The following is a 110,506-nucleotide window of genomic DNA, read 5'->3' as shown; positions in this document are numbered from 1 at the left end:
CATTATTACTAGTAGTATTTTTTTATTTTTACATTGTGTTTGGGGGAGAAAATTCAGATAAGGTTTTTTAAATTATTTTATTAATATTATTAGTATTGTTCTATATTTAAAACCTTTCTTTTACCGGTATTAAGTTTTTTTTACTAGTCTCCCTAGGAGACTTGAACCAGCATTCGTTGGATTGCTTACATGATATACTCTAATTAGTAGTGCAGTATATCGTTATGCTGGTAGTCTCCTTGGTACTTTATAGGAGTTCCAAGATGGCAGACCTGCGGGGGGGGCCACCTTCATTCGCCCCAGAGTCTGCAATGCCAGCCAATGGCACCCATCGATCACGTCAAGGGGGGGGGGGGGGTGCTTTTCTGTTTTCATTCATCCTTTTCACAACTGTTGCGTGAAACACGCGCGTCCCACAGAAGTGCTTCCGTGTGGCATGCGTGATTTTCACGCACCCATTGACTTAAACGGGTGCGTGTTGCACGAAAAACGCACAAATATAGGACATGTCGTGACTTTTACGCAGCGGACCAACGCTGCGTAAAAGTCACGCACATGTCTGCATGGCCCCGTAGACTAATATAGGTCCGTGCGACGCGCGTGAAAATCCTGCGCGTTGCGCGGACGTATATCCCGTTCGTCTGAATACGCCCTTAGTCTAGAATCCTTCTCTTGTATTCAGTTCAGGGCACAGACTCTTAAGGTATGTGCACACGAGAACTGGCTTTTACGTCTGAAATTACAGACTGTTTTCAGGAGAAAACAGCTGCGTCGTTTCAGACGTAAAAGCTCCTCGCATTTTGCGAGGAGTCATTGACGCCCGTAATCTTGAGCTGCTCTTCATTGAATTCAATGAAAAACGGCTCAAATTACGTTTCAAAGAAGTGTCCTGCCCTTCTTTGCCGAGGCAGTCATTTTACGCGTCATTGTTTGACAGCTGTCAAACGGCGACGCGTAAATGACAGGTCGTCGGCAAACCCATTCAAATGAATGGGCAGATGTTTGCCGACGTATTGCAGCCATATTTTCAGACGTAAAACGAGGCATAATACGCCTCGTTTACATCTGAAAATAGGTCGTGTGAACCCAGCCTTAGAGCCAGCAGTATAATTGGGCGCAAATGAAATGCTATTAGGGTAAGTTTTCTCTGCCGCAGATCTAAGCTGGAGCAAATCTGCAACACATTTGAAAATCTAAAGCATGCCTTAAAATAGGTGATTTGAGATTTTGAAAATCCAATTCTCAAGTATTGTACTGTAATTTGTTGTGAATTTTTGGTGCGTAACATCTGAATGTGGCCTTAATAGTATTACAGAGTTTGATGGCCAGTGGACTGTGAAACTGACATCACCTGGTGATTTGCCTGCTCCTGTGATAGCAACTTCCACATCCTCACCTGTATAACTTTCTTAAGGCCTTATTCACACAAACCTGTTAAACGTCCGTGTGACGGCCGTTGAAATAACAGCCATCACATGAACCTATATAATTCAATGTGGCCGTTCTCAGGAAACTTTAACATTCACAAGGTATAGGTGAAAGATTGTAAAGTAGAAAGCTAAAATCTCTGCTCCTCACAGTGAAGTATTTACTTGTATTCTCAAACGATTCTTAAAAATATTTTCTTAACTCCTGTGTTGTGCGGTTTTTACTGGTTACAGAGGGAGGAAGCGGGCCGCCAATGGGGTGCCAAGACAGCCAGGGGCCTAACCTGACTCTTATGCCGATTAGGCCATGCCAGGGGCACGTCCCAATAGAATGCCTGTCCGTTTTACACTGACCGACAATAATACTAAGTATACCAATGCATTATATCTGCGATCAAAAGATTGCATAGTGAAGTCCCATAGTGGGACTGAAAAAATGAGTAATACATGTGAAATAAAAAAGGAGTAAAAGATTACAATAAAAAAATAAAATTTAAAACCCATTTTTTCCATTAAGTGGTTTCATTTAGTAAAAGTGTAAAAAAGAAAAAGCACACATACATGGCATTGCCGTGACCGTAATGACCCAAACAATAGTTCACATGCAATTTAAACCGCAAGGTGAACACCGTAAAAAAAAATCTGTGAAAAATATGCCAGAATTGCTATTTTTTTTCCCCGTTGCCCTCCAAAAAAGTAATAAGAAAAGTTGATCAAGAAGTCCCATGTACCCCCCAAAAAGTACCAATGAAAACAAAGTCTTGTCCCGCAAAAACCAAGCCCACATATAACTACATTAACGGAAGAAGAAAAAAAAAGTTCTGGCTCTTTGAAGGAGACGATGCAAAAACAAACAATGCACGGTGAGCAGTTTAAACTTAAAATGCATAGAAATGCTGGGTTTTTTTTTCTATCCCCCTCCCCTAAAAAATGTAAATTAAAAAAAACATGTACCCCAAAATGGTGACATAAAAAAAAAAAAGAAAACAATCCCGCAAAAAAAAGAAGTGTCCTCATACAGCTACCGTGTTTCCCCGAAAGTAAGACAGTGTCTTACTTTCTTTTTATCCCCAAAAGCCCCACTATGTCTTACTTTCGGGGTATGTCTTATATTGTAAAAAAATTGTCGAATTTTTTTTTTTTTTTTTTCACAAACTTTAACTGTTTTACATTTTTTTTTTTTAGTCCCCTATGCGATGTGCCGATCGCATATATAATGCTTTGGTATACTTAGTATACCGAAGCATTATTGCCTGTCAGTGTAAAACTGACAGGCAACCTATTAGGTCATGCCTCCGGCATCGCCTAACAGGCAGATGCTGAAGGCAGACCTGGGGGTCTTTGTTAGACCCCCGGCTGTCATGGAAACCCGACGGCGACCCGCAATTTGTTTGCGGGGGCGCCGATCGGGTGACAGAGGCAGCTCCCCCCTCTGTCAAACACATTAAATGCCGCTGTCACTATTGACAGCGGCATTTAATGGGTTAAACTGCCGGAATCGGCGCGCGCTTCGATTCCGGCAGTTGCAGCAGGAGCAAGTGCAGGGGATGGCGCGGTGACGTATGGAGAGGGGGGCGGCGCGGAAGTGGGCAGGAGGCGGCAATACCCCAGTGTTTCCCCGAAAGTAAGACATATGTCTTACTTTCGGGGTACGGCTTATATTAGCCGACCCCCCTGAAACCCCCGATACGTCTTACAATCGGGGGTGTCTTACTATCGGGGAAACACGGTATGTAGATGGAAAAATACAAATAAGTTATAGCTCTTTAAATGCGACTATTGAAAAGCTAAAAAAATTGCTCTGTCATTAAGGTCTAAAATAGGCTGGTCACTAAGGCTGGATTCACACGAGGTCATTACGTCCGTAATTGACGGACGTATTTTGGCCGCAAGTCCCGGACCGAACACAGTGCAGGGAGCCGGGCTCCTAGTATCATACTTATGTACGACGCTAGGAGTCCCTGCCTCGCTGCCGGACAACTGTCCCGTACTGAAAACATTATTACAGGGAGCCTGGCTCCCTGCAGCGTGTTCGGTCCAGGACTTGTGGCCGAAATACGTCCGTCAATTACGGACGTAATGACCTCGTGTGAATCCAGCCTTAGGCTGCTCGTACATGCACACACTGTAACGGAACGGCTGTGCAACATCAGAAACGAAAAGTAGAAGGAAAGGCTACAGAGGTGAGGAAGAGCAAACAACGTGCATCAAGGATAAGACTTTATTTGCATTTGGAAGGAAGACTTCACATTTACAAATACTTTACAACAATAATACAAAAACTTTGTAGAAAAAAAGGGACTTTAAACTTAAAACGACGATAGAACAGGATAACCTCTCAGGTGCACATACCGCATTCCTATCTTTTCTCAAAGTAAGGGTATGTTCACACGCAGTGAGCAAAAACGTCTGAAAATACGGAGCTGGTTTCAGGCAAAAACAGCTCCCGATTTTCAGATGTTTTTGTAGTAACTCACGTTTTTCACGGCTGTTTTTCAATGGAGTCTATGAAAACCGCCTCCCAAGAAGTGTCCTGCACTTCTTTTGACCGTATTTTGACAGCAACGCGTAAAATAAAGGCTCGTGGGAACAGAACATCGTAATTCCCATTGAAAGCAATGGGCAGATGTTTGTGGGCGTATTAGTGGCTTTCAGGCGTAACTCGAGACGTAAAATGCCCGAATTACGTCTGAAACCACTGCGTGTGAACATACCCTAACAGCGCAATGTTGACTACTGGCATTTTATATGCAGAACAATTTTAAAGTAATGCTGCTAAGAAAAAAATTTCTTCGGTTAAAGTTAAAAATGGTTTAAGGCATTTGCAAATTTGTCTATGTGCGGAGGTTTATAAAAAGTAGTGCAAATAAACTGTCACTCATAGAAAAACCATCAACCATAATGGAACTGGTTGCTAAGGCAGGTTTGAAAAATAAAGCATTAGGAGTTGTCGTTGTCAACCAATTCTCCTTTGCACCAGTTTTCATAAAATTCCACATTGTTCTAGAACTCTGGTCACATTTGAAGCGTCCACGATGTGAAAAGTAACGTTATCACGTACAAGCTATGGATGCCGTTGTAAATGCATCTATCCACAGACATCCAAGCTATACATGTTCTGGAGAAAAACAGATGTTATCAATATTATAGGTCAATTATTCTGCATTGTCAGGGCCATGCCCATGATAACCACTCAAATACTTACTTTTAATAACGCACCCCTTAGAGCTCATGCACATGAAGCATAGTGTATCTCTATATGCCACTAATGGCATAGCTAGTTTTTTTTATTTGTCCGATTCCATAGAATGTGCCATTAGATGCTGTATTGCAAAGGTATCTGATGGAGAATATCTCTAATACAGTTCCATGCACTGGCACACAGTACAGAACCGTAAGGACTCTGCGTGCATGACGCCGTATAGGGAAATATTCCCATGGGCAATGCCACTGTACTCAATTGCAATGGATTCTATACATAAACCTTCTTGGGCCTCTTGTATTACGTGTTCCGAAAGCAATCAATTAGTTCTGCAACTTCCGCCAGATTAATGGTCTAACGTGTTCTGTCCTTACAGTCAATGTCATCCCTTTTACGTTGCTTTCAACATCCACAACAGAATGAGAATGCTGCGAATTTGGAAATCTGCTGAATGCTCCGATATCCACGCAGAAAATTTGAAGCATTTCCATCCTGTGTAGGGGGCCTAAAGGTAAAGTCCTATACCACAGAAAATTCTGCCATTTAAATCAGTTCTATACATCTGACTGGGTTGTTTCTACAACATGCGCATGGATTTCTTAAATGCCATTCAGATTAATGGGACAGTTGCAGAAGTTTCTGCAAGAAATCTGCCCTGTATTAATACACCCTTAAGGTAACAGGCTACGTACTCATTCACACACACTTTTTTCTTTCTGCATTTTAAAACGTGTACAAACTGCATTTTCTGTTTTCTATTTAGTGTCATTTTGAACATGATTTTTACTGGTGTTTTTGTTCTATGGAGAAAAATCCTGCAAAAAAATTATACCTAGAGTTTGCTGTGTTTTGATAAAAAAAAAAAAATGCCACTAATCCTGAGGCTACAAAAATGGCAAAAACCAAAACATGGTGTATGTAGGCTCGTGTTTTTCCATAGTTTTAACTAACATTTGCCAAAAACGCGACAAAACGCTGTGCGTGAAGCTGGAATAATGGTGCATACTTAGGCCCAATGCACACAAGCAGTAATGAAGTTTCCCTGGCCAGGCTGGAGTTGGAAGTAAAAACTCCCCCTAACAAATGCTTGATCAAGAGCTAAGTAAAGATTTCTGAATTATTTCAGTACTTTTCAGATTCCAGTCTGTGATGTCACTCTGTTTCTACGAAGCCAAGGCATAAAGAAAGGGTTAATTTGTTCTTTTAAAGGATATGTCCATCTTTACCTGAACTTGAAACCAGAACTCTGGACAACTGCCTCTCGCACAAAGGGCTCATTCCCAGCAGCGTAGTTCATGTTTATATTCTCTTTTATGTAATGGAATTCTAGGATGAAGGAGAAAAATCATTGGGAAGGGAATGTGGACCTGAAATAGACATGAACAAATCTTAAGGATGGCTCCTCCACAGAACACCTTGTGCACTGGGACAACATAGCCATCATCTTTTTATTTATTTTTTTTAATATCAAAAGGCACACACAGGCAGACACACCATCCAGCCAATATACTACCAAAATAGAATATGCATCACGGATACCCTCATAATCGCTTCAATGATTGGGGCTGCGCAGGATAATACATCAATGATTGGGGCTGCGCAGGATGATACATCAATGATTGGGGCTGCGCAGGAGAATACATCAATGATTGGGGCTGCTCAGGATAATAAATCAATGATTGGGGCTGCGCAGGAGAATACATCAATGATTGGGGCTGCGCAGGAGAATACATCAATGATTGGGGCTGCACAGGAGAATACATCAATGATTGGGGCTGCGCAGGAGAATACATCAATGATTGGGGCTGCGCAGGAGAATACATCAATGATTGGGGCTGCGCAGGAGAATACATCAATGATTGGGGCTGCGCAGGATAATACATCAATGATTGGGGCTGCGCAGGAGAATACATCAATGATTGGGGCTGCGCAGGAGAATACATCAATGATTGGGGCTGCGCAGGAGAATACATCAATGATTGGGGCTGCGCAGGATGATACATCAATGATTGGGGCTGCGCAGGATGATACATCAATGATTGGGGCTGCACAGGATGATACATCAATGATTGGGGCTGCGCAGGATGATACATCAATGATTGGGGCTGCGCAGGATAATACATCAATGATTGGGGCTGCGCAGGATAATACATCAATGATTGGGGCTGCACAGGATAATACATCAATGAATTGCATTTTTAAGAATACATTTTAATGCAATGTGGGTTTTAACCGAGTAACTGCTATTTAATAGATTCACAGAAAAAGTGAAGACGTTAAAGGGCTTTTACCACCACATCGATATTCCGTAAATATATGAGCTGTGCCATAAATATATCACAGCTAAAACAAAGTAGCAAGCCCCTGTTCGTCAATTATAGTCTTTGGGCTAACCTGGTGTCTTCCGGTGGGGCATGGTGTTTCGAAACGCACAGCAGCCCTTACTGTTTGGAGATTGATAGGGGTAAATATGCCATAAATGGCAGTGGTGGGAGAAACCCCTGTAGACAATACTGCCTTAAGATTTCCTATCCCGGACCGTTAAGCAAGTAACAATGTTTGATTAAAATGAGAGGGGAGTTAAACAATCCTCTGATTCAAGAATTGGAAATTGATCAGTGATTTGGCTGTAGTTAACACGTTACGTGAGATTATTTGTCGCATTGAACTCGAATATCATAATTCATTACCAGTGAATTGTCCATTTTATTTCGTTAGTACGCATTACACGATGGGGGGCTGGACACGCTCGGTGCTTAGTGTATCCATGCTAGAATTGGCAACACACAGAATTCCTACATATGTGTGTTACCAAATCCACAGCCTATCCCAATCCAAACCATGCTGAACCCAGTCACCGGTCACATACCAAAGTCTATTCACATAAAAACCCAAATCCCACCCATGCTCCACAGCATCTTCTCTGTCCGTCTAGCAGAAGTTGCCATCTCAGACTAAGCTCAGCAGCCATGTTAATATAGATACCATGTTCAGTTATAATAAACCTAGCCTTTCATGGGGAGACCAGAGTAAATAGGACACACTGAACCTGGTTGCAAAAGGCTTGTTGGCAAGGTTTTATTTCAGGATGTATATTTTTGAATCTAGCACTCTTATTCTTGAATAAAAGGACTTTTCAATACCATACTCCAAAACACATAAAAAAAAAACAAAAAAAAAAAAAAACGGACGACTACGATGGCTGTTTGGCCATATGCTATCTTGCCTGACTCCCCATGAACAGGGAACGGGTGGTTAAGCCGTCGCCGGACACTTCCGGTGGGTCTCATCTCCCAGAACAACAAACAATTGGGCATTGAAATCCAACATACCTGATGCTTCTGTCTCATGGCAACTGACATGGAGTGACAGTTTAGCTGCTCCCATACTCATACGGTCGGTGGGACCACTGAAAATTACATAAGGGTTTACGCCAACCTTAAAGTATACGTCCACCTTTCTTGTGTCCTTTTTGGTCCAAAATTCTGTACTGAATAAGTAATTAATATTTCTTTATAACACTTGGAGTTGTTTTTCTATACAAAGCTCCAAAGCTTTTGCATAGACATAGATTTAAAAGATAACACGCGGCCACCACTGGAGCGGACTGCGCACTGTTTTATTAGTGCAGTAAGCTACGCTCCAGATAGAGGCGGGGGAGGGGATCCATCATGTTATATGTAGGATGTGGAACTTATTATAAAGATACATTAAATAATCAGCACAGAATTCTGAACCCTTTAGATACAAACCCCCCTCCCCGGTATTCAAGGGTGGTCATTCACTTCAAAGTGACAAAATTCCACAGGGGATGCATCTAGGAGCTGGTGATGTTGTTACCGAGGCTACACTCCTGCCACCAACTGAAAATTTCACAGCATTTACAGTAGCAGCAAAGTGGATGAGAGTTTGAAAATCTCAGGTCCACGTTGCAGAAAACGTTTTCTGCAGCAAAAACGTTAAATTGACATGCGGTGCAGACTTTAACTCCGCAGCATGTTCATTTATGCTGCGTTTTTGTTGCGGGTTTCCCCATTGAATTCAATGGGGATGCAAAACCTGCAACAGAAAGCCAAGTGTTTGCGACTTCTGTGGCAGAATCGCAGCAATTTCGCAACTCAGAAAGAAAAATAAAAAATCATGCTTACCCAGAGCTCCCTGCTTCTTGCTCCAGTTCGGCCTCCTGGGATGATGCTTTAGGCTGCAGCGGTCACATGGGCTTTAGCGTCATCCAGGGACCGGCCAGCCACAGAGGTGCGCATCACCATGACAACGGCCTAGGTAAGTATGGGTGTTTTGTTTAATTTATATGCTGCTTACCGCAGCAGAAATTCTGGCCGAAAAACCGCACAACGTGGTGCGGTTTTTCGGAAGGAATGTGCTGCGGGTTCCAATTTGGATATGCGGTGTAGTTTTTATACAGCATATGAGACCGGTGGGAACCCGCGGCCTTAGGTAAAATGCTGTCGTAAGGCATTGAAAAATCTGTGGCAAAGCCGCAATTATCATGCCATGCCCTCTTAAGACTGGGCTGAAATATTAAGCACATCCCTGCAACAGTTTTCAGCACCATCTAACTAAAAATTTTCTTTTACAACACATTGATCAATCCCCCTCATTGTGAGATCCCATCTGAACTATTCCCAAAAGAGTTCATTAAAAGGCATTTTCAGTAGGGTAATTGTATCGGAGTATAAGGTTCATCATAAGGTGCATTGTAACCAAAAACCCTAGCATTCAATTAAACTCCATACATCCATAGCATACAACTTTTTCAGCTACAGTATAGACCATCCTAGGTACAAATTTATTTTGGATATCAGCTGGTACAAATATTTAGATCAAATAGATTTACTGCAAAGTCATCGGTGCCAATCAAGCGTCTTTATACGTCAGGGTCATAAAATAAACATATATAATAACAACAACAAATGCTATATATATTTATATATAAAAATACTATTTTACAAACCAAATTCAAAATTGCACCATAAATGAAAAGTTGCATTTTTCATCAAAATGTAATTTCCCTGTATATTATAGTTAATGCTTCTTAATACTTTCCATAAGAAGTCTATTTATTCACTATACACATAAATACATGTAAGAAACTTTTTGATATTCTTTCCATAAAGTCCCTAACACAAAACCCCTGCCTAACATCATAGTGTAAACATTAGCAAGTCAAGTGGTCAGCACTTCTACAATATGGACACCTAGCACACGTGGTGGTTATATGTAGTGTAAGAACATATAGCAGTCACCGGAAGACCTGTTCTTGGTCCTATGGTCACCCTACAAGCACAAAACATGAATTCTTGTTTGGACTAGCATGCCATAAGCCAGTTCATGGATATTTGTATTTAAAGTCTTAGAATAGGTTGGAAATGAAGGAATATAGAATTGTTTATAGGTGATATATGATATGCTAAGAAAGTTCTGTATACATATAATTGGATAGCGCCAAAAAGAAAGTATTGACGACGTTTTTCTGGAAAAGTACAAGTAAGTAAAGTCTACTGGCTTTCATGGAGGCTGCAATGTCCCAAAATTGAAAAAAGCCGTGTATGGCCTGATAGCAGGGAGATCTCGGACTAGACATGTTCCTATGATTGTCGCAGACAACTAATTTATTGCCCTTTTAATGTAGATCCATATTAATGCTCAGTGAGCACGTATTTAAAAAAGGTAATGCACTTTTTGACAAACCCTTGTCAAACGCCCCTTGGGACAACCTCTTCGATTAGCTAAACCGGAGACCCATCTCTGTTCTAGGCTTAACCCACAGAGCTCCATTATGTAACAATAGGCGATCTGCGATACCTTGTTTGTCCTGAAGAGGCACATGGGAACCTCACAGGCTGTCCAGAGTGGGCTATGCCTTTAATGGATTCTAAAAAGTGTCTGCAAGGAAGTGAAATGGTTATGGGAACGCTGCATTTAAAAAAAAAAAAAAAAGCAGAATTACTGCCCTTAAAATGGCTAAATTGAGGGGTCATCCATTATATAATAGAGTGGTCCTGCCTGGTAAAATATCCTCCGGCCGACACTTTATACTAAAACCAAACTCCTTACATTAAGCTTGTATAGTAAGAATCTGGATCAAAACGACGCAGAAAGAGGTTTATATAATACATGAATTTTCTTGCGATTCAACACAATTTGGGGTCGGCATTTATTACTGCGTTATTCCCTTTAATGCCACACGTTACGGTGTTGTGAAAACTTTGATAGCAGAATTATTATTCTGTACAGCGTATCAACACTTCTCTCACTAAATGAACACAGATTAAAATTAGATGGGAAATTTGCTGATCTCAAGATCCTTTTTACCAACCACTTGTAAAGGACAATAATTATGATTGTAAAATAAAAACAATTAACTCTTTGGTAAGATTTTTCTAACAAATTTTAAAAGTGCCTTAAAAAAAATGTTTTGATAGCAAAGTTCCATGCGCAGTCTGCAGACTTCCAGACCGTTGTGTGCATTTTGCAGGACAAAGATTAGCTGGCCACAAATTTATTTGGGGTTTATCTCAGTATCGCTCTACCTAATATTACGGAGCTCGGCTTTACATCTCAGCATCCCATGGGTTATATTCAATTTTTTTAGATCTTCACTGTTCAGCTATAGATTTAGCCTATGAATTGCACTCTAATTTGGTCCCTACCCATTAGCTGTCATATCTGTAAAACCGATAATAGCGCTTTAAAAGAATCCATAGGACGGACCCCGTCCTACTCATGTGTCATGTCATTCGCAGCGCATTTCAGAACGTGGATGTTGGTCACAGTCATATAACAGTTCACATCAATTCAAGTCCAATTGCAATCCATGTTCAGGCAGGATTAGTTTGTGGTTCATCTGAGCGACGGCATTTAGATGCTACAGGATGTTGTGTAGAGTCGACTACTGCCAAGAAAACAACGAATGTTCATATTCCTGGAGGGTTGATAAGAGAACCATCCTTGACCTATGGCAGCACAGCAGGCATCTTCATTTGGAAAAGTAAAAAACCGGTTTAATCTTTCCATATAAAGTCTGCGAAGTATTAAACCATATAGGCTGGATAATAATGATCCAGTCTCATCTTGTAGGCTTATCAGCGTTTCATGACAACCTGTTCATATGCTCCTGCGCCAACCCTAAAAGAAAGCAGAGGAGGTGGTGAGACATCATAACCACCGTTAGTAAAACGATAGACATTGAACTTTTTTGTTCTTTTTCTTTACGGGGTTGTTCAGAATTATAATTATATTGTAATTTACGAAGAATAAGAGGATGTTCACTTTAAAGGGAAGGCCCCCTGGAGCCTTTAGTGTGACCATTAATGAATGCACTCTTTATGGCCGCACGATTTTGCAGGTAAACAGCCGCAACAATGCGTTACCATTGATGAGCAGTTTGAAGAGAGTCAATACCGCTCTGTTGGGCCTTAATGTGGATGGTTTTTTTTGTATTGTTTTTTTAAAACATTGAAGTGGGCTCTGGGGGACACCAAAGGGAGCAATTTATTATAAACACGTTAAATATAAAAGCCCTTCTATTCTTTATGAAAAAGAGGGCTAACGGAAAAAATAATATAAACAAGAACAACAAACCAGGACAAACTGTTTAACTCCTTAATGACCACCCACCGTCTTGACGGCAGGCAGTGCATGCCCTTTTCTACAGCGACATCTTTTGGCGTCGCTGTAGAAGAGGCTGATGGGCGCTCGTGTGCAGCCTGCTAAATACAGCTGGGGGTCGGAAAATATTTGGACCCCAGCTGTTTAACCCTTTGATCGCCGCGATCCGTGACAAGATCGAAGGTAACTCCCTACTTTGATCTAGTCATCGGAAACCCGGTGAGGCGATCAAACACCGGGGAATCCCTCTGCAGTCAGCCCTGGGGACCTACAAAGGACCCCAGGGCTGTCTGTTCAGTAAGCTTAATGTTCGGGCACACTACGTGCTGCCCTAACAGCAGCCTGTGTCATAGTGACACAGTAGGATGTATTAGCATACAGGAGTATGCTAATAAGTTGCAAGTAAAAAATAAAGTTATAAAAAAAGTTATCCCTTAATGGGTTTTAAAAAAAAATAAAAAAGCCCCAAAAAACGTTTTATTGCCCCTACCCTAAATAAAAACAAAAAAACCTGCACATATTAGTTATCAAACCACCGTAATAACCTGAAGAAACGGGATAAAACGTGAACGGGATAAAAAAACAAAAAACAAGAAAAAACTATGCCGAGAATCGCTTTTTCTTATATTCACGCAGTAAAAATATTTTTTTTGTACCTCCAAACTATGGAAAAAAATAATACAATTTCTCCCGCATAAAACAAGGCCTTATACGGCCACGTCAATGAAAAAATAAAAAAAGTTATGGCTGCTGAAATGCAGAGAGGTAAAAACTGAAAAATGTAGCTGGTGATTAAGACCTTATCAGACCCGGTTATTAAGGAGTTAAAAGGGGTTGTCCACTCCCAGACAACTGATGACCTACCCACTGGATAGGTCATCAGTATATGATCTGTGGGGCTCCGACACCCGGACCCTGCACCAATCGGCTGTTCCGGCTGCCTACATTGCATAGCGGCCGTGCAGCAGATCTGCTTCTATTCACTCGAATAGGAGCAGAGTTGCAGTACTGGAGCTCGGCCGCTATTCCATGACTGTAGCCAACTGCTTCCAGCATGGACGTCCGGTGCCCGGAGGCAGCCAGAGCGGCTGATCGGTACGAGGTCCGGGTGTCGGACCCCCACAGATCATATACTGATGACCTATCCGGTGGATAGGTCATCAGTTGTCCGGTAGTGGACAATCCCTTTAACACATAATGCCTGTGTCTAGAGGAGTGCTACAGATATAACCATGACGTTTCTTCGGAGCACAATTTCTCTAGACTGCACTTTCTATTGACAGCAGGACAAGGTAGCCAAATTGGTTGTCACTTTTGAATTAGCTTCTCAGAAACTGATGGCAAACAGTCACTGTTAGGCCAGATTCACACAAACGTGTCAGTTTTGCGTCCGCAAAAAGCAGACAGTTCCACGTGCCATCATTTTTTGTTCCGTGTGGCATCAGTTTTTCATGTCGGCGTTCATGTATATTTTTAACGTACATTTTTTTCTCAGCATTACTTTAGCAACTGGTGCGTGAATCACAGATACTGTCCGTGATTTTCCCGCACCCATAGACTTCAATGAGCGACAAGGTCTGCAAAACGGACCAGAATAGGACATGCAGTGAGTTTCACGCAACAGACGCACGCACGCAACAGTCCCATTGAATTGCATAGGTCCGTGTGCTGTCCGTTATTTTAACGTTCATCTGACTAAGGTCTTCCTGACTCAACATGCTGACAAAATGACAGTTAAAGAAAGACAATTATGGAAGTTCGGTTATCAATCAAACTTCTAATTTACTAAAATGTGGTGGAAAAGCTCTTTAGTTATATTGTTGCAGTTTAAGTCACAAAACATGGTGTATGGCTGTAAAGCAATTTACGATTAGAGGCTAATTTTCTATTCGGTCTCATTCGCATGCTTTTCACTGCAGCTCTGCTCGTTTAGATTGGCTGCTCTGTGTGTAAGCACAAGCAAGTTAGAAGCTCAGCAGGTAGTCAGTGCATGGAGAGCAGTCATAACAAGACCCCTAATGAGGAAAAAACATTATTACAGAATCAAGCTATTCCTACACATATACTAAGGCTACATTCACACGAGCATGTCCTATTTGCGTGCGCAAAAACGGACCGTATTTCCTGCATTTCATGTCCGTGTACCATCAGTGTGCTTTGTGTGTGGCATCTGTTTTTTACGTCCGTGGTTACCGTCTGCAAGCACTTTTTTTTTTTTAATTCTCTGCGTTTTATTATGAACTGATGCATGAAACACGGACAGCACACTGATGTCGTCCGTGTGCTGTCCGTGTTTTTCACGCACTCAGACTTCAATGTGCGACAACGTCCGCAAACAATGACCAATATAGGACATGCAGTGAGTTTCACGCAACGGACACTCGCTTCGTGAATACTCACGCATGTCTGAATAGCCCGATTGAAATGCGTGGGTCTGTATGCTGGGAGTTATTTCAACGCACAGCACACGGACGAGGAACATGCTCGTCTGAATGAGCCCTTTGGCAAATTATTTTACATAAAGAGGAGTGGGGGCCGGAGATCCTCTGTGAGCAAGTCATGTAGAATTTACCTGTTTGGTAAGTGATGACCTCCAAGAGCAGTGCTCCCTCCAGGACCTACAAACAACCTTAGACCTTCCTCTACAAGAAAAAAATAAATCAAAAGATGATATCAAGACTTACATACAAGTTACACTTTTCACTATGTATAATATTAGTGAATGGCCTTTATAGCAAATTCTTAATATATTTCATTCAGCAAATATGCTCCATTACAGAACGATTACTATGTAAATACACTGACTAGTCCGTCACAGGATCACCCTACTCACAGCATCCTGTCCTTTTCTAGTCCCTTGCTACAGGCCACCATACAATTGTCAGTGCCTATCTAACCGTTCTATTAAGGGACTATAAAAACAGTTTCCTACTAGTGAAAAGCTGTAACAGCGGAGAGGAGCTGCACTTTATGAGGAACTTACCTTCTGCACTTGAGTCAAGGGTAAAGTCCTGGCTTTGGAGAATGGTTTCTATGACATCATCGGCACTAACCCGGGTAGCATCCACTCTTTTTAACTGTGACTCAACAGAGTCTTGTTTCACTGGAAGTCTATAGGAAAAGAGGATATGGTCATATTACGCACCGCTACATTGCAGCAAATGAGGCAATCTTTATTTAATGTATACAGCTTGCAATAACCATTTGCATCTATGTGCCATTTCCACTCTATCCTCTGAAAGCGTCATGCTTCTGTAAGCTCCTAGGGTTTTTCCATCTATTTTACCCACCTAGATCAGTCAAAGATTTCCAGACTTACAGTGAAGGAAATAAGTATTTGATCCCTTGCTGATTTTGTAAGTTTGCCCACTGTCAAAGACATGAACAGTCTAGAATTTTTAGGCTAGGTTAATTTTATCAGTGAGAGATAGATTATATATAAAAAAAAAACAAAAAAAACAGAAAATCACATTGTCAAAATTATATCTATTTATTTGCATTGTGCACAGAGAAATAAGTATTTGATCCCTTTGGCAAACAAGACTTAATACTTGGTGGCAAAACCCTTGTTGGCAAGCACAGCAGTCAGACGTTTTTTGTAGTTGATGAGGTTTGCACACATGTTAGATGGAATTTTGGCCCACTCCTCTTTGCAGATCATCTGTAAATCATTAAAATTTCGAGGCTGTCGCTTGGCAACTCGGATCTTCAGCTCCCTCCATACGTTTTCGATGGGATTAAGGTCTGGAGACTGGCTAGGCCACTCCATGACCTTAATGTGCTTCTTTTTGAGCCACTCCTTTGTTGCCTTGGCTGTATGTTTCGGGTCATTGTCGTGCTGGAAGACCCAGCCACGAGCCAATTTTAATGTCCTGGTGGAGGGAAGGAGGTTGTCACTCAGGATTTCACGGTACATGGCTCCATCCATTCTCCCATTGATGCGGTGAAGTAGTCCTGTGCCCTTAGCAGAGAAACACCCCCAAAACATAATGTTTCCACCTCCATGCTTGACAGTGGGGATGGTGTTCTTTGGGTCATAGGCAGCATTTCTCTTCCTCCAAACACGGCGAGTTGTGTTAATGCCAAAGAGCTCAATTTTAGTCTCATCTGACCACAGCACCTTCTCCCAATCACTCTCAGAATCATCCAGATGTTCATTTGCAAACTTCAGACGGGCCTGTACATGTGCCTTCTTGAGCAGGGGGACCTTGCGGGCACTGCAGGATTTTAATCCATTACGGCGTAATGTGTTACCAATGGTTTTCTTGGCGACTGTGGTCCCAGCTGCCTTGAGATCATTAACAAGTTCCCCCGTGTAGTTTTCGGCTGAGCTCTCACCTTCCTCAGGATCAAGGATACCCCACGAGGTGAGGTTTTGCATGGAGCCCCAGATCGATGTCGATTGACAGTCATTTTGTATGTCTTCCATTTTCTTACTATTGCACCAACAGTTGTCTCCTTCTCACCCAGCGTCTTACTTATGGTTTTGTAGCCCATTCCAGCCTTGTGCAGGTCTATGATCTTGTCCCTGACATCCTTAGAAAGCTCTTTGGTCTTGCCCATGTTGTAGAGGTTAGAGTCAGACTGATTAATTGAGTCTGTGGACAGGAGTCTTTTATACAGGTGACCATTTAAGACAGCTGTCTTTAATGCAGGCACCAAGTTGATTAGGAGCGTGTAACTGGTCTGGAGGAGGCTGAACTCTTAATGGTTGGTAGGGGATCAAATACTTATTTCTCTGTGCACAATGCAAATAAATATAATTTTGACTATGTGATTTTCTTTTTTTTTTTAATATAATCTATCTCTCACTGGTAAAATTAACCTAGCCTAAACATTCTAGACTGTTAATGACTTTGACAGTGGGCAAACTTACAAAATCTGCAAGGGATCAAATACTTATTTCCTTCACTGTACATACGATATAGATGGCCATATACCTGCCAAGTTTTTCAGAGGAAGACCCCTCTTCTTTAATTTCCTGGTTGAATGTCAGAGTTTTGTTGCCGTCATCTTCAATTGGTTCTGGGATACTCCCAATACCAGTGGAGGCACTACCTACTGACGTGTTCCTCCGATGGCTCAACTCAGACAAACTGGAAGACCGAGAGTGGCCTGTGCTGTATCCTGAATTATGGGAAGACACAAAGTGAAATTACAATTTTTTGCTACGATTTCTCGTTTTATGCACCCTATTCGTTTATTTTAGCTTCACAAATATATTTTTATGCAGACTGAAAAGTCCTAAAAATTCAGGGTTCAAAGAGATATGTACAGTATATATATACATAATAAGTGTTACAAATTCTATCTGCTGCATTTATCAGAACGGTTCACTTTAGGCTTCGTTCACATCTGCATCAGGGTTCCATTCGTGGGTTCCGTCAGACCTTTCCATCAGGGGAATACACGAACGGAAACCATAGATTTTTGTTAGCATTACCATTGATTTCAGTGGTAACGCTTCCGTTGCTAATGGTTGTTTTTTTTTTTTTTATTGATTCCGCCCAAAAAAACGGAAACCTTGTCTGACGGAACCCATGAACGGAAATTGCGGATGTGAACGCAATATCATTCTAAAGAGATTTGTTTAGAAACACAGAATTCTAGCATTGTAACGACAAATACAGGTGAAGAGTCGGAAGCGTTACCATTGAAATCAATAGTGATTGCATGAATAAAGATAAACGGCAATTTGTTCCAGTCTGGACACATTCAATTATAAACAGAATTGTTTTTTTTTAGAGGGTTAACTCCACTTGTACACAATCACACAGCGCAGTTCTTATAACCGAGAACAAGCCGTTCCCAAGTGTTCCACTACGTCCAGCACATGCTCTTAATAATGGACAAATGGAAGCTGAACACGAGAAAATATTTTTTATTTTTAATATTATTATAAATGTGTTTGTTTTTTTTTTTAAATGGGGCTGTCCTGAAGGGGTTAATACACGTGTCACTTTATGTGGTAATAACTCTGGAAAGGTTTTAGCCTCCATGCACACGACTGTATTTTCATCTATCCCGTAATACTGTCCGTAAATACGGTCCGTATTCCATCCGTATATACAAATCCATAAAAAGAGGGAGGATGCAAATTATGTCATCAGCATGTTGCATAGCAACGCTTCCGTAAATACAGACGGTATACGGATACGGTATCCGTATTTATGGAAGCTCCCATAGGCTTCTATGGGAGAGTCCTGTCCGTAATTACGGACAAGTATAGGACAGGTTCTATAATTGTGGGCGTTGTACAGAGGAGTGTATGACACTGACCAATCAGCGTCATACACTTCTCTCCATTAATTTCCTCAGCGCATAAGAATGTGTCAGTATAAGACAGCACATACCGATCTAAAAGGATCCCTGTGCGCTGACTTAATGAATGGAGAGAAATGCATGACGCTGATTGGTCAGCGTCATACACTCCTCTATACAACGCCCACTTGGTCTATAGTAAAACACGCCCAGTTGTCCATTAAGAAAGTAATTAGCATAAATCTCAAATCGCTAATAACATGGTAAAAATAGATTGCTTTTCTAAATAAAAAGCCCTCTGTCACCTACATTATAGCGCCCATCACCTTATGTAGGAGACAGGGCACTTATAATGTGGTGACAGAGCCTCTTTAACATGTTTCACCTATACAAAAACCGCATGCAGATTTTTTTATGCAGTTTCAACCTGAAGGTCTGTATACACCCTAAAAATATGTACAATTTTCATAACAGAGTAGAGCAGCAGTGAGACGTTCAAATTCCCCGCAGCTGCTTTCCTGGTGACATGTGCAGAATTCATGGGCCATGAACAGAAAGAGCGGAGGGGTTATCCAGGTACCCATAAGCACATTGCTACCGCCTCTTTGCGCGCTCTATAGGTACTGTTATCCGTGTCTGTAGTCTGCTTGGATTTTCATGGTCACACTGCTCTATTTTGCACATTGCTTCCTTTTCTAAAGGGATTTGGGTAGTAGATATAGAAAACTGAAATCAGCATTTTCCTAATTTCTGTAAGTTGGAACGTCACTTTAGTATCTTTTTAAATAACGATTAAACCAATATTGGCTTTTTGCATGAAAAAAAAAAAAAAGGTAAAAATCCATATTGTTCCGTCATTTTTGGAATGATTTTCTGTACTGTAGTGATCACAAAGCTTCATGTTTGTTTTGCAGGCCTGGTTCTAGTCAAACTCATATGTAAAGCAGGGATTAATGGAACGGGAAACACGTCTAGCTGGCACACTACCCTTGATTTACATTCAACCAACTACATAGGAAACATTTCTACCTACTGACAAGTGGCATCTGCTTTGCTCTTACTAGAAGTGTGTGACAAGCTTTTATCTGAGAAGTCCTTTACACAATCAGTGGCATTCAGCTCCGTGTTCTCAGAAACGTCAACGGCCACAAATAATGAATGACGTGAGCTTTTGGGACAGTGCAGAATAGCGCAGCAGTGGTTTAGGCATATTTAATCACGGTCTACTATGGAGATAAACTAAATATATATATATACATATATATATATATATATATATATATATCTTTATTTTCTAGTTTTTTTTAATTCTTATGTGAACATAGGAAGGAAAAATATTGAAATCCTAAATTTTAGACAACCTGTGCCACCCCTCCTCCACCATTCTTTAGGCAGAAACGGCAGTGCAGGAATTTTTTAAATCAGTTCAGAAATGTGGTCAGGTTGCTCCATTAGCTAGAGAAAGGCATTAGTTATGAACTTTAGCCCCTTTATGTTCTGCTAAAACACAGCACTGACTGGAGGTTACGCTGTAGTGAATGAGGGTGGTTATAAATGACAGTTCAAGGCACAAAGGCTTTTTGTTTTTGTATTTTTTGTGTCTTTTAAACTGCAGCATGCCTTATTCTTGCTGGTTTTTGGGGAATATTTAGAAGATATTCTTTAAACCATTCTTGGCTATTCTGAAAAATCAATGCCAAGGATGAAAAAAAATTCTGTGTGCCAACAAGTGCAGCCATGCCTCCGTAACGACAGTTAACGTGCCTTCATCAGAAAGACCCACCATAAACAGTGCCAGTGAAGTGACCCCTAACATACAGCGCCAGCATAGTGCTTCCCTTCACATATTATAAAATAATAAAATTCAGGCTGCCTGTAGACACCACAAGGGGGAGCACAATCCATTAATATTTGTGGAAACTCCATTTAAGTCAATGGGGGCAATATAAATACACATGTAGCAGTTGTTGGGTGAATAAACGTCACTTTTTTTCGTGAGTGCTGCTTCCATGCTCGTCTTTTTGTTATATACATGTAGCAAGATACCCTAGTAGCAGCTTCCTGCACCCATAGCAGGTGACTTGTTTGTGGGGGTCCAGGCTCCCCCCTATTTCTGAAGACTCCTGAATAGGCAAGTATGCTTTATACTCAATGAATACTCTTGTTGTAGCGTAGAGCTACATTGTCAATCACCACTTATTTTTGTGTGTATGAAATTACCAATAATAATACGTGATATATTGGCATATTAGAAAAAATAAAATGGAATGCCGCTGGAAAATCTGCATAAGGCCTAATTGAAGTTTTAGGCTCCAAGCCACTAAATCTTAAAATGTCCTGGCCAATAAGACACGTAATAAAATCTCAAAAACCACTTAAAAAGAAGCCATCTTTGTTCACATCCAAACAATCATCAGCAGATGTAAAGAGAATGTAAAGGAGCAAAGTGATAACGGATGTCAGATGAAAACGGTGTTTATCGTTGAGATAAATTGACATTTACAGAAAAACTTGGACGACACCCCATGCCGGCTTTGCCATTTACTGATATATATATATATATATACAGCTCATAATGAACAGAACGATATCACTACCCAGATCGCCTATTGGTAATTGCTGCATGTAAACAGGCTTTAGTTGTTTCACCTGACAGAATTTTGCGATCAGTCCTCCTATGTATCCTATCGCCTTGACGTTTAGGCCTCGTTCACACAGCAGGATTAAGGCTATGTTCACACACAGTAGCAAAATACGTCTGAAAATACGCAGCTGTTTTCAAGCGAAAACAGCTCCTGATTTTCAGATGTTTTTGTAACAACTCGCGTTTTTCGCAGCGTAATTTACGGCCGTTATTGGAGCTGTTTTTCAATGGAGTCAATGAAAAACACCTCCAAAAACGTCCCAAGAAGTAACCTAACCTGCACTTCTTTTTCGCGGGCGTCTTTTTACGCGCAGTATTTTGACAGCGACGCGTAAAATTAAGCCTCGTGGGAATAGAACATCGTAAATCCCATTGCAAGCAATGGGAAGATGTTTAGAGGCGTAAGCGGCCCGAATTATGTCTGAAACCACTGCGTGTGAACATACCCTAAGAAATAAATTTTTATTTTAGCTCTAAAACGAAACAAGCTATAAAGAGATGAGTATTTGTTTCCTGCCGCTTGTCTGCAGTGGAAGGAACGCAGCATGCCTCGTCTGTCGTGTCTAGGTTTTACATACATCTTTGTAACCCATGAAGTTAATGGCACAGTGATCCGAATTTTTCCTGGGAGTTATAGAATATAGTTACAGTTAGTACGGTTGAAAAAGACATGTCCATCAAGTTTCAACCAAGGGATGGGAAAAGGGAAGGGATGAAAAAAAATGTCTACACGGACATAGGAGCGGATATTTTTCCGTTCTAGGAAATTATCAAAGCCATCTACTATCCCTGCTGTGACGGCTCCTGCGGTAGGCTATTCCATAGATTCACTGTTCTCACAGTAAAGAAGCCTTGTCGCCTCTGCAGGTTGAACCTTTCTTTTTCCAGACGGAGGGAGTGCCCCCTTGTTTTTTGAGCGGGTTTTACAAGGAACAGGATTTCACCATATTTTTTGTATGTGCCATTAATATATTTATATAAGTTAATCATGTGCCGCCTTAGTCGTCTTTTTTCAAGGCTAAATAGGTTTAATTCTTTACTTTCCAAAAGTCATAACTTTTTATTTTTCCGTCTATATAGTTCTATGAGGACTTGATTTTTGCGGGACGAGTTTTAGTTTTTCGTAGCACCATTTATTGTGCCATATACTGTACTAGGAAATGGGGAAAAAAATATTTGTGGGGTAGAAAATGAAAAAAACAGCAATTCCTCCATTGTTTTTTTGCACTTCGTTTTAACGGAGTTCACTTTGCAATTAAAACAACATGTTAACTTTATTCTGTGGGTCGTATTGATTACGATGATACCAAATTAGATTTATTTATTTTTACTCTGTGAGCCCGTTCCATACTTCCCCTACCTGACTTTGGCGTATGGATACGTCAAATGTCGGGAAGGGTTTATTACACCACTATCTTGCTGGCCTTAGAAGCAGCTGATTGACATTATATTTAGTTTATGATTTACAAGTACACCCAGATCCTTCTCAACAAGTGACTCCCCCAGTGTAGATCCCCCGAGGATATATGATGCCTGCAGGTTGTTGGTACCCAGATGCATAACTTTACATTTATCTACATTAAACAAAGTTTGAACCAAAAGGAAAAGCTTCTCTAAATTTGGATATAAATGCAATTCTAGCAATACAAAAACAAGACAAACACGCAACTGTGCCTTATGGAAACATATGCAACTCATCCTGTGAAATATTTGATCAAATGAAGTAATTTGGCCAGATCTGTTTTAACACCTGCCCTTTTGTCTGCGTTTTTTTCCCAAGAAAGTTTACACAGGAATCAACTATCTTCTTGGCATGTACAAAGAAATAGGCAAATATTTGCTTTCCGCCATATACAAATAGCAAGGAGAAAAGAGCGGAAATGTAGCGATACAACAAAGAGACTATGGGAAAAAATGCAATTGATGACGGGTAAACGGAGATACAATCTTGAAAATCCACTTGAAACCAACCGACTACTTAAGAGAACAGGATTGTTTTCATTCCTGAACGTTCTCACAGAACAAGTATTTTTTGGAGACTGTAGCGGCAAGTCCAGCGGTGTACAGCAAAGACCTGCAATGGGTTTGCTACCTGTTTAGAAGTCTGGTGGGGGAAAAAAGTGACAGGCAAGTTGTGTTGTATATAAAGCTCTTTGCAGAAAGTAAGAGCATGGCATTGTTAACACTGGCATCAAGGTATCATTGCCATTGACGGTGACGTCATATTCACTATTTTGGGCACAAAAAAAAACAATAAGTAAACCTAATGGACGATTATACGTCAATTCAGGATCCATTACAAAATACATCCTCCATGGATCCAATAAAATACAGAACTTATGGCGCCAATGTGAATACAGCCTCAGTGACTCATTGCCAGCCTGAACATAACCACCCAACCCACAACTACCTGCGGCTTCTTGCGCATACATCATTGTAATGCTATAATCTGCAACACCCCTTAACAAAACACTTTACATAGACTGTGTCAGGGTGTCAGCCAGCTTATCAATTTTGTCATCAAAATGATATCTAAAATATGATTTAGAGTGTCTGAAGTTCAGGTTTCAGATATAAACTGTAGTTTGGGTTTGCCTCAAGGCACATGGGAGTGGTTTGTGTCTGCGGTATCCGTATACGCCTCATAAATTCGCATTTCTATAAATGAAGGGCATTGTCCTGTAACGTTATGATAGAATGCCATCCCATTCGGTGATATCTGAATGAGCTTGTATTATATTAATAAGCAGGAGGGTTAAGGACCTGTGTGGAAAAATATTATAGAACAGATTGGTCCGTTCATGAAGATTTAAAAAATGCTGCAGGCAAGAAGGCACAGCTCTAGTTGGCAGTTGCCATCAGCCGTGAACGGTCTAAATAGGTTATGTATATTTTGTAAAAAGAAGTTGAAGCAATGGTGTAAAAACCTGCCACAGAACCAAGGCGCCAGTCCTCAAGCACGTATGTATGGGACCACAGAAAAGCTTTGGATCACTGATCTGGACGTACTGATTCAGAGTTTATAAAATACACCAAAAAAAGGCAAACCTTCTATGTTGGAGTCTTTGGCTCTCTGCTCAGTTCTGTCTATGGAATTTAGATAGAGGATTACTGGTCAATAGCAACCTATGAAAATATTTTTGTGAGTAACAGCAAAGTTAAGCAGTGAGTCATTGGAATACGAAATGTTATTGCATAAGAAATGAATTGCAATAACCTTTTATACAGTTTGTTCTTTACACCACACATCGGTATGATAAGAGTTGAAAATAAACGTCTCATTATCAGCAAGATCTGTTGTGAAATGCTCTAGGATATTAGAATTGTACTGAATTCTATTATCCATCTGTGTGTGTGAAGTTTAGGAAACGGATATTGTTGTTGCAGTTCCTTTAGCTTATGTATCGTTTATTTTATACATTTATATTGGGCACTAGTTTTACAACTTTTTATTAAAGCCGATCTCTGTGAGCTACAGATTATTTCTTGTTTTTGCAATACGACCCTCCCACACCCACCATCACTTGCTTTATCCTGGAGATGCACGATTTATTGTGCAATCTTCTAATGCTTACCAAGGAAGAGGAGGAAGCTTAATAATTTGATGTAGCTTAGTCAGGCAAAGATCAGCTATAGTAACCAGGCCTCTAGGTCTGTGGGCTAACAGGCCCACTGATAAATAAAAGAACAGCGGCAATAGGAGTAAGCGCCAGGTTCAGCGTTGTAGTGACCTATCCACGCCAATTGATCAGACTTGATAAAACTATGCCACCATATAAATATATTACTATTGTACCATATATAAATTCTATACATTCAGATGTCTTTTGTACAGAGACCCAAAAGCTTTAAAGGGGTTTTCCACTTTCTTATAACTGATGCCCTTTCCACCGGATAGGTCATCAGTACATGATCTGTGGGGAGTCCAACACCCGGACCCCGCACAGATCACCTGGTTCGATGCCTCCATGCACCGGACGTACAAGCCGGAAGCAGTTGGCTCTGGCCACGGAATAGCGGCCGAGCTGCAGAACTGTATTCGAGTGAATAGAAGCAGATCTGCAGCACAGCCGCTATGCTATGTACGGAGCCAATGGCTTCTGGCTCCGTACATAGCATTATGTGCCATAGCATCCGGTGCCCACAGGTCACCGGAGCGGCTTAACGGCGCAGGTTCTGGGTGTCGGACCCGCACCGATGATATACTGATGACCTATCCGGTGCTGTGCCTTACATCAGTCACTTATTTGGCTTATATTCATTTCACATCTACCTTACTTTTCAAGATTAGGGCATTTCTTAAATAAATAAAACATAAGACACTGGAGTGGTTTGCTGAGGAACTAATAACTGATAGCCCTGAAACCAATGCACGCTACACCCCCACCTGGACGGACTGGATTAGTTTCCCAAACTGCAGCTCTTATAGGACCTCTACGAACTAGCTAACGGTCTTTGCATGCCATTCCTCCAACTACAACATTAAGTCATCCGCCACGTTCTCACTCGCTCGCTCTTCTCCAGTGGAAAGTACTGATACACCTCCTCCGGACACATTTTGTGAGGAGTTAAAATCTACTCTTCTTTAGCTTTCTTGCTACTGAGACTATTTCCGGTCTCTCCCCCCCCCCCCTTCCCATTATACCAGATTTATATTCGGTTTCCTTATTCTTGACCCCATGTGTCTCAGGACTAATTATTTTCTTACGGATTTTGTTATGTGATTAAAACTTTAATAAAAATCGAATTTGAAAAAAAAACAAAAAAAAAAAAAACATACGACACAAACTCGAATACAGAATCAACAGGTTGAACCAGATTATCTTATTCTTCAGCGTAAAGACAAAAGCTGAATTGTCGCTTTTCTTCATGAGTATATAGTGCTTGTACCTGATGCTTTAGATTGCTGACTGGCGTAACTTGACGTCCTGGAATGTCCACATGCTCCAAGTTCGTCAGGGACGGAGGCACTCTTTGATGAAAGGTCTCAAAATAATATAGATATACGTTACATTAAAAAAAGAGAATATACCAGGCACACAGCAGTTGTGGAATGTGTGAAAATATTAAAGAGCATATATTAGGAAATGTTGTACATACCGGCAACTCCCAAGTGCAATTTCATAGTCTCTCGTCCTTTCCGGTCTTCATGCAAAGAGTCAGAATCGCCAGGTGTTGCAATGGAGGTGGCGGTGGAGGGCGCCCTGGAACCAAAAGACGACTTGTTAATTGGAACTGTATTAATAGTTCATATCCATTTACTCTAGCTAATACAATGTAGCAGCTACAATACTCTGTATAGCAGTGATTAGGTGAGAGAGAGAGGTATACCTTTATCAGAGGGTACAGACTGATATTCCCCTTAGATTTAGTCTATTCCACTGAATGAATACTCCAAAAATAGGGATATTAAAATGGCTTGTCCAAATAAGAAATCACATTTAAATACCATATTAGCGAATTCTTCGATAATAGAAGTGCTGGCCCCATTCAGGACCCTCATCTATTAACTAGAGTGAAGATTACGTGTAAGGACCATCTCTCACTCTCGAGAACCCAACACATCTATCGCATTACACGGACAGCACATTGACTTCAATGGGATCTGTATAATGTTTTCCTGTGTTTCCCCTGTGGGGGCGCTACAGGAGGATTAAACACCCGATTCCGGTCCCCCACAAACCACAGTTGACCGCCAGAGCCCGGACAGTGGGATGAACTGTAACTTATCTGGATACTCTTCTAAGAAAAAAACAAAATAAAAAAATGGGATTGTGGAAAGCAGACAACTTGGAAGGTTTTTTTTCTCTCTTACTAATAGAAAAAATTATAAATAATTTACTAACTAAACGTTCAATGTTTTTCTTTCCCCAGAATTTGGTCCACCTCCTGTAAGGGACCTTGGATCCGATTTGGACATGTACAGTGATTGGTTAGTACATTCCCCACTATGCTTAAACGTAAGAGTTTTCTATTTTAGACGCATCAACTTCTCACACGGACTATAAGGTTTGCTACTTACAGTTTAGGGGGGGGGGGGGGGGAAGGGATCGCCAATGACCCCAAGGCTGCATTTACATGTACACGAATGATCAGTTGTTTTTAAAATCACCACGAGTATCTAATGGAAATATCTATCAGTACATTAATTGTACATTGCTGCCATTTTGTAACGCAAGTTTGATCCTAGGCTGAAGAGAAATCACAATTTCATGAAATGTACTCACGTTTTAAAGCAGGGGTCTCCGGACATGAGCTGCATACTGATGCCGACCTACAAATATATTCGAGAAAAAAAAAAAAAGAATTTTTTAATATGACATTAGGGGGTTTTCACACATTCATGTTTTTTATGCAGTTTTTGAAGCAAAAACAGGCGTATATAGTAAAGAGAGAGAAAGTACAAAGAACAGATTCTTCTCCTCTTAGCCTAGATTCACACTGTCTTTGATGTGGCGGTGACGGATCCCTGAGGCAGCTGCACTTGTTGGCGGCAATACTTGTAGTATTTTTACTGCCGTAACCTTATGGACTAGGTTGTCCTTATTCTCATTTTTGCATATTATGATTTTTTTTCCTACCCCATCTTAGTCTTTAGCATCATTACTTTGATGCCACGTATTGCACATTATCCCAGCTTTTAGGGGGCATAGCAGGGATGGCTTGGTTGTAACTTGCTCAGTAGATCTCGGTCATAGTTATATTTTGCTTATATTACTTCATGTTTTACCTGTCGGGCACTAATGTACAGTAACCTTTTCTATTACAGGGGAATTTTTGTACTTTTCCATTTTTAAACGCATCGTGTAGTCTAAAATTTGTGCAAATTAATAAAGATCTGTTTATTTTAAATATTGGACGCGCGCAGTCGATTTCATGTGTCATTTGTTCTTTTTTTTTTGTTGAGGATTCCTTAACAGTGGTATCTCTCACCTATAGACGAATATGGGATTCAATCAATCAATTACATTGGGAGTTTTTTCATGATGTATACATTTATTATATCCATCACCCATAGGCTTTAATGGCATCCATTTAACGAATACGTCATTAAAACCTATTGAAAAGCCCATGACAAATCCGTTAAACGGATGCCTGTGAAGGATGACATACGTTGGTATCCTTCACCCATAGGCGAATATGGTATCCGCTTAATATACTACACTATTCCATGCTTCATTTTTTGCAGTTTCCAAAAGGACACATGTTAGGCCTCGGTCTGACTAACAGACCCCTATGGAGTCGTTCAGGGTGTGTTCACATGGCTGCTTTACAAAGCAGAAAAATACTTGGCTGTTTTCAAGAAAAAATAGACTGAAAATGTTTGTGGAGTGTCTTTTCAAAGCATTTTTGGCATCGTCTATAGGAAATGGGTCTAAAAAAAATGCATTTTTGCAAGGTGTAATTTTCAGCCTTCATCTTTGACACAACAATGTAAAATGATGCCTCGTATGCACTACCCAGCTTTAAACCATTGAAAACAATGATAAGCTGTTTGCAGGAGTATTCAAGGTGTATTTCGGAGCGTAATGCGACCGTGCCAGTGCACAAGAGCGTCTCTGTGCACTGGCTAATAGAGGGGGCTACTGAACAGAATTGCTTTAAAAGGAAAGTTCACCCGTATAACCAATTTTTTTTCTTTTATTATCCCAACATATCTAAAATCAAATGTGAAGCAACTATGTGTCTCCATGGTAACAGACTACAGAAAAAAATGGTGTAGTCTGATCCTGCAGTTGTATTGCCATCCATCTGTCCCCTACTTTTTGCTAACCTACAACATAGAAGTTAAGAAACAGGGGACAGATAAAAGGGAGTTTGACTTCAGAGACTACACAGAGTCTCTTTGTAGCTTGTTACATGTACATGTAGATCTTCATAGGAGCTGTATACACAAATCAATATATTTTTAATTAAGACTATTTGCAAAGTTGCTCCATTTTTCATTTGATATGCATTGGAAAACTCAAAAAAATAAAAAAAATTGTTGCAAAGGTGGACCTCCTCATTAAAAATCAACCTATAACTGAAATGACTTTATAGGCAGATAAGCTAAAAGGTGAATAGTTGATTTATTTTTCCATGCAATAATATTGGACTTCCACGCTAAAAAATAAAATAAAAAAATATTTCAAGAAATCTTGCTACATTAGGACATTGCATTTTTCATGAATTCCCTTACACATTTCCATAGGTTCACCAACATCAAACTTGCACTTTAAGGGTCAATGGTTTCTACAAAATGCAGTACAATCTGTGATGGTGAAATTTCCTAAATAGACTTGTTCCAATTATCTAAAAAAAAAAAAAAAAAAAAGCCCGGGCTCACATCCTGTTATTTCCCTAGTAAATGTAATGAAAACAAGCTGCTAAAACAATGGAAAACCACTGTATGCGCTCCCTCTCTCTGCGATATTTGCCTAGAGCTCTTCGGAATAATACATTTTGATCCAATCCCTCCCGGCTGTGCTTGAAGTCTATAATGGGAATAAAATAGAAGAAGCGACTGCAAAAGTGTTTATATCCCTGAGCTCTAAGTGCTTTAGCCAGGAAGAAGCAGATTTAATAATTGACAATGATCTCTTCATATAGAAGGTGATTACCATTCCAGTAATGAGGGAAAATCTTCTACATGAAAAAAAGTTTTGGGCTGCAGGATACACAGTACAGGCTTTTAGATTTAGGCCTTTCATAGCAATTCCGTCAATGCCAACATTTTTATTCATTAGTGAAAAAGAAAGTGGATTATAATATTTTTGAGGGGCATCGGTCATCACAATGCCCAAAAATTAGATCAGCATCACAGGAAAGTTTTTTCCAAAATGCGATTTATTAAATTACGTCCAAATAACAGTGCAATGTTTTGTCAGAATCTTCTATTTTTCAAGCATATTATAATAAAGTGCAGATATGTATACCCCTCCCCAATATTTCATTGGTCAAAGTGCATATTAATCAGTCGTCATAGTAACTATCAACAACAAGTATCAACCGTACATGGTTTAATATGCAAATGCCGATCTCCTATAAAGACCTCATATCATATAGTAGACACCATTTCAGGGATATGGGGATGGGAGTTAGAAGAACACAATACAAAATCTCTGGCATGACCTCCTATATGGGATAAGTAATGAGCGCTATGGAGTTGTAACAGTGGCTACATTTACTATCTAGAAGCGGATGCATTAATTTAAATGTCTTATACCATAAAGGGAGCCTGTTGAATTATTAGTGTACGCTATTACAGTCTCCTAGATCGCCGCACTCGGATTTGCGTTGCCAAGGACTGACATTCAAGTCAATAGGAGTTGGAGGAAGACACCATGTGATATGAATTGAATACTGCGTGCTTCGCGGTGACGTTGATATGATGCCGCTAGTATAGATGCAGCATGTGTGTCATTTACAGTCATGAGCTATGATCGTAAAACATACGCTGTGTATTTATTTCTATTTCAAATCGAGGTGAAATATATTTGATTTAATTTGGAGAATGATCAGCCACGGGATTGTGGTCGGGGAACTTCTTTTAACAAAATATCCCTAAAAGGGTGTTTACTATATGAGGACTTTATAGGAGATTGGCATTTTCACACTGAACAATGTATGATTTACACGGTTATTCATTCATAGTAACTATGACGACCAATTATTAGGCACACATGCACTTTAACCATTAAAAGATTAGATAGATAGATAGATACATACAAAACAAAAAAAAAGGCATCACCCGTTCCCAATCTTTTAATTGAATAAGCAGCATTTTCCACCAAGAAGTTCCTGTGATGCTGTGATCTTATTTGCACTCGTGGACTTTATGAGACTGGCACCCCGGAGATCACGGGCACAGTAAGACTAAACCCCAGTGCCGACTTTTCACCTGTATTTGTCATTACAATGCTAGATTTCTGCGTTTTTAAACAAATCTCTTTAGAATTATAGTGTTCACATCAGCGATCGGTTTCCGTTGATGGGTTACGTCAGACGAGATTTCCGGTTTTTTTTTTCCGCGGAAACAATAGCGCAGGTGCATGTGTACCTGGCTCCTGAAGTTTGTCTAGTTCTTCATTCAATCATCACAACACAGAACTTGTCTCACTACCGTAATGGTAATTTTACTAACCTTTAAGATAGAGTTATCTTGCCTTGTATTTTTGGTGTCATAGCCTTCTAAGAGACATCTCCGAACCGTGTTTCCAGATCCAGCAAACTCTGCAAGGTTCAAGTCTGCAAAGCCAAGCTGCAATACAAAAAAAAAAAAAACATACTGAGAGAGAGAAAAACAAAAAAAAAAAGAGAGAGAGAGAGAGAGAGCGAAAGAGAGAGAGAGAGAGAGAGAAAGAGAGAGAGAGAGAGCGAAAGAGCGAAAGAGCGAAAGAGCGAAAGAGAGAAAGAGAGAAAGAGAGAAAGAGAGAAAGAGAGAAAGAAAAAGAGAGAAAGAGCGAAAGAAAGAAAGAAAGAAAGAAAGAAAGAAAGAAAGAAAGAGAGCGAAAGAGATTCACATACAAAACTTAACAGCCATAATATTGAAACCACCTGCCTAATATTATATCCAAGTTTAGGTAGGTGGTATACGTCAAAGTAATAGCCACATGAATGCCAGGACCCAAGTTTTCCCAGCAGAACATTGACCAGAGCATCACACTGCCGCCACTGGCTTGTCGTCTTCCCATAGCCCATCCTCGTACCACCTCTTCCCCAGGTAAGCGATGCACACACATCCGGCCATCCACATGATGTAAAATAAAACGTTATTCATCAGACTAGACCTCCTTCCATTGCTCCATAGTCCAGTTCTGATGCTTGTGTGTAGGCTTGGGCACATTGATTGGTCTGAAGTTTAATGCCCCAACTGCGATGCACTGGGGCATCTGACACCTTTCGATCATAGCCAGCAGCGATTTGTGCTTCTGTGGGATCGGACAAGACAGGCTAGCCTTCACTTCCCACACACATCAATGAGCCTTGGGCGCCCATGATCCTGTTGGTGGTTCCTTAGACCACTGTGGTAGGCACTAACCACTGCATACCAGGAACACCCCACAAGAACAAGAGGTGTCCTGAACCAGTTGTCTAGCCATCACAATTTGGCCTTTGTCAAGTTGCTAAGATCCTTACACGTGAACACATCAACTTCAAGAACGGACAGTTCACTTGCTGCCTAATATATACCACCCATGACTGGTGCCATTATAACAAGATAATCAATGATCTCCACTTCCCTTATCAGTGGTTTTAATGTTATGGCTGAGGGGTAAGAGTAGATCGATAGAATGTAGTTTATATGACAAAGGATTTAGGAACACTAGTAGCCATATTTACCTTTGCATATGCTTTTCCGCCTTTTAGCTCCTAAAACAGGTAAGAGATATGTCAGTGAATAAGAGAAATATGGACAATGTGCTGGACACACTTCCCTTTACTGCCTTAGGCCCCATGCACACGGCCGTGCCCGCAATCACGGCCCACGATTGCGGGCTTTGCCGGCTGCCGACTTCCACCCTCATTTTTGGGCTGTGCTCCCATACAAAGTATGGGAGCACAGCCCGCAAAATGCAAAAGAACTGACAAGTTCCATAATTTTCGGAACATTTTGACGGCACGGACACCCATCCGTAGCGATACGGAAAGGTGTCCGCGTTTAATGGAAGTGAATGGGTCCGCAAAAACAGAGTTTTTTTTTACGGTCGTGTGCATGGGGAAAGGTGGTGGAGGTCTTACCTTGCGCACGGATACTCTGCATATGCATGGATCCAGGATACCGGAGGCCGCACTTGCACTCATCTTACACATAAAAGAGAAACGTTTCCTCCAGTGGACACTGTTAGCTTGCACAACCTCTCTAAAAAAAATAAAAAATAAAAGCAAATTAATATATAAAATGAATGCCAATAACGTACAGTACATTAGTGCCTGCTAGCAAGCAGGAAGCTAGGTGACCACCAATGTGGGATCCGCAATGGAGGTCATAATGGTGGTCACCTAGCTTTCCCAGAAACAAACATAACTAAAGCAGGTCATACTGCTGTCCCGTACTGAAAACATGATTACAGTACGGGACAGTTGTCCTGCAGAGAGGCAGGGACTCCTAGCATCGTACATAACTATGATGCTAGGAGCCCGGCTCCCTGCACTGTGTTCGGTCCGGGACTTGCGGCCGAAATACGTCCGTCAATTACGGACGTAATTAGTGTGTGTGCACATACCCTTAGACATCAACTTTATAAGTTAGAACGACAAATCGGCGATTGATCTCGGCCTCGATTAGTGGCCTGGACTATGCTTCTAGTAGATCTGTTTGGCAGTAACAACCGAAAAAAAAATGCAAAACTGTGACAGAAATCCTGAGCTTCAAAAGGGACAATCCACGTGAAATTTGCTTTTGCAAATCCTCACCGTGTGAACATGCCCAAGTAGTGGTGGATTTGGTGTTTACATTTTGATTTGGGTTTGCAGTCTAACGGTTCTCCGCAGATGTGGTTTTGGAAGCTTAGGTCGTCAGTGGCAACCGAACAACATTGAAAATGCTCACAACCGGCTGACGTGGGACAATGTTTCTGAGAATCTGACTCATGACTTCCTCAAGCCAGTCACATACAAGAGCAGATTTGCTCCCTTTTCCAATTACAAACCACCTTAAAAGATTACAAACCGTCCATAAAAAATGAACGCAGAAACGGGACCCCCAGCCACCAGAAAAGTTCACTGCAGCTCGCACCCAGTAATATTACCGACTACATTACTGCTTTACTTTGACTTAATTCCTCAAAAGATAAAAAAAGATAATGGGGGGGGGGATTTAGGATATCCACTACGCCAGTTTTATGACTTAGAAAAGGTGCAATTTGCGCAAAAACTGTGCACCTTTTCTATTATTCACCAGTGCAGGTCGATTAAATTAGGCGCATCCTACATTAGATTAAGACTGGCGTATGAAATGCCAGTCTTAACAAGTGACTATGAAATGCCAGTGTAAGACGTACCCCCTCTGAGCTAGGGCAGAAATCTGCTAATTATCAGCGGTTCCCACTCCGGCCGTCCATGAATTACAATATAATACTATATTTCCCCTGCAACAGCCACTGAGGAGATGTATGGCCACAACCGTCCGAGCGATAAGAGCGGATCGCCAGGAGTGTCAGATGCCGGCCCTGCAGTGATCTGCACATTGCTGTGCCAGCTTCATTCCAAAAACCCACAACAAATTACAGTAATTGTTATCTGCTCCATTTAAAATGATCCAATTCTGCGGTTTTTTTAATCCACAGAATGTCACTTGTTGCGGAATTGCTTTTTTTGTGTTGCGGGTTTTCCCCATTGAATTCAATGGAAAGGTAAAAGAGGCAAAAAATAAATAAATTTTTGAAGCAGAAAAGCTGCGATTTTAACGCAAAAATAAAAAAAAAATTCATACAGAATTCGCTACTCCTGAGTCCACCTGCAGCGGTCACATGGGATGAAACGTCATCCCAAGAGGCTGGGCTGCCGGACGTCAGAGGGACCCATCGCCATGGTTAAGAGCATTTTTTTTTAGTTTTTTTAGTGCTGCTTTCCACAGTGGAGATTCCGCCCGTGCGGTTTTTCGGTTCTAGGTCGGATACGCTGTGTAGTTTTACGCAGTGTATCCGACCCGTGTGAACGCGGCCCGAGACTTTTTGTAGTTGTTATTGATTGTTTTTAAAGGGTAACTAAACGTTCAACATACTTCTGACATGTCATAGTGACATGTCAGAAGTTTTGATCGATGGGGGCCTGAGCACTGAGACCCCCACCGAGCGCAAAAACAAAGCAGCAGAAGCGCTCGTGTGAGCACTAAGCCGCATGCTTTCTGTTCGGCTTTTCTTGGAAAGCCGATGTAGCGGTGTACGGACTCAATAGAAGTCTATGGGCCAGTACACCGCTACATCGGTTTTCCAAGAAAAGCCGAACAGAAACTAAGCGGTTCAGCGCTCAAGTTTTATCAATCGGTGGAGGTCTCAGTTCTTAGACCCCCAGCGATCAAAACTTCTGGCATGTCAGAAGTTTGTTCAATGTTTAGTTAGGCTGGATTCACACGAGCATGTTCGGTCCGTAAAGGACGGAACATATTTCGACCGCAAGTCCCAGACTGAACGACACTAGGAGTCCCTGACTCGCTGCGGGACAACTGTCCCGTACTGTAATCATGTTTTCAGTACGGGACAGTAGTTCCACGGAGAGGCAGGGACTCCTAGCATCGTACATAACTATGATGCTAGGAGCCCGGTTCCCTGCAGTGTGTTCGGTCCGGGACTTGCGGCCGAAATACGTTCCGTCCTTTACGGACCGAACATGCTCGTGTGAATCCAGCCTTACACTTTAAACTATTGAGCTACAGTTGCAGTCCAAATTAGTACACTGCGCAGCATACAATCTTGTGGACTGCAGCTGCCACTCAATAGTTAAAATAAATTAGCAGTCTAGGTGTAGCCCTGGCCTTAGGCACAGAATACGTAGCAACCAGGCTGTTCAATTTACTCTGAAAGGTCACTGAACTATGGGTAAAGGAATGAAAGATCTCAAACAACATTCTCCGTGCCATGCAGCCAAAATGTAATCTACAGGGGATACACACTTTTAGGCGGAGATCACAGGGGGCAGATAGGCTGCGTGCTTTTATGCAGCGTATCTGTCCTGTGCGCCGCAGGGAATTCCGGGTGAAAAACCACACCAAACTGTCCTGCACTTAACGTTTCATCCCAAGAGACCGCTGCAGCCAGTGATTGGCTACAGCAGTGGTCATATGGGATGAAACGTCATCCAGGCCGGCCTCTTGTGATGACTTTTATCCCATGTGACCGCCACTACAGCCTGTGATTGGCTGCAGTGGTCACATGGGATAAAACATCATCCCAGGAGGCCGCGCTGGTGAGAGGAACACAGACTTCTGCGTAAGTATGATATTTTTTTTCCCTCAGTTGCATTTTTGCGGCGGAATCGCTGCGAACCCCCCGCAAAAAATGAAACAACTGCTATTTGTTGCGGGATTTACCTCACTATTGAATTCAATGGGGAAAACCCGCAACAAATAAGCAGCGTTTACGCAAATACAATTGACATGCTGCGGAATAAAACTCTGCACCGTGATTTTTCCAGTATTTACACAGCGCGTGGATGAGATTTGTTCTATCGCATCCACTCTGCTGCTACTGTAGTTGATGCGAATTTTCTGCAACGAATTCCGTTGCAGAAAAACCGCAGTATTTACGCAACGTGTGAGCTGACCTGTGAGTAAAGTTTTTGACAAAAAAAAGTTAGGTGTATTCTGCTACCCTTTAAACCTTTACGCCTCCTTCACACACACACTTTTTTTGTCAGTGTTTTTAAACACATGTAAAAAAACAGCATTTGTTGCATACGTTTTTGGTGGCAGTTTTTATCAGGTGACATTTTGTAAAGGCATTTTCCTTGCGTTTGTCAAGTCCTAAAGAGAAACCTATGGAAAAAAAAATGCCATACCTAGAGAATGCAGTGTTTTGAAAAAAAACAAACCCCCAAAAAACGCTACTAAACCCGAAATCAAAACGCTGTGGACGGGAACACTCTACACAATACACTTTACAGAAAGAACTGGCCACAGCATGTGTGTGTGTGAATCCAGCCTTACTGCCGTCCCCGAGATGGGGAATTCTTGAACGCTTTTCCTGTCAGCTTCCTCCAGCACCTGCACATAGGGCGTGAACCGCCCCGCCATTAATATGGCAGATTCTCTATGCAGGTGCTGATGGAGTCTTCCTACGGAGGAAACAGGCAGTGTTTATACAAACTAAACTCCTGCAAAAGATTATTTCTTCTAAGGGCTTGTCCACATGTAACGGATTTGCTGCAGAAAACTTCGCCAGCATTTCTGCTTAAACTATCAGACAATCCGCTGCGGAAAAAACTCACCATTTCCTGCGTTTTTTACTGCAGAATACAGTGGGGATTGCGATGCGTTTTATTCAAGCCGGTGTAATGGCGATATCTCCTCTGAAAAGCAGGAATTTAGTCCTCTTTCCGCAGCACAAATGGACACGCTGCGGAACTAAAAATACGCACCGCAGGTGAATTTCTAGACTGAAATTTTCCGCAGCGTGTGGATGAGATTTGTTCATTCACAACCACTTTGCTGCTACTGTTTTCTGCTGCATATTTTCCGTCTGCAATTCTGGATGGAAAATACGCAGCAATTCCGTTCCGCGTGGATAAGCCTTTACACTGCTTTAGATTGTTCTTACTTTATACATGGAGGGTATCAGGGCAGTACAGATATACTATAGTCAGGGGCCCACATTAACCTGCCACCCACCTCTCAAGAGTCACTGTATGGGGCCCTGACAGCCAGGTACACGATAATATGTAAACACGGAGCCCGTTAATATTTTGTTGCCCTCTTTGGGAGCCACCAAATATGTGGTGTGGACCTGAAATAACGGCAAAAATCATTCCTCTAGTTCTATGAGAGGTCTGCACATAGGAAGGGGAAAAACACCACCATGATATCCGTTCCCCACACTCTCCGTTGGAGGACCACTAAATGTATATCACTGGGTACAAGTATAGGAGATGTGGGACAGAGTTCAGGGGCCCTCAACACTTTGTATGGGGCCCAAATATTTCAAATGGAGGCCCTGCCCAGCAGCAACATAGCGAACGTGCCTACAAACATGCGGCTGGCGCCTCACCTTACTGACATACTGGCCTGGAATAAGCAAAGACATTGCTAGAACCATCGGCTAGAAACTATTATAAAGGTAGTCACTTCATCAGAAAAAAAGATCACGGTCAATACCAAACGGCACCAGAACTTGTAAAAATGTTAGAGTTCTATTCACTTCTCACCACTCACCCACCGTAGATATTCTTACCTGGTGGACTCTACACTAAAGCTGCCACCATCCAACAAGCGGATCTTACAGAACAATATTCCATTTACAAAAGGAACTGACGAAAGCTCATCCAACTCAAAGTCCACCCGGAACTTAAATTTCTTCTTTTTCATCATCATGAAAGCCATAAACTGGAATCAGGAGGCCACGGGATGAGGATGTGACCGCTGGTAGAATATGCCAGAGTTCATAGAATTATTCCCAGTATTTCACCTATTGATGGATCTTGGAGCCAATGAAAACAAATACATAGAATAATAATAATAATCTGTCCTGTAAATGAATAATATCTCCCAGGGATTGTAGACTAGTTGATTCCTGCAATGGGAAAAAGTTTTAATCCAAAAGATAAAAAATAGTTCTTGAAATTCCAATTATTTCCCAAGAAAATATCTGTTATTATCAGCTCAAAACGGCCATCCTGCCGGCATCCCGCAGTGCGAGGCGATGACTGCTCCTTGCTCTGTCCACTTTCCTTTATCCGCCCTCCTCTCACTGGAGAATCCTGAAACTGATGTCATTATGAACTTCTCTAGATTCATTTAAAGGCGTAATCCCTCCCGTGTCTCAGATACATATCCAATCCTGTATCCAATCTTGTATCCAATCCTGTGCAAGGTAAAAATGTACAATATATAAGATTAGGATTTAGAATCTAGCAGGAAGCTCTACAGCCTTATCCCATGGGGTGCTCGCCGCCTTCCCAAAAATGTCTCTGCCCTGAGCTGATCAATATGGTCTATACTATATAGTCTGTATAGGTGACTATGCAGAAAGCCCATTATAGTCCTATATAATGTTATTTTTCATGGTCCCTCATCCTATAGCATATGTACGTGTGCCCCAATATTTTCTAATAGCTCAGTCATATATATATATATATATATATATATATATATATATATATATATATATATATATATATATATATTGTTTTCCAGGTTAGCTGATTGCTTATACATGAGCGAGTATCTATATGCATGAACATGTATTTTTAGCTGTATAGCCTGGTGATCACTGCCAGCTTCAGCTGTGGAGGTGCGTTTATCTATTGAATAGCCCTGTAGACAATTATGCAGCTCTGCGTAATCTCCGTTTTCCTGCATGTGTAATCAATACCTCGCTCTTTCCCCGGGATTTTATATTCTTTGCGGTGTTCCTGCCGTTGCACAAATCGTTTTCTCCGTGTTCCGCCCGGATCGCCCTATTCCCTTTTTGTCCTTTCTCGGCTTCCGTACATGTCTGTGTGTCATGTAGAAGGCGTTGTTTTACTAGTGACATCTGATGGATAAATGTGGAATTGCAAGCTCCAAATGTTTTTTTGTTTTCCCCCTAGAGTGGCGCATTCATGTCATACAGTGACACCTAGCGACGTAGCTAGATTGGTTCTTGGGCAGAGCTGATACTCGGCGGGGTGGGCATAGCGACATCCAGTGGAGAGAAGTTGAAGTGCAAGGGAAGTAATATGTTGCCACGCGTAGCTATACTCTATGCCCGCTTATTATTTGACCACTTTTATTCGGCGTAGAAATAGGACTGGTTTTGGCAAGGCTGGCATGCAGGATAAGCTCTCGTATTATCACTAAATGAAGTTGTATGTAAAAAAAGAAACGATCAGTACAGTAATATAAAGGGCCACATGTATCAATAGTGTTTCAAAAGAAATATCCTTGTTATCCACAGCAACTTTTCAGCTTTTATTTTCTAGACAACACCACCTTATCTATATAATAATCAAGACCACCTTATCTATAATAAAAGACCACCTTATCTATAATAAAAGACCACCGTATCTATATAATAATCAAGACCACCTTATCTATAATAAAAGACCACCTTATCTATAATAAAAGACCACCGTATCTATATAATAATCAAGACCACCATATCTATATAATAAACAAGACCACCGTATCTATATAATAATCAAGACCACCGTATCTATATAATAGTCAAGACCACCGTATCTATATAATAATCAATACCACCGTATCTATATAATAATCAAGACCACCGTATCTATATAATAGTCAAGACCACCGTATCTATATAATAGTCAAGACCACCGTATCTATATAATAAACAAGACCACCGTATCAATATAATAATCAAGACCACCGTATCTATATAATAAACAAGACCACCGTATCTATATAATAGTCAAGACCACCTTAACTATATAATAAACAAGACCACCGTATCTATATAATAGTCAAGACCACCGTATCAATATAATAATCAAGACCACCGTATCAATATAATAATCAAGACCACCGTATCTATATAATAGTCAAGACCACCGTATCTATATAATAATCAAGACCACCTTATCTATATAATAATCAAGACCACCGTATCAATATAATAATCAAGACCACCGTATCTATATAATAAAAGACCACCGTATCTATATAATAGTCAAGACCACCGTATCTATATAATAGTCAAGACCACCGTATCTATATAATAGTCAAGACCACCGTATCTATATAATAATCAAGACCACCGTATCAATATAATAATCAAGACCACCTTATCTATATAATAGTCAAGACCACCGTATCTATATAATAATCAAGACCACCGTATCTATATAATAAACAAGACCACCATATCTATATAATAAACAAGACCACCGTATCTATATAATAATCAAGACCACCGTATCTATATAATAAACAAGACCACCGTATCTATATAATAAAAGACCACCGTATCTATATAATAATCAAGACCACCGTATCTATATAATAAACAAGACCACCTTATCTATATAATAAAAGACCACCGTATCTATATAATAAACAAGACCACCATATCTATATAATAATCAAGACCACCGTATCTATATAATAAACAAGACCACCGTATCTATATAATAATCAAGACCACCGTATCTATATAATAAACAAGACCACCGTATCTATATAATAGTCAAGACCACCATATCTATATAATAATCAAGACCACCATATCTATATAATAATCAAGACCACCATATCTATATAATAATCAAGACCACCATATCAATATAATAATCAAGACCACCGTATCTATATAATAAACAAGACCACCGTATCTATATAATAATCAAGACCACCGTATCTATATAATAAACAAGACCACCGTATCTATATAATAGTCAAGACCACCGTATCTATATAATAGTCAAGACCACCATATCTATATAATAATCAAGACCACCATATCTATATAATAATCAAGACCACCATATCAATATAATAATCAAGACCACCGTATCTATATAATAATCAAGACCACCGTATCTATATAATAGTCAAGACCACCTTATCTATATAATAATCAAGACCACCGTATCAATATAATAATCAAGACCACCGTATCAATATAATAATCAAGACCACCGTATCAATATAATAATCAAGACCACCGTATCAATATAATAATCAAGACCACCGTATTTATATAATAGACAGGACCACGTTATCTATATAATAATCAAGACCACCTTATCTATATAATAATCAAGACCACCTTATCTATATAATAGACAGGACCACCATATCTATATAATAATCAAGACCACCGTATCTATATAATAAACAAGACCACCGTATCTATATAATAATCAAGACCACCGTATCTATATAATAAACAAGACCACCATATCTATATAATAAACAAGACCACCGTATCTATATAATAAAAGACCACCGTATCTATATAATAATCAAGACCACCGTATCTATATAATAAAAGACCACCGTATCTATATAATAATCAAGACCACCGTATCTATATAATAATCAAGACCACCATATCTATATAATAAACAAGACCACCGTATCTATATAATAATCAAGACCACCATATCTATATAATAATCAAGACCACCGTATCTATATAATAAACAAGACCACCGTATCTATATAATAGTCAAGACCACCTTATCTATATAATAATCAAGACCACCGTATCAATATAATAATCAAGACCACCGTATCTATATAATAAAAGACCACCGTATCTATATAATAATCAAGACCACCATATCTATATAATAATCAAGACCACCTTATCTATATAATAATCAAGACCACCATATCTATATAATAATCAAGACCACCATATCTATATAATAATCAAGACCACCATATCTATATAATAATCAAGACCACCTTATCTATATAATAATCAAGACCACCATATCTATATAATAATCAAGACCACCGTATCAATATAATAATCAAGACCACCGTATCTATATAATAATCAAGACCACCGTATCTATATAATAATCAAGACCACCGTATCTATATAATAAACAAGACCACCGTATCAATATAATAATCAAGACCACCGTATCTATATAATAATCAAGACCACCGTATCTATATAATAGTCAAGACCACCTTATCTATATAATAATCAAGACCACCGTATCAATATAATAATCAAGACCACCGTATCAATATAATAATCAAGACCACCATATCAATATAATAATCAAGACCACCGTATCTATATAATAGACAGGACCACGTTATCTATATAATAATCAAGACCACCGTATCTATATAATAGACAGGACCACCATATCTATATAATAATCAAGACCACCATATCTATATAATAGACAGGACCACCTTATCTATATAATAGACAGGACCACCTTATCTATATAATAATCAAGACCACCTTATCTATATAATAGACAGGACCACCATATCTATATAATAATCAATACCACCGTATCTATATAATAGTCAAGACCACCGTATCTATATAATAATCAAGACCACCTTATCTATATAATAGACAGGACCACCTTATCTATATAATAGACAGGACCACCTTATCTATATAATAATCAAGACCACCTTATCTATATAATAGACAGGACCACCTTATCTATATAATAATCAAGACCACCTTATCTATATAATAGACAGGACCACCATATCTATATAATAATCAATACCACCGTATCTATATAATAGTCAAGACCACCGTATCTATATAATAATCAAGACCACCTTATCTATATAATAGACAGGACCACCTTATCTATATAATAGACAGGACCACCTTATCTATATAATAATCAAGACCACCTTATCTATATAATAGACAGGACCACCTTATCTATATAATAATCAAGACCACCTTATCTATATAATAGACAGGACCACCTTATCTATATAATAATCAAGACCACCTTATCTATATAATAGACAGGACCACCTTATCTATATAATAGACAGGACCACCATATCTATATAATAATCAATACCACCGTATCTATATAATAGACAGGACCACCTTATCTATATAATAATGAAGACCACCTTATCTATATAATAAACAGGACCACCTTATCTATTTTCTACACAATAGACTATTTTGATACATAAGATACAAGATATTTATGTTTACAAGTATTGGTTATTATTTTGCCTGTGATCCGACTAATAATGTGCAGGAACTTTTTTCCATTCATGATAGTTTTTGGCCCTGTCATTGCTTGTGAAGACGGTCATCAGCCTAGGAATGAATGGCTTCAAACTCTGATCAATGTGTTATAGGGATCGTTCACATCCTATCAATGTGTGTCGAAAGTTTTTGTTTCATTTGGATTAAAGGTCAGAACATTAAAGAATGGTGACACAAAAACCCAGCCGCAACACCCGAACGGTACCCCCCTCTGTTCTACTAAACCCCACTCACCCCAGCGTTCTGGTTAACAAAAGGTTAATGACTTAACTGAGAGCCAGCACACAAGCTAAGAGCAGGGGGTGGAGGAGGAAGAAGAAGAAGAAGGTGGTATGTGTAGAGAGGGCAGGCAGGGCCAGGGAGGAGACAAGTAGAGAGTGATATCCCCCTCCCCTCTCCTCCCTGTAGTGCAGGGAATTCCCTTCAAGGCCCTCCCAGAGGCAGCTGAGTCCTCCCTTGGTCTGGGCGGTGTCCTGTCAGAGATCTATTACTGGCTTTTCTACATTTTTTATTTTGGCCTATAATCTCCAGATCCCTCTCTGCTGTCCCAATCTGTCGCTCTTCCCTTAACATCTTCATTCTCTTCTTTTCCAAGTCCAGCACATCTACAGCGGCCACAATGTATGAACACATGAAGAAACTGGTGCTGAGCAGAGCTGCATGTGAGGGATCAGACACAAAAGCAAAGTATGCAGAGCTCTTCAATAAACTGGATATCAATCAGGATGGAAAGGTGGACATCCTGGAGCTCCAGCAGGGCCTCAAGGCTATGGGCATGGCTGTTGGAGTAGGAGCTGAAGAGGTAAGATCATGAGCGATCGCCAGCTCTGAGGTACACTAGAATGTACTTCTTCTACTATTTGCATTATTATCTGTTTTGCGTTTGTGAGAAGTTATTACGGATAGATATGTTTAGTACAAAACACGTAAATGATACAGTGATGTCATTAACTATTTGTGCATTCATTATCTTGATTATAGACTGCTCATATTCCTGCAGTCACATCATGAGCAATGCTTAGGGTATGTTCACATGACCTATTTTCAGACGTAATGGAGGCGTTTTACACCTCGAATTACGCCTGAAAAGACGGCTCCAATACGTCGGCAAACATCTGCTCATTGCCTGCAATGGGTCTTATGATCTGTGCAGACGAGGTGTAATTTTACGCGTCGCTGTCAAAAGACGCTATGTAAAATTACGCCCGCGTCAAAGAAGTGCATGTCACTTCTTGGGATGTTTTTGGAGTCGTTTTTCATTGACTCCAATGAAGTACAGCTCCAATTACGTCCGAAAAAAACGCCGCGAAAAACGCCAGTACTTCAGGAGCTGTTTTCTCCTGAAAACAGCTCCGTAATTTCAGACGTATGTTGCGTTGCCGTGTGAACATACCCTTAGGGATGTCATTCTCCCTGGATTCCTAAATGTAGGCCTGGACTATGTACTGACTTTTTTTTTTTCCTGAATTGCACTAATAAAACTCAATGTAAATGTTGCACGACTGGTGCGGTTACATGTAATTTACATTGATTTGACCTGGAACGGTACGGGCTTGTCCACACGTAACAGAATTTTCTGCAGCAATTCCGTTGAAAGTAGCAGACTGCGGTAAAAACGCACCATTTCGTGCGTTTTGTACTGCAGAAAATGGTGCGTATTTTGCGGCGTTTTTCTCAATGCTGGGATATGGGGACATCTCTGAAAAACGCAGCAATTCCGTCCACTTTCCGCAGCAGGGATTGACATGCTGCTGTCCGAAAAATACGCACCGCAGGTCAATTTCTGTTCGGAATGTTTACACAGCGTGTGGATACATTTGTTAAATCTCACCCACTTTGCTGCTACTGTATTCTGCTGCGTATTTTCCATCCACAATTTCGGACGGAAGATACGCAGCAATTCTGCTACGTCTGGACGAGCCCTAATGTGGCCTAGAGAAGATGCAACGGTTGCAACCTGCTGGCGGTGACACTATGGCTGCATAGCATTACACACATTTGAGTCCAGCAGCATAAAATGGCCTATACCTGAATTTTAATATTGATAAATGGGGCAGAAGCTCCTACCTATGCAGTAGACCCCAGGCTTAATACAGAGATTTTTAAATAAATAAGGTAAGATTTTTAGGGCCCTTTTACACGGGCCACTGATCAGTCATATAAACGCTCGTTCCCGATCATTGTCCTGTATAAACAGGGCAACGATCAGCCGATGAACGAGTATCGGCTGATCGTATCGTTTACGCAGCATGAAATATTATCGTTGTGGGCAGCACATCTCTGTGTAAACAGGCAGACGCGGTGCCGACATGATGGAAATGTATGAAAACGAGTGACCATAGTAATGAATATGTCCCCATACTAGCTCCTTGTGAAAGGAGCAAACGAGCGTTGATCGGCGCTCGTTATGACGGCCCATACCATGTAGTTCTTTCAGCCTATATAATCACTTGATTCGGATATCTGCGTGTTAATTTTATGCACAATTTTGCATTCATTTGAATTGGATTCAGAAATGGCGTAGTCTGCAGCACTTTACTCGCAGTCAAGATACTGGAACCTTAATGAAAACCTGTCAGACCCCATTATGTCACTGGGATTCTTTGGGATCCGTCATGGCTCTATTATAAACTGAAGCATGGACACAAGCATCAAAAGACATTCATAAATAAACTATATGTAAAATGATAAAAGCTGTTCCAGACCTTGATCTTCATTTTTCATAGTTTCTGTTTTTGTCATTTCTATTACGCAGTATTTCCATCCCCCCTGGATTTATTGATGCTGGGTTGTTGGCTTATCCTGTGCAGGATCAATATCTGCAGGGAGTGGTGAGGCTGGTCACGGGGATGACGAGTTTGTTACTTTGCTCTTTGTATTGAAAATTTCTGACTAAATTAGGCCAGACGCCATATTGACAAATGTGTGTTGTAAAGCAAGTGTTATGTTGCTAGTGGAGTTGCTTGTGAATCATCTGGTTACTCGCAAGCGTGTGCATTTGGTCAACCATGCAGGGCACACTACAGTACCGTACTGCGGTCAGCACTGTTTCATACTAGGTGCCATATATCACACCTTATCCCCCCCCCCCCCTAAAAAATTACCATTGCGGACATGCCCCCACATTTTTAACAGGGTCCTTACTTGGTATGTAAAAAATAGTTTGTGATGACTGACCCAATGATGTTGGCTTAAAATGTGCGACTGAGACTCTGTGTATATATAGCGTGGTCAGGTAATTACTGCCAATGTTTTTTTAAATATATTTTGTTATCAAGCATGCGCAAACAATCCAACATACAATTCATCAGCTGCATAGAGACCTATCTTCATTTAAATATTTAGGGTCCGTTTTAAACGCTTCCTTGTCTATGGACGAACTGTCTGGATTTAAACAAATCACACTTGGGTCAGGCTGGGTTCACACGACCTATTTTGAGACGTAAACGAGGCGTATTATGCCTCGTTTTATGTCTGAAAATAGGGCTACAATACGTCGGCAAACATCTGCCCATTCATTTGAATGGGTTTGCCGACGTACTCTGCAGACAACCTGTCATTTACGCGTCGTCGTTTGACAGCTGTCAAACGACGACGCGTAAATTGACTGCCTCGTCAAAAGAAGTGCAGGACACTTCTTTGCAACGTAATTTGAGCCGTTCTTCATTGAAGTCAATGAAGAGCAGCTCAAGATTACGGGCGTCAAAGACTCCTCGCATAATGCGAGGAGGAGCTTTTACGTCTGAAACGACGCAGCTGTTTTCTCCTGAAAACAGTCTGTCTTTTCAGACGTAAAAGCCACATCTCGTGTGCACATACCCTCAGGGTCACACATGCAGTTTTTGGCCAAACACAGTGGACACAAAAGAATGGAGATGCATCAATCTTTTCTTAATACATATCTTTACTTTTTGATTCACTTCTGGTTTGGGCTCAAAAAAACGAAGCCAAAAACCGAATCAAAACTGTGTGTGATCCTGACTTTAAAGGGGTTGGCCACTTTCCAATGAAATTAATAAAATGCCCTAAGTTGTTGTGTTCTGCGCCTCAAATCATGGCCCCCTGCTCCCCTGGAACGGCTTAGTAAACGGTCGACGGCGCGATTATCACATCCATAGCTTTGAAGATAACGGCGGTCCGGTGATCTGCCTACATGACCGCCTCCCCGGTCATGTAGACATTTTTTTTTCAAATTTTGCAGCTATTTGTTTTTTATCTGTAAATCGTTTGATGGGGGTGACTATATATTGGAGCGCACACTTCCTTCCTGTACTTCCTGTGTAGTCAGTACAGCAGGGTAGGTGTGTGCTTTATGGCAGCTGAAATGAATGGGAGTCAATTGACCAGAGAAATCTCATCGATCTTGATGCTGATTTCGAACATGGCGTATTTGTTGCTGATTTTTTTTAGCCAAAGTCAGAAGTTGTTTAAAAAGGAAAGGGAAATATAAAGGGAAAAACTAAGGCTGTGTTCAAATCAGCGTTGCCTTGAGGGGTTCCGTCGGAAGTTTCAGTTGGGTTAACCCCTCAACGGAAAGGCAAACAGAAACCTTAGCTTCCGTTTGTATCCCCATTGATCTCAATGGTGACGGAAACGTTGCTAAAGGTTTCTGTTTATCACCGTTGTGACAGGGTTCCGTTGTTTTTGACGGAATCATGGTAGCACAAACCCCACAATACTCAATCAAAATGAAATAAAACATGACAACAGTTTCTTTGGATAAAAATGGCCACGGTGTTTATTAAGGGTAACCTAAGATAAAATAATTCGAAGAGAATAACCATAAATAATCGAATAAATAATAAAATATAAATATTTTGACCAATAAAAACCAAGTCCGCCCAGCATTAGCTGGGTGACAAACCCCTCTAACAAACAACGTGACGTGAAGGAATTTAAGAACAATAGGGCGGGAGGGTGGGCGACGGTCCAATCTTCAAAAACTGGCTGCTTGACCACGATGAACTGCTCCTTTTATGTCCAATTTTCCCGCCTTTAGGATTTTATCAATGACCAATCAGCTGGCCTTCCACAAAACTGCCTGGAGATAGAATCTGCCAGAACCTGCTCATGCAATTGCACAGCTGACCTAGGTCCAATCAGCTGGGACCAACTCCAAACTGCCCAGAGACAGAAACATCTGGAAACCGGCTCGTGCCACCAGCACAGCTTACCCGGGGGACACCACGATGGTAAGTACCATTCTAATATAAAATAACAAATGGAGAAAAGAGGGAAAGGGGGAGAGAAAAACATACCAAGCAAAAAAACATATTTTATTAACAACTTATGGGGGGCCGTGCGACCATGTGTCCCCCAGGCAATAGCCTGGGGGGCCCCTGACATGGTAGCACAAACCCCACAATACTCAATCAAAATGAAATAAAACATGACAACAGTTTCTTTGGATAAAAATGGCCACGGTGTTTATTAAGGGTAACCTAAGATAAAATAATTCGAAGAGAATAACCATAAATAATCGAATAAATAATAAAATATAAATATTTTGACCAATAAAAACCAAGTCCGCCCAGCATTAGCTGGGTGACAAACCCCACAAGCCATGACATTACCAAGACATGGCCCCCCCAAAACACCGCAGCCATTCTTCAATTAAATTCTGCAGGCCCAAATTGAAAATGTCGATACCCACATCAGAAAGATGTATACAATCATAACTGAACAGCCCGTCTGTGAGGTCTTCAAGGTCACTGTGTCTATAAGAAAGACCACCGAGGACCGACATGTATTTAGACATGGCTCTATTAATCCTTTTACGGATTCGATTCAAAAACTTATAATTTCCAGAGGACCATAGCAGTCTTGGAATAATCTCTGAAAAGGAAATAGTAGCGTCAGGGAAAAGACATTTTATCAAGGCTATATCCCTTCTCATTTCCCAAAGTAAGTCCAAAGTCTTTTCTTTACCTAGGTCATTGCCTCCAGCATGGATGACAATTAAATTCGGATCCGGCCAATAAGAACTCAGTGATTTAACTAAAGAAAACACGTTCTTCCATTGCAAACCCCTTACCTCATGCCAAAAAACTGAAAAAACTAGCGGATCCATAGACAAATTTTCTGTATAGGACCTTCTCGCGGCTCTCTTCTGTGCCCAAAATATAAAAGAGTGGCCAAGGATCCAAACAACCAAACGCTTACCTGTGGATATATAATTACACTACTAACAAGTCTGGTCGAACATAAAGTTTAAATCTATTAGACTCCCACCTTCCAATTCTTTTTATAATCCCTTCATCAATTCCTAACTGTGCAGCTTCCGTAGCTGCACCTATTCTAAACGAATGGGAGGATATTTTTAAATGCTCCAACTTCAGGGACTTCAAACATTTCTTTAAAACAGAGTTAAACTGAAATCTGGACAGCTGATCCCCATTCTGATGAATCAGGAAAGCAACCCCAAGACTCGGCCTGATTGACAACCAATGTTTAACATTAGAAACTGGGCAAAGAACAGAACCCGAAAACTGATTAATTCTAACCAAACGACCTTTTCCTAATTGATCTGTCTTAGATTTTTTTAACAATAACAAAACATGGTCAATTTTGCAACTAACATCCTGAAATGAAAGGCCCGGGACTGAAACTTTACTCTCTGCCACCAGTTCGCTTATTCTCAAGGCTGCAAAGAACATTAACACAAATGCTGTTCTAAACAAACACACTTCAAAATTACTAAAACAAACTAAATGTAACACATTGAATAATTTTAACAACAAATCTAATGAAATAGGCCTTCGTCTTTCCACAACCGGAGCTGACCTATGGTAACCTTTCAAAAGCTGCTTAACTGGGAAGAGCGAAGAAATAGCCGGACAACTGTTTAATTTAAGAAAGAAAGAGATGCCTGCCAGAGACTTAGAAATGGAGGCAAATGACAGCCTCCTACTAATCAGGCTACATACAAATTTTAAAACTAGACCTACCTCATTATGAAAGAAATTACAGTTCTCATTAACACAGAAATTAACCCACTCCTTCCAAGCAGCTGAATAATCAGCCCATGTTCTTGGAGCCAAGGATCTCTGAATATTAACATAGATTAGTCCCAAATCAGATTCCATAAATGAGGAGGACACGGAATTCCACAAAGCTCCGCTTCTGGCGCCAGCGTTCTGAACCTCCGCCACTGACAACGAGATAATGAATCTGCTATATCATTCTTTTTTCCTTCTATATAGCTAGCTTTCAACCAGATGTTCAACTTCAGACAACATAAAGTTAAATGTCTTAATATCTTAACTACTAATTCACATTTTGAAGATAATGTGTTAATTGCAAAGACCACACCTTTGTTATCCGTAAACAACAAAATTCTCCTATTCTTAAAATAATGACCCCATACAACTATGGCTACCAAAACCGGAAATAATTCCAATAAGACAATATTTGAAGTAACTTTGCTTACACGCCAAGCACTGGGCCATAACTCAGCCGACCATTGACCATTAAAGAATGCCCCGTAGCCCATACTACCGGCTGCATCCGTAAATAAAGACAAAGAGTCAGAATCCTCAAAATTAAACTGCCAGCAACTGCGTCCATTAAATTTAGATAAAAATTCTAGCCATACAGCTAAATCTTCTTTTAGCTGAACCGTTAACCTAATATGGGACCTAGGTGACTTAAGACCCCTTGTTGAAAAATACAGCCGCTTTGAAAAAACTCTTCCCATAGGAATAACTCTAGAGGCAAAGCTCAACAACCCTAACAGTGACTGCATATCACGTAATGAACATTTCTTCCTAGCTAACATACTGACTAAAGAAACCCTTAACTTTAACAATTTTTCCTCTGGTAAACTAAATTCCATTCTCTCAGAATCTATTCTAATACCTAAAAATTCTAATGACCTACATGGAAACACAGTCTTCTCTTCAGCTAACGGAACACCAAAAAATTTCATAAACTCGACAAATTTTAACAATAAGGAATAACATAACTCAGAACTAGCATCACCTATAAACAAAAAATCATCAAGATAGTGCAGAACACCTCCATCTGGAATTTGCTTCTGCACTACCCAATGTAAAAAGGATGAAAATGCCTCAAAATAGAAACAAGATAAAGAAAAACCCATTGGTAAACATTTGTCATAAAAATAATCACCTTCAAATTGAAAACCTAGAGAGTTGAAACCTGCAGGGTTAACTGGTAGTAAACGGAAAGCTGATTTGATATCCGCTTTTGCTAAAAAAGCATTTTGACCAAACTGTCTCAATAAAGAGACAGCCTGATCAAACGAAGCATAGTGTACTGTCGCTTTAGACTTGTCAGCATCATCGTTTAATGAAGCCTTAAACGGGTAAGAAAGGTGATGTATTAAACGGAATGAATTCAATTCCTTCTTAGGGACAATTCCTAAAGGTGAAAGTCTAAAGTTTGTAAACGGCGGATGTATAAAAGGACCAGCGATCCTGCCAGTTTCAAGCTCTTTCAGGATTTTCTGATGCACAATATCCTTATGCTGCTGGATGGATTTCAAATTATCCACCCAGCAACAACCAGATCCTTTGAAAGAAGGGATATCAAAACCAAACTTAAAACCGTTAAAAATTAAATTAGCTTTCTCCCTGTCTGGGAACATTTCTAGCCATGGCGCCATTCTTATTAATTTCACTGGCGTCCATGCTTTTGGATAACTGTTCTTTGGAACTAGGGGGTTGAGACTGGTTTGCTTTTTTAAAACAGCGACACATTGGGTGCGAACCCCCACAAAAGGAACATTCATGTTTATACCGACAATTGTTCAACCATTTACACTGAGCTTCATTATAAGCAAAGCAAACTCCTTTCCTCAACGTATTCTGAGAACTAGGCTGCTGCTTGGGCACTGACCTTTGTGGAAGCATTAAACTAAGCCACAAACCAACATCCTTAGTGCCCCATTTTAATGAAGGGTACACTGCCATCTTCTGGCGAAACATTTCATCATAATTGTACCATGCTAAACCACCAAACTGGCGGTAAGCCTCAAGAATAATGTCTACATGCTGAAATAAATTACTAGAATTAATGAAAGACTTTTCCCCTAAAACTGAAGCATAGATACAGAACGCCTGTAGCCAGTTAAAGAAAGACTTAGGAGGAGAACGTTTTTTATCCTCATCTTTATCAGACTTACCATCCTGCTTGACAAGAGTCTCCTTCGCGGATGGTAATAAAGAAAATAAATCTATAAACTCGTTCCTCCAAATACGCTCCTTAATTGCTGGCTGTAAATGAAAACCTAATGGCGAAATATCGCAAGACATCACTTCCTTACAGCAAGTTTCCGAAACACCAATTCCTTTCTCTAAAACAGGAATATTACTAATACCAGCATTCTGTAAATGCTGACTACTATGCTTCCATACATCAGCGGGGGAACTAGCAGGAACAGCCGACTTACTGACCAAATCAGCTAATAATTTTAAAATATCAAAGATTACATTAGAATTGAGGGGAGGGGGGATGGGGTGGGACAGATAAGGGGTAGCTGGCATCTCACCACTCTGTTCCACCTGTCCTGGGTCGTGCACCACTTCTGCTACCTCCTGCTGCGTGCCTGTAGATCCTGGGGAAACTTGCTGACAGGAAAGTTGACTCCTGGGACCTCTTCTTCTCCTTGATACTGGCGGGGGTGGGGAATAAGCCACCCTAGTCTTCCGGCTCCTCTTCCTCGGTTGCAGCTCTGAAGAAAAGTCCTGCGCCGCCTCTAAAACCAGTGAGGCCGGCGCTTCCGCTGTGTCCTCCACACCATCCTTGGAGCAGGAGGGGGTACCCGACCAACCTGTTGTCTCCCGTTCTCTGACTAAACTTCTGGCCAGCGGGTTAGCCAATTGCGCCGGCACTTGCTGCGCACTTCCGGCACTGTGCGCCACCTTCTTTGATGACACGGTCGGCCGCCTCCTCTCAAGCTCCGGCACCTGGAGCGAACGTCCGGAACTGCGCTCCACCCTCAGTGATGACTCTGCTGCAGACTTCATCCTCTTGGCTGCAGCTGATGACGGCACCTCGAGCGACGACCCAGCAGGAGACACTGCTTCCTCTATGTCGTTTTCCAGCCCAGTAAGTTCGCTTCTTCCCTCGACTTCCCTCGACGGCGCTGCTGCTAGGCATTGCCTCAGCCAGTTTTCTCCTCCTTCCGACTCCGCTCTTCTGATCAGCTCCATCAGCAGGACATCCATGGCGACGGTCCAATCTTCAAAAACTGGCTGCTTGACCACGATGAACTGCTCCTTTTATGTCCAATTTTCCCGCCTTTAGGATTTTATCAATGACCAATCAGCTGGCCTTCCACAAAACTGCCTGGAGATAGAATCTGCCAGAACCTGCTCATGCAATTGCACAGCTGACCTAGGTCCAATCAGCTGGGACCAACTCCAAACTGCCCAGAGACAGAAACATCTGGAAACCGGCTCGTGCCACCAGCACAGCTTACCCGGGGGACACCACGATGGTAAGTACCATTCTAATATAAAATAACAAATGGAGAAAAGAGGGAAAGGGGGAGAGAAAAACATACCAAGCAAAAAAACATATTTTATTAACAACTTATGGGGGGCCGTGCGACCATGTGTCCCCCAGGCAATAGCCTGGGGGGCCCCTGACAATAGCGCAGTCGACTGGATCCACTTTTGGCTTTGGTTTAAAAATCTGCAACAAATACGCAATGTGTGAATCCAGCCTTCCAGTTATCAGGAAGAGATGACGTAAAACCCCTTTATACCCCTTATCTATCTGTGTATATATAGTGTATATTGCCATCCTGCCTTATCTAGGCTTTTAGTAATACAATAGAGCAGTCGCCACCCCCTAATGATAATGAGATGATTCTCCTCATCCTGTGCCTATACATACAGCAAAGCTGACAAGTGAGATACAGAGAACCGGAAATATCAACTTAGGTTACGGCCACACGGAGCGGCACTGACACGGTCGCAACGCGGCCAACAACCGTGCTGACACTATGTAGGCGCGGCTGTCAAATACCTCGTTAAGGGGTATTCCGGTTACATGTGCATGCGCACTGCCGCTCCATTCATTCTCTATGGGAGCGCCGGAGATAGCCGAGTGCAGTTTTCGGCTTTTTCCAGCGCTACCATAGAGAATGAATAGGGGGTAAGTTGTAATTTGCAAAATCATGTGGCCATAAAGGGTGTATTAATTCATAGCCGCACGATTTTGCAGATAAAGCGACGGTTTACCCGCGTTAACGTGCGGCCACTAACAGGCTGTTTGACAGCCGCACCGAACATGGTGCCGATGCCGTTGTTAGCCGCGTTGCGACTGTGTCAGGGCCTCTCCGTGTGACCTTACCCTTAGGGCTCGTTCAGACAGGTGTGATTCTCGTCCGTATGCTGTGTGTTAAAACAACGCACAGCACACTGACCCTTTCAATGGGGCGATTCACGCATGTGGTGTTTTTCACGCAGCATGTTCCCGTTGCGTGAAATTCCCTGCATGTCTTATATTGGTACGTTTTCGCGCACCTAGCAGCCCATTGAAGTCAATGGCTGTGTGAAAACCATGGACAGAACACGGATGCACATCTGCGTGCTGTCAGTGTTTTACACATAAATTACATTGAAAAAAAGTGCTTGCGAGTGTGAAAAACACATTCCACTCGCAAAGCACACTGATGCATAATGCAACTCACATGAACAGATTTAACGTGGGTTTTTTACGTGTATAAATGTGTCACGCTCGTAGCCTAAATGTGGCCACAGTTTTTTTTTTATTGGCCGTTTTTCTGGCCGTAAACGCCCGAAAAACGGCCGAAAAATTGGAAGCAGAACGCCTCCAAACATCTGCCCATTGAAATCAATGGGAAAAATTGCCTTCTGTTCCTATGGGGCATTTTTTTACGTGGCCATTTTGAAAAATGGCCGCGTAAAATAAAACGGCTGCGAAAAAGAACTGCAGGACACTTCTTGGGACGTTTTTGGAGCTGTTTTTCGAGCTGTTTTTCATAGACTCTATTGAAAAAAGCTCCAAAAACGGCTGTAAAAAACGCTGCGAAAATCACAAGTGGCTTAAAAAACTTCAGAAAATCAGGAGCTGTTTTCAATGGAAAACAGCTCCGTATTTTCAGACGTTTTTGACTCCGCGTGTGAACATACCCTTATTGTGACTGCTCTAGTGGCCAGTGTAATATTTCAAGGTTTCTTTTATGTGGATGGAAACATGAAAAAATACCACGATAATCACGGCCCGCGATTGCATACAAAGTATGGGAGCACGGTCCGTAAAACGCAAAAGATAGAACATGTTCTATTTTTTGCGGCACAGTTCTACGGCACGGACACCTATCAATAGCGATACGGAAAGGTGTCAGCGGCGAATAGAACCAAGCGAGTTTCAATGTAAACCTCGTCCATGAGTATAGGTCACGCCTCCATAATAGCATCCAAAAGTGGCAACATTGACCATACCATAATAAAATGGAATGCCACCCTAATAAGCAGTGCTGGCAGAATGAACCACATAAGCAATACTGCCAGCAGAGTGTCCCCAATAAGCAGTGTCCGCAGAATGCCGTTCAGAAACAATAGTACCGTAAGGACATGTGAATAAACCCTTAGACAAAAAGCATTGTGGAGAACTAAAAGTATCAAGTACAGATGCACAGCAAGGGAATCCGTTTACTATAAAAACCCTGTGCTTGCTGACACGATGAGCAGACGATGGACTGCCATCGGGAATTATACAGCATTACATTTCAATATGACAAGACTGGTTTAAGGCGCTTTTACACTGGTCAATGATCGGGTAAACAGGGGAATGATCAGCTGCTGATCACGGCTGATCTGCTCCTCTATGCATCAATAAATATTATCGTTGTCGGCAGCACATCTCCCTGCGTAAACAGTGAGATGTGATGGTAGTAACGATCGCTTGTCTCCATACATTACTGATCATTGCTCCTTGTGAAAGCAGCAAACCAGCGCCGATCAGCGAACTGCATCGTTGATCAGCGCTCTTTTTCACAGCCCATATTGGGCCCTGTAATAGGCAAGCGTATCCGATTTGCATGCATTTTTCCTACATTTCATGTCCATGTGCGTTGCATTTTGGCGTCATTGTCCTTTGCAAGTGGCGAGCCTTTTTCACGTCTGTGTAAGCGCTTTTAAAAAAAGCACCCATAGACTTCAGTAAGCGACTAGGTGCGCAAAAATGCACCAATATAGGACATGCAGTGAGTTTCAGACATGCTGGGTGAAAACTGACGCATGTCTGAATAGCCCCACAGGGCCGTGTACTGTGAGTTATTTCAACGCACAGCACGCGGACGAGTATTACGCTCGTCTGAATGAGCCCTTAGGGTATGTTCACACGGCCTATTTACGGACGTAATTCGGGCGTTTTTGCCCCGAATTACGTCTGAAAATAGCGCCTCAATAGCGCTGACAAACATCTGCCCATTGAAAGCAATGGGCAGATGTTTGTCTGTTCACACGAGGCGTATATTTACGCGCCGCTGTCAAATGACGGCGTGTAAATAGACGCCCGCGTCAAAGAAGTGACCTGTCACTTCTTTGGCCGTAATTGGAGCCGTTATTCATTGACTCCAATGAATAGCAGCGCTAATTACGGCCGTAATGGACGCGGCGTTCAAGCGCCTGCACATGCCGGTACGGCTGAAATTACGGGGATGTTTTCAGGCTGAAACATCCCCGTAATTTCAGCCGTAACGGACGCCCTCGTGTGAACATACCCTTACAGTTATCATCACACTCAATTGTTGACAGAACCAGATTTCCAGACCAATTTTTCTTTATATCCTTTTTCCCATTTTCCTTGTTTTTTTTTTGTTTTGTTTTTTTTATCTGCAGAAACTTAACAGATTATTGTCATAATTGTATATTATATATTTGATATTTTTAGGTGTAATAAATTTTGGTTTTGAATATTATGTTTGGACTGGATATTGTAACTTTGTATGTGTAGTGTATATTGGAATAATTATTGTCGTCTATATGTACTAGTGTGTGTGTATACAGTGTGTGTATATGTGTGTGTGTGTGTATATATATATATATATATATATATATATATATATATATATATAATTTGTCCTGGTGCGAATGTAAATTCAATTGAAGGGTTGTAAAATCGCGCAGTTTTGTTGTAATTGCAACAATAAACGCCAGTTTGACCTTACTGTATGAATAGACACTTAGGGTACTTTCCCACGTTGTTGTCGGCCACGTGATTGAATCCACAGTTTTACCGGGATAATCGTGTGGCAATTTGCCGTTGCATGTGGGTGTGGATTTCGTCCGCATGAAACTATGGCTACGTGGAACCGTACTGAGTCACGGGATATCTGTTTTTAGATGCAATTATTTATCTTGCTCCAGTCATTTAATGTTGCATATGCTGTTCCTGGAATCAAAGGTTCTGTGATTGTTGGCATATGTAGAACTAGAAGTCCCAGGATTTTCAGAGGATTCTACTAAAGGGACTCCTTCCTTAGTAGTGACTACTATTGCGGTCACCACAGTATAAAGAATATTCTATGTAAATAGTAATGGACTATCTTCATTTTCACAGGATATTCTCAATGTTCGTTCCTCCTACCTCCGTAGAAAGGAACCTTTTGTACATGCAAGCAGTGACCTGCCTCACACACCTTTTTATATACACACATTCTCTGAGTACTCTGCCAGCTAATCTACTCTACTGTCCTTTAGTAACTGACTCTATGAAACGTTATAAAATTATATTTTATATAATGACTGTTGACCCACCGTTTCCAACAGCACAGAATGCAAAATGGCAGGTCTGAACGTGTGCCATGTCATAAACTACTAGACTGTTTAGTGAGACACTTTGAACATGCTTGGAGTCTGTCAGGGGCCCACCATAGACATTGAGGTTAGGGACAGAGATTAGCTAATCCATTCTGCATAAACTAATTCGGTAACCATTTTCCTGAAACTTTGGATCTTTGGGCCACACGAATCACGGCAAAATGGTGGCCTCACATGACCTCGGGCAGACTTCACCACAATGCCTTGTAGGCAGCCTTCCCAAAATACACTGAGGTTATACTTTTCCTCAATGATCAGGGTTATAGGTGGATGATTCATATCCACTATAAAAAGCCAAACCAAGAAATGCTACTGGTTGGATACAGTGCTAGAAGACATCTGAGAGTCAGACACAAGTTTTTAGAGCAATTGGGGCACTTGCGATTTCCTGTAGATATGTCATAAATGTCTCGGATGGAAAAACCCCTTTAAGGTTTCTCTATAGAAAAAAGTCTTAATACAAAAGTAAGAGCTCTAGCCTTTATGGTCTGCAGAATTTCCCAAAAATATCTCATGTCTATGAGCTATAAGTCTATAAGGTGTATTTATGAGTTGTTTTTGCTTGTTTTTTATGGCACAATTTTCATTGCGGCAGGACTGTGCTATTTTTGTAAGAACCGCAAAATAACGTGATGTGCACAGAGCCTAACTGGCCATACGTGGCCTGTAGTATTATAATTATTATTAGAGTATTAAATATATAAATTAAGAGGGTGCAGAGGCCAAACATATTATAATTAGTACATTACGAACTTATAATGCTGTAAAGGACGCCGCTATGTACACTCTACTTTACAGCGAAGTAAAGTGTTAATTATAATATATGATTGTCCTCTGTACCCTCTTAATTTATGTATTTAATAAATTTTATATCTTTTTAATTTATAGATTACTCTAAAATTTTGCACGATTATTTGGATAGTTGAACAATTATGTATTGAAAGTATACAACTATGATGTATGCACACACTTGGAATGATGTACATTTGGTAAATTATGATTTAATAAATGTATTAATGAATTTATTACTGAATTTACTTGCCACTTTGCGACTACTTGAAAAAGGTTCAGATGTGAACCGAAACGTTGCTTACTTTTTGGTGATTAAGGCTGGGTTTTGCCGTGCGGTAGGGAATATTATCCTGCTGAAATACTGCCACTAGGGAATACCATTGACATGAAGTGTACTTTAATATTCGTGTACTTGATATTCAACAATGTCTAGGTAGATGGTACGTGTCAAAGTAACATCCACATAATTTCCACTACCCAAGGCTTCCCAGCAGAACATTGCACAGAGGATCACACTGCCTCCGCCACCTTGCTTTCGTACCATAGTGCATCCTGGTGCCATCCACATGATTTTGAAAGAAAACGTGAATCAGGAGTCCAGGCCGGCTTCTTTCAATGTTCTATGGTCCAGTTCTAATGCCCAATGCAGACACCTTCAGCGGTGGACCGGGGTCAGCATGGGCACTCTGATTGGTCTGCATCTACATCCCCAGATAGAGCAAGCTGTGATACACTGTGTTTTGACACCTTTCTACCACAGCAAGCAATAACTTTTTCAGCAATTTCTGCTACAGTAGCTCTTCTGTGGGATCAGACTCCGTTCCCCATTCACATCAATGAGCCTTGGGCACTCGTGAAGCTGTCGCCGGTTCATTGGTTGTCCTTGCTTGGACCACTTTTGGTAGGGCATTTGGGGAACTTGCGATTCGCTGCAAATTTATTCTGACTGAATCGAACAGCCAATTTGATAGAATCGGCTCCTAAATGAATTTCGGGTAATTCGCTCATCTTTAACTGGTTCCCGACCGCTGGCTGTATTTTTACGGCCAGCGGGCAGGGTCCTTAAAACCCGAGCCACAGACTTTTTACGGCTCGGGTTTTAACTTGCTGCCCGCGCGATCGGGCAGCTGAATGTCGGATCTCCGGCTGTCAGTGACTGCCGGGAACCCTGAGGAGAGAATAGAAGCAGCTTTCACTGCTTCTGTCTTCTCCGATTGTCTTTTTACACAGCGCTCAATGAACGCTGTGTATAGGAATAGAGACAGCAGCAGCGGCGCTGTGTCTATTCCTCCCGGTGATCATGTGACTGGTCACATGATCGCCGGGTGCCGTTCGTGACAGACTGCTGCTGTGTCTTACTAGACCCAGCACAGCCCTATTAGTGACAATCGGCACTATGAGAGGGCTGATTTCCCCTGTAACTGGGGCTGCTGTGCAGCCCCAGTTACAGTGGAAAAACATGGTGTAAAAGAAAGAAAAAAATAAATATATATATATAAAGTTCCCCAAAGGTCTTTTTTGACCTTTTGGGGGACAGACCATAGTAATAAAAAAATAATAAAGTGCAAAAAATTTTTAAATAATAAATACACATAAAATACCCACCCCAAAAAAAAACATCCCCCCCCCGCCAATCATTGTTGTAACGCTAGCGCTGACCCAATTACCCTAATATAGACATGTAATATATTAAGATTTACGGTAGACAATGACGATCACAAATAAAAGGTCTATTTTAGGGTAAAACTATGTTATGACCAAAAAAAAATAGCTGAAACGTAAAAAAACTTATTTTTTTACTATTTTCAAACTTTATGAATAAAATAGCAAAAAAGGTGTGTATAAAAACGATAAAAAATGAAACCTGCATTGTCTACGGAAAAAAACTTCGCAAAAATCAAGTCGTTAGCAGAACAAATAAAAAAGTTATAGCCATTTAACTAACACGTGCTAAAAATGGCTGAACGGTTTCTGGTCCTGAAGGCGCAAAATAGCCCGGTCCTGAACTGGTGAACAATGAATCATTGTAATGAAGTCCGTATCCTCCTCTGACCTCCGCTCTTGACTTTTGAGGCTGTGCAGGCAGGCAGTGTGCAGATGTCCGGCTGCTAAATGTTAGTGTCTCTGGCTCTATGCTGTCTTGCCGCTACAATCTTCCACTGACGCCAATCTCACACTTGACCTAGTTCTGACACTGACAAATGTGTGGCATCCAATTCAAATAATAAGTAGGCTGAGTGTGGACAATTAACGTCTTATTATGCAATAACATTGGTGCTTGCTATTGCTGGTAAAATGTTTTGAAGGGGTTATTCCACCACAACAACTTATCACCTATCCACAGGATTGCTGATAAGTGTTTGATTTCTGGAAGTCCCACATTTAGAGCCCCCACCAATCAAGAGAACGGGAGTCCCAAATCCCCTTATGAACGGAGCAGCAGGTCACTTATGCGCGCTGCCGCTCCATTAATTTTCTATGGGACTTCCGTAGATAGCCGATTCCGGCGTTCAGCTATCTCCCATAGAGAATGGATGGAGAGACAGCGCGAATCCATGACCTGCCCCTCTGTTCTGAATGTGTTCCTATGGACTGACACTGTTGCTACAAACTGTCATGGTGTGTGTGTTTGTGTATAGCAGGACGTGTATACAAAGTTTGTCCTGTGCATTACTTAAAGAGTACTTGTTAGGGTATGTGCACACGGTAGCAGGCTTTTACGTCTGAAAAGACAGACTGTTTTCAGGAGAAAACAGCTGCCTCGTTTCAGACGTAAATGCTCCTCCTCGCATTTTGCGAGGCTTCTCTGACAGCCGTAAATTTTGAGCTGTGCTTCATTGAGTTCAATGAAGAACGGCTCAAATTACGTCTGAAAGAAGTGTCCTGCACTTCTTTTGACGAGGCTGTATTTTTACGCATCGTCGTTTGACAGCTGTCAAATGACGACGCGTAAATGACAGGTTGTCTGCACAGTACGTCGGCAAACCCATTCAAATGAATGGGCAGATGTTTGCCGACGTATTGTAGCCCTATTTTCAGACGTAAAACGAGGCATAATACGCCTCGTTTACGTCTGAAAATAGGTCGTGTGAAGCCAGCATTAGCTTTCCTGACATGGTTTAGTAAATACTTGTAATCCCCCATTAACCCCTTGCGTACCTTCGCCGTAATAGTACGTCGCTGGCCGCATATGCCAGCGTACCTTCGCCGTACTATTACGTCGAAGGATCAAACTGTCACTCTGTGAAATCACAAAGTGATAGCGACATGGCGGCAGCTGTCAGTGATAGCTGACCGCCTCTGTTGCCGTGCTGGGGACAGATCTGCATGCCCCGATGTCGGCGATTGCTGTGATTGGTCAGTCTTTAGAGACTGACCAATGACAGCTATCTATGACGTAGGAAACCGGAGAAAGCTCCTGTCAGCGTCTCTGATCTCCTCATTTCTGTGAGAACTGTGAGGAGATCGGAGAGTGACAGAACTACAGTTGAAAACAGTGGAAAAACAGCGTTTTTAGTGCCCATCTGCCCTTTATAGTGCCCATCTGCCCTTTATAGTTCCCATCTGCCCTTTATAGTGCCCATCATCCCTCAGAATATAACTAATAATATTCTTTAGTGCCCATTAGGGCCCAGCAGCCCTCTCCAGTGCCCACCAGCCATCTTTAGTACCCACCAGCCATTTTAGTGCCCACCAGCAATCTTTAGTGCCCACCAGCCCCCTTTGCTGCTCATTATAGTGCCCATCAGTCCTCCCTAGTAACAATCAAACCTATATAATACTCTTCTTTAGTGCCCATCAGTATATTAGCCCCCTTTAGTGCCCAGCAGCCCTCTCCAGTGCCCACCAGCCATCTTTAGTACCCATCAGCCATTTTAGTGCCCACCAGCAATCTTTAGTGCCCACCAGCCCCCTTTGCTGCTCATTATAGTGCCCATCAGTCCTCCCTAGTAACAATCAAACCTATATAATACTTTTCTTTAGTGCCCATCAGTATATTAGCCCCCTTTAGTGCCCATCAGCCCTCTTTACTGCCCTATCCTTTAGTTCTTCATAAAAAAAATATAAAAAAAAAAAAAAAAACAAAAAAAAAAAAATACAAAAAAAGTTTTAGTAATTTAGTAGTAATTTTGTGTGCTACTTTTGCACGTCACAGTTTCCTTGCCAATACTGTTCAGGAATTTAGTTTTGCACGTCAGGGTTAGTGCAGTGTTATTACACACCCGTAATGTCTCGTCTATTTAGCGTGGAGGAGGCATATGCCATTTTATGTTCAGATACAGATAGCGCCAGTGAGGGTGGATCTGAGTTTGTGTTATCCTCCTCCAGTGATGAGGAACCCCCTCAGAAACGAAGCAGGGCTAGTGATCCGAATGAGCCCAGCACAAGTGACCCCAGCACCAGTGACCCCAGCACCAGTGACCCCGTATGGCTACCGCCTACCTCTTACACACCTGAAATTCCTGCGTTTACCTCTGCCCCTGGCATAAAAATAAATCCAACTGACTTTCAGGAAATAGATTTTTTTAAATGTTTTTTTTCGGATACTTTAGTTGACCTAATGGTTGTGCAAACAAATTTATATGCACAACAATTCTTAGGCAAAAATCCGACATCCCATTATGCCAGAACCCAAGCTTGGCACCCAACCAATGCAAATGAAATTGCAACCTTCTGGGGGCTCTTGCTCCACATGGGCCTTGTAAAAAAGCCCACCATCAAATCGTATTGGTCCACAGATATTTTGTACGATACACCTGTATTCCGTGCTGTGATGCCGCGAAAACGTTTTGAGGCCCTTTTAAAGTTTTTGCACTTTGCTGACAATGAGCAGTGCCCCCCCCCGGATCATCCAAATTTTGATAGGCTGTTCAAAATTAGGCCCATCATCACATATTTTAATTTGGTTTTTGCAGAAGTTTATGTTCCTGAAAAAAACATAGCCATTGATGAATCGTTAGTCCATTTCAAAGGACGGCTTCATTTCCGACAATACTTGCCAAACAAAAGAGCCAGATATGGCATAAAAATATATAAACTGTCCGAGAGCCAGTCTGGATACACACACTCCTTTCGTCTGTACGAGGGGAAAGACAAACAGATTAGTCCCCCAGAGTGCCCCCCAGTTCTTGGCACAAACGGTAAAATAGTGTGGGACCTGCTGCATCCTCTGATGGATAAGGGGTACCACCTATACCTCGACAACTTTTATACCAGCGTTCCGCTTTTTAAGTGCCTTGTTGAAAGGAAAACAATGGCCTGTGGCACTGCTCGCAGGAATCTAAAATACCTCCCAAAGCCTTTTCTTGCTGAGAAACTGTCAGTTGGCGAAACCAGGGCACGATATGATGAAAATGTGCTCCTGGTAAAATTCAGGGACAAAAAAGAGGTCCTCATGCTCTCCACCATGCATGGCAACACCACAAGCCCAGTTTCAGTGCGTGGAACAAGCACCACTGTTTCAAAGCCTGTATGCATACAGGCCTACAACAAGCATATGGGAGGGGTGGATTTGGGAGATCAACTAATGAAGCCATACTGTGCCATGCGAAAGACGAAAGTATGGTACAAAAAACTGTCCGTATATTTAATTGAAATGGCCCTCCTCAATTCTTTTATTTTGTACCGAAGTGCTGGCAATCGTTCTAGGTACCTCGAGTACCTTGAAAAAGTAATTAAAAAATTAATTTTTAAAGACCAAGAGGAAGGAGCGAGTAGCAGGGCTTCAGGAAGTGAGGCAAATAGAATTGTCCCTGGCCAGCACTTCCCCAGTGAAGTCCCCCCAACCGAAAAAAAGAGCCATCCACAAAAACGATGTCGCGTGTGCGCGAAGAGGGGTATCCGAAAGGATACAATATATCAATGCAGCACTTGCCCCTCCAAACCAGGGCTTTGCATGAAAGAATGTTTCAGAATTTACCATTCTTCAGTGGACTACTAATTTTTTTCATGCCATTTTCAGGATGTCCATATAAACTTCATCTTAAATTTTATGTCACCTTCATTTAAAAATTGTCCACTTGTGCACCAATTGGATATATAAAACAAAACAAAAAATCATTATACCCCTAGATGAATACCACCATGGTGGCCCAAAATCACCCAAGCAAAAACTAGGCCTTGAAGAGGCTCATGGTACACCTTCACTTCCGGGCCTCACCGTGTGCCTCAATACAAAAAGGTCCTATATAGGGTATCAATGAACACAGGAAAAAAAAATGAATGAATTGTGAGTTCTTTTTTTTCTCATTGGTGCTTGATACATCCCCAAAATGTTTCATCAAACCCACGCGTTTGTAAAATAAATAAAAATTAAAATTCTACCAATTTTGTTTTAATTCCTAATCTGAAAAGTAAAATTTCTCACTATACCACTAGATGAATACCTTGAGCGGTGTCGTTTTCTTAATTGGGTCACATCTTGTGAGTTTCCTCTATATTGGTACCTCATGGGCTCTGAAAACACAATATGATGCCTGAAAAATATTCCAGCAGAATCTGTGATCAAAAACCAAATGGTGCTCCCTCCTTTCTGACCCTTGCCATGTGCACATATAGCAGTTTACGGCCACATATGGGGTATTGCTGTAATCAAGAGAAAATGGGTAACAAATTGAGCAGTGCTCTTTCTCCTATTGCCCCTTGTATAAATGAAAAGTTTGGGGCTTAATCAACTTTTTATTGGAAAAAATGCAAATTTTCACTTTCACTGCCCAATGTTTATGACTTCTATGAAACATCTGTGGAGTCCAAATGCTCACTACACCCCTAAAACAAAATCCTCAATGGGTGTAGTTTCCAAAATGGGGTCACTTCTTGGGGGTTTCCACTGTACTAATACCTCAGGGGCTCTTCAAATGCAACATGGCGCCTGAAAACCATTTCAACCAAATCTGCGCTCCAAAATCCAAATGGTGCTCCTTCCCTTCTGAGCAGAAGTTTATGACCACATATGGGGTATTTCCGTAATCAGGAGAAATTGCTTTACAAATGTTGGGGTGCTTTTTGTCCTTTATTCCTTGCAAAAATTCGAAATTTCTAAGTTTTTCAGAAAAAAAAGTATATTTTCATCTTCACAGACTAATTGCAATAAATGCAGCGAAAAACCTGTGGGGTCAAAATGCTAACTATACCACTAGAAAAATTCCTTGAGGGGTATAGTTTCCAAAATGGGGTCATTTTTGGGGGGTTTCCACTGTTTAGGTCCCTCCAGGGCATTGCAAACATAACACGGCACCGAAAACCATTCCAGTAAAATCAGCACTCCAAAATCCAAATGGCGTTCCTTCCCTTCTGAGCCCTGCTGTGGGTCCAAACAACAGTTTATTACCACATATTGGGTATTGCCGTAATCGGGAGACATTGCTTTACAAATGTTAGGGTGCTTTTTGTCCTTTATTCCTTGCAAAAATTCGAAATTTCTACGTTTTTCCAGAAAAAAAGTAGATTTTCATTTTCACAGACTAACTCCAATAAACATAGCAAAATACCTGTGGGGTCAAAATGCTAACTATACCCCTAGATAAATTCCCTGAGGGGTGTAGTTTAAAAAATAGGGTCACTTTTGGGTGTTTCCACTGTTTTGACACCACAAGACCTTTTCAAACCTGACATAGTGCCTAAAATATATTCTAAAAAAAGCAGGCCCCAAAATCCACTAGGTGCTCCTTTGCTTCTGAGGCCTGTGTTTCAGTCCATTATCACACTAGGGCCACATGTGGGATATTTCTAAAAACTGCAGAATCTGGGCAATAAATATTGAGTTGCGTTTCTCAGGTAAAACCTTCTGTGGTACAGAAAAAAATGTATTACAAATGAATTTTGTAAAAAAAAATGAAATTTTCAAATTTCAGCTCTACTTTACTTCAATTCCTGTAAGACGCCTAAAGGGTTGAAACACTTTCTGAATGCTGTTTTGAATACTTTGAGGGGTGCAGTTTTCAAAATGGGGTGTTTTATGGGGGTTTCTAATATATAGGGCACTCAAAACCACTTCAGAACTGAACTGGCCCCTGTAAAAATAGCCTTTTGAAATTTTATTGAAAATTTGAGAAATTGCTGCTAAAGTTCTAAGCCTTGTAACGTCGTAGAAAAATAAAAGGATGTTAAAAAAACGATGCAAACATAAAGTAGACATATGGGAAATGTGAAATAGTAACTATTTTGTGTGGTATTACTATCTGTTTTACAAGCAGATAGATTTAAAATGTGAAAAATCATAATTTCTTCATATTTTCTCTAAATTTTGGTGTTTTTCACAAATAAGCAATAAATTTATCGACAAATTTTTTTCACTAACCTAAAGTACAATATGTCACGAGAAAACAATCTCAGAATCAATTGGATAGGTAAAAGCATTCCGGAGTTATTACCACATAAAGTGACACATGTCAGATTTGAAAAAATGGGTCTGGTCCTCAAGGCCAAAATGAGCTGGGTACTCAAGGGGTTAAATAACAATGCTGAAGAATGTTTTCCTAGGGGTGTGTTGTCTTTCTCCTCTGTGATTCCTACTGGAAATATATGAATAGACAACGAGGCGTTACCATGCCCTTTGTCAATAGGATGTGTCCCCATACAGTCTGACACAGTCTACATTGATTGAGCACTGTCAGTGTATAGGGACCCTCCCCATTCACGTGGGGAATCGTAACGCCCAGTTGTCGGTTTATTCGTACAGGAGGAATTAGAGTTCTAAGACAAGATGCTACCGAATAGTTGTTTTATGCAGAATATAAGTATTTATTGAGATGACATTTCAGTAGAGCTGACTGTTCCTCTTTATAAATAACGTGCCAGACAGATTCTGCCTGTGAGTGGGTATAGAAGGGCTGTTGTTAAGCACCTTTAAAGGCTATGTACACTTTGAAAACTTTTTTTTTTTAAATAAAAATGTGTATCAATGTGTTTTTGTGCAACTTTCTAATTGCTTTTTATAAAAAAATGATTTTGACTGTTTGGGATACAGCTGCTTTGTAACCTGTATACAGAGCAGCTGTACATCTTGCATTGGGGCCCAGGAGCTTTAACAGGGCCCCTGGACTCTCAAGTGCCATTTTAGAATTGGTCTACTCCTATGGGGCATAGGGACCTTTTTTACCCTCAGACTTCAACCTCTTAACCCCGCTAAAGCTACGCCATTCTGCTTCCTATGAAGAGGAGTGACTTTATGAATAAGTGCTTCCGTCTTAAAGGCTATCCATAACTGTCTGCAAAATAGAGTGGAATAGAGAAACGACCCTTGCCACATGCTACACTCAAATCTGCGCATACTGTAATTCGTACAGTCATAATGTAAGGAGTAGTATAATCCAATCATATCTGAATCACAAGACATACGTGATCATATATGTTCCTTTTAACTTGTACTTTACACAGTTAGGGCTTATTTACACGAGCGTGTTAAACGTCCTTTGGACAGCAGTTGAAACAGCGGCCGTCCCACGGACCTATGTAATTCAATGTGGCCGTTCACACAGCCGCTGTTTCAACGTACCGTGTGAAGGGTCCGTTCGAAAATAGGACATGTCCGTTCTTTTCACGCATCCCTCCATAAACTCTCAACTATGGGGGATGCGTGACATCGCGTCCCACAGCGCTGAGCACGGATGCACCTCGGACGTGAAAAACTGTAGTTTTTCATGTGCAAGATGCGCAGCGTTCCTGTGAATCAGGCCTAAGGATGCTACACAACGTGTATTAAAACTAGTTTCTAATATAAGAACTGAAGATGTTACCCATAGCAATCGGATTTCAGCTTTTATTTTTTTTAGTAGCGGGTCTGTACATAAACGCAGTTATCAGGTTTGTTTCTGTGGGTAACTTGTCCAGTTGTTGGTTTCACTACGTTTAGTACATGAAGCCCATAAACTGTTTTCTAGCTGAGAAGTAAAGTAAGAATGTACCTCGCCACTTCTGAATCGTCTTTGCATCTTATATTATAATTTAAAATGTTAACTAATGGTGCCCAATAACCTATTTTATTATTAATGCCTAAAATTTTTCTACATAGAAAATTGTCGCAGCTGGTGATACGAACAAGGATGGACAGCTGGATTTTGGGGAATTTATGAAATATTTGGAAGAACATGAGAAAAAAATGAAAATTGCCTTTACCAGCCTGGACAAAAATAAAGATGGTGAGACATTCATAATAAGTCAACATTGTATCGTAGGTGCTGAATTATTTGCTATAATGCTGTATTAGGCTTCAGGTCCCCGTTCAGGCGTTCCGTCAGAGTTTTTCTCTCAGCGGAACCCATGAACGGAAACCCTGACTGAAACAAACGGAAACCATTTCCGTTTCCATTTGCATCACCATTGATTTTAATGGTAACTGATCCGGTACCAATGGTTTCCATTTCTATTCATTGTGCAAGGGTTCCGTTGTTTTGGTGGAAGCCATACCATAGTTGACAACGCTATTCATTCCGTCAAAACGACGGAAGCCTTGCACAACTGAGACAAACGGAAACTATTTGCACCGGATCCGTCACCATTGAAATCAATGGTGATGCAAACGTAAACCTATGGCTTCCGTTTGTTTTAGTCAGGGTTCCGTTCTGATGGAAAGCTCCGACGGAACGCCAGAATGGAACCCTGACGCGGATGTGAACAAATCCTTAATTGGTTTACAGAATGTATATATTAAATTGGCTAGTAACTGTTTTTTAAAAAAAAAAAAATCCTATTTATTACCCATTCTGAGAGTCCAGGAGGCTGACCTATGAGGACTTGTTTGGCAGCGTCCTCACCAGTGATTGAGCAGTTATTAGGTATTTTGTCACAATTGCCAGAGTGAACCCTGATGTCTGCCATCAGCAGATCCTGGAGAAAAAGAAATATATAGATATTATATATCCCAATAATCACAAGTGTAAGGACCTGACCAAAGTTTTTTTAATGACCAATATTGGTGAAACACTGTGTCTCAATAAACATTAAACTATGATCATTATATTTACGGAACTAAAATGCTTTGTTCCAACCAAAGGAAATCTGTTCCATCTTCCATGACCGGTTTTGGTCTTGTAGAATTTGCTAGGACATTACTGATTCAAAGCCTACCTGGTAGAATATTCATGTCCAACAATGTACATTAACAATACTTGCTACAATTGAAAAGATCTTCTCTGCCCAAAAATAGTTTGGATTGTTGCATATATATCGCATTATATACACCTTTTAATGATCAGAGTCCACATGGAGAGCTGGTTGAATTAGAGGCAAATTGATATTTGTATGGGCAGCTTTACGTTTAACCCCTTTGCGCCACAGGCTTTTTTTTTTGTTTTTTTACTTTTTCACATCCTTCCAAGAGCCATAACTTTTTTTATTTTTCCATCAATGGAACGGTGTGAAGGCTTATTTTTTGCAAGAGGAGATGTAGTTTCAATAGACACTATTTGACATACCATATAATGTACTTGGAAACTAAAAAAAAAAATTCTTTGTGGGGTGCAATTGCACAAAATTGTGATTTCCTTCATTGTTTTTTTTGTTTGGGTCTCATTTTTACGTCTTTCATCTTGTGGTAAAAATGACAACTTAACTTTATTCCTCTGGTCAATACGATTACGGCGATACCAAATTTGTGTCATTTTTATTATGTTTTACTACTTTTTCCAAAGGAATTTTTTTTTTTTCGTTAAAAAAAAATAACTTTGTCGCCATAGTCTGAAAGCCATAAATTATTTTATTTTTTCACCGATTTGAGCAGGGTGAGGGTTTTTTTTATTGCCAAAATAGAGAGAGACAAGGCAGCACATCCAAAAAATTAGGAATTTGTTCACCCAAATACCAAATCTGCAACGTTTCAATCCAATAGGACCTTTCTCAATGGAAGGTCCTATTGGATTGAAACGTTGCATATTTGGGTAATTAAATTCCTAATTTTTTGGGTGTGCTGTCGCGTCTCTCTCTCTCTCTCTCTCTCTATTTGGACTACATCAAAGGACTTTGGATCAGGTTCTGTTGAGGCTTGCACCCATATTATTTTGCATTGGGTGCTGTGATACCCTATTGTTTTTATTATTGGACCAACTGTAGTGGTTATTGGTATAATTATTTGGTACATCCAAGTTTTTTGATCACTTTTTATTACATTTTGTTTTTGCACTAAGGTGACCAAAAAACATCCATTCTGGCGTATTTAATTTTTTTACGCGGTTAACCGTGCTAGTTAAGCAATCAAGTCAAGGGGTTAAAGATACTGTCAAGATGTTGCTCCTTGTCCAGGGAAAACAACGCTTAGTTGTGCTTTCATGAAACTATTGGGTAGAGGAAAACCGTAGGACCACTGCAGCTATTTTCACTTTACCTAAAGGGTAATTCCCATTTATGGCACACTTGATTTTTAACTTCTATAGTGCAGAATAGAGCGAGCACGCATTGTTTGGCCCCCCCAGTTCACTCACTTTCTGCCTGGATGTGACGGCTGGCATCATCCTCACCAGGTAGGGCAGGGTTGGGTGGTATGCTATCGTGTATATATATATATTGGGCGAGAACGTGGTGTCGTCGGCACAGTTGAGTTTTTTTTTTTTTGTTTTTTTTTTGTTTTTGTTTTTTTTTTTACTCTGTTTCTGCTTTTCTCTCTCTTACCAAATACAACCAAACTCTATGATACGAGCCAAACCCAATTTCTTTCCAATTCCTTATTTCATTTTGACGATAGAAGTAACAACAACAGGTAAGTGTTACTGGACGTGGTGGACAATCGATTTGGAGCATAGGATTTTCTAGTGGGAGTGGTCAAGTGGTGGATATTCGAGTAGGAGTGGTCGAGTTGTGGATATTTGAGTGAGAGTGGTGGATTAGAGTGGGATTGGGGAAAGCCAAAGGTGTTGAAGAGGGGGGAAAGCTAATAAATGTCCGGAGAGGCTAAAAAACACCCAAAAGGTGTAATTGTTTTAAAGAGTATAATTGCCTTAAAGGTTGTAAATGCACTAAGAAAATACCGCCATAAAGAATAAATTTGTCCAAAGGAGACATAATCGCTAAATGACAAAGGAAAATAGAAGCTCAGAGAATAAGGCCCCATGCACACGGCCGTGCCCGTAATCACGGCCCACGATTGCCGACCACCCGCATTTTTGGGCCATGCTCCCATACAAAGTATGGGAGAACGGCCCGTAAAACACGAAAGATAGGACATGTTCCATAATTCCCGGTACAGTTCTATGGCACGGACACGCATCCGTAGCGATGCGGAAGGTGTCCGCGGCCAATAGAACTGAATGGGTCCGTAATTGCGGACCGTATTGTGGTCCGCAATTACGGAGACTTTTTACGGTGGTGTGCATGGGGACTAAGAGGAGCAACTATGAGTGCAGAGGAACGCCAGGAACAACAAGAAACCAATTCCCAAAACAAGGCGTTATGGCAAAACCAATACTAATCATCATTCCCTTGGCTAGCAAACCCGTGTAATGGGTTTTCTATACTGGTAAATGTATATGGGAATCACTTTTTAAGCTGGACAAACACTTCATAAAAGTTGTCTGAACCTGACGATTTTGGCAAGAACACCAAACGATCTCATGTGTACAGAATCCTCCCGGCTGTCCCCCGGCACATTTCGGGGGAAAAGATTGAGCATGTAGGATTTTATTGTGGTCTATCCTTTGTTCCTGTGGGAGATGAGGGGCTGTCGGAGGTGTCCGATCTCCCAATATCAGACCGCAATCAATCTTTGTAATCTTAGGATAGGAAATTTGCTGCTGTACAGTTGTTAGCAATCATCATAATTATCAGATCCTTGCAAACCCCTCGTGTTTAAACCCATATTTATTCAGTTTATTTTAAAGGGTTTCCCTCCAAGCAATGTATCATCTGTCCATCCTATAAGTGATAAATGTAAAATTGCTGGGAGCCCCACTAGTGGGACCTCATCTGATCAGTGTCCCTGCATGGCTGCTTGTTACAACGCTATGTGACATACGGAAACAGCCGTCACGCTCACTCCACGACCAAAGAGTTGTATGGGGTGGCAGCGTCCAGCTTCATACCAACTCCTCCGCAATGCAGACGTGTAGTTAAGGGGGGACGGGACTCTGGTGATTGGCGGATCCTCAAGCCATCTAACATTTATTACTTGTCCTGTGTATATTTTTTATGTGGAAGTCTGTAATTTTCTCATTTCATTTGGTGGTTCAATATAATTTTTTTCTTCTGATTGCGTTTCAGGGAAGATTGAATCATCTGAGATCATGAATTCGCTTAAGACTTTGGGCATAAAGATTTCATCCGACCATGCTGAGAAAATCCTCAAAAGGTCAGCAAAACTGTGTTTTAATGTTCACTGACAAGCATGTGTCAACCATCCACTTATTTTATTGGGTTTACTTTCTTTGGGTTTGTTTGATTTCAATATCTACATTTTTTTTTTACCATTTTTTTAGGGAATGGGGGATATTTTGGGTACTCGCATAGAGATCAGCCATCTAAATTAAGTGATGTGCTGAAGTTCGATCTTAAAGGTAGATAGAGGATGAAACCAGATAAACTCCACTTTCCTCCATCCTTCCTTTCCATTAGTGTTTTGTAGTACTGCATTTTTACAGTCATTTTATGTGAACTTCTGTCTCACCTCTGCATTGCAGATAAGGAAATTATTTTCTGTTATAGTCATGATAAGGAAACAAGGTGATAAGGATTCACTTTTTATTATGTACAGAAATACTCTTCATGTGCCTCCTATATGGGGCGCTAATCGCCTGAACAAGTGTTAGATCGAATGATCAGCAATAATTTGCTTGTTTGTCGCATCTTTCATGCAGTTGATCGCATCTTTCATGCAGACTTCGTTCACTCGTGTAAACCGACATACGCCTGTTATTTATACAGAGCGGAGGAAAGATAAGTGATCGCACGAACGCTCGTATTAATGAAAAAAGCCTGATTATTGTAACATGAATGCAGGTTTTGGAAAAGTTAAAGATTTGTTTATATTGGCACTCCTTTTAGAAATCTATCATTCCACGTTGAAGGACCCTTAGTTTCGTTTCTGACCAATTCAAGATATGTTCTTTCTGGCAGTGAATAGAACAATGTGGTTTACATCCAGAGGCTCAAAAGCCTCATTTTCAGCTGTACATAGGCATGTCGGCACACATAGATGATACATTGCAATGAGCCATGTTCCTGCTTCACTTGCTTATGATCTGGACATATACTAACACTCAGACTGCAAGATTTTTTTAAATAGTAAGAATTTGCAAAAATTTCAAATCGAATTTTAGGGCAGTTGCATACACTGGGGGAGATTCACTAAGTTAAATGCATCCGAAGACTGGCACAAATAGTGCTGCAAAAGTGAAGTAAATGGCGTGTGCCAAATGATTTGTGTTTTAAGACTTTTTTTTTTTTTTTTTTTTTAAACGGTCAAGGAAAATGAGTACATGCCTAGCATGAGTTGTAAAATTCACCAAATTTCTTCAGGGTAGGGGGGGGGACACCATTGTTTTGTTGCAAAATATTGGTGTAAAGTATGGCCGCCTTGAGGTGGCGTATGGAAGAGAAGTGTCTTACTGTCGAAAGGATTTTGCAAAATCATTCTGTATGTGCCGTTCTGATATATTAGGCCAGTTTCTGCCTGTCTAGTCTAGTTTTTAACCTGTGATAAATCTGCTCAATCATGTTTAAAAAAAAAAAAAAAAAAAAAAAATGTTATTACAAAATCTGTAGCAGTAATCCTTTTCTCCACCTTCCCTATTTTGACAGTATGGATGCAGATGGGACCCTTACTGTTGACTGGAATGAGTGGAGGGACCATTTTCTATTTAACCCAGCCGATAACATTCAAGAAATTATCCGTTACTGGAAGCATTCCACGGTAAGATTAAAGGGAACCTGTCAGCATGTCCATGCTGCTCTAACTCCCGGCAGCATTTGGAGGCAGGTGCGCTGAATCCAATAAACTATGTTTTACTATAAACCACTGTGGCATTTTAAACAAATTCTAATTTTACCACTGGATCACGGCTGGGTGGCTCCGCTCCTGCTGCTTATTTGTGTATAGAGAAACCTGTCAATCATGTCGAGCTGGGTGGGGAGAAGCTGGAGGGGAGCAACCTAGCAAACACTTTTTCCTATGAACGAAACGTATTAAAGCTTTGATTTCTTTAAAACGCTGCAACGCTTTAGAGCAGTTGGATGCAGTCAGGGAACCTGTCATTATGTATCATGCTGCCAAAGTTCGGGCAGCATGGATGTGCTGACCGGTTCAGCTTAAAGAAAGTAAAAAACTCTCTAGACATAAAGTTTAGATACTTTATAATCTGTAACTATAATATTTTTATTATGACTCCTAATATTGCAAACATAGTATTGAGTAGGACTGTTCGTGGCTACTTAACTGCTCCCATTTAACTCATGCAATATATTATTACCTTCAGGTTCTGGATATTGGTGACAGTCTTACTATCCCTGATGAGTTTACTGAAGAAGAGAAGAAGACTGGTCAATGGTGGAGACATCTATTGGCTGGTGGGATGGCTGGAGCTGTGTCCCGTACAGGAACTGCTCCCCTCGACCGTCTGAAAGTCATGATGCAGGTACCATCTCAGGACACTGGATCTAGCCCCATTGAGTCCACTTATTCTGCAGGCTTTAGTAGCGAGTCTGATATATATGGACATTAGAAAGTGAAAGGTGATCATAAAGCGAGATTGAAAAAGTGTCATTGTGGACTACTGCCTGCTTTTGTGAGCTGGGCAGCAATGCCTACTGTAGTTGTAAATGTTGCTACGTGTGGGATATATATTTACAGATTGTTCCACAACGAATGATGATTTTTTTTTTTATAGCGGCATGATCTATGATTTCAATTTGTTTTGTGTTCTGATGATTGATTTTCTCAACTCGCCAGGTTCATGGGACTAAAGGAAACACAAATATGTTGGGTGGTTTGAAGCAAATGGTAAAGGAAGGAGGCATCCAGTCCCTGTGGAGAGGAAATGGAGTAAATGTCATCAAAATTGCCCCAGAGACAGCCATGAAATTCTGGGCATACGAGCAGGTAATGGATTAATTAATTGAATGCCACTTTATTAATTGTCGCTTCCACCTATCTTTTGAGTTACTTAGCAGGGTCCCAACCAGAGGCGTAACTTGAACTTCTACACCATGGCTCCCATACCGTCATTTACCAGTTATTTATTTTCAATTTTGTTTTTATTGAAAATTTTTCAAGATGTAAACAAACATTCAATGAGGTATCTAATCAATGAATTCAGTGGCGTAACTACCGCTATTGTAGCCATAGTAGCCGCTATGTAGATCAAATCTGTGTCACTCTGCAATTAATTTGGGTGCTGTGGATAGGGTTCCCACCCTTCAATATTTAAAGCTAAACTCAAGCACTCCTCTGGTCAATATTCAAAGAAATATAATAAGGCAATATATAGAGATATGTAACATTTCGGCCACAATCCGGCCTTTGTCAAACTCTATTGCCGCTGGTCAATAGAAGCTCTACTGAGAGAGCGCTATGGGATAGGGTAACTGGTACCATGGGAATGCGTCTAGCAGCCACTATGACCGCTACAGCGTTAGCGACGCAACATTCAATAGTATCTGCATCCTTCGGACGCCGATAATATTGAACGCTATAACTAAGCAGGGAGGTATCTCCCTGCTCTGCCATGGGCTACACATACCTCCCAAATGTCCAGGCAGTGTCCCGCTGCCCTGGGCGGCCGGGGGTATGTCCCGCTGTTAACTGTATCTGCGTCCTCATGGAGCATATACAGTTGAACTCCATTCTGAAGCAGGGAACCATCAGCTCCCTGCTTCAGAATTCGTTCAGAGCGGAGGAGCAGAGGGAGCTCCTCCGCTCGCCGAGGACTCCCCGGTAACAGCGCTACTTTAAGCGCTGTGCTCGGGGAAGCCCTGATGTCATTGTCCATATATGGACAGTGACGTCCGTAGTTACTACTAGAGCGGAATCCCTGTTGCCGATGATTTGGCCGGGCATTCCGCTCCTAGAGGAAACCCCTGAGGTCACTGTTCATATATGGATATTGATGTCAGGGGCTCCTCCTTGAGCGTAATCCCCGGCCAGAGTCTGCAACGGGGATTCCGCTCAAGGATTAGCTACTGACGTCACTGTCCATATATGGACAGTGACATCAGGGTTTCCCTCTAGGAGCGGAATCCCTGGCCCATGCTCTGGCTGGGGATTCCGCTCCTAGAGGGAGTCCCAATGGCGCTATCTACAGGGGGGGGCACTTTCTATATGGACACTATGGCACTATATAGGGGTACTATCTACATGGGCACTGTGTCACTACAAGGGCACTGACACTAGGGGCAGGTAAGGGGGCATTATACTGTATAGGGGCAGCTAGGGGGCATTATATGCTATGGGGGCATTATGCTTCATGGGGCAGCTATGGGGCATTATGCTGTATGGGGGAATTTGTTTGGGCATTATACTGCATGGGACATTATACTGTTTTGGGCATCTGTGTGGGCATTATACTGTATGGGGGAATCTATGCATCAGTATACTGCATATAGTGGCAGCTATGGGGGCATTATACTGTATGGTGGCAAGTAGATGGCATTATACTGTGTGGGGGGGCAGCTTTTTGGTATTATACTGTGTGGGAGGCACTATGGGAGCATGACACTGTGTGGGCTGAACCGGGTGTGTATGGGTGGAATTAGAGGCATGGCCTAAAAGAAAATTGCTGCAACTTGCTGCATCGGTTGTCCCTCTTTGCCATACTTGAAAGTATAGCACTGTCTACAGAGAGGGTGTATGGCACTGTATGGGGAGACTGTATAGCCCTGTCTACAGGGGGGGCTGTATAGCACTGTCTACAGGGGGGCACTATTTACAAGGGTGGACTGGGTGTGGCGCTCGGGAGGAGGGCCCAGTCTTTCCTAGTTACGCCCTTGAATGAATTGACCACAATGAAGTAATGCATGTCTGACTCCCAGGTCCATGAAACTCAGATAAATTGTAAGTGGTAAATGTAATTTAACATTTAGAATACTGCTATCCTCTTATATGGCCATTGGTACCCTCAGATGACATGGCCCAGTTGCAAGCTCTGCACCCCTGAATGTAATGCCCCTATTCCCATAAGTTTGATTATATTACTTTTGGCCAATAGTTTTAGATCTGGCAGTCGCAGCACATGGGGATTGCAGAGAAACTCAAACCAACTCTCATGTTAGTGTATATCGGCATTGGTAAAAGTTGGATTGTGTCAATTTTAGGAAAACAAGTAAAAAAACATAACCAAAAACTGTTGAGCTTCACTTTAGTTCAAAAGTATTTGAGGGGTGTCGCTCGAGCCGGTCAAGCTTATTCTATCATTGGTACATTTCTTATAAATTTTATTCACGTTTATTACGAATCAAACTCTTTACAGCTGGTTTGTTATACTCAGAGACAAATATTATAGGAGGAAATTTATTTTTATTAATTTGTATGGCGCTATTTACTTATTACAGATTAGTTTAACTAATACAACAAACCTACTTTTCTTAGCTTAGTAAATGCACTTTTGCATCATGAAAAAAAAAGCATTTGTCTGGTGATGAATTTATAAGAACCACTACCTTGGCCATACATCAGTACAAAGGTACTTGGTTGCCCAGTTCTATAGTGAGGGTACTACTGATCCAACCACCATGCTCTGTTAACAACAGCATGGCTTAATGTCCTAACCAATACATTCCCCTGCATGGATTCTGCCATACAATGGCAGCCTGTAGATGGCGTTGCATGAAGGTAGTAAATGGAGTTCTACTAGAACTTTTCTTCCTTCCTTTCCCACAATACCAATCAAACCTAAAAGTCTCTTGTTTGCTAAATCCATCCCGGTGTATAGTTTTCTCTTAAAAAATACCCCAACTAATTTATATTGTAAACCATAGAAAACTTGCCAAAACTACATTCTTAAGATGGGCATTGACCACCCCTAGTGTTACCCAACCTGTTGCTCTCCATGGGTAGTATTGGTCAAACCATTGGCGCATATACAGTGCATTCGGAAAGTCTTCAGACCCTCTCACTTTTTCACATTTTGTTATGTTGAAGCCTTGTGCTTAAATTTAAAAAAAAATCCTGTTTTTCCCCATAATTCTGCACTCAATACCCCATAATGACAAAGTGAAAACAGAATTTTAGAAATGTTTGCATTGGATATAAATTTCGCATGGACATAAGTATTCAGACCCTTTACCATGACACTTGAAATTTAGATCTGGGGGCCTCCCATTTCTCTAGATCATCTTTGAATTTTTTTTACACCTTGATTGGAGTCCACATGTGTTAAATTAATTTGATTGGACATGATTTGGAAAGACACACCCCTGTCTATTTAAGGTCTCACCACTGACCATGCATACCAGAGCAAAAACCAAGCCATGAGGAGGAAAGAACGGTCTGTAGAGCTCAGAGACCGGATTGTGTGGAGGCACAGATCTGGAGAAGGGTACAAAAAAAATTTCTGCTAATCTGATAGTTGCCATGAGCACATTGGCCTCCATAATTCTTAAATGGAAGAAGTTTGGAATAGCCAGGTCTCTTCCTAGAGCTGACCGCCCCACCTAACTAAGTAATCGGGGGAGAAGGGCCTTGGTAAGAGTTTACAAAGAACCCAATGGTCACTGGCTGAGATACAAAGATCCTGTGTGCAGATGGGAGAAATTTCCAGACGGTCAACCATCACTGCAGCACTCCACCAATTTGGGCTTTATGGCACAGTCGTCAAAAAGAAGCCGCTCCTCCGTAAAAAGACACATGAAAGCCCCCCTGGAGCTTGCAAAAAAAGCACCTAAAGGAATCTGACTGTGAGAAATAAGATTCTGTGGTCTGATGAAACCAAGATTGAACAATTTGGCCTCAATTCTAAGCGTCATGTCCAGAGAAAACCAGGCACTGCCCATCACCTTCCCAATACCATCCCTACAGTGAAGCATGGTGGTGGCAGCATCATGCTGTGGGGGTGTTTTTCAGCGACTGAGGCAATGAGACTGATCAGTGTTGGGGGAAAGATGAATGGAGCAAAGTACAGAGATATTCTTAATGAAAACCTGATCCAGAGTTCTCTGGACCTCAGACTAGGAAGAAGGTTCACCTTCCAACAAGACAATAACCCTAAGCACACAGCCAAGACAACACAGGAGTGGCCTAGGGACAACTCTATGAATGCCCTTGAGTAGACAAGCTAGAGCCCGGACTTGAACCCAATCGAACATCTCTGGAGAGACCTCAAAATGGCTGTCCACCGACTGGCCCCATCCAACCTGACAACTTGAGGGGATCTGCAGGGAAGGAATGGCAGAAAATCCCCAATACTAGGTCTGCAAACGTTGTGGCATCATACCCAAGAAGACTGGAGGCTGTTATCGGTGCCAATGGTGCTTCAACTAAGTACTGAGTAAAGGGTCTGAATATTTGTCAATGCAACATTCTTAGTTTTTTCTTTTCAATAAATTAGCAAAGATTACTAACATTCTGTTTTCACTTTATCGTTATGGGGCACTGAGTGCAGAATGATGGGGATAAAATTGTAATTTATTTTAGCACAAGGCTTCAACATGACAAAATGTGAAGAAATTGAAAGGGTCTGAAGACCTGAATGCATTGCATGCCCACCTATTTAGTTTTGTGAGTAGCTCTTTATTTGTTCATATTGATCAAACACAGTCAGGACTGACAGAGAAGGAGACCGTCTACACAACTGTATTTTTCATCAGTAATTACGGATTCATTCATTTCTATTGGCCACGGCCACCTTTCAGTATTTTTACTAATGGCTGTCCGCAGAGGCGTAGCTAGGTTCTCCAGCACCCGGGGCAAAGAGTCAGTTTGGCGCCCCCCCCAAACCTATTTCCCGACATCTCCTTCCCCCTCGCCGTGTTTGTTTTCGCTACCAATCGACGTGTCATTGGTTTTTATGTAACACATTTGTACATCTTACAAGCAATATGGTTCTATACACAACATCAGAACCAAGCTCAGTACATAAATACAACACCAGCACAAATACAGCTCAATTTAGTGCAACCTCTGCTGTATAGGTGTGTACGGCGTAAAACTACAGCTCCCAGCATGGCCTGAACAATGGTAAGGATATGCTGGGAGATGCTGTTTCACAAAAATAAATCCTATCATAATCATCTCACTGCAGATCATACAGGGACTACATTACTGATTAGAGGCAGAATAAACATTTACATTAAGTGACTCACCGGTGACGTCTCAGATTCTAGTTCTTTTTCTCCATCCGGTCCAGACCTCTATGATGACTTCTCCCAGTCACAGCCCATTTCTGCAGTTTGCCGCTCACATGTCTTCAGCTTCTCACTTTACCAACATTTCTGCACCTTTAAATAAATATAAAGTTATCATTATACCACACACTACACCCCTAAATATAATAGTGCCATACACTGCACCTCTAATTATAATAGCACCATACACCGTGTCCCACACACACACTGTGCCCCCTGTAGATAGTGCCTGCTATAGAGCCCCCTGTAGATAGTGCCCCCATATAGCCCACCCCTGTATATAGTGTCCCACAAATAACTCCCCCCTATAGTGCTCTACAGATAGCCCACCCCTGTATATAGCCCCCTGTAGATATAGCCCAGCCCTGTATATAGTGCTCCACGTATAGCCCAACCCTGTATATAGCCCCCTGTAGATATAGCCCACCCCTGTATATAGTGCTCTACAGATAGCCCACCCCTGTATATAGCCCCCCTGTAGATATAGCCCACCCGTGTATATAGCCCCCCTGTAGATATAGCCCAACCCTGTATATAGTGCTCCACAGATAGCCCAACCATGTATATAGCCCCCCTGTAGATATAGCCCACCCCTGTATATAATGCTCCACATATAGTCCACCCCTGTATATAGTGTTTCACAGATAGCCCACCCCTGTATATAGTGCTCCACATATAGTCCACCCCTGTATATAGTGCTCCACTAGATAGTCCACCCCTGTATATACTATATACAGGTGTGGGCTATCTGTGGAGCACTATATACAGGGGTTGACTATATGTACAAGGGGGCTATATACAGGGGTGGGCTTTCTGTGGAGAACTATAGGGGGAGATATTTGTGGGATGCTATATCTACAGGGGTGGGCTATATCTACAGGGGTGGGCTATATCTACAGGGGTAGGCTATATCTACAGGGGTGGTATATCTACAGGGGTGGGCTATATACTATATAGTCCCCCTGTAGCTATAGCCCACCCCCGTATATAGCCCACCCCTGTAGCTATAGCCCACCCCTGTAGCTATAGCCCACCCCTGTATATGGTGCTCCATAGATAGCCCACCCCAGTATATAGCTCCCCCCCATAGATAAAGTCCCCCTTGTAGATGAAGGCCCCCCCCCCCCCGTAGACAAAGTCGTCCCCCCTGTAGATACAGCCGCACACTTTTATTACAATTAAAAAAAAAACAACAAAAAAAACAAACTCTCCTTATTCCCGCTCCCACGCCGTCCGGCAGCCATGGAGACCTGCTCTCTTCTGCGCAGGTCTCCTGGGGGTTGAACGCAGCATCTATGAAAGGCGCTGATTTGGCTGGGCAGGATGACTTTCCCTGTCAGTCAGTCAGCGCCTTTCATCGACGGAAGCGTCACTGGTACAAAAGGTACCAGTTGCTTCATTCGTGGAAAGGAATTCGTGGAACTTGCCCGGTCATTCATTGCTTCTAATTATACCTGTGTCATTGCGACACAGGTACAATTATAGTGCAGGAGGAGGTGGTGCTGGCCCCCCCTAGCTATGCCCCTGGCTGTCCGTGCTGAAAAAAAGATAGAACCTGTCCTATTCTTATCAGTAATTACAGTACGAACTCTCCCTTAGAAGCCTATGGGAGCTTCCGTAAATATGGACGGATACGGATGTGCATACGTAAACTGTCCGTATTTACGGAGGCGTTGCTAGGCAACATGTTGATGACATAATTTGTAGCCTCCTTTTTTTTATTTTTTATTTTTTTTACGGACCAAATACAAATGTAATACGGATCCGTATTTACAGACAGTATTTACTGATAGATGAAAATACGGTCGTGTGCATGGAGCCTTAGTAACTATGTAGAGTCGTTTTTAAAAGTAGTACAGCAGTTTTTATGAAAGCCAAGGCAAAAATTATGGTTAAATTAGGAGTGTGCAAAAGGCTTTTATCTTTAACAGTTGAAGGGGTTGTCCTGTTTCGCAAATTAATGTTTTGTGTACAATTAAAAGTAAAAAATGTTTCCAATATATTTTCTGTATTAATTCCTCATGTCTTTCAAGATCTCTGCTTGTTGTCATTCTGTAGGAACATTCATTGTTTACTTCCAGTGGATAGAATTCTGTCCATGGTCATTTGATGGACACACAGGTGCTGGGATTGTTAGAAGACACCGCTCTGATACACATACTGTAACTGAAACGAGCCATGCACCTGTGTGTCCATCACATGACCATGGACAGAATTTTATCTACTGGAATTAGACCATGAATTTTTCTACTGAGTAATACAGAAATTATATTATAAAATTGTATAGCTTTTAATTATACACAAAATAACATTAATTTTCTGAAACTGGATCATTACTTTAATTAGTTTCCTTTCCTCTTTATGTTTGTCCAGTAATATGAAATGTCTAATAGCTGAACACATGTTTGGGCCTTAGGATGGTAGCGTAAGGGAATTTCGCAGCATATATATTTTTCAGCTTTTCATTCTCGTGTATGTTGTGGTTACATAAACAGCTGGTAATCCATATGTTTCCCCTCTCTGGGCTATGTAATTTTCTGTTTTATAATGAATATTCTACAATATATGACTTGCAATTCCAAGACAACTTTTTTTTTTTTGTAGTACAAGAAGATGTTCACCTCAGAGAGTGGCAAGTTGGGCACAGCACAACGATTTATTGCTGGGTCTCTGGCTGGAGCAACAGCGCAGACATCAATATACCCTATGGAGGTATTGGAGTTTCTTGTCATACTGAAGTATTGTATATTTTCTGTGCTTGTAATTAAAGGCTCGACGATACTAATAAAAAGTATTTACCCCCATCCTTCCTGGTGAAAATATACAATGTCCATATGTGCAATACTGGGACCTACATTATCCAGACAGATTCAAGGGTGTTACTGCTGCCAGCAAATGTACCGTATTTTTCGCACTACAGGACGCACTGGACCATACAACGCGCCCATAAATTGTAGCATAAAGGAGAAAAAAAAGGTTTTGCATAACTGTACATTTCCTGGGTAAAATTTTGACAATAGCGTGCCCCAATAAAATGCCAGCCACATTGCCTCACTACAATGCTAGCCACAGTGCCTCACTACAATGCCAGCCACAGAAATACAAGATATTGGCAGCTATAGTGATCTCACCCTCCCCTGAACTCACCAGACAGAGGTGTGGAGAGGCAGGGGTTAATTTTGTTGAGCCTGCTCTTCTTGCTCTGTACATAGGAGGGGGTGTGGCAAGAAGGTCCTTGCAGATCAGTACCTGCAAAGATTTACTGTGCTGTGTGTACTAATGTCTGGGTTTTTTGCTCCGTGAGATGACAGAACTCTGTGTGTAAGGCCCTATTCACACGACAGGTTTTCCCGGCCGTTCAGAAAACGGCCGTCACACGCCTGCAGTAGGAACAATAGACCCCCAAATTGGGCTATTCACACGACTGATTTTTTTGACGGCTCGAGAAACTGGGCTGTCAAAAAATGGGACATGCCCTATTTTCGGCCGTTCTCCTGGCTGCCCGGCTCCCATAGAAGTCTATGGGGCCTGGTAATACACGGCCATCACTCGAATGTGTTCCGAGTGACGGCCGTGTCTTCTGTCGCTCGCTCGCTGTCTCCTCCTCACAGTGCGAAGTGCATGTGGGGAGGAGGAGGGTATTTTTTTGCTCCCTGTAGGAGCTTCGGCAACGCAGTGGCCGGGGATTGGGGATTCCGCTGCAGGAGAAGTCCCTGACTTCACTGTTCATACAGGTCACAGTGATGTCAGGGACTTCTGAAGCGGAATTCCTGGCACTGTCGCCGGTGTTTCCACTCCAGGAGAAGTCCCTGACTTCACTGCCCATATATGGACATTGAAGTCAGGGACTTCTCCTGGAACAGTGGTGCTATCTACAGAAAGGTAAGGGGGGTGCCATCTATGCTGCTGTGTGGCATTACCTAAAGGGGGCTGTGTGGCATTACCTAAAGGGGGCTGTGTGGCATTACCTAAAGGGGGCTGTGTGGCATTACCTAAAGGGGGCTGTGTGGCATTACCTAAAGGGGGCTGTGTGGCATTACCTAAAGGGGGCTGTGTGGCATTACCTAAAGGGGGCTGTGTGGCATTACCTAAAGGGGGCTGTGTGGCATTACCTAAAGGGGGCTGTGTGGCATTACCTAAAGGGGGCTGTGTGGCATTACCTAAAGGGGGCTGTGTGGACACTACCTACGGGGGGCTGTGTCGGCGCTACCTACGGGGGGGCTGTGCCGGCGCTACCTACGGGGGGCTGTGTCGGCGCTACCTACGGGGGGCTGTGTCGGCGCTACCTACGGGGGGCTGTGTCGGCGCTACCTACGGGGGGCTGTGTCGGCGCTACCTACGGGGGGCTGTGTCGGCGCTACCTACGGGGGGCTGTGTCGGCGCTACCTACGGGCGGCTGTGTCGGCGTTACCTACGGGCGGCTGTGTCGGCGTTACCTACGGGCGGCTGTGTCGGCGTTACCTACGGGCGGCTGTGTCGGCGTTACCTACGGGCGGCTGTGTCGGCGTTGCCTACGGGCGGCTGTGTCGGCATTACCTACAGAGGGCAGTGTGTGGCAAAAAATTTACAAATGAACTTCATCCGTTTTTATTGTGCTTTATTTATTCTTTATTCCTGTGGTGTCTTTTAGGTTATGAAGACACGTTTGGCAGTAGCAAGGACCGGACAATATAATGGAATGTTTGACTGTGCTAAGCAGATTCTGAAAAAAGAAGGCGCGCGGGCCTTTTATAAAGGATATGTACCCAACATACTGGGTATTATTCCTTATGCTGGCATTGACCTTGCCATCTATGAGGTAACCTTTCTTCTTTTATGCTGCCGCATCGCTACTGATTTTGCGTTAGTTATCATGTCTTTGTTCCCACTTTTAACCTAGCCATAGCTTGTTCCACAGCTCTACACAAGTCTGGAGAATTATATGATTATGTAACAAATATATTGATATTGAAGAAGTTTAATATTACTGCTTAATACTGTGAACCATCCCAATGTTTCCTGACTTTTCAGATTTTTGATCAGTTTTGTTGCTCTATGCATACAACTGTAAGCAAGCCTTATGGCTTTCTAACTTTTATGCCTCATCACACGACCGTGTGCATTGGCCGGGTCCCGTCAGTGATCCTTGGAAAGATAGGACTGTGAAGTGAAGTGAATGGGTCGGTGAAAACCATCGGGTGCCACTCAGATGCTGTGAAAATAGTCCCGAGTGGTACTCCGTCGTCTGCAACTGCACTTAGGGTATGTTCACACGCACTGATTTCAGACGTAATTCGGGCGTTTTACGAATCGAAATACGCCTGAAAAAACTGCTCCATTACACCTATAAACATGCATATGCTTTCAATGGGTTTTACGGTGTTCTGTTCCCACGAGGTGTAATTTTACGCGTCGCTGTCAAAAGACGGCACGTAAAAAGACGCCTGCGTCAAAGAAGTGCCTGTCACTTCTTGGGCCGTTTTTGGAGCCGTTTTTAATTGACTCCATTGGAAAACGGCTCCAATAACGTCCGTAAAATACGCCGCAAAAAACTAGAGTTTTTAAACGTCTGAAAATCAGGAGCTGTTTTCAAGCGAAAACAGCTTGGTAATTTCAGATGTATTTTTCTACTGCGTGTGAACATACCCTAAAGATGAAATTATTGTCAGTGAGCATTGTTGGTTTTGCTAGGAAGTAACAATTTGGATGCTTCTGTCTCCTCTGGTAGACCCTTAAGAACGCCTGGCTTCAGAAATATGCAACAGACTCTGCCAACCCAGGGGTGTTGGTTCTTCTGGGCTGTGGCACTGCTTCCAGTACCTGTGGCCAACTGGCTAGTTATCCATTAGCCCTTATCAGGACTAGAATGCAAGCTCAAGGTAAGCAAACTCAAACTCGTGTATTGTAGAAACACAATCTGAATAATAATGAAATAACCGTTTTTCACTAGTGTTCAAATGTGCTTGCTGCTTCACACAGCTTCACAATCTTAAAGCGTAGGTTCACCTTTGGTAAGAAAAAGGTGATTTATAGTCTAGTATGTGAGGTAATTACATGTATAGCAATTTTCTAATAGTGTATACATCTATTGTTGGAGTTGCTGCCTTTATGAGCAGGAGTCGAATAAGGAAATTAAAGATCCCAGCAGCTTCCCCGCACTCCGTCCGCAAATACAGGAGCCTTTTTCTGCTGCTCCATAGGTAAACTACAGACTGCTTTTAAATGGCTCTTGTGTTTTACTGACAATCACAAAGCAACTGAAGGAGACTTGATATCCTCGCTGCTGCCTCTATCATTGGATTGCACCAGCTCACTACGCTTTGAGATCCTGGCATAAGTTAAAGAGGCTCTGTCACCAGATTTTGCAACCCCTATCTGCTATTGCAGCAGATCGGCGCTGCAATGTAGATTACATCGTGTCAGACGAGCGAGGACACATCGGCACCAGAGGCTACAGATGATTCTGCAGCAGCATCAGCGTTTGCAGGTAAGTAGCTACATCGACTTACCTGCTAACGCCGATGCTGCTGCAGAATCAACTGAAGCCTCTGGTGCCGATGTGTCCTCGCTCGTCCGACACGATGCAGGACCTGTGAGTGACGTCACAGTGTGATCTGGCAGAAGCTGGGCGTTCTGAAGAGAAGTGGATGATACTTCTCATCAGAACGCCCAGCTAGTAAAAGTATTAAAAACGCCCCGATGTACGCACATAATACACGCCCACTTGGACTTTTACTTTTAAACACACCCACTTGGACTTTTGCAAGCCTCATTTGCATAACTACAAAAATGGTCATAACTTGGGCAAAAATGCTAGTTTTTTAAAAATAAAAACGTTACTGTAATCTACATTGCAGCGCCTATCTGCTGCAATAGCAGATAGGGGTTGCAAAATCTGGTGACAGAGCCTCTTTAAAGGGGTTTTCCTATCTAGATAACCCGTTTCCATATGCCCTAGGCAGTAGATGTCAGAGGAGACTTTTAAATTTAATTATCCTTCTCTTTGACACATAGATTTTCATTGCAGACCTATGTGTTGCCATGATTACAGACTACAAACCCTCTGTGTAGTCTTATCCTTCAGTCATGTATTACTCCACTTGTAGGTTTGTAAGAAGCAGGGGTTTGATGAAAGGGATATTTTTCGGACTATAAAATGCACCTGACTATAAGATGCATTCAGGTTTCAGACAACAGAAAATGGGAAAAAAATATTTCATATTTTACCACATTCGGAGAGCCATAACTTTAATATTTTTTCATCTATTCAGCGGTGTTGGAGCTTATTTTTGCGGGGCGAGCTGTAGTTTTTATTGGCACAAGTTTTTTGGACATACGATTTTTTGATCACTTTCATTAATTTATTTTTTTTTAGCGCTAAGGTGACCAAAAAACAACGATTCTGGTGTTTTCAATTATTTTTGTTACGCCATTATTTGTTCGAGTTAAATAATGGTATATTGTAATAGTTCGGCTTTTACGGTCACAGCGATACCAATTTTTTACATTGTGCTTGGGGAAAAGGGGGATTTTTTTTTTTACACTCCTGAAAATGTATATAACTTTTTATTTTTTTCAACACGTTTGATTAGTTCTCCTAGGGTACAATGCATTGTCATTTTTACAGGCCTCTACTAAGCCCTGCTGGAGGCTTGGCTTAGCAGAGGCAGACCTAGGGTGCCTTCATTAGGCCCCACCGGGCTGCCATGACAACTATTGTCGCCCCCGATCGCGTTGCGGGGTCGTTGGGCTGTCCAAGGGGGCCGTCCCCCTCCTAAGGGTTTAAATTCCGCGGTCACTATTGACTGTGGCATTTTACTAGTCAAATGGCCAGGAACAGTGCGACCACTGTTCCTGGCCGCTGGAGCAGAGCGTTGGCTGTAAAACACATCTGACCTCTGCAGTGTATTGAGCGGGCTCCGCGTGTGAGCCTGCTCCAAACATCATCCCCCCCCCACTCCATGATGTGCCAACACGTCATGGGTCGGGAAGGGGTTAAGGAAGCGGTCAGGGTGGTCTGGCGCAGCTGGGCCCCATGTCTGCGGACTATAAGACGCAGGAACTTTTTAGCAAGATTTATTCTTGCTAAAAAGTCAGTCTTATAGTCCGAAAAATACGGTATATTGTATAAACTGATCAATAAGCGAAAATTGCAAAGAAATATAATCTATCGCATAGATGCTAGACTTTACATTTTGCAGACAATATAGACCATGTTAATCAAATTGATCTTCACAATGACTGAACCGTTTCAGGTAATCAAAAAAATAATATAAAATGAAGCATCCCTTTACATAGAAAAGCAATGGCCTAGATCTCTTCACGACATCCCCTTGCCGTAAATTTTTATGTCATCTGGCTACTTAGTAACCCTACACTGACCCCTGAGACTTCCTTGCGATGCTATGCATTTATTTGTATATTATAGTCTTGCCACCTCAACCGCAAAATACAGCAAAACTTTTTAAGCGATTAGTGGTTCATAATTTTTTGTCATATCTTTATTCTTTTTCAGCTTCAATAGAGGGTGCTCCTCAGCTTAGCATGGGAGGCCTCTTCCGCAAAATTATAGCTAAAGAAGGTTTCCTAGGTCTCTACAGAGGAATTGCTCCAAATTTCTTGAAAGTTCTTCCGGCAGTCAGTATCAGCTACGTGGTGTATGAGAAAATGAAGATTCGGCTTGGGATCTAGAAATATTGAGCTGCCAAGATTTTCCACTCAGGAACTCCAGTGTGTGTGTGTATACGTGTGCCTGTGTGATTCCCTTGGTGAAGAGGATATGAATTTGACTGCTGGAACGTTTCTCCATGATAAGAGCCTCTGGACCTATTGAGCCATTGCCAGTCTATATCGTGTTTACGGCCGCGGGTATTATTTCAGCCGGTCATTTCCAATCTTTGTTTCGGCCAAATTTATAAAGATTCTGAAACATTTTGGTACCCCAAACAAGTTGTTTTTTTACTTTTTTTTATTGGAGTTTTGTATAGCTTCGTTTTTTTTAGTTATGTTTGTTTTTTTTTATGCTGTAAAACATATATGCATTGTATTACATTGTTGGAAAATTGCAATATATATTAGCTGATGCCAAAAATGCACTTGACCGAGGGTGTCCCTCGGCTTGAATAGTCACAAAATAGATTACAATGTCACAATTACTTCTGCATGTTAAAGGGAACCTGTCACATAGAACATGCTGCTCTGACTTTGAGCATCATATTATAAAGCCAAAGGAGCTCCGCAGAGTGAAATATATACTTTTGTATGGAAATATTCAATACAACTTGTAGTTTATTACTTTAATACCTGCTCATTCTAAGCTTTCAAGTCCATTGGGTGGTCCTACTTAATGATTGTATACACACTCTCTTACAGGAAGACCATCAGATAGCTGTCAATCACTGAGTATGGCCGCCCTCCGAACTCCAGTCCCGAATGATCAGATTTTAATCCAATAAATTATTAATTATACTTTTTCACAAAACTATTATTAAATTCACAAAAATATTATTCATTTTCTTAGCTCCTCCTGCTCTATAATTGGCTGCCCACTGATCGCATAGCATTTTTAATGGGACAGGTTTGCTTTAAGTTAAGTTTCTTTGTAGGTTAGCATCGAAGAAATCCACATAAATCATAACTGCTAGTCTGTGCTGGTGCTTTTTATTATAGAAAAAAAAAGCCAAACCGTAAAAACCTCTTCTCTACACGATTCACAATGCTATAATGATTTCGTATGATATTGATAGCCAGCCTGTTAGTCTACCGTCCATCCTCACAAGACCAGCAGGATAGTAATATGGAAAATTATACCTGTATTAATACTCCTAACTCTTGAACAATCATTAGTATAGTTTAACAGCGTACAAGACCTGTTTTATTTTACTACTGTATATATTGAATGTATTTTATGGAAAATGACAATCTATGCATGATATGTAGACTATATCATGTATTCTAATCATGTCATACAGGAGAATTGTTGAGATATTCCTCAGTCTTCCAGATTTCCTCTTCTTTCTAAGTCAATGATACAGTTTCTGTAGTATTGTATTATACATATGTTTAGAGCAAGATTACTGTAACTGTAAGGCTGGGTTCACACAGAGTTTACTTGCACGCGGATATTCGTGCCGTGTTGGCCATTGAGCGCCGCGGCCATAAAACGCCGCAAAATACGCTTTCTCTGCCTCCCATTGATGTCAATGGGAGGTCAGAGGCGTAAACGCCTGAAGATAGGGCATGTCCCCTCTTTGTCTCGGGAGCCGGATTTCCGCACGCGGGAAAAAAAGTGCCACCGCCTCCCATTGAAATCAATGGGAGGCATTTTTGGACATTTTTTTGCGCGTTTTGCGGCGGGGTTTCCGCGTTGAAAAACTTGTCAAAAAACTCTGTGTTAACTCTCTCATAGACTCCTAGCATATCTTAAAAATATATCATTGGACCATGGGCTGTAGAAGTAAATAAGTTTTCAGGGCCACTATTAGGTGCTTTTTTTTTTTTTTTTTTTCTTCTCCGAAACGGAAGGTCAGCTGTCATTTTGTCAGCATGTACCATACTGCCAGTAGCAAAGTGACTGGTTATCTTCACTAGCAAATTAAAAAATTACAAACAATAATGCTGCGCTATTTTAGAAATGGCTGCCACAACAGAACATATAGTTACGTAAAGAAAAAAAAAAACATACTAAGCTGCTACTCTAATCTCTTATTTTTAATAGTTCGTTTGGGTGGATATCCTTTAAGTATTTAACTATTTGGGAACCAAATTCTCTTACCACTATATATCTCTTCTTTTTCTTTCCACTTTATCTGTTTAGCTCTTTGTGATGTGACCAAAATATTAACCATAGATTTATGTATTCGATATGAAACCTTCAGACCGTCAGTGCCTTTGGTCTCTTTTTTTTAATTTTTTATATGGGTTGTACAAGATTGTAGCAGTTTCCCCGAAGCCCTTAATCTTGTAAGAAGTAGAAAAAGTGACAATGGCGGAGATTCAGGAAAACGAACATCTAAGCTGTCTATAGCAACCAATCACAGTGCAGCTTTCATTTTTCAAGCGTACTAGAAAAAAAAAATGAAACCTGTGATTGGTTGCTATGCTAAGACCGTTTTGCTGTTAGTTTTCATGACTCTCCCTGATTGTGTCCTTAATGGTTGGATGACACGTTCACGTTTTACAGAGGCCTAGTTGTCACACAGAAGCATGAGGGATAAGAAGATCTAAGAGTATATTCACACACAGCAGATTTGTTGCAGAAATGTATGCAACTAAAAATCCTATCAGACTTGTGTATTAGGTTGTTTCTGCATCATGTGCATGAATTTATGCAAACCCTATTCAGATGTATGGGACAGTTGCAGAAATCTCTGCAACAAATCTATCGCATGTGAATATGCCCTTACAGATTGTGCAAAGTTTTCTTTCTTTTTAATTTCTAAAATAATTTTTGTTTGGAGTGTGAGGAGCAGGGTGTAGTCTGTATGTGTCTAGCCTACTGGTTCTTGTTTACAGTAAAAATAAACTAAATGCATTACTTTGCTGAGTATCCACACGAAAAAAAAACTGAATTGATGAATAAAATATTCTTATTAAAGAATCTTCAGTGTAAATTCTTCACTAATTTGTGTTAAATTTTTGCACATTTCTAAACAAGATTAACAGATTTTTAACCCCTTCCCGCTGCGGTCAGTTTTGACCTTCCTGACAGAGAGCCTAATTTTTCAAATCTGACATGTTACTTTATCTGGTAATAACTTTGGAATAATTTTTCCTATCCAAGTGATTCTGAGAATTGTTTTCTCGTGACACATTGAACTTTATGTTAGTGGTAAAATTTGGTCGTTGCATTCAGTATTTAATTGTGAAAAACACCAAAATGTAGTGAAAAATTGCAAAAATGTGCATTTTTATACATTTAAATGCATCTGCTTGTAAAACAGATAGTAATACCACACAAAATCGTTACCAGTTAACATTTCCCATATGTCTACTTTAGATTGGTATTGTTTTTTGAATATCCTTTTATTTTTGTAGGACGTTACAAGGCTTAGGGCATGTGCGCACGTAGTGTTTTCCGGGGCGTTTACGCTATGAACAATGCCTGAAAAAATGGAAGCAGAACGCCTACAAACATCTGCCCATTGATTTCAATGGGAAATACGGCCTTCTGCTGCGACGGGGCGTTTTTTTTACGCCTCGTTTTCCAAACCGGCACATAAAAAGACGTCCGCGAAAAAGTATATGTCCCTTCTTGGGCCATTTTTGGAGCCGTTTTTCATTGACTCTATCGAAAAACAGCTTAAAAAAACGGTCGTAAAAACGCAGCGAAAGTCGCGAGTGTCTTAAAAAACTTCTGAAAATCAGGAGCTGGTTTCCCTTGAAAACAGCTACGTATTTTCAGACGTTTTTGATTTTGTGTGTGCACATACCCTTATAACTTTAGCAACAATTTCAAGAAAATTTCAAAAGGCTATTTTTTCAGGGACCAGTTCAGTTCTAAAGTGGCTTAATGGGGCCCATACTTTACAGACCCCCATAAATCACCCCATTTTAAAAACTGCACCCCTCAAAGTATTCAAAACCACATTTAGAAAGTTTCTTAACCCTTTAGGCGTTTAACAGGAATTAAAGAAAATTGGAGGTAAAATGTACAAATTTCATTTTTTTTTTTTTTTTGCTGAAATTCTTTTTTAAATCCATTTCCAAAATGTATTACTCCGATTCTGGAGTTTTTAGAAATATCCCACATGTGGCCTTAGGCCTCAGTCACACGACAGGGTCCGAGTGTCGGCCGGGAAAATCTGCCGTTTTTGGCCGATTTTCCCGGCCGGTTTGCATCCGATTTGCATCCGTTCCGATTCCGTTCCGGGCCGAGTTGCCGTTTTTACCGGCCGATTTGGACCCGATTTGCATCCGTTTTTTTCCCTGTCCGTTTTAAAATCGGATGAATTTCATTTAAATTTGTTGCCACACACAGCCCTTTGTAGATAATGCCACAGCCCCCCTGGTAGATAATGCCACCCAGCCCCCTGTAGGGGATGCCACCCAGCCCCCTGTAGGGGATGCCACCCAGCCCCCTGTAGGCGATGCCACCCAGCCCCCTGTAGGCGATGCCACCCAGCCCCCTGCAGGTAATGCCACTCAGCCCCCTGCAGGTAATGCCACCCAGCCCCCTGTAGGTGATGCCACCCAGCCCCCTGTAGGTGATGCCACCCACCCTGCCCCCTGTAGGTGATGCCACCCACCCTGCCCCCTGTAGGTGATGCCACCCTGCCCCCTGTAGGTGATGCCACCCTGCCCCCTGTAGGTGATGCCACCCTGCCCCCTGTAGGTGATGCCACCCTGCCCCCTGTAGGTGATGCCACCAAGTCCCCTGTAGGTGATGCCACCAAGTCCCCTGTAGGTGATGCCACCAAGTCCCCTGTAGGTGATGCCACCAAGTCCCCTGTAGGTGATGCCACCAAGTCCCCTGTAGGTGATGCCACCAAGTCCCCTGTAGGTGATGCCACCAAGTCCCCTGTAGGTGATGCCACCAAGTCCCCTGTAGGTGATGCCACCAAGTCCCCTGTAGGTGATGCCACCAAGTCCCCTGTAGGTGATGCCACCAAGTCCCCTGTAGGTGATCCCACACAGCCCCCTGTAGGTTGCACCCATCCCCCCCCCTTCCAGGAGAAGTCACTGACTTCAATGTCCATATATGGACATGTAGTCACTGAATTCTCCTGAAGAGGAATTCCCTGCCACAGGTCGGGAATTCGCTTCAGAAGTGAGTGACGTCACTGTGTCCATATATGGACAGTGTAGTCACTCACTTCTCCTGTAGCGGAATCCCCGGCCATAGAGTCGGGGATTCCGCTGCAGAAGTACGTGACTTTGCTGTGTCCATATATGGACAGTGTAGTCATGCACTTCTCCTGTAGCGGCATCCCCGGCCATAGAGTCGGGGATTCCGCTGCAGAAGTACGTGACTTTGCTGTGTCCATATATGGACAGTGTAGTCATGCACTTCTCCTGTAGCGGCATCCCCGGCCATAGAGTCGGGGATTCCGCTGCAGAAGTGCGTGACTTCGCTGTGTCCATATATGGACAGTGTAGTCATGCACTTCTCCTGTAGCGGCATCCCCGGCCATAGAGTTGGGGATTCCGCTGCAGAAGTGCGTGACTTCGCTGTGTCCATATCTGGACAGTGTAGTCACGTACTTCTCCTGTAGCGGAATCCCCAATCCCCGGCCGGGGATTGGGGATTCCGACTCCTACAGCGAGCAATAAAAGACCCTCCTCCTCCTCCTCACATGCACTCTGCACTCTGAGGAGGAGAGAGAGTGCACGAGCGACGGTAGACCCGGCCATCACTCGGGACACATTCCGGTGATGGCCGGGTATTACCCGGCCCCATAGACTTCTATGGGAGCCGGGCGGCCGGGCACCCGGCCGAAAATAGAGCATGTCCTATTTTTTGACGGCCAGTTTTCCCGGCCGTCAAAAAATCGGTCGTGTGAATAGCCCCATTAGGGGTCTATTATTCCCAATGCAGCCGGGTGCCGGCCGATTTATGAACGGCCGGCACCCGGCCGGGAAACCCTGTCGTGTGAATCTCGCCTTAGTGTGGTAATGGACTGAATCACAGGCCTCCGAAGCAAAGGAGCACGTAGCAGATTTTGTGGCCGCCTTTTTATTGGATTATATTTTAGGCACCATGTCAGGTTTGAAGAGGTCTTGTGGTACCAAAACAAAGGAAACACCCCAAAAAATAACCAATTTTGGAAACTACACCCGCAAGGGATTTATCGAGCTGTGTAGTGAACATTTTGACCCCACAGGTGTTTCATAGATTTTATTAGAATTGGGCTGTGAAAATGAAAAATTTAGTTTTTTCCCAATAAAACGTAGAATTTTTTAATTTACACGAGGACTAAAGGAGAAAAAACACCCCTACAATTGTAAAACTCCCAAGTACAGCAATACCCCATATGTGGTCATAGACTGCTGTTTTGACACATGGTAGTGCCCAGAAGCAAAGGAGTGCCATTTGGCTTTTGGAGCACAACTTTAGCAGGAATGGTTTACGGAGGCCATGCCGCATTTGCAAAGCCCCTGGGGGCCAAAACACTGGAAACCCCCCACAAGTGGCCCTATTTGTGAAACTCCAACCCTCAAGGCAATTATCTAGGGGTATAGTGAGCATTTTGACCCCAAAGATTTTTTGCAGAAATTATGGGAAGTAGGCTGGGAAAATGAAAATCTAATTTTTTTCCAATAAAATGTAGGTTTAACTATATATTTTTTTTACATTTCCACGAGAACTAAAGGAGAAAAAGCACCCCGACATTTTGTAAAGCCATTTCTCCCAAGTAGAGGTCGTTCATCGGGAACTGTGCACAGTCTGGGCCCAGGTTCAGAAGAACCTAGAGGCGTCCCAGAGCATACAAAAAACTCAGATAGAAGACGTTCTGCTGACCCCTTGTTTATGGTCGGGGATCTGGTGTGGCTATCTTCTAAGAACTTGCGCCTTAAAGTCCTGTCCAAGAAGTTTGCTCCCCGGTTTATAGGGCTGTACAAGGTTATTGAAGTCCTCAATCCTGTCTCCTTCCGACTGGAGTTGCCCCCATCTATTCTAGTACACGACGTGTTTCATGCCTCCCTCCTTAAACGCTGCTCCCCGTCCTTGGCTCCCTCGAGGAAACCTCCTGTCCCCGTTCTCACCCCTGAGGGGGTAGAATTCGAGGTGGCCAAGATTGTAGACAGCAAGATGGTCCAAGGCTCCCTCCAGTACCTGGTCCATTGCAGAGGATACGGGCCTGAGGAGAGGACTTGGGTACCCGCCCGGGATGTTCACGCTGGGGTATTGGTCAGGAGGTTCCACCTTTGTTTCCCCCAATAAACCAGGTCCACCTAGAAAGGGTCCGGTGGCCCCTCATAAAAGGGGGGGGGGTACTGTAAAGGATCTGCCAGGCACAGCTTCTGTGTCAACGCCCATAGGTAATCAGTCTGCACCTGCTTCTATGTCTGTGAAACTGACTCCATCTTCCACCACTCAGGATGGCAGGCTTAGGAGTGGGAGAGCCTATCACAGCCTGGCCAGACGGAGCTAGCTCCCGCCCTCTGTCTATTTATACCTGCCTTTCCTGTTCCTCCTTGCTTGTGATTCTTCTCGTTTGGTTTCCTGGCCCTGCTGCAGCTTCTTGAACTATTTGTCCCTGCTTCATACTGACCCTGGCTTACTGACTACTCTCCTGCTCTGCGTTTGGTACCTCGTACACTCCTGGTTTGACTCGGCTTGTTCACTACTCTCCTGCTCTGCGTTTGGTACCTCGTACACTCCTGGTTTGACTCGGCTCGTTCACTACTCTTGTTGCTCACGGTGTTGCCGTGGGCAACTGCCCCATTTCCCTTAGCTTCTGTGTACCCATGTATGTTTGTCTGTCGTGCACTTATTGAGCGTAGGGACCGTCGCCCAGTTGTACCCTGTCGCCTAGGGCGGGTCGTTGCAAGTAGGCAGGGACTGAGTGGCGGGTAGATTAGGGCTCACTTGTCTGTTTCCCCACCCCCATGATTACAGTTATTCTCAATAACAATAATATTGGGATGAAATTCACCCATGAAATACATAATAAGGAAATTAATTTCCTTGATTTGAGAATCTCTCTGGATCCTGGTGGCAGTGTCCATACTAATCTATATCATAAGGCAACTGCTACAAATAGTTTTCTGCATTGGGAGAGCTATCATCCACTGGCATTGAAGAAAGGTATTCCTATCGGCCAATACCTTAGAGCCAGAAGAAAACACCTCCTATATATGGATCCCATCCCTGCGGTAGGTGTTCCTTCTGTTCCTACATGCCTACAATGAAATCTTTCTGTAATCCCTATGATGGCAAATCCTTTACCATCAGACAATTTATTAATTGCCAGAGTAGTGGCGTTGTATGCTGCTAGGTGCCCGTGCACTAAATTGGTTTTAGTTTATAGATTTTTCATATACTTTATACATCATCATCTGCTTTGAGTACTATATCATGTACCTATTGAGTAATCGGATTATGTTTCCATAAACGGAACTTGCTTTCAGTTCTATTTGCAGAATTCCATTTACTTACCTGCTGTATTCGTCTACTATGTATAAGTATTCAAACATGCGCATTCCCATCTCTTTCGGTGATTGACATTGGATCGCTTTAGAAGTAGACGTTTCTTATTGATGTGCATGCGTACCCTGTGCTTTTTCATTGGCGAATTCCTTCGGCCCCTATGATTGGGCAGACCTCATGCCTGTCTCATCTGACAGGGGCCTGTCCTTTTTGAGACATTCCTATTGGTCCTAGCTGTGGATGCACCCACTGACGTCACACTTTGAGGATTTTAAGCAAGTAATTTTTCGAGTGTGCAGCTACTAGCCCCAATATACCGCTGAGGACGCGAAGTCTGTAGCAAAACATGTCGGGGGGGGGGCTATTCCGCTTTTTCATTTCAATGCTTGTCTGGCAATTCTATGTGAATCCTGAACGAGTTCTGGGTGCCTGTTCAGCATCCTGATACTGATACACCCCTGCTACTATACACTTTATGTATCCACCTTAGTACTTTAGCAACACATTTGTAATTGTTACACATTGCTAGGCCACATTGGCTATTTTTAACCTTATGTGTTTTGTGTCTGTTTTGGAATTGTTGCATTTATGTTAATAAAAGTTATATTTTATTTATAATTCTGGTTGGTAGTTGGAAATCTGGGTTTCTTTGTGCCTTAGGCACATTAGTATTTTGTTCCGTTCCTGGTTCTTGCTTAAAAATTCTTCCCTGTGTGAACAAGGCCTTAGACTAGATTCACACGGGATGGAAATTATGCAAATTTTCTTCAGCATTTCTGCTGCAATATCTGCACGTCTTTTGCTAAATTGAAAAGACTGAACTCTGCAGTGAACATCTAGACCAGAATGAAAATGCTTGGATTTCAAAATTTGCATCAAGCTCTAGTTTCTACCTGGAATATATTTAGCAGCATGTGGATGAGGTTTGTTCAAATCTCATCCACATGGCCGGGACTGTAACCAGCTACAGATTTTACACATGGAAATTCCGTATGAAAAATCCGCAGCATTTCCGTCCCGTGTGAATCCAGCCTAAAGAGGTATTCTCATCTCTGACATTTATGGCATAGTCACAGAATATGCCATAAATGTATGACTCTCTATATATAATTTTTATTCCAATTCCTAGAGGGAGTGTGGCACTCTCTACAAAGGAGAGTGTGTGGCACTATCTACAGCGGGCACTGTGTTCACAGGATATGCCATAAATGTCGTAAATGTTAATACCCCATGAAAGCCCTTATTTCATATAGAAGTTATGTGTTCTTGCCATAGTGGACTGATAGATGTACTTTGGAAGGGGAATTAATTACACCATGGCAGGAATGCAGATACCGTGGCTACGTTGCCCACAATACTATGTAGTTTGCTTCGCAGCCATCTTGACAAAGCTAATAGCTTGTGTGTCCAGATTGTACAGAAAGATGCAGGTGTCAAAACACAGTTGTATAATTTTAATGCAGAAAGCTAAGTGCCATCAATCAGCAGCAGCCCTGTATTCTTTCCTGCGCTGACCATAGAAATCAGTGCCAGTATGTCAGTGGCCTCTGGCGGTATTTTCATTCACCTCTGTAAAGAAGAGCAGTGTGGGAGTGGGTGGCAGGTGAGTAAATACTATGTTTGGTAGTACCAAGAGGGGGCTTTGTGGCTGACAGTGTTATGGGGTGCTCTGTGGTTTTCACTGCTATGTTAGGCATTATGGTTGTCACTGTTATTGGGTACTGCGACTGATACTGTAAAGTGTAGTAAAATGCATTCGTTTTATTGGGGCTCTTTCAAATCATACAGTCTACCAGGGTGGCTTTGTGACCAAAAAAAAGTTGTGCACCCCAGCACTTAGGCATTTTTCTGCTGCTGACTGTAGTGTTGTAGTCTAAATTTGTGTCAAAGTTTGCACAAAATCCCTACTACTATTTCCAGTGGACCTTAATGGGCATATACAAGGTAATGAGACTGCTAAATTATTACTCTCCATACAAAAAGTTTTTGGGTGAATGCATGGCTGCTTCTCTAAATGCAAGGGATCAGAAGTAGACAGGCAGGATGGGGACGGTCAATTATCTGACTCTTCACAGCTCCTGATCAATGAATTACACATATCCAGAGCAGAGGACGAGCTATTCAGATAGAAAGAGTCTCCGGTACAAAGAAAATCTTCAGCAACTGTAAACTTTTATGGCTGTTAGCAGAATCCAGGATTCCAGATACAGGTGCCAGGTTGTGAAAGAACTTATAAAGGAGGGTGGGGGAGTTATTCATTTATAATCTTTTAGAAGTAGCTTTTAGTTTTATATAATTATTTTATACTTTTTTTTAGTATAACATTTATTTTATTCAAACGTTAATATACAGTATATGTCCAGTAGATCCTGGTCCTCTTTATACACAGGACAATTATGGTGATGTCTAATCAGTGTTCTCTTTGCACCCAATTAGGTTGCTAACGAATAGGCACCATAGGCATCACTGGGACATAACTAATGATGTTGACTAGGTTTATCCCTATGTTTATTATGGCTATGACATAATTCTACGTCACAAATTTAGTTCATTTAAGCAGTTGTCATTTTACTGATTTATGTCTAGAGAAAGTGTTTTTAGAAGGTGCTGAATAACATAGCTTGCTGTGCTGCAGTTCCCCATAAAAGTTTTAGTTTTTTTTTGTACATTAGAAGTCAGCAAGTAGATAGATTGAACAGTTTGCCTACTTTTGAATCCGCTTTAGGCATTTCTGTTTTGGATCTAATAATAAAAAAAGGAAGAAAAATAAATCATCTGAATCAATACCAAACCTATAGTTAAAAGCATCATCTTTCATCCTATTTTTTATTGTATATTTTTAAAGCCAAAAAACCCAAATATGATGTCAAAATAGCCTACTGTGTCACCTGTGTAGTGAGGGGAGTTCACCACCAGCAGGGGCGCCAATCTTTTTTTTTGGTGTGTAATCTCTAGCAAGGTGCATACTTCATGCAGAGGCAGCAGCCCGTTAGACAATCCGAGATCTCTCTTTCACAAGGGAAATGTTTTTTGCTGGAAGTGATTTTGTGATTTTTAGTGAAAATACCATTTGAGTGGTTAGTTAATGAACACTTGCACTTTTTTGTACTGCATTTAGCACTTCATAGAGAATGTGAAATGTATTGTTTTTTTTTAAATCTAAAATCTCATTTCTATTGTATGTAGTTGAAAAACAGGTCAACCACTCAGTTTTACAATTTTGAATGATGTAGAGATCCGTACACGCTTCAAAACCAAGTCCCGTACTGAAAACATGATTACAGTACGGGACAGTTGTCCCGCAGCGAGGCAGGGACTCCTAGCGTCGTACATAACTATGATGCTAGGAGCCCGGCTCCCTGCAGTGTGTTCGGTCCGGGACTTGCGGCCGAAATACGTTCCGTCCTTTACGGACCGAACATGCTCGTGTGAATCCAGCCTAAGACGGTATGGGCGCAGTCAGATTACTTATTGTTTCCTACTAATTTAGATTGAATACTTGTCCTTTACCAAGCCCCCCTCAACACCAGGAATGTCGGGTCCAGCGTGTGACTGGCTCTGGCGGGTGTTATCAGCGGGCAAGGCAGCAGAGCCAAAGACACTCGCATTCAGCAGCAGAACAAGCACACACTGCCTGCCTGCGCAGTCACAAAAGTCAAGAGTGGATTCTTTAGGGCCTATATATTCAAAACACTTCGCTAAGAATGACAGTGCCAAGGTCCCTAACATATCCTGTGAATACACCATCAATGTCCCAATAAATCTAAAATTAAAACTGAAGCAACTTTTCAAACATTTCTTATCATTCTGTGTTTACAGTTCCTATGCAGATCTATGAGTCTCTATGGTAACAGACAACAAACAAGCTGTGTAGTCTGATTCTTGTTATATTCCCTTCTTTCTGTCCTCTATTTCTTGATATCCTACTGAATTTATGTTAGCAAAAAGGAGATAAATGGAAGGAAATATGACTACAGCATCACGTCATTTCATAGGCCAGTCTGAATAAATAATAATAATGCACCTTTTGAAACACAATAGCTTAAACCGCTGCCCTTTTGTGCCCGGTTCTCCAATCCGTAACAGTTGGCAACTACGTATTATAGAAACCATAGAAACAGGGCTCCAACCCCTATTAATTATGCACAAAATTATTTACCTATTTAGATTAAATACAGGAAAATAACAGTACACGTTAATATTTAGACTAACTGTTATACAGTTCATTTAGGGTCTACTGTACTCAACAGTATAAGATATGGAAACCCTGGTACAATGGAGTAGGACCACAGTACTTTTTAAAATACAATAAATCTTGACAGTGACAACTTATAATTGGAGGATTGGAGCGAGTAGGCAAAATTTTAAATGGCATGTGGCACATCTCAGTGACAATAATACCACATGTTTATACTGGAAATCCAGGTAAAATGATCTTCCGATATGTCATAGCTGGGGAAACAACAGGTCAGCATGCTGCAGTTTTTTGTCCTATTTGTTATGAACTAAGCCAAATGCAGCTGACATCTGGACTTGCACTTCCATATTTCCTCACTAGAGGGTGATGGAGTACAATGTTGTGTGCATCCTGTGTTCTTTAGTATGCAGCATAATAAGACAACAGGTCAGTGGCCCACATTTACTGCTGTCTAATAGTTAGACAACGTAAACGTAGACCAACACCTTCCCTATTTTCCTGTACAAATCTATGACGTTAAAAATGCTTGCTTAATTACAAAGGTCTTTATAAATGTGGTTGAAGTGCATGCAGAATTTGTCAGAATCAGTTTGTGTTAGTAAACAAGTGGTTTCTACTAACAACTATAAAGTTATCTGGTGCTGCCCAGCGTTTCTTACAAACTCACCAAAGCAATGTAGAATCCCTTGAAGTCATGGCTATAGAATTGTTTAATAAACCTGCAAGTCGATTGGATTGTAGGATGATATTACTCTGGCGGGAGGGCTTCTGGATCCTACTCAGTGGCGGATTAAGTAGACCATGGGCCCTGGGCTGTTACCCAAACTTGGGCCCCCCTTCCTCACCGCCGCCCTGCCGCGCCGTAACTATTTTTAACACTACCTTTTTGGGCAAGCATTAACAGTGTTACGATTTCCCTTGTCACAGCGCGGTGTCCCTACATACTGACAGTATCACACTGTGCAGGGACACAACCTCCTGACAAGGGGAATTGTCTATCAGTCCTGGACTGCAGAAAGACTTTTTGTGAAATACAAGGATTCCTATAATAAAAATGTCAGGAGAGGTGACAGATTCTCTATAAATCTAGTGACTCACAGGTGACGACGTCTCAGATTCTAGTAGTTTTTTTCCTCTTTTCTTCTCCATCCGGTCCAGCGCTCATGACGACTTCTCCCGGCCATGACTCATTTCTGCAGAATTTGCCACTCAGACGTCTCCTCACTTTTCCAACATTTCCACACCTATAAACGAAAATAAAGTTATCATGGTGCCACATACTGTACCCCTAAATATAATAGCACCAAACACTGCGCCTGAATATAATAATACCACACACTGTAAAACACCACATACACACAGCCCCCTGTACATAGTGCCACACACAGCCCCTGTAGATATTACACACCCCCATAGATATCGCCATACACAGCCCCCTCTATATATCACACATCCCCCCCCATAGAGAGCGTTACACACAGCCCCCTATAGATAGTGCCAAACAGCCCCCCTGTAGAGAGCGCCACACAGCCCTCCCACTTGTAAATAGCACCAAAAAGCCCCCCCTATAAAGAGCGCCACACACATACCACTGTGGATAGCACTACACAGCCCCCCCCTTGTATATAGTGGCACACAGCGCTCCCCCTTGTATATAGTGGCACACAGCGCTCCCCCTTGTATATAGTGGCACACAGCGCTCCCCCTTGTATATAGTGGCACACAGCGCTCCCCCTTGTATATAGTGGCACACAGCGCTCCCCCTTGTATATAGTGGCACACAGTGCTCCCCCTTGTATATAGTGGCACACAGCGGTCCCCCTTGTATATAGTGGCACACAGCGGTCCCCCTTGTATATAGTGGCACACAGCGCTCCCCCTTGTATATAGTGGCACACAGCGCTCCCCCTTGTATATAGTGGCACACAGCGGTCCCCCTTGTATATAGTGGCACACAGCGCTCCCCCTTGTATATAGTGGCACACAGCGCTCCCCCTTGTATATAGTGGCACACAGCGCTCCCCCTTGTATATAGTGGCACACAGCGCTCCCCCTTGTATATAGTGCCACAAGGTTATGTACACATTTAAAAACTTTATATTATAATTATATATATATATATATATATATATATAAGTATGTGTGTGATTGATTGATTTCATTAAAAAATATTTTCACTTTTTGAGATACAGCTGCTTTGTATCCTGTATCCGTCAGGTCAGCAGGACTGACAGGATCAGTGACACGCAGGATCCACCTCAAATCTATCACATCTAAGATTAGAATTTAGCGCAGGGCCCGTTTCACTGATCCCGTCAGTCCTGCTGACCTGACGGATACAGGATACAAAGCAGCTGTATCTCAAAAAGTGAAAATATTTTTTAATAAAACGGAATTACAAGTTGCACCAAACACACATTTTTATAAAAAAAAAAAAAAACGACGTGATTTTTACGACGTTTTTTCCGTAGACAATTGCTATTTTAGAATTTTTATTCATAAAGTTTGAAAATAATAGTAAAAAAATAAGCTTTTTTACGTTTCAGCTATTTTTTTTGGTAATAACAGTTTTACCCTAAAATAGACCTTTTATTTGTAATCGTCATTGTTTACCGTAAATTTTAATATATTACATGTCTATATTAGGGTAATTGGGTCAGCGCTCGCGTTACAACAATGTTTGGCGGGGGGGGGGGGAACGTTTTTATTTTGGGGTGGGTATTTTATGTGTATTTATTATTTCTTTTTTTTTTGCACTTTACTTTACTATTTTTTTATTACTATGGTCTGTCCCCCAAAGGTCAAAGAAGACCTTTGGGGAACTTTATATATATTTTTTCTTTATTTTACACCAGGTTTTTCCACTGTAACTGGGGCTGCACAGCAGCCCCAGTTACAGGGGAAATCAGCCCTCTCATAGTGACTATTGTCACTAATAGGGCTGTGCTGGGTCTAGTTAGACCCAGCAACAGTCTGTCACTAACGGCACCCGGCTATCATGTGACCAGTCACATGATCACCGGGAGGAATAGAGACAGCGCCGCTGCTGCTGTCTCTATTCCTATACACAGCGTTCATTGAACGCTGTGTAAGAAGACATCGGAGAAGACAGAAGCAGCGAAAGCTGCTTCTATCCTCTCCTCAGGGTCCCCGGCAGTCACTGACAGCCGGAGACCCGACATTCAGCTGCCCGATCGCGCGGGCAGCAAGTTAAAACCCGAGCCGTAGAAAGTCTATGGCTCGGGTTTTAAGGACCCATCCCTGACCGCTGGCCGTAAAAATACAGCCAGCGGTCGGGAACCAGTTGGGTAGGAGGATAACTAACCTCAGCGCCGGTGACCGCCCGGCTCTTCTCTTCTCTTGCAGCTTTGGAGTAACAGAACAGCCGTCCGTCGCTGTTCTGTTACTCAATGGCGCACTTGTCAGGGAGGCGTGTCCTACCCCTTTCCCGGCCAATTCCCTGCTCCTCCCCTCCTCATCTTCGGAAGTTAGCAGCGCTAGCGCGCTGAATAGGTTTGGAAGATGTGCGGTTCGGGCTGCCATGGGCCCCCTGGGAGCCTCGGGCCCCGGGCGGCCGCCCGAATCGCCCATATGATAATCCGCCACTGATCCTACTACTGGATACATGTTAGGCTTCGTTCACATCTGCATCGGGACTCGGTTCATGGGTTCCGTCGGACCTTTCCGTCAGGGCAACCCATGAACGGAATCCAAACGGAAACCATAGCTTTAGGTTTCCATCAGCTCTAAAGTAGTCCGTTCATGCCTATAATAAAGGGCGGATGGGTCCTCCTGCTACCAGCTTGAAACACGCAAGGGATCTTTGGTTTTACCTCTGTAATGTGTGTTCCTAAAGGGTATTCTAGTTTCAGCAAAAAAAAATATTCTTTGTATAACACAATCTTCAAATATTTCTATATCAATTCCTCATGGTTTTCAAGATCGCTGCTTGCAGTTCTCCAGGAGGCTTCGTTGTTTACATCCAGTGGATAAATGTGTCCTGGTCATGTCATACACAGGTGCTGGGCTTGTTACAAGAGCTATGCACCTATGTGTCCATCACATAACCATGACAGATTTTTATCCACTGGAAGTAAACTATGAAGGTTTTTATTGGATGACAGCAAGCAGCTTCTTTGCCTAATCTGTGTCTTCTCGCATTAGTGAAAGCCCAAAGACACCCTAAAGCCCAGTTCACACAGGGATTTTTTATGCTGATTTTGACGCGGAAACCATGTCGGAATCAGCGCCAAAAAACGACCTAAACCGCCTCCCATTGATTTTAATATGAGGCAGAGGTGTTTTTACCGCAGTAAAAAAAAAGCGGCATGCTCTTTCTTGCCGCGGTTCTGCATCTGACCTCCCATTGAAATCAATGGAGGCAGTGGAAGTGTTTTTTGCGGCGTTTTTTGGTGGCCGCGGTTTTAATACGCCCCGAAAACCGCCGGAAAAACCACGGCGAGAAAGTGCAATCAGGTCAAAATCTACCTCCAAAATGTCTGAAGGCCTAAGGGTATTTTCCACAAGCAATTGGTATTTGTTGCAAAATTTGACTTCCCGATTGAACTCAATGTAGAAATTCGACTAGAAATCCAGAGCTAATCCACTGCATAGATTGACATACTGTGGATATATGATCCGCATCGCAGGTAAATTTCGGAACATTTTCTCAGCAGATTTTTTTCCGGAGCATGTGGATGAGATGTTACATTTTTTTTTTCCACTCTTGTTGCTTCTGTAATACGCTGTGCATTTTCTACCCGCCAGTCTGGACCAGAAAGACGCAGCATATACGCTATGTGTGAACATACCCACTGGCGTAGCTATAGGGGTCGCAGTGGGCCCCTGTTACTATAGTAACATACTTGACTTACCTTCCTGGTTCCGGATGGCAGCGGAGGTCCTGACGTCAGGCGCTGTGCGCAGCGCATGACGTCACAGCGCTATGCGCCGCGCACAGCATCGAAACGACAGAACTCCCGCCGCGGCCGAAGAGGAAGGTAAGATATCCCTGACTGGCGGGGTCCGACTCCCGGGACCCGCCAATTAGCTGTTTTGAAGGGGCCGCAGCACTCGTACGAGAGCTGCTCCCCATCATTCCTGTCACTTCATTCCGGTCACACTGTGAATCGGTGTCGGCGATTAACAGTGTGAGCGAGTAGTGAAATGAAGGGGAAGCAGCTCTCATACGAGTGCTGCGGCCCCTTCAAAACAGCTGATTTGCGGGTCCCGAGAGACACATCAGCTATTGATGGCCTATCCTGAGGATAGGCCATCAATGTTTAGGGACTGTACAACCCCTAAGCCTACGATGTAGCAGGCTTAGGGGGCCCATGAGACAGGATCACAGATTGTGTGATCCTGTCTGCTGGGCCCTGTATCTAAGCCAATCACATGGTAGGCTTAGATACATGGCCCATGCGTGATCCTGTCTGCTGAGCCCTGTATATAAGCCTACCACACTGTAGGTTTAAATACATGGCCCATGTGTGATCCTGTCTGTGGGACCCTGTATCTAAGACTACCACACTGTAGGTTTAGATACAGGGCCCCAGCACCCAGTAATCTTATACTGTATAAGATTACTGTCTGCTGGACCCTGTATCTAAGCCTACGTTGTGGTAGGCTTAGATACAGGGTCCCACAGACAGTATCACACATGGGCCCTGTATCTAAGCCTAACACACGTGTTACTAATAATTTTTTGTGTGTTTTCTTACAGGTTCGGTCGTTGGACTACGTCAGATTCCAGGACTACTTCGATGACAGCTTTTTTTTTATTATCAATAAAATGGTTAATGAGGGCTGTGTGGAGTTTTTTTTTTATTTCAATAAAAAAAAAAATTCTATGTCTTTGTGTTTTTTTTAAACTATATTACTACCGCCTTAGTAATGGCCGCCGGCTGATTGACAGCATCCATGATAATAAAGTTTAAAAAAGTACAAGCTCATAGAAAAAATATTTTATTGAAATAAAAAAACACAACCCTCATTAACCATTTTATTGAGAATAAAAAAAAACGCCGTCATTGAAGTCCTCGAATCCGAAGTCCAACAACCGAACCTGTAAAAAAAACACAAACACACAAAAAGAAGCAAAATTATTATTCTTACCCATCCTGGGTCCAGCGCTGGAGACACAATGTCAGCGAGCTGGGCCCTGTATCTAATCCAATCATGTGTGATCCTGTCTGCTGAGCTGTGTATCTAATCCAATCATGTGTGATACTGTCTGCTGAGCTGTGTATCTAATCGTATCTTGTGTGATACTGTCTGCTGGGCCCTATATCTAATCCGATCATGTGTGATACTGTCTGCTGAGCCACTGTATCTAATCCTATCATGTGTGATACTGCCTTCTGAGCCACTGTATCTAATCCAATCATGTGTGATACTGTCTGCTGAGCTGTGTATCTAATCCAATCATGTGTGATACTGTCTGCTGAGCTGTGTATCTAATCGTATCTTGTGTGATACTGTCTGCTGGGCCCTATATCTAATCCGATCATGTGTGATACTGTCTGCTGGGCCCTATATCTAATCCGATCATGTGTGATACTGTCTGCTCAGCCACTGTATCTAATCCTATCATGTGTGATACTGTCTACTGAGCCACTGTATCTAATCCTATCCATAGTTGATAGGGTCGTAGTGCTATAGATATGCTATGCTGTCTCATATACACACATTTTTTTTGGGGGCGGACACATATGTATTGGGGCTATTTCCCCGACATTTTAAGCCCTGAGGGTATGTTCACACGGCAGCGTCTGTTACGGCTGAAATTACGGTGCTGTTTTCAGGAGAAAACAGCACCGTAATTTCAGCCGTAATGGCATGTGCAGGCGTCTTTCGCTGCGTCCATTACGGACGTAATTGGAGCTGTTTTTCTATGGAGTCCATGGAAAACGGCTCCATTTACGTCTGAAGAAGTGACAGGCACTTCTTTGACGAAGGCGTCTTTTTTACGCGCCGCCTTTTGACAGCGGCGCGTAAAAAAAAATGACCGTCGGCACAGAACATCGTAAAACCCATTCAAATGAATGGGCAGATGTTTGCCAACGCTTTTGAGCCGCATTTTCGGACGTAATTCAATGCTAAAACGCCTGAATTAAGTCCGTAAATAGGGTGTGTGAACCCAGCCTTAGTGACGCCCCGGCTGCTAGTGCTGCATTGTTGGGTCACTTAGGAGAGCCAGCGATGCAGCTGAAAGCTGCGGACCGTCGGCCATGAGAAGTTTGCAGGGGGGGGGGGGGCCCAGTAAGAATTTTTGCATCGGGGCCCATGAGCCTTTAGCTACGCCCCTGAACATACTCTACGTGCTAAGAGTTTCCATTTATTTCAGTGGAGGAGCAGTCAGGCAGAAACATGGCATTTCTAAATAACATGAAAAGCCATGGAGCACATCTCGAAAATCTCCTTCAATGGTCAGGAGGACTGCTGTCAATAGTCTAGTATGCTTTTGACCTTTTATATTACAGTAAACTCCATTAACCTTTAAATTGGATTTGCAACTACACTTTAAATAAGTATAATAATACAATGTCTTGTAATGTGATGAGGTCCATCCTATGGGTATGTTCACACGCCCTATTTACGGACGTAATTCAGGTGTTATACCCCTGGAATTACGCCCGAAAAAACTGCTCTAAATCGTCTGCAAACATCTGCCCATTGAATTCAATGGGTCTTACGGTGTTCTGTGCAGACAGGCTTTTGATTTACGCGCGCTTAAAAAGACGGCCACCTCAAAGAAGTGCATGTCACTTCTTGGGACATAATTGGAGCCGTTTTTCATTGACTCCAATGAAAACCAGCTCCAATTACGTCCGTAAAAGACGC

At 41.8% G+C, this 110,506-nt stretch overlaps 3 protein-coding genes across 3 annotated transcripts; 1 reads left to right on the top strand and 2 right to left on the bottom strand.

The window, feature by feature from the left end:
* Positions 1-9,417: 9,417 nt before the first annotated feature.
* EEIG2 (EEIG family member 2) lies at positions 9,418-39,301 on the bottom strand. Its single transcript, XM_075833373.1, has 12 exons — positions 39,172-39,301; positions 38,032-38,661; positions 32,888-33,008; positions 32,489-32,518; positions 31,290-31,406; positions 27,391-27,437; positions 26,264-26,367; positions 26,054-26,149; positions 17,199-17,385; positions 15,242-15,369; positions 14,831-14,900; positions 9,418-11,775 (listed from the first exon to the last, which is right to left on the bottom strand). Exons 2-12 carry the CDS (start codon positions 38,178-38,180, stop codon positions 11,733-11,735), a joined length of 1,092 nt encoding a protein of 363 aa, XP_075689488.1. The 5' UTR covers positions 38,181-38,661; positions 39,172-39,301; the 3' UTR covers positions 9,418-11,732.
* Positions 39,302-43,954: 4,653 nt separating this feature from the next.
* SLC25A24 (solute carrier family 25 member 24) lies at positions 43,955-92,973 on the top strand. The gene is made up of 10 exons (XM_075833372.1): positions 43,955-44,329; positions 69,151-69,277; positions 73,326-73,413; positions 74,862-74,973; positions 75,536-75,694; positions 76,009-76,158; positions 84,000-84,107; positions 86,026-86,193; positions 87,103-87,253; positions 89,890-92,973. The coding sequence occupies exons 1-10, from the start codon at positions 44,147-44,149 to the stop codon at positions 90,063-90,065; spliced, it is 1,422 nt and encodes a 473-aa protein (XP_075689487.1). The 5' UTR covers positions 43,955-44,146; the 3' UTR covers positions 90,066-92,973.
* LOC142657187 (uncharacterized) lies at positions 48,680-53,865 on the bottom strand. The gene is made up of 2 exons (XM_075832234.1): positions 53,039-53,865; positions 48,680-49,689 (listed from the first exon to the last, which is right to left on the bottom strand). The coding sequence occupies exons 1-2, from the start codon at positions 53,715-53,717 to the stop codon at positions 49,097-49,099; spliced, it is 1,272 nt and encodes a 423-aa protein (XP_075688349.1). The 5' UTR covers positions 53,718-53,865; the 3' UTR covers positions 48,680-49,096.
* Positions 92,974-110,506: the final 17,533 nt, after the last annotated feature.

Source organism: Rhinoderma darwinii, chromosome 7 (assembly GCF_050947455.1).
Source record: "Rhinoderma darwinii isolate aRhiDar2 chromosome 7, aRhiDar2.hap1, whole genome shotgun sequence".
NCBI lineage: Eukaryota > Metazoa > Chordata > Amphibia > Anura > Rhinodermatidae > Rhinoderma > Rhinoderma darwinii.
Note: the sequence above shows the minus strand (reverse complement) of the source record. Positions and strands in the feature narration are given on the sequence as shown.

Bases quoted from the DNA above. Each gene is read 5' to 3' on its own strand.
- EEIG2 (XM_075833373.1), bottom strand. From the start codon at position 38,180: ATGGCTTTCATGATGATGAAAAAGAAGAAATTTAAGTTCCGGGTGGAC. The intron at 27,438-31,289 runs GTTAGTAAAATT...ATATATTTGTAG, and splicing joins AAGATAACTCTATCTTAAAG to GTCGGCATCAGTATGCAGCT. The intron at 26,368-27,390 runs GTGAGTACATTT...TTTTGGTTCCAG, and splicing joins GGAGACCCCTGCTTTAAAAC to GGCGCCCTCCACCGCCACCT.
- LOC142657187 (XM_075832234.1), bottom strand. From the start codon at position 53,717: ATGGATGTCCTGCTGATGGAGCTGATCAGAAGAGCGGAGTCGGAAGGA. The intron at 49,690-53,038 runs GTGAGATGCCAG...ATATATCCACAG, and splicing joins AGGACAGGTGGAACAGAGTG to GTAAGCGTTTGGTTGTTTGG.
- SLC25A24 (XM_075833372.1), top strand. From the start codon at position 44,147: ATGTATGAACACATGAAGAAACTGGTGCTGAGCAGAGCTGCATGTGAG. The intron at 74,974-75,535 runs GTAAGATTAAAG...TATTACCTTCAG, and splicing joins GTTACTGGAAGCATTCCACG to GTTCTGGATATTGGTGACAG. The intron at 75,695-76,008 runs GTACCATCTCAG...TCAACTCGCCAG, and splicing joins GTCTGAAAGTCATGATGCAG to GTTCATGGGACTAAAGGAAA.